This window comes from Dermacentor andersoni, chromosome 1 (assembly GCF_023375885.2).
Source record: "Dermacentor andersoni chromosome 1, qqDerAnde1_hic_scaffold, whole genome shotgun sequence".
Classification (NCBI taxonomy): Eukaryota; Metazoa; Arthropoda; class Arachnida; order Ixodida; family Ixodidae; genus Dermacentor; species Dermacentor andersoni.
This window is the reverse complement of record NC_092814.1, coordinates 105,512,893-105,636,915: the sequence shown is the minus strand read 5'-3', so window position 1 is coordinate 105,636,915 and position 124,023 is coordinate 105,512,893. Positions and strand designations below refer to the sequence as shown.

Genomic DNA, 124,023 nt, shown 5'->3' with positions numbered 1-124,023 from the left:
AATCTTCGGTGTCGCCGTTGCCCCTTTGATGTCCTGAAGGCACCGCCAAATTATATTAAATAATGACACATTGTTTACATTTAGTACTCGCGCAAATTCTTATCTCCATAGGGCACTCCGCCATTAAACGACGATAACAGCTGCGATGCGCGTGGAATGACCCCTGCTGTCCACTTCTTGGGATCATTTCCCCCTTTGTGCCATTAGTTGGGAAGAATAGCGTATTCTACGTCAGCGGCGGCGTAATACGCTGCCGCTGGTGTAGAATACAGAAGGCCTGCGGCAAACTACTCGAGTTGGCCGGCCGCTTCCGGGAATATATTGCCGCTCTCAGCCTACCATATGTGCCGTCGGCTGAGCGCCCTTAGTAGCCTAACACTCCTGTGCTATGCGTTTGGAACGCCGACTTGGAGATCTTAAGCGTAACACACAACTAGGCGCCCAGACGCCTTCGTGTTTCGCCCCAAGAAAATGCGGCCACAGGGGCCGAGAATAGAACCCGCGGTCGCAAGTTCATCAGCAGGCCAACCAGGGCGGGCACCATTGCTTCCCCCTTCTTTTCCAAGGCCAAGAAGGCTATCCTTGGCTTTGACGTCAAGCACTCGCGCCCGACTTTCTTAGCATGGATCTTTTTAGCATACCAATCTCAATATGTATTCGAAAGAGTAGCAGGCCCCACAAATGTTCCACTTCTGAGGAAGTTGTGTTTTCTTCAGTTTTATTGGAGCGATAACGCGAACCTGAAACGCGATAACCTTTATTATCTGACAGCCACTGGAATGTCAGAATAAGATAAGTACTGTCAAATATGCAGCAGAAACATTAAACAGATAAAGGAAAAAGAGCATAGAGCTAAGACCAACCGAAATTACTTTTAATGGTCAGATAAAAGAAAAGCATTGCAGTTGTTAAGCAGCCTGGGACCGTATTCTGTAACGGTTCGCTTTGGAATCGGTTCGCTCTCACGAACGCCATTGGTCGGCGCTTCGTTGTCGTTATCCCTGGTGGGCGTGACTACAGATTTGTTGTCACACAGGTTGTCAATCATCTGGAAAGGAATCCGTCGTCTGCTACGAGAGGAACCGCGGAGAAGTTCGCTCGAGGGTCGCGCGAGGTCGCTGGCATGATATCGAGGGTGGAAAAGTAAACATGTCCGCAATAGGCATTAGTAAGAGGCGATTGGAGGATTGGTGGACGAAAAGTAAGGAAACGACAAAAAACGGAGACGTACAAAAGCACAGTTAGCAATAGGGGATCAGAAAATTTGGGTGTGGGAGTTTATAGTGTTTATTTTTTTATTGTTTAACTTAGGTAGGACATTAAGCAGTATAATAGCAAGAGCTTGGTGGCGCAACCCACCGCCCCGTTCCAAAGGGGACGCTCATAACATCCATCCATCCATCCGGTTGCTCGGGCCATAGAGTTCCTACCAGCGTCGAGCAATCCGCCTGGCCGTTGAGGCCGTGAAGACTCACCGTCCTCAACGCGCGGGGACTGCTTCGTCCTCCCCCCCTACCTACGTGTAGGTTAAGAGGCGGGCACCCCAGCTGGGTGGAACAATAAAGTTTTCAATCAATCAATCAATCCTACAAAAATGGCTCGGGCCACCGTGGCCGACTGTTTTGCCTCCCGTTGATGAGATAGTTCAAGTGGCTGAAGAGTTTTATAGAGATTTATACAGTACCAGTAACACCCATGACGATAAGGTGAGAGAGAATAGGCTAGAGGAACTTGAAATCCCACAAGTAACACCGGAAGGGGTAAAGAACGCCTTGGGAGCTATGCAAAGGGGGAAGGCAGCTGGGGAGGATCAGGTATAACAGCAGATTTGTTGAAGGATGGTGGGAACACTGTCCTAGAAAGATTGGCCGCCCTATATACACAATGCCTCATGACCTAAAACGTACCGGAATCTTGGAAGAACGCTAACATAATCCTATTCCATAAGAAAGGGGACGCCAAAGACTTGAAAAATTATAGACCGATCAGCTTACTGTCCGTTGCCTACAAAGTATTTACTAAGGTAATCGCAAATAGAATCAGGAATACCTTAGACTTCTTTCAACCAAAGGACCAGGCAGGATTCCGCAAAGGCTACTCAACAATAGACCATATTCACACTATCAATCAGGTGATAGAGAAATGTGCGGAATATAACCAACCCTTATATATAGCCTTCATTGATTACGAAAAAGCATTTGATTCAGTCGAAACCTCAGCAGTCATGAAGGCACTACGGAATCAGGGTGTAGATGAGCCATATGTAAAGATACTGGAAGATATCTATAGCGGTTCCACAGCCACCGTAATCCTCCACAAAGAAAGCAACAAAATCCCATTAAAGAAAGGCGTCAGACAGGGAGATACGATATCTCCAATTGCTATTCACAGCATGTTTACAGGAGGTATTCAGAGACCTGGAGTGGGAAGAATTGGGGATAAAAGTTGATGGAGAATACCTAGCAACTTGCGTTTCGCTGATGATATTGCCTTGCTTAGTAACTCAGGAGACCAATTGCAATGCATGCTCACTGACCTGGAGAGGCAAAGCAGAAGGGTGGGTCTGAAAATTAATCTACAGAAAACTAAAGTAATGTTTAACAGTCTCGGAAGAGAACAGCAGTTTACGATAGGTAGCGAGGCACTGGAAGTGGTAAGGGAATACATCTACTTAGGGCAGGTAGTGACCACGGACCCGGATCATGAGACTGAAATAACCAGAAGAATAAGAATGGGCTGGGGTGCGTTTGGCAGGCATTCTCAAATCATGAACAGCAGGTTGCCGCTATCCCTCAAGAGGAAAGTGTATAACAGCTGCGTCTTACCAGTACTCACGTACGGGGCAGAAACCTGGAGGCTTACGAAAAGGGTTCTGCTGAAATTGAGGACGACGCAACGAGCTATGGAAAGAAGAATGATAGGTGTAACGTTAAGGGATAAGAAAAGAGCAGATTGGATGAGGGAACAAACGCGGGTAAATGACATCTTAGTTGAAATCAAGAAAAAGAAATGGGCATGGGCCGGACATGTAAAGAGGAGGGAAGATAACCGATGGTCATTAAGGGTTACGGACTGGATTCCAAGGGAAGGGAAGCGTAGTAGGGGGCGGCAGAAAGTTAGGTGGGCGGATGACATTAAGACGTTTGCAGGGACATGGCCACAATTAGTACATGACCGGGGTAGCTGGAGAAGTATGAGAGAGGCCTTTGCCCTGCAGTGGGCGTAACTAGGCTGATGATGATGATCGGCGCGGCGAGAGAGACGCCAATAGTGGCTTATTTGGTTGTGTTGCTGGCGAGCGTTGGCCAAAGACGACGACATGACGAGAAGCAACGGCGCGACGCTTTCGGTATGAGCGAAGAAGACATCCGAAGGCATTTTAGGCTCCCCAAAAACAGAGTGCGATGGATGTGCGACGAGCTAGAATATCGCGGACCACAAGATTTAGCAGCGCTGACGCTGCGATGCGAGTGCTGTGCGCTTTTTTTTTTTCTGCCACGCGTTGTTTTCCGCAGTGCGTCTGGAATGTAGACGCTATTGGGTTGTCGCACCCGCCAATCACCCGCCATCGCTAGGGTCATTACGGTTGAGGGAAAAGAAAAAGGGGTGATATTTCTCTCAGCGCTGCAGCTGAAAGCCGCAGTCAAAACGCTTCCTCGGCCGCGGCAATATTTTCGAAGTTGTGGGATGTGTGTACGGAACTCTCATCGCAATCGTTCGCCCTAAGGAACTCAGCGACGGCTAAACCAAATCCGATTAGAGCCGCAGCCTACACGTAGTGAACCGCTTTGATTGCTTAACGTATGGCGCACCACCTAGCAACGACAAAAACACGCAGATCAAATTAAACCACCAGCTGCCCGCGTCGGAAGCTCACTGTTATTACTGAAAATTAAATGTCCAAGTGTATACAAACCAATATATTTTTTTAACAAACTAGCAACACCCTTCAATTACTTATCGTCCTCACATTACAAACAAAAATAACGTGACCTTGCGGCAGAACGCCGCTCGTTCCTTGGTCTCCCTCGCGCTGCGACGTTTCACCCCTTCTCCGAGTGGCGTAGGCCAGATGTAATAGCCAGACCGAACCGGTTCCAAAGTGAACTGATACAGAATACGAACCTACCACTACTCTTAGCACTTCTCTTCAACAGAGCAGTTAATTGCCACCATAATTTCCAAAATAAAATAATGTGTTCAACTAAGCAAGTGCCCATCTTATTTATTAACACATTATTTTGCTAGCATATTTTGACACGTTCACAGAACAATGTTTACAAAAAAAATTACATTCATGCAGGGCAGCTAACTTGACTAAGTTTACATCATTCTATATCAAATAGTGACTATATAAAGCTTTGATGCATTTTTTGATAGTCAACAAATATGTCAGTGACTTCACTTACTGTGATATTATATCTCACTCTGAAATGTTGGATGCAACCAGTTAGTAAACCATGCACCAGATTTGTTACACTTCAAAACGAAAATTATGTTACTCTGTGTTCCATTATTGTTACCCACTGCAGCAACATTGTCCAAAGCAGCATAGGATAATATTAGCAGCTCTTGACAGATCTTACAAACCAAGTAGTCTTGTAAAATCTATGAAAGACAATTTAAGGTAAACACAACGCAAACTACATACACAGCAAATATTTTTTATTTTTCTGTCTCAGTATGTCTGCTGTTTCTTTCTGCTTTTACGATTAAATGCAGTTTATCTATGTCATTCGGCTTCTAATTAATTGACAGACTTGTTTGTTAAACAAGCAAAATGGCACGTGCCAGATCAGAAAAATGAAACTGCTTTCTGACTACCCTGACAAAGATGTATACTGTACATGAAGCTGCACAGTATGTACTCAAGAATGTGTAGTATGCAAACAATATGCAGCCACTACAAAAACTACAGCTGCACCTTTGAGCAATGAAAATAAGGACAACGCAGAATGTGGCTTTGTAGCTGGGTAGATGATCATCTTTGCCACATACATTTAGTGACAACTGATAAGCAAGGTCTGGACTGAACAATTTAGAGCAAGGTCTGGACTAAACAATTTAGGGAAAAAAATAACACTGAATTTAAATTGCTTGTTAGTAATTTTAATGTTTATTTATTGGCCACGCATCTTTGAAAAAAATTCATTACAAAAGTACAGTGTCCCAGCTAACATTGGCCAAGGTTTTAAAAGATATGCCTGTGCACTATAGCTGAACACAACTAAAAGCATGTTTCTGAACACTCTGCATGCAAGTAATCTATTTTTCAAACTCTGTCTAATGACATACCAAGTCACAATTGTTTTATAAACTTTGAAAGTCTGAAATTTAGGGAAATACCTAAAAGTAGACAGTTGTAGAGCATCCTAGTTATCTCACTCCAAGTTTCTCCCTAAATATAAGACTTGCAAAATTTACTATCTAAGCCAATTATACAAACGAATATAAAAAAAACAGTATGATTTAGTCTATAGAGTGCCTATCAATATGCTTTTAGGTTGCGTCCCCCTATAGTGCACTGGCATATTTTTAAATCATTGGCTAAAGTTAGCTGGGGCATCCTGCATGTGTACGTTGTGTGCACTGCATAACCAAGTTAGGGCAGCTAGCGAAGTTGTGCAATTACTGCATTTTTAAAAAAGCAATTAGCAACAAGTACAAATAAAGAAAAAATGATGTTTTTGAGCTTTCTAGTCAAATAAAAACTAGTAACAATGCAAACATGTAAGCTAATCAGAAATTGACAGCTGTCAGTCTACACAACTGCTTACTTCTTAGATCAATAGAAAGAAAAAGACCATCATAATCAATTATCTTGTTCACAACAAACTTAGTGCTCAGACTAGTGGTGTTACACATATATCCATCTTAAGGATAGTTTCTTCTTTAAATGTTTTACACTATTTAAATATGTCTTGATCATACAGCCACTTCAAGAACACTGTAGTTGCAGATATTTGTTGAAGCTGGAAACGAACAATAGTATCTCACAAAAACTCCACTCTAATTAACAGAAATAGATAAAACTATGATACACATACTCTTGCATAGTTATAATGAAAATTCCTGAAACATTCCTTTGGGCAAACCACTGGTTCCCTTGTGGTGAAAATGAGCATAATGTCTCCATGCACATTTGATCACAACACTTGCTAGTGCATCCACAATGGATCAGAATATTCTTGGGTATTGCTATGGCAAGAAGTGTAACATGCCACAAGTGCTGACGACAATACCCAAGTAGGCCCCAAGTAATACCTCATAATTTCAGGCAGCACAACACAGCTAGAAAAAAAAAAAGCCACTGTATCACACACATGCCAGAAATGTGTCATCATTGTGGAAGGCTATGCATTGTAAATTGGACAACAGCTGTTTGTACATACAACTGTTTTTAACAAGACACTCAAACCAAACATTAAACCAGGATAATGGTACACTAATTTTTCAGAAATATCCCAGCATTAACTTGGCATAAAAAAACATCAGCAATGAAAGTTGCGACTGAGAGCCACATTTCAGAATCCAGAGTATGAACCATGGTTTGATTGACACAACTGCCACATCAGCCAAAATTTAACAATTTCTAGAGTTCTACAGACTTTTCCAAAGGCTGCTACTTACAGCCATCTTTCTGTGTAGCGTTCCACTGCTTGTAACAATGAAATTTGTTAATGCTTACACCTATGAAGTTCTCATTCGGAATGCTTGCTGACACTTCATCTAGTCATTCATGACAAACAGGATGTAAGAGCCCGTTCTTCATGGAACACGAGATTTGCCACATGTGAAATTTCTCCACTAAAACGCTGATTAAACATGAAACTTTCACAACCTTCTGTAGCACTACCAAAATTTTCTACGCTGTGCTTACTTTTGCTTTTTTTGTTGTGCAGACATGACAAAAGTTACCAGGTAGAATCATTTTAAGTTGTCCCACATGACGCAATTCATATATCACAGTCAGCAGTTTTATAACCTAAGCTGGCCAATACCAATTAGCTGTGACATTGCAGAGAGTTCAAGAATATGAAGGTACTGTTGCTGCCAGTTTTGTTTTCACTTCATGTTTGAGATGAATGAACTCCTGGTTTTGGGATTAGTGACATATTTGCTTTTTAACCATATTATCATGTACTCCCATAACCTGTATATTTAACAATATTATATGGATTATGTTGCTATATGGCAGAATTGCAATTTACTAATGTAGTTTGACAAGGTACTAATCTAGGATATAACTTTTCAAATTAATATATGTTGCAGAAATGTAGTCATGCCTTTACGAAGTTATTTCCACTGAAATCCATGATCCACTTATATACATTTACTGTATTGTTCTTAACCGCACATTCTGGTTTGCCTCCTTTGCTCCAATGGTGAAGCTCTACACTTTGAAATTTCTCAAACGCTTCAAGTTTCACAAAGATCCTCCAACAATTGTGTGAAAAGGTTTAAATTGATTGCATCTACAGATGACAGAAACTGTTCTAGAGGACTAAGCAGTGCCCCAGGAAAAAAAATTATTGCAATTTAAGAAGATTCACGCATCAAATGGCCGAAGAAAAAGGAACTTCTGACTGTCAGTCAGAATAATTGTTAAAAAAAAGAATAAAAAAAAAGGGGGGGGGGGGGGCAGGTCCACTTACAAGCTTAAGAAGGATCATGGTGTCGCTCAGCACATGACAAAGACAGGGGCCAGACTGTTCAAGGATCTGCTCAAGCACTTCGGTAGCAAAGCATGCCACTGCAGAATTCTCCTTACTTAGAAAATCGCACTTCAAAATTTAGTGGTTTGTAAAACTCCAAAATGATAAAACATAGGCAGTTAGCCTCAAGGAAACCACCAACATGGAAACAATAATTTGCTAAGATGCTCACCTTCAACCAGTGATGGAAAGAGGCCTCTAGTTTTTCTCCAACAGAAAGTGAACTTCAATAGCCAAAAATATCTGGGAAGATTTCTTGAAGGAGGAGGTGTCACATTGCTCCGAACATTACTTCAAAAACTATTTGTGCAAGTATGAGCAGGATGCAGTGCCTGCTCGCAAACCAGAAGGGGTGGTGCAAGTGCGATGCAGCAGTGCTAACAACTTTCCGAGTTTCATCTTAGCTGCAAGATAGCCTCCCAACAGCTCGCCTTTAAATCCACTTAACTTTTCTTTGTGGGCTGTCCTAAATAGAAATGCCTACTCTACTGCCCATAGATCTTGACATGAATTAGGTGAAAACCTTTTTGAGTGAGTTAAGTGAAAGCTACATCCTTGCTGCCACTGATGCTTCCCCAAGTCACTCAAAGCTCGTATTTGTGCAAAACGTAGGCTGTGTGAAAAACTAGGTAAGTTAAGTAAGCATGTCAACACAAGTGATCTTGCTACAATATCTCTCACTTGCTTTTATGGATGTTTATTTGTGTGAAGGAACTTTTTCTACATCCTGTATAGTGTGCAGTATTATTTACATATTTATCAGCTACTATTTCCAAGATAAAGAAGAGTTGCATGACCTTTTTTCTTTCTTTCTCGTGAACATTCAGAAGCAATAGCTTGTACATTCAACACAAATTGATACAAATGGTATCATGCATAGTATTGCATTACTATTCCAATGTTATGTATATATTAAATTGCTTAGCATCTAAAGTGCTATTTAACCTAGTAGCAACAGGCACTGCTCAAAGTACAGCAGATGTGCATAATAAACTTCGCAAGAAGCAACACAGGTTTGTGTCACAACCTTGCACATAATTTGTGCACTCCCTATTGAAACAACATACTAACAGCAGCACAGATCAAAATAACATCGAAGACTGCGATTAAAGTTTTAAAATGAAAACATTAACCACCCACCAGTTCTCAAGATGTCCTTTCACATTCTTAAAATGGCTGCAAAACAATGGGCGCCTTGCATTTAGCTGCAGACACGAGGTGTTGCACAGGTTCAATAGTGGAGAATGTCAAGTGTAGCTGTCACAGGCACACATTTACACTGGGAACCAGCTTCCAAAACAAATATTTGTCTTCTCGTGACCAGACTGGAGTGTTTCATTTGGTGAAGAGCAGATGCCCTAGTTGCTTGCCTCATGGTGAGTAGGGTGGCAATGGAGGCAAGTTGTGCAAGTGAGTCAAGTCCTGTCTATAAGGCCACATTTCTGAATGTGAGATGCCTACTACAAAGGTCTCCCGTGAGAAGTCATCATCCAGGAGCAGGCTGTCAATTGCTGAATCACCCAGCCGTGTCACTGGCACAGGACGAGCCAACAGGTTCGCACCAGCAGCCAAAACGGCTGCAGCTCCAGCTGCTGCTACAAGATGGTAACTAACACTGAAGCTGACCTCCACACGTGAACTCCGGCTTGGTTTAGTCATTTCTTGCTGCACCTCCATCAATGTTGAGATGTAGTAGCATGTGCCAACAATTCCAAGACAGAGGCCCACTGCACAGTAAAAAATAAAAATCAGATGTTCCAAAATGAAATGGTGCATATACCCCTTGTCACGACACCCACTCAACTTCACATCTATATGTAATTAGTTCAGAAAAACTGCCCATCAGATGTATGAAACAGTTGTTCACAGCAAACTAACACAGGTTACAAAACATTGCTTGAAAATTGCAGTTACCAGATAGGAAAGCCACATGCTTCAGCAAACTGCATTTTCCTATGCTGTCAAAGAGCTCAGCAACACCCCTTGCTAACACAGCTCTTCTGAGCTCTCCTCTTTTTCCTCTGCTTTCACTGTTGCAAATGTACTTGATGTGCCCACATGCAATACTTACTATTACACATGAGCTTGCCATATTGTTGTTTAGCTTTTTTTTTATACTGATCAATTAATAATTGTGCTCTGATCTTTGGTTCAAACAAGCCTGCCAATGGAGGCTATCATATTCAATCAATATGATAGCCTGAATGCTTGCACAATAGAAATGACATTATGCTGTTTTGAAATGCAGGAAAAGGACATAAATTCTCCAGAGCCCCTTAGATCTATAGGGAATAAACCACGAAACTGTATACAATAATGAAATGGAAAAAGAAGCTGCACATTTCAAAAGAATATGGACGCAGGAGGAAAAAAGACAGCACAAGCACCAACTTCAAACTGAAATTTATTGCACACAAGAATAGAACACGTGTGCGCACATGTGCAGATGTGAGGGGTAAGACATTTTTTTTTCAGCAGATTAACATCATTATTAAATAGAGTATATGTATGTATATATATATATATATATATATATGTATATATATGTGTGTGTGTGTGTGTGTGTGTATGTATGTATGTGTGTTGTGTGTATACATTCATTACTGTGTAGCCATGTTTTATTGTTTTTCTCATTTTATGTTCATAGATTATTAGCCGTTTGTAAATTAGTTTTGTTGCATTGGTTGGATTGCACACTGTTGCATAATTATTATACTCCTATTCAATTACTGTAATGTTCATACTTTCATGTGTATTTGTATATAGAATTATTCTTGCTCATTTCTGTCTAATTTTCAACTACCATGTTTCATTAATTACTTCTAATATGTTGATTGTATTTTCACGCTGCTCTTACCTTTGCTAATCGTATATTCTATATTTTTATACATGTTATAACAGGAGGTCCCCCTGACAGTTTTTACTTTGGGACCTCTTTCTGTATTACATTTTCTTTGTAATTGTAATAATGTCTAATAATAATAAAATTGATTGAAATTAATTGATTCAGTCAGCAACATTTGGCTAACCCATGTGTCACCATTCCTCTGAATTAGGAAAGCTTCTACACCATCTCTCTTCTTAGTTTATCAGTGTGCTTATAGACAATTGAGGCGTCCGATAAAACTGGTTCACACCTGCATTTACGGCAGTGTAACTCAAGGTGAGAACAGGCAGTTCCCTTGAGTAAGCTGTGGTGCTCTTTGAGCTGAATGTTTATGCCCTGGCCCATTTGCACGCCTTCCGCAGACAAAAAGGATGTCATATACTACCCCACATCTGCAGAGAACAAATTGTATTACATGTTTAGTGATGCACTGAGTGTGTTTCGGTTGCTCCTTACTGCTCAGCCGCTTTTGCAAGGCCGGACATATAGTAGTACGTGCTGCTAGGCTAGTCAGTTCATATTGAACAATTCAGACCAAAAGATATATGGCCACTTAGTGCAAAATGGAAACAGTAAAAAACAGTTGAAATTTAGCACTCCCGTTTTCCCCTCCCCCTTTCTGTTTCCATATTGCACTAAGTGGCCATAAATCTTATGGTCTGAAGTTGGACATATATCACTGAGCTTATTTTTGGGTCAAAAATCATTCACATTGTATTGGGTGGCCATATTTTTCAAATAGAGTGATACCTCATGAACATATGGAATTACCGCAAAGAGCCTTTTTTCGACAAGTCTTTTCGCCTACTGCCTTGACAGCCTTCTCAACAATTGAAGAAATTACAGAAACAGGGTGGCCTGCCTTGCGCAGTTTGCCAACCTGGGCATGGACACCATGTGGCATTTGGTGTTCAAAGAATTTATTCACAGCCGAGCAAATACATGAGAAAGCAATGCTGTCTTTCATGAGTTTCAAGTGGTCAGAGCTGAAATTTAAGAGGGATTTCATGGACCGGGGCAAATAGATCCAGCAGATGCAAGTGTCACAGAACACAATCTAAAGATCAAGGTACTGGATAACATTTATTTGGGGGTCTCAAAAGAGAAGTTCAGGCCTAGCCCTTGCTCCCTAAACAGCTTGAGAACATTCACAGCATTGTGGTCAAAGTTGTCGCAGTTAATAAGAACTAGGCAGTCATCCACAGAGGTGAATTTAACAAGAGCTAGGTAGTCAGGTCACAGAAGTGCTTTTTCAAGGCCCTGTTGACACCAACCAAGAAAATGTTGCCAAAAATAGGTGCCCCTCACGACCTGATGCAGACCCTCAAACATCGAGTCAAGACGATGACTTCCCAATGAATGTAAGTTGAATGAAGGCAACAGGTCAGCAACTCCTTGAAATCCTCAACCAATCTCTCGCATCGAGTAATAAAAGGCAACTCCTTGGTTGCCTATAAGTACGCTAATAAACTAACAAGAGAGACAGTGGAAGCTTTCCTAATCCAGATAAACGGCGACATCTGCATTAGCCAACCGTTGCCAACACTCTTCAAGAGTGAAGTAAATCTGCTGAAACAAATCCAGTGCCTTAACGCAAGTGCATGCGCATACATTTTGTTAGCTCTTGTTTTCCTTTAGATCTTGTTTTCCTTTTCTATACTTGTAATTAATTTCAGTCTGAAGTCAGTGCTCATTTTGTCTTTCATCTGTGTCCACATTTTTTCATACTGTGCAGCTACATCATCAGCTACATCACAGAGTTAAAGGCCTTTTCTGTCGATCTGAAAGATCTATATTATAGTATGCCAAAAGCAGAATTGCTTCAGTGCGTCCAGGAAGGCATTGATATGTTCGGCTCCCTGGCTTTTCAGAACGAAGCTGGTATTCCGGAAGATAAATTCTTGGCTATGCTAGAACATTACCTGGCTTCCACCTATATCGAATGGGACAGTCGTTTGTACCTGCAAAAGAGCGGCGTCTGCAAAGGGTCGTGTTTAGCTCCGATCCTGAGTGACTTATTTTTAGCTCGTGCTGGCAGAACCATTTCTAGCAGTCTCGAAGGTAGTGGCGTAGTCAAAGTTTTTAGATTTGTTGACGACTTCCTAATTTTGGTAGATAAAAATTACAGTGACGCTGACTTGGTCGTTAGTCAAACATTGACAACCTTCAGGCAGATTTTATCTCCCATTGAAGTGACCCACGAACTTTCGGTAGATTCCTCCATCAGGTTTTTAGATCTTAGATTAGATCTTGGATCTTAGAACTAGCCCGAGGTTCATACTGCCAACAGACGTGGTGTCTGTTGGCAGTATGAACCTCGGGCTAGTAAACCTCTGCTACCTTTTAGTTCATCTCACTCTAAGCTAGTTAAACGCAGCATTGCTAACATGTGCCTGCTGAATGTTTTTAAGAAGTCCTGTCCACATCGAGCTGCGGCGAGTTTTCTGAAGAAGATTGACCGCCTGGAAGAGGCAGGCTACCCGCAACCTGTTTTAGTGTCCGTAGCAGAAACAATCCCGAAGAAGTCGCGAATCCGCCAACCGGACCAGGAGTCACCCCGCGAAAAAGAAAAAGTTGCAGTCATACCCTACTTACACCGCATGTCGCATAATTTGAAAAAGATTGCAAAGCGAGCTAACGTAAATGTCGTGTTTTCTGCCCCGTGTAAGCTCTCTAAGCTATGTAGAATGACCAACCCTTTTTCCCGCAAGGCACCAGCCTGTGTCACAAAACACGATAACAAATACGTAGATTGTCAGGCAGGAGTTGTTTATGAGATTCCTTTAGATTGTGGTAGAAAGTACGTGGGCCAAACAGAGCAGTGCCTGAATGACAGGCTGAGGCAACACAATAACAAAGTGAACAATGGGAAGGAGGGCCACCTGGCAATTCATTGTAGAAATTGCAAATGTAAGCCAGACTTCCACGCCTGCGCTGCGGTTGCCAGAAGCCATGACAAATGGGTTAGATTAATAATTGAGGCCAAAAGGATCATTGAAGCAGGTGATAACTGCGTAAGTGTTGCATCCATATCACTATCACGCAAAGAACTGCTTTACCTGAACGCGAATGCGCCCTGAGAAACTGTGATTGCGTTTCTAGTATAAAACAGCAACGTTTATCCCTGATTAAACATTGTTGGAAGTGGCGCCCTATGTGTGTGTGTGTTTCTTCTTTGTCCTCTGTCGTTTTAGCGCCTTTGCTTCAGATCATACATCATGAAGCCACACAAACTCGCCCAAGCCTCTGAACTTCTAAGAAGTCAGTCCAAGACTTCACTATGTGCCACTACAAAGAAATATCAGCAGCTCGGTCATATGCTATAACATACAGACATACCTGTAACGATGCTGCAGAAAGCATTTCTTCGAATGGCTCTCAACCACTTGTATGTGACACCCAGGGCATCCATAAAAAACTGCAGCAAACTGCTCACGATAGCCAGAAAACACAAAACTATGAGCACTCTTTGGAGGCTGACGATAGTTGGCGTGACACAGTCCTTCATCACTGCAAGAGAATGTGGAATGGAAGTTAAAAAAACAGGTGACCAGGTCTTATTTTTCCAAGCACTATGAAATTTTACAAATGGCCTGCTGTACTCCTCTAACAAATTATAGTGCCTGGATTTACGGTGTGGTCTTAAACAATTATCCATTTTTTCTTGCATACCTCTGGGACATTTTACTTTAACACATTTCATATCTCATGGTGAAAACACCTCCCCAAACTTTTAGTGTATCCCAATGCGATCTAATATCAAAGCACCACACACAGCATTAATACAAGTGGTGTATTTTCTGGCACCAGGCCATACCACACTTGCCTGTTTTACACTACTTAAGAGTAGGCAGTTATTGCGAGCTGGTTTTCAATGACTGTTAGTATGACCGCTACATCCTATGACAACTCTCTTGCCTCATGCTCTCCAAAAAATTTTATAGGGGAACTGCAACTTTTTGAGAAAAGAAAAACTGAAGATCCCCACCAGCTATGTAGAAATAACATAGCTGGTTGAGGTGTTTGGTTCATGTTGTTCCGAGGGAAAAAACAATTTAAAGGATATCCACAAGGTCTCTCCAGAACAACTGGAATTTCGATCAATTTGAAAAGTGATGCAGCTAGTAACATACAGATGGTGAGAAACACGGTGAAATAATTCCATAATGTTGGAGTGGTTACACAATTTCATAACTGCAGACAAAGCCACTTGAATTCTGAGGTTTTCTGTGTAAAAAACAAAAACAAAACACGATTTGATTATGAAGAACGCTGCAGTGGGGGACTCCGGATGAATTCTGACCACCAGGGGATCATTAATGTGCCGGGACATGGGCATTTTTGCATTTCACCCCCATCAAAATGCGGCCGCGGCGGCCATAGTTTGATCCTGCAACCTCGTGCTTAGCAGCGCGGCACCATAGCTTCTAAGCCACTGATAAAAACACGAACAAGATAATCAGTTGTCTACAGTGATACCAGGAATTACCTCAGAGTTCATTTCAGATGCAGATTGAAGACAGTAGCAACCCAATGTAGCTATGTTACAAATATTTACCGGATGATAAATATTAAAAGTTTATATTATATAATATTATATTAAAATGCTTTGCAGCAAGCAGTTTGTTCAACTGAAACCAGATGCCAGCATCAGTCTGCTTCGCATCTGCATCCATGGGAGCCCTTGTGCCAGGCTCAAATGTGTGGCAAGCAGTGACCAAACACAGTGTTTGTAGCAACAACTGGCAGCACGACCCTGCAACAGTGCATTCTTTAAAAACATGGCAAGTTAAAAAAAAAAAAAAGAAAACAATGTGTGCCATCCCTCAGTGTAGAAACATTGACTCTCTTATCAGGATGCACAGCCTGTTTTCTGTGATAAGTACACATGACTGTACTGCAGCACCACTGCAAACTCTTTATGTGGTGCATGCTGCCAGTAAGAAACCTGATCAAGCAGCGCAAGTTGGCAAACTACATGAAAAAGGACTTTGATTGCGCCATATGAATTGTGACGCGTCGTGGGATGTCATTTCTATGATATCGCAAAAATGGACGAGTGGCCCAAGCACCACTCTGTCGTCACATTTTGTAACTTGCACATGCATTTTCAGCACATGTCCGTACATAACACATCTACAACAAAATTGTGTCAAGGAAGGGAAGAACAAGTGCCTAGTATTACAGACACCTAAGTAGCTGAAGAAATGTTAGAGTGGAAAGGCTGTGTATCACTGGCAAAGTGCATATATGGCACCAAGTAACTTCCTGTTCTAGCTTGCCTTCAGTACAGAGTGCAAGTAGAGTCCACACCCATTACAACGGATCAGCTTACAATACACTTTCAGATACAACAGACCACACTGTTCACTTAGTTTGGTCAGCCCATGTTATGGCATACTAGCGGTAATGAGACAATGCTGGTATGCAAGTCGATTGGCTCAAACTCAATTTTAAATGACAAAATCCAGTGCAAGTGACAAGAACAATCATCATAAACAGCGTTAGTGACAAAGAGGGAGATAGAAACTGCTCTGAGAGACCACTGAGAAGTCATTATTTATGAGCTGCCATCTTATTTGGCATCCAGAATTGACAGTACAAAATGAGAGCAATCAAAACATTCAGCTCTCTAATTGTACAGCTTTTGTTTGCTCCACTGAGATCACCCAAATTGAAGTGCCGCAGTTTTCTGTAACAATGCCCTAGTTAAGTCATTATTGGGTGGAAGGCAGGTGAATACAGATAGCCGTTCCCACAGACACCTGTTCTTTATTTTTTAATGCACTGCACCAGCAGCTGTGCTGCTTGTGTTATTTCACGGCCCCTGCACAGACCTTCAATAATTCATTGCTTTACATGAATTTTCTCAGTAATAATCAAACCCTGTTTGCATCAAACAAGCAGGAACAGGGTTTCAAGAGACTAAGCTACCTGGTTGCATGGAAAACATGAAGCGCATGTTGTGTTTACAGTCCCTTTAAGGTGCTAAATAAGGCACACTTCAGTTTCTCTTTCTTTCTGTAGTTCTTTGTCAATGCCACAATCAGCTTAAAGATTTAGATGTGAACACATCCCTCCTAATCCTGCCTGCTTCCAGTGTGTGTGTGCTTGCCTGTAGGTTGCCAAAAACAAAACCAGCAGGACAGAAAGCACTTGACTTACCTTCATTCCACCCGTAATAGACATATGAAGGCAATCGCGATGGTCCGTTGACAAAGTGCCGGGGGAATTCCTCAAAGTAGCCAACATAAAAGAAATTCTGCACCCCCAGATACTTATGGCCACAGCCACCACCCTGCAGATAAAACCAACGTGGGTGCACTAAAGCTGTGGAAAGTGTAGCAATGACAACAATGCTGAGAACAGCTGCCAATAAGTTCCGCTCGCGCTCCTTGAGGCGCCAGTGATGGGGCCGATGATGTCGTACTGCTGCTCGCTCCAAAGGCATGGTGCACACAGTCTGCACCGTCAGCAGCGTTACGCCTAAGACACCATCCACACGCTGTAGTCACCACTAGCTGTTCCTGCACATAAGGTGTGCATATGAATAAATTACCATTTCTGGGCATGCACAACACGCTCCATTGTATACAGCAAATCATTCACATGTAGTTGGAACACTAGCAATTAATGCATGAACTACACTCAGTTTTATGCAGGACCAGAAAGTAAGTTTCACAGGGTCCACTTAAAGAACTTGAAAAGGGCAGCTTTATACATCTAAGAACAAATTTAAAATCAATGTGCTTGCTCTTCAATGTAAGAAGAAACAATGGTTAAACCACTGCCAGTACTGGGGAAAACACTACTACAGGGAATGAAACCTTAATTATGACATGCATGTAAAACGAAGCAAGTGCAAGCAGCAGCAAATCAGAATGCTACAACATGAGGCACAGAAAACTGCTTGCGAAGAGGGCTTAGTAAAGTAAAATAAACTAATTACTGCTAACAAAAGGAGGCAGGTTCTGGTACAAGTAGAGCACACAGTGAGCAACGACTGCGTGTAAGGTACAAGAAAAACATAGTGGATCTCTGGTTCTCAAGCATTTTTGTTCATTGGCCAAATTCACTAGAAAGCATAAGAACCATTCAATGTGTTTTATCATGTTCACTCGATTCTCCATGAAAGATTTCTCATGAAGTTTCATCATACACACATTTTAGTTCATTTCATTTGCCTCTCCTTCTTCAGTCATAAGCTGTTTTTTTTACACTTTTACACAACAGTTCCCAGTGATGGAAGCAGCACTTGGTCTTTTAGAGCAGCTTTAGGAACAAGAAAGATCGTTCAGAGCAGAAAAATTTGCTGTTTGGAGCAGCAACTTACTGCTCTGGTGCCAAGTGGAAGCTCTGCATGCAGTTAACGAAAAAAGATGCTGTATGAATTAGTTCGAAAAAATTGCATTCATTAAGATGAATGCGTATTATATTAAGATGAAAGTTTTTTTCTTCAACTTGCTGCTCCATTCTTTTTGTTAGTGTATTAGAAGATATTTAACCCTGAATTCACAGTTAATTCTGCATTTCAATCAATTGTTAATTACCCCCATGCTGTTGCTGGCTTCATTATCTATTTCATCTGCTCAATGTTTCATTTGTTAAAGCATTTCATATGTTAAACATATGTCAACAAGTGGAATATGTATAGCCACCTAATTCATTAATAAGATGGCACAAGCGCCATATCCTTATGCATTAATAATAATGCACCTAGATAAACTCATGTGTTTTAATTAAAGCCCATGCATGGTACACAGGCAATCCACCAGGAACTACTGCAAACTCGCCTAATATATGCTTGTGTGCTTACTGGACGGAATGGCGTAGGCACAAAGCTGCAAACTATGAAAACTGTGTGCGTAATGCACTTCGTGACAACATGCAACGCACATCAGGCTCCGTGAAGGGAGAGGGATAGGTGAATGTGAAGTGTCCCTGTGGCCATGACCATCGTATTATTTTAAGTAGAGGCTATTTTAATGAAGCACAGCATAGAGCAAAATTACGCTTTTTCTTCGTACCACTGGTGTTGTAGAAAGCAGTGAAATCGATTATCACTGCAAAAGCTTTTTCTTTCCCTCTGCTTCGTTATTCAGAGCAGGCGTGTGTCGGTGCAGGCGTGGTGCAATACTTGCAATAAACAACCTGGCGCAGCATGTAGCAGCATTTCCTTCACAGCACAGTTTGGCGCAATTGGCACAGCACTCCCATCACTCAATTATTTTTTTATACAATCACTTGAGGTAGCTATAGTAGGATACAACTAAAGAAAACAGCAGTTGGCAACCAAGGCACAACAGCAGGGTTGTGTTACTCCACTAGCCAATCACAGAAGCAAACCAAGTGGTCGTAATGCAACGCTTTCAAAATGGTGTCGTACTTGATACTTCCAGAGCATCTGCTGTTCGTGAAGAGTCTTTTCATTGGCGGAAGCAATGAGGTGGGCAACAGACATGGACAATGTGTATGGAGTCTGAGCATTTCACTCTTCAAAAGTCCACAGCACAGTTAAATTCATTGCCGAGTCCGTTTTACTCATGAAACTTCAATGCCAACTGAAGTGAAACTTGACAGTAAATAGTTGCGGTGAAGCAAACATTTTATTTTAGTTCGATAAAGAATTAGACTTTCACCATTCCACTATAATAGACAAGTGAAAACGTATAAAATTATGCGCTTATAATTTATTTTTGTCGTTACCACCTTATTTAGGTAAGAGGTAAAGTTTGAAGTACGAACTATTTGCAGCCTCGCAGAGGAACAGTGGCTGGCAGTTATGAGGGTGTGAGCAAAGCTTCACTGCAGACTTAAGTTGTATCCGACTATAGCTCTATCCTCATTCTTTGGCTGAGTTACTTGAACAGACAGATTTTAGAAACAAAATAGAGGGGCATGGCCTTTCAGACACTTGTGCCTTTAGCCATACCCCCAAAGACAATGTGTGCAAGTTGTCTTAAACTTCACTACAACAATGAATTCCCCTATTTAACTTTTAATTATTCACTTTATGGTAAACATTACATTCGCGAGATCAAAACTGGTCAGCCTTCCGACATTTACAACGTAGTAGAAACCCTGACATTGATTTCACTTTCAAGATATCGCTTAACGCAACCAGTATAACACCAGCTAAAAGCTCTTAAGGCTGACATGCAGAAAATAACAAAGAGGAATGTTGTGCTAGCTGCACAATGCACTCAATGTCAAATGCAAATTTATTACCACATTCGTTCCTAAAGCATGTGTACCAATTCAATATTTTAACAGCTCAACAGTTGATTAAAGAATCTACTTTCATCTGATTCTTGAACGAACATGTCACATATTAACAATGTACAATCAAACCTTCGCACTGTAAAACGTCTGATACAGGTGACTTGCACAAGCCGCATATGCAATCAAACCTTTCATAATGATATACGAAACACTGACTGCCTGAAAGTGAGCACTGAGGAAGAAGAGTCAGATATGAACAATGCAAAGGCATCTATAAATTAGTTCTCTGCAAAAAAGTGTGAGGCTTGGTTTTCAGTCTATTTAAGTGTTACATGAATAAATTAAGGAAATAGTCAGGTCATCATTCAGCATGACTGAAGCTACATTATTTGTGTTCCTTTGAGAAAAATTATGGAAAAGCAGAAGCCATTACAGCTTGCATAGAGCAGTGTGTTGCGAGCTACGTATCTTGACAAACTTTACTTTCCATTTACTGTGTCGCGCGGGAATTGTTTTTTGCGGTCCAATTTGTGTAGCAGTGCATATGGTACCAGTATTACTCAGATTCGACCGACAGAAACGAAGAACTGCTGTAGTCTACGACCGCTGCGTCTAAAACAGCGAGTTCTGCATGCCGCGAGGGTTGGCGTTGTCGCCCGTCTGAGGAGCCCTCCTGCCGCTGTTATTTGCATTGAAGAAAATTAATTGACTAACGCAACAGCAGTGATAGCAGGCTACGAAGCTAAACGGCAAAGCAAGTCTACTTGGCACATAAAACTCGCTTTCTTGATGGCGGATGTCTAAATTGTGTAAATGCCAGCGCTTGCCAATTTCTGAAACCAAGAAAGTGCGAGTGACAAATGTGCTTATACAGACTACACTGCAAAATGCTGTCACCGTGCAAGGTTAGCCCACTCACGTGCCGTCGGTAAACCTGAATTAATTTTCAAGGCTGTCAGAATAAACACGCAATTTACTGTATACGGATGTCGCACGGCACACTTTATTTCTGGTCGCGATTGGCTTCGTTGCTCAATCTGCGGAAAGGAACCAATCGCTCTCGAAAATTTCGATCCAGGTCGAACTCGATCGCGATCGAAAGTGGCAGCGTGACACCGGTATTAAACACACAAGCCAACAGGCTCGCCTCAATCGGCGGACGACTTCACAGACGCCTCCATTGATATCACATATCGCAAAATACAGGTATACATATGACCTTGGCGCATAGCTCATACGAAAAAAAAATACCAGCATGATGTTGCGGTTAACTCCTGCGTGTCTAAACAACAGCATGGAACTATAATAAACACAATATGCCTACATTTTCTTGCAGTCCTAAGCTGGAAGCGGCGATGCGTGCAGATGAACTTCGGGGTTGGAAGCAATGACTTTGAAGACTATTCTGCAGCCAGATGCAACATGGAAGATGCAGTTGTCGCAGACTAAATGAACATCATGAACACAATTTATGTAAAAGCGTCTTCAAATGAAAACTGGCATGATCTGCAAAATATCAACCAAGTACTGCAGTACATCAAACTACAGAGCCAATTAGTAGCACATAGATAAACAAGCTAGCGCTTCGTGCTAGCGTTGGCAAGACGTTGACTTGCAGCCAAAAATTTATTTAATTTTATTCTCAAAAAGCTGAAAATATTGCTACATTTTTGCACGCTGAAATTTGTTGAAAGGCAGTAGTCGTCATAGCATAAGTTTGAATGTATGTTGGTTTTTATTGTTCAGCTATATTTTTTGGTCTTGACTGCGAGCATGGAGGAAGGATATTTCCTTCCTCCGTGACTGGCGAACCACCGCGATCGACACCATGCAACGCCGCCATGGATGCCGCCTGCACCTTTTTGTGTTGAGGCCGAAGCGCCATATTACGCTCGTTAGTACCTGAGGGGGCCGTTTGTGGGGCCGTTCTCGTACATTAAAATGTCTAAAAGACACAGAATAGATGTAGGCGATTCCCCGGTAACCAAGAAAAGGTTTGTGCAAGTTTTCTGGCTCCTTTCTTTGCTTGATTGGTAGCATGTTAAAGCGAATATCGTTCGTTGGTTATTAGGCCTATTTACTGCTTCGTATGTTGAAACTATAATCTCTGCTTCTATGCCAGGAAATATTCCGGTCAGCGATCACTAATGTCGTATTGATACTAGCCAATGGTATAATGCAGCCAGTTTGTTTCACTTGTCTATTCTCTTTGTCTTGTCACTAAATATGCACGCTGCTCTTGCGACGCGCTTTCGTGTGTGTGTTTCCTGTGCAAGTGTGCTTGTCTTCTCGCACGTGGTACGAGAGCGTAAATTTTCATCTTAGTCTAAATTTGTCTTGCACTTCAAGTGGTCGTAAAACAGTGAACGTGTCCTGTGTTTTGCAACACACTTGGCTGTGCATGACTGCTGCAGCGCGGAGGGGATGCCGGTCGGAAAGACAGCAGTGCTTCAGTAAAAACTTCCTCTTTTTCTTTCTAAACTGTCATAGTGGAATATAGTAATTACCAGCATTGTCTCTACTGGCGGAGTTGTCTTTGGGTCAATGTCTTTAGGGTCAATCAATCTCAACTGTTATAAAAATCGCAAGCGAGTTTCTGATGCCGGTCTTTTTGTTGCGTAGCATGGTTTATAAGACAGTTCATATTTCACTATTGCCGCAAAATTTATGCATCTATTCAGTGATAGGCACCTTTCAGGAGAGGTAATTTCACCTCTTTTCCATGTGCTGCGTTCGTATTAAGCAATGGAGTTTTACGTCTCGAATTTGGGCTACGAGTTGCGCTGCAGTGGAGGGCTTTAGAATAATATCCACCACTTGGGGTTGCCTGAACCGAAACTTCTGCATACTGATTCACGGCGTTTTGATACTGATGTAGCCTGCATGACAGCGGATAATAAATTGAGGTAGTCGACTTATTCATTCGTTCACAGCTGTGCCTCATTTTGGTATGGGGTGTATAATTGATCATTCATCAGTTGTGGGCTTGTAAGAATAAGAGCACAGCGTCGTTCTGTGGACTACGTTAATCACAAATTTGCGAGGTTATTTTTAAAACCTGTCAAATCTGCAATATTCTAAAAATATTGACAGTACTAATAGATAAAATAGCGCACTCGATGCCATGTATACTACGTTCATGCTCTGTTTATGCTTAAATTAACCCTATTGATATTGCACACTGTCCTTTGTGTTCGGGCTACTCATGTAATCTGTCACATGGGTACTTTTTGTCATGCTAGAGAATGGAAACTGAGCTTTGTATGTTGAATGCTACCACACAGTTATCTGCCCTCTGCATTGCTGCTGCTGTACAACAAACATTTCTGAATTATAGCATACTGCTTCAGACAGATTCAATGTTGCTTGGTGCGCAGCAGGTCAGCTGTCTCTATGACTGTCTTTGTAGTATCATAATGCTGGAAAAGATCGGGTAGAGTTCACACGGGTTGAACAGGCCTCTAGACAAATAAGAGGCTCTTAACAACATAAGTAGCTAATTATAAGAAAAGCTGTTGCACTTAATTTAGATGTATAATTAATCGCATCCTCTCAATCAAAGGATAAAGTCTCATTTTATTGGCTTCAGTAGGAATATAATGCAACCAGCATATTACACAGAACAACCCATAATGATTGTACTGAGACCCTCCACATGAATAATGTGACAATGACAGCAGTAGAATTAAGATTGATGCTGATAACATTACATGTAATACATAATACCAACAGATGTTCTCTGCATTCACCATATTGTACAAGTCATTGCAAATTCACAAAGTATTGTGAAAGAAAAGGCTCCAAGGGATGATTTAAGAACGGCAAATGATGGCAGACTTGAGTGCCTTAAGTACGCAATCTCGCTGTTTGATTGCTGTGCACGCTGAAGTCATTTCTCTATAATTTGTGCGAGCTCCCCAGAGTGCATTTTTGAAAAGCAAATCCTGTGGGATTAATTTAAACACTGCGAAGAATTGCCCCAGGAGGATTTTTTTATCTATTTAGCACACTTTACAGGATATGGTTGGAGCATAGGGTAAGGGGGCCATACATGAAAGCAGGGATATTGAAACGTGTAAACTTTGCAACTATATAATTTGTACAGTGTAACAATGACAATAATACTAATAAAAACTAATTAAAAAATGACAATCACTAAAAAAAGACTTCGTAAGGAAGTGATGCTGTGACAAGATTGGTGGTGTATGGTCGAATGGCTGAAAGTTGCACAAGCTTTTCTGTTACTATAGGGGTAAACAAAAAGAAACAAGACTGGAATTGCCCTATGTTGTTCTCCTTGTTCTTTTTTTCGTTTCCCCCCTCTTTGTAGGGCACAAAAAGTGCAAGAAAGTTTTGTATGACACCTCGTTTGTTTCGACTTCTCGTTTTTGTGTGGGTTTAGTCATGATGGAAAGCCAGCTCCTGCTGAAGTAAGGTTGCAAAGAAAGGAGCTTACTGCTGCATTAAGTAGTGTTGTTTTGGCGGGTGTGTTACTGCAGAGTGAAGAATCATGTTTACGTAGGTACGTTTGGGCAGTCATCTCAGTTTTAATGTGATTGATAAAAGTTACCCGAGTTGCTCTTGCATGTGTTTCTAACTGCTTTATTGATATTGTTTGAGCTAACTGGTGCTGGTCTTGTGACATTTAAAAGGTGGTGGTGGTGGTTACTTGAAGGAACGTTTGGAATGTGCCTAATTTCTGCTGCTCATCCAGAGATTAGGCTGAACTAAAGCTGCCTGACTGAACAGACCACTAGCTTTTGCATTGCCTGGAAGTGGTTTTGTCTGTGTGCATTCTTTCAGGGAGAAAAAACTTCTCACTGCATGTTTACAAAAGATTTTGAGGTAGTATTCGCACATACTCTTTCTTCACATTACTCACGTCGCATTGTTTTGTACACAACACATGCCCTTGCCTAATTTATAAGAAGACAGAGGTTCAACAGTGAGCGAACAAAGGAAGGCTCAGTCTGGAGCTAGCGTTTGGACACTGAAACTTGTGCCAATGTTCTTGCCTTGATGAAAAAAAGTTCCTTTGTTGTAAAGTTGGCTCTAGGCTGAGGCTTCTTCTCACCCACTCTAAATCAAAGTGCATAGCTACTGTCATATTTAAGCATGTTCCCATGCTGTGACAACATGCCTTATGATTCCCTTTTTGGAAGTTGAGGCATCTGAAAGTTCTTACCTCCTCTGCGAATTGTGAATTAATCAGTATTAGAATGGTTTTGAGCCAGTGGAGAGGTCATGTTCATGCTGTTACTAGTGACATTTTGGCTGGCCTGGTAACACTCTTGAAGAGCAATGCTGATGATTTTTTCATCATATTGGAGAAGTGGCCACTTTAGACATACATGCACCTACTGTCAAATGAGATAGTTCAATTTGTATAACAGTAAGAATTTTAAATAAGAAGCACCACATTGAAAATGAAACTTGACTGGCCATGAGGGTATCACATTGATGCCAATTGTAGCATTAGAGAAGGCATGCTCTGGGGACAGCAGAATTGATATTACATCTCAGGACTTGTTCTGCTACAATGAATTTGATACATTGTGTGCTGCATGACTCTTCTTAGTGAAAGAACACATAAAGAGAGATTGCTTTCTGCAGGTGATGTTGCTGCCAAAACCTTTATGCTAGCAGGTAACTGGAACACAGTAGATCATGGAAATGCCAGTCCTGCCCATTTTATTTGAAGACATCTTCACACAGTGTTCATAGCAATGCTGCTGCTCCCCTGGTGATGCCATGAGCTGTGAGCAAAGTGTGGCCAGTGGAAATTATGCGTGTGGTGTAAACCAATCAGGAGTGTTCTAAATTAAATAAAAAAATTGCACAACCCACATATGCTACATTTGGTGCATATGATGAACTTGTGCACAATGTGCAGTACAAATTTTAGAACACAGGTCTAAAAATTGTTGAAGTTGGCCATTAATAGATACGCCATGTTAGCATTTATGCATTGCTCGATGAAAAAATTGCGAATTGCCACACATTTTTTTCTTTCTTCCTAGAACATCTGATAATTCTTACCGCTTCAGCACTATGGAATCTCTCATTGCACTTCTTGCAAATGCACAACCTATTCAGGGCTTTGGTTTAAATGTTGTTCAACATAGTTGCTACAATGGGTTCAGAGCAGGAGGACAATTGATAATTGGACTTCTCTGGAAAGTAAAGTTCGTTATACTATGTGTGTTATGCATGTACATACACGTGCTGCAATATGAAAAGCAGTCGGAAGGCTATCCAATCATTCATACATTTATGTAAAACCATGAAAAAAAAATATGTTATGGTGTGAAAAACCATATTTTGCAAACTAGACGTTCAGCCTGAAATTTAGGGGCTAAATGTGAATTTTTGTGCTTGACAAACACTGTGCATGCTCCAATTCCAGGCTACGCTGTTGTAATGCAATAAAATTGAATTCAGTTGGTGATACATGATTGTCATGACACCAAGGCACAAGGCAACAGTGACACCCGACTAGATATGATAGTAGGTAGCACAGAAACAATGATTACACGGCATATCCACATTTAACAAAATACATGCTTTTTATACATTTCAGCATAAATATGTATTAATTTCAAATAGCATATTTAATTCCAGTGTCACACGTACACTTCTGATTGCAATCAACAATGGTCGCTGCTAAACGGTCCAACAATCTAGATCGAGTCATTATCTTCAGCTGATCGTGGGCACCTTGCAGAGCTGTCTGCCTTGGCTACAAATTCAGATTTGCAAAATGTGGTTAAATTTGGACAATATTTGAATTGTGTACAGCTTACTATTGTTGATAAAAAAAGTTTTTAAATGTTTTTACAGCAAAGCTGTATATGGCTAGTCGATTCGTGCAGCTGAGTGCAAGCAGCAATTGCGTACCGAGGATCTGGCAGCCTACCAGGCTGTCATTTAATGAACCGTAGGGATTAACCCCGTGATAAACAACGCGGCTGCATATTTCAGCTTCGCTGGTTAACCATCTGTATGGAGTGCTTCGGCGGTGATTTTTTATTGAGCTGCGTTCACTGTTTGTTTTTAGCGTTTTTGGAATACTGCGCCAGGGGGTGCAGACATCAGCCTGCAATCACGATCAAGAGGCTTGGTCGCGATTGTCCGGATCCCACAAGATTGCGATCACAAATGACCATGTAGCATGCGTTGTCGGCCACCGCTAGGTCATGTAGAGCACCCGACTCGAGCCCAGAACAGAGGCGCTATAGATCCTTTACAGCAAGCAATTTTTGCCCTGCACAGCGATAGGTGCCACAGGTTTGCCACCATTGAATGCCTTCTAAATCTGGAGCAAGCAGGCATTAGACCCCAACGGTCGCTCCAGCAACGTTCTGCCGAGAGGCCGGTGCTTGCTTAGTACTATTTCTCAGCTGCACAAGGAGTGCTCGTGTTTATGACCGTTTTAAATGCACACCTTTCCGCAAAGCAAGCGCAACAAGCTCAACTAACAGCGATGGGTAGCCCATTGCTGGCAATCGATTGTCAGAAATAACTCGCAGGCTAACACCGCCTGCAGCAACAACACAGAATTCGTTATCTCCATGGCTGGCACAACATATCACACTGTTGAATTTAGATAAGCATGCAAGTCAGCACTTATGTCCTCCCTGTGCAAGCGCTACTGATTTACGCCAACGGTTTCACTTTCCACAGCAGTGAAGTCAAATGTGGAATAAAGTGTGAGCACTGAGTTTTCTTTCTGCACAGGGAATCAAGCAGCATGCAAGCAATTGCTCAGCCACTTGAAACACGGATACATATTTATCTGTTCTTTACGTAATCGGAAAGCCATTCTCAAGCTGTCTGAATGGAATGTTGCGGTGGTAACTATTCACAGTTATGGGAGCAGTTCACAAGCAGGAATTTTGTGTGCATGTACACACTCCTATTCCAGACCTAATTGCTTGCCCATACAGTTAACCACAAGCTGTTATAACAGCCTTACAATTCTACTGCTGTAAAGACTAAAATATAAAGTACAAAAGTGGTCATCAGGCTGCTACATTCGTCATGTTCAGCTGATAAGCTTGCACATTAGACTGCAATTCAGACAACGGATAAGTGAAAGGTATACTTTCCCTCTGCAGCTTTAATCAAAAGTGTTCTCTTGTTGTTTGAAGCCCTGGTCGTTGGACAACCTGTTATATTTGTGTATCAAGGTATAATGTGTGTGTGTTTAAGTATCGTAGGCTTTTATATTTAATTAGCTTTTAATTCATTGTGGTAAATAAAATTTCATTTAATCTGAAAAAAAAAATTGGTAACGGAAACTAAGCCTTGACAGTGACAGTTTGGGTCCGGCTCAACTTTTTGATGTCTGGCGGGCTCGGCGGGGCTTTTGACACAAGCAGCAAGCTGTGCTTGGACTCAGAAATGCGGCCCATGCATATCTCTAACACTGATAGATACATGTGTACAAACGAAAAAAAAAAAGTTGTACCTTTACTACAGAACATATTGTCAATCAAATGCACACTTTCTCATCTTGAAACATGCAAATTTGGTGTATGTGCTTGCTGATTCTTACAGAGTTTGAATTTTGAATTTTTAAAGTAGTTTTTCATTTTTGTACAGCATATCCTACAATGCCAGATAAGTTTTCTGCTCACAGAGAACAATTAACTAGATATACAAAACTAACTTGCTAATGTAGTCTGCGGATTACATGATTGTGCACTTCACCTGTTTATGCTGAATCCAGTTTGGCTATATTCTGCCAAGGGATGCTTTTTTTTCTTCTTTACCTTGTCACTTTGGGTATTATGTATACACAACGCCGTCCTGCATTTTCACCTGTTAGCATGTCACCGCCATTGCTTATGATATGAAATTCAGCTGTGCTCAGAAAGACATGTTTATGTTGAAGCAGCTGCAGACATTATTGGTTTATGCTTTGTGAACTGACTGCTATAAACCACCAATTCCATGATGCATTGTGCTATCATGGCAGAGGGGCAGTCTTTTTCTGGTCATGCTGTGCCCTCTCAGAGCTATCACTTCTTCGTAAACCAGTGTGTCGTCTATATAAGAAATCAGTGTTAGTCTGTATAGTCTGTTCTTAGGTACTTGGGTATGTCGTCGTACTTACTGATGCGGATCTATTTTTTTAGGTGTAAAGACCCACAGAAAACTAGCTATCTGCATTGTTATACTAAGCAAGTATCGGTAACTGCCACCATATAGCTTTGTTTGACCTGGCCATAAGTTCTTTGCCCTGTTCTCTGAACAAAGTTTATAGATGTGAAATTATGTTGGGGCACCTTGGCAGCGTTTTGTCACCACACGTTAGATACTGCCAGAAATATGATTATTATTTGTAGCAGGTCATTGCAGTCTACTAGGGGTGTGCAGTGATTTTTGAGACCGAATAGAATACGAATCGAATACTGCCAGAAATGAATTGTATATCAAATATGTTTCAAATAGTTTTAGAAATATGAATAGCCACTATCACACTTAATATAAAATGATGTTTACATCCCAGTATTCTTAAGGTTAGGAAGTTTTTGTCATTACATAGTACTTTATGAATCATTCTATAAAAGCACAAATGGAGCATTAGGAGCAAACAAGTTTCTTCGCATGCAGGGGGTTCTTCAGAGAGTGCGAATGTTAGCTGTACAGCCTGTGAAATCTGGCTACCTAAGGGACGTAGCCTGCTCCACTACACAAGTTCTCATGTTTTATGTCTATACTATCCCCGCGAGGTAAAATAACCATACTTCTGCCCAGATTTCGTTTATTTCGCAGCAGTTGACGTTTGGAAATATTCGAAAAGTATACGAAAAATATTTACGAATAATGACTATTCCATTTGAAGACCGAATAGAAAATTTTCCTTATCCGAAAATTTTGAAAATTTGCACATCCCTACAGTTTACTGATCACTATCAGCTCTGATATGTCTGCAGGACGGCAGGCTCTGCGTGTATAAAAAAGCTACAGCACATCCTTAGATTTGTCTTGGAAGTGGCAGACATCTAAAGACACGCTCCTCAGTTATGAAGTCTTGAAGCACGGCTAAAAGCTGTAGACTCTTTACCAGCTGCTGCTTTAGAAAATGCACGGAAGAAGCATGAAAGCCAGGAAAAGTGGCAGGAATGTCGGGTGCAAGCATTGCGTAAATAAGAACCATTTTTTTGTAATATTTCAGGGGAAACCTGCAGGGTGGAGAAAAGTAATTAATAAAGGGAAAATGAGACATCCACCCAATCGTAGCCCTTGGTACGAAGGAAACCCAAACGAGTTCCTCGAAAGAAAAACCTCGCAGCCTCACGAGGTTTTTCTTTCAAGGAACCCCTATGGGTTTCCTTTGTAGCAAGTGCTATGGTTGGGTGGATCAGTCTCATTTTCCCTTTCTTAAGAACCATATTTGCTGCTTGTCACTAAATCTGGGATGAGCCTGTGAAGCAATGTGACTAAGTTTATTTTTGCTTTTCGTGCCATTTTTGCAGAGATCGGGACTTCGACAAAGATTATGATCGAGATGATCGGAGCAAAGAGAAAATTGACAACTGCCATAATTTGCAGACCGTGCCAGTGGTAAGTTTTATGTGATTATCTATTTTTGCTGTGTTGGTTGTGCTTTTTTTTTAAATTTTTCTTGGGAAGGTAGGTGTTGTCGCCGTTTCTGGAAGCACTCGACAATGAAACAACTAGTAGTACACAAAGTTAGTGATCATTATGACATTTTAATTTGGAAAGCATTGAAACAGTGAATTGCTCCTCAGTTCACGCTTTATTTCAAAGTCCATCTCACAGGCTTTGAAGCAGCGTTGTCATGTATGGCCTCTTTGACAGGGCTAGTAGAAGCAGAACTTTACATGTATGCTTTTTTTCTGATGGTATTGGACTACTAATATAAGATTATTGTTTGCCATTGAGCCACTTCAGCAATACCTCTTGTTTCCATTTGAAGATATTGTAACATTACACAAGTCTGTTTTATTAAACATTATATTTCACAATGTTGGCTGCACATGTGTGAAATCAAGAGGCTGAAGGTTTAATCTGGACAAGGTGGAGCCATATGTTAGTATTCTTTAGCTCTGGTGCACCTGCTGCTAAATGGAAGCTGTGACACATAGGTATGATCTGTTGAAATCTGCCAAATCTGTGCCCTGTGCTGCATTTCAGCAGTGTCCCTTGCGTAACACAAGGCTTTGGAGCTGAGAGTTGTGGCATCACAGTAATGTATTAACAGTCCACACATTCCTGTGAGGGTGCCAGCCTGGAAGGAAATGGTAGTTTTGCCGCCAATTTCTTTATAATACACCGACCACTCAGTTGTGCCCGCTGCTGCTGCGGAGTGTGGTGGTTGTGTGTTGATGTGCAGCCACCAACTGCTCAGAGTAATCATTGTGCAGAGTATTCATACCTGCATGTACTTTTTTCCCCCCCACACAGTATGTGCCATGCATCTTGTGCAAGTTCACTAGCCTTGAGTGGCACAGCATATACCGTATTTCCTCGAATCTAACGCGCACTTTTTTCCCCGATAGATTGGGTCCCAAAATTATGTGCGCGTTAGAATTGAGTACGACCCTAAATCTGTGTTACCATATCGCCATCGGCATTTCAGAATCGCCGCCTCGTACACGCTTCGAGTCTAGCGGCCGTAGCTTTCTCCATGTGCTGCAGTACGGGTGCTTAGGCACTGCTTCCTTTGGCTTAGGTTAGTGCACCGTCCGTCTTCCCGTTTTCTGCATTTGCTCCATCAGCATGGAAGGGCCGACTGCAAAGACATGCAGAGTTCATCACGATGCCACAATTAAAAGGAAGGCGATCATGTGTGCGAATACGGATGGAAATTGCGTCGCATCACGGGCGTTTGGAGTTTCCGAAACTTGCGTGCGGGACTGGCGTAAACAGGAGAGTGTTCTACACCGGCGGCTGCTACGTACGGCGCGACCGCGCGCAGTCCCTATCTTGAAAGCGATCTGCGACAGAGACAAGAGTCTACGCATCTAGGCGCACCGCGCTGTGTTCTTTTTTTTAGGTCACGGCAAACGGGTGCGCATTACAATCCCTCTTCTTTTTTATGTCACGAGAAACAGGTGCGCATTAGAATCGAGTAAATACGGTAATGATAGGCACACAGTGCAAGGGCTGGCCACGGCTGAACAGAAAAGAGAGTTTTTAGATGGGAGAAGGCAAACAAGGCATCAAAAGCATTTTTTATATAAATATGCAGTGGCTGAGGAAACAGTTGCTGGTGCAATGGGCAGTAATTTCGCATAACATGTTTCGTTACAATTTCGGCAGTTTGACTTACATACTCAAATCTAGGCCAGCCCCGATTCTAAGCCAACCCCCAAAAGTCCGAAGCAAGAAAAAATTAAAAAACGTACCTCGAATGAAGGTCGACCAAGAAAAGTGAGGACAGCGTTCGCAAAATGATAACAGCATTTATTTAATATGAACATGCTAAGCTCGCTCTACGTCATCACCACAGTTAGCCTCGTTCCTATAGCCCAGACCACACATATGCATGCACAGACATTGCGGCATTGCACATGTCGAAACGTGGCGCGATCTCTGTGAACAGCTCATCTCTGAAGTTGTGCGCTTATCTTCCTTATCGCTGTCATCTCCTCGTTGCGGCACACGCAAAAGCATCTCCCATTGCCCTTCCAACGATGGACGTTTTTCTCATCGATGCTGAAGTCCCACCTGGCTTACTATGCCTCTGCAGCTAGCACAACTTGTCATTTGAAAGTTGCATGCCGATACCATAGAACCAGCTCCAATACAACACAGGTCAAAGCGACATCACTCCTGTACTTCAGTTGGCTACCGGCCTGGTTAGTATCGGCTGCGATACTGACTTTTCTAGATGGCGCTTCACACACTTCATGACACTTCACAATAGGAAAGCAAGAAAACGTGTCGGGCCGGAGAAGCCCCACCAGCATGACATGCGTTGGCGTATTGTGCCTCGTGCTGTGCGCAGCAATCCGCATAAAGCTTCGTATTACGTAGATGTCAGTTATAGTTGAGTCTCAAATTGTTTTGTTACTTTGGATCGTATGTTTTCTAGTTTTTTTTTTCTTTTTCTACATTTTTTTTCCCCAAAACAAATGAATGAGGTTCTACTGTATTTACTAGTGATTCAAGTTTTGGTAAACATTAATGAAGGTCTTTTTGACGCAAGAAATTTTGCTATTATCCAAGTGCTATGGCTTACTGTACATGAGCATTATGACTAATTTGGACAACAAAATAGACGCCGCATTTTTGAGCACTACATCTCAAATAGAAAAGGCTATAGTCTCTTGTTATTGTGGTATTTCGGGCATTTGTTGTAATGAAGTTTGTCATGGTTTTATTTTTGTTTCTTTCATCAGTCGCAGCAGCTGAATGCTCTGACTGGGCTTCCCTACTCCAACCGTTACTATGAGCTATTCCGCAAACGCATAGCACTTCCAGTATGGGAGTATCGGGACAAGTTCTTTGAATACCTCAATAACCATCAGATTCTTGTATTGGTTGGTGAGACGGGATCTGGCAAAACAACACAGGTAAGCTTTATTTTTAAAGAATAGTTTAATTGTTCTGTAGAATCACCTCTTTGAAAATCTTTTATAACTGTGATTGCTGTGTCAATTGTGTAAGATAGTGTTATTAAACTAAACTTGGTATGTCTAGAAAAAAAATTAGTAATTTGTGCTCACTCTGCTGCACCCACAGTGTGTTGAGCATTTCAACCAGTCATTCAAAAATACACCATTTGTGCCGTATTGGTAACACTTTCATTAGTGTAATGGCATGTGTCTGTACGGTCAGAGGTATTAGAGTGTTTTAGTTGAGCATGTTTACGCTCTGCTAAGCAGCTAAGCGGAGCAGAAGCGCGAATGCGCATGCGCCGTCCGCTTAGCCGTAAGCAGGCTAGTGGAGCGAGGAACACGGTCCACTTAGAAGCTGCCTGAGCGGAGCGCGCTGCGCAGCGCTTTGGCTAACGTCTGCATCAGAAAGGATTGGATTGGCTGCAGAAAGCAAGCGCGCTGGCTATCACGTGGCGTTCCCCAAGACTGCGCTTTATTTTCCATTGGATAAAATGGACCGGTAACTCATGATCAATAGGTGTTTTTATTTTCTTTCATTACCCTAAATTTGGCCAGGGGGCGCTGCAATTACGAAAGGTCCGCTCCGCTAAACGTATAACTAAGACATGAAAATTGCCCGCCGCTCTGCTGTGGCTTAGCGGGGCAGCTCGGAGCGGAGCGTACTGTAAATATGCTTAACTAAAACACTCTAGGGTTGCTCTTACTATACTGTCTTTTTGTGTGGTGAGAGTTGTGGATATCTAAAACCTGGGCAGGACATAAGCTAGAGAAGCTTCGACTGGGGTTAGTTGGTATGGCATTGTTCTGCTTGCTGCAGAACTCTGTGTCTGTCTCTTTTTTGTCCTGTATAAGCAGTATAGTGCAGCAAGCAGGACAAAGCTAGAGAAACAGAACTTAATCATCAGTGCTGAGATATATAGAGGTGGTCTGCAGGGTATGGTATAGCACAATGTCTAATTTTCTGGCACTCTTTATCCATACTTGGTCTTTGCTCCGTAAAACCACATATATTATCATCAATGTCTGATTTCGAAGATCAATTTTAAGAATATCAGAAAGCAGAGAAAACTTTGTGTGTAAAAACACACAGGCATACCGCACCAGTAGCCTCTGCTGGCACGGTATGCCCAATGAGCAACTTTTACCATGAAGCAAAAGCTACTGTGGCTGTGGCCATTTACAAGAATACCTTTATGGAAATGAGTGCCATAAACATGCAACTAACTTGATCTAGGCAAAAAAGGGTTGTCTGGTTAGTCTCCTTGCCACAGCTGGCAGCTGTCATACTGCTTGATATCGCTCCAGTCTTGAAAAAGCATCCGAAAGTGAGCTCGCTTCATGAAATGTTGATAGTCTTCTTGACTCGTATAGACATTCTTTGTGTATTTCATCCCTGAAATGAAAGGGTGTAGTTTATGGCATAAACTTCGTATCATTGAGCTGAATTGTTGCACTGACAGGCGTTTCGGATGCTCTGCATGCACATACTGGGGTTGAGAACCTTGCTGCACTGCTAGTGGTCTTGGAGGGCTGCAACTCAAGTTGGTGATTAATTTGAGTAGAAACCCATCAATTTGCATGAAAAATTAGGAGACTGTAGAAATTCTACTTATCGCCTGACATTGAAATAAACTAAGGGTTTGTGAATATCAGAATTTTTGAATATGGATTGAATACAAATACTTGCTTTTAATATTGAATAATGATATCCACATGCGTTTAGTAGCGAGTTTGGTTACCTTAGTATGCTGAAACTCTGGAATCCTGCTGTCATTGGTAAGAATAAAGTGGTGCAGTAAAAGTATTGTTCTGTTTACTGTGACTCTTGCTTATGAAAGAACTGCAAGGTCATACAGTAGTGTGTTTTCTGTTTCCTATATTTTGCGCCACATCCAAGTAGCACTTCCGCAGCACACCTTGTGTGACAAGCGCCTTCTTTTGTTACCCTTCACTGGGAAGTATATTACCGACTCACTGTTGTCCAAGTACTGCATTTGCAAGAATATAATGCAACCGCAAATATAAAGTGAGGTGTCAAGAAGGGAGAGGTGCCCCATAGCATGTTTGAAAAATAAAATAAAAGATTATGTATTACCTCAAGTAAGCATGTGCAATGCAATCTGTACTTATTTGGAATGGTGCCTTTTAGCATACCCCATTGCACGCAGGCATCGTAGTAATGCCGATCGCTGAACACCAATCACCACCGAGGTTTGTACAAGTCCCGGGTCCCACTCGGGCGCGGTAGCATATCGACCATCGCTTTACGATGAAATGTTGCAACAGGCATGCAAAATGCTACTCTGAGGCACGTGACATGGGCATGCGGTGGTAAGCTGGCATGTTTGCGTAGTGAGGCTGTGTCAATGGGCATCATGGTTGTGAATCGTCCCATTAGACCCATACACCCGGAAAGATAATTAGTATTGCAGTCTGTCGCCTTTTTGCTATCATCCTTGTCCCTTTTCGGCTCTTTAATTAGGCCTTTGCTGTGTGTAATGTGCCCTTTACAGCAGAGAGGCTGGCTTTCCCACAAAGCTTAGGCAGCCAGTGGCTGATTGTACTTGACACTCTAAGTTTCACCAGCAGCACAATACCATAACAAAATTTAGCAAAAAATCGGGCACTTATCCTTAGATTAGGTAGAAACAACCTCAAAGAACCTTGTCTTCTCCCGCACTGCCAGAAATATATTCCATTTGTTTCCCTTACTTGTATTCTACCGAAACATTAGATATTCTAATAATGCCTAGTTTTTTAATTGAATACGAAAACTAAAAATACAATATTCAATTATATCCGAAATTTTCAAATTTTCACTCCCCTAAAATCAATCAGTATTGAGTTATCAAATTTTTGCTACTCTCTCTGAACCTACTGTAACACAATGGCTGTTCCAGAGGGGGGCATCTGGGGACCCAGGGCCGCCTTGAACCATTCCAGCACTTAGCTACTACTTTGCGCAGAAAATGGGTGCTGGCAGAATCGAGCATGCAGCTAGTTTTTTGTGTATGGTTAGTGAACATGGTTAATTGTGATAATTACACATGACAGCTTTTGCAGAGCTTTTTCCGGATGGCAAAAGCACTTTCAACTTATAGTGTGATGTCAGCAGGAAACAGACTGCTTGGTTTGGTGTCTCTTTTGGGGAAAATGGGCAGGTAGAAATTTCAAGATGTCTAAGTAGTTATGCATCAGCTCAGCCAGCATGTTCAGAGTTAGGATCATTCTCAAAGCTGTTTCTTGCATGAAGATCCATAAGGGATAATGAATTTTCTTTTTGTAGATTCCACAGTGGTGTGTGGAGCTTCTGCGCCAGAAGGGAGGTCGCCGTGGTGTAGCATGTACACAGCCACGGAGGGTAGCAGCTATGAGTGTTGCTGCACGAGTGGCAGAAGAAATGGATGTGGCTATTGGCCAGGAAGTTGGTTATAGCATTCGTTTTGAGGACTGCTCTTCTCCAAAGACATTGCTGAAGTACATGACCGATGGTATGCTGCTAAGAGAAGCCATGAGTGACCCACTGCTTGAAGCCTATGGTGTTGTGCTCTTGGATGAAGCCCACGAACGTACTTTGGCTACAGACATCCTCATGGGGGTACTAAAGCAGGTCGTCACCCAGCGTCCAGACCTCAAGATTGTTGTTATGAGTGCCACTCTTGATGCCGGTAAATTTCAGGTGAGTGAACCATAATATGGTGCCCTTTTCACTGTCTTCAACAAGTAGCCATAACATATGCTGAAGCTCAAATGAGAGTTAATTCTACGTTTTTTGTGGGTCGAGGCATCGTTTCAAATAAAATGATGGCTTTCTCTGACAATTGTGAAAGTGAACAGTTTGTTTTCTGATTTTGTTAGAGTATTCTGAAAACTGATTTTCTAAGATTAGTGCAGCTATAAAATGATAGCATTATTGTATTTCACTTAAGAGGGACATGGCTTTTTATAACAAGCAAATCAAGCAAATTTTTTGTGAGGGTATTGTACATTATGCAACGTTAAATCTTTTTGCAAGTCTCTATTTTAATATACAGCAATGCCAGTTTTATTTGTGCTCCTGGCACTAGAAACTCATTAACCCTTTAAAGAGGTCCTGAACCACTTTTTATAGAGGTCGAAAAATGCATTTGATGTTAAAACACACATCAGAAATACTTTTTACAGAAAGTATTTCAATGCATTTGGCAGAAGTGGAGATATTGGCAGTGATTGGCAACAGGAAACTTGCTCTGGTCAGGCAGTTGAGACATTGTAGATTGGACCAACATTTATAGATACCTTTTCTGTTTTGTAACTCCTCACCTATGGGTAGCAGGCCATTCCCGTCACTGCAGCGCTGCAAACAACCTTTGCGGCAAGCATGTGAGATTCATCTGCTATAACTTGGTGTGGTTACGGTGGCTTATTGTAATGTATGGCATTTGCATGGTGCATTTGCAAGAGCTATCTTGCACCGCAACCTATTTTAGATACGAGGAACATAACCTGGAGGCTAGGTACTTGAGTTTATCCCACGGAAGTCTCAATAAAAGCTGCATGTGCTGTAAATATCCTTTCTCTAGGTAAAATTAAGGGGGGACGCGGGGATCAGATCGCGAAAATCGCAAAAAAGATCGATTTTTGGCAACGACGCGTTTCGGTATCTGCAATGCCTAATCTACATTGTATCAATATGGTTTGACTGAAAACGCACTAAAAGTGGCCGAAAAAAATTAATTTATCAGTGCGTAGGGCGAGAAAACAGCTTTAAATCGCGTAAAATCACCGCAGTTCGTGGAGCCCTAACTCGTCTTTCCCGCCACCGAACGCCGCCATCTTGGTATCGTTCGAACGCTCGAAGTTTCGCTATAGTGCCTAGAATATACTGGCTAGTGTGCCGTCCGCGGCCTCCCGGGTGGCACCGGATGCAATGAATGCCGGCGGCTGCCGCTAGGAGCGCTGCAGTTCAGGTGGGTGCCGCGGCACCATCCGGCCTTCGTAGGCCGCCGTGTTTCCACCGCATCGGCAAGCGGGCTGTTGCGCTTTTTGTTTTTATTAAGCTGTAGCAGCAGCACAGTTCAAATGTGGGCAGCTGATTTATAAATCGTGGTTTGTTTTGAGAACAACAGGCTTCTCTAGCGCTTGTCGCTTGTGTGAAAAGCGTGTGCTGTCTCAGCTCGGCTTCGAGCGGGGAACCTGATGTGTTTCTATGCTGGCGAAGAGAAAACGTAATTTTTAAGGCAAATGCCTTAGATCTCCATGTTCCAAGGCCGTTTTGCGAGGTACAGAACACATCACACGATCCAAGGAAGTTCAGAAACGAACCAAAGCATGTCCAGCCGTGTATAAGAGATGCTAAATGATTAGCAAATTTAATTATTGATTATAGTGATTGGATTAAGGGGATTAAGGTGTACTAATTAAGGAGGATTAAGGTGGATGAAGGAGGATTAGGGTGCATTAAGGTGAATTACAGTAGGCTTTACAAGGCGTTCGCCTTCGTACGTGTCTCTTCGGCGGCAGATAAGGATACTTGTTTTTTATTCTAGCCATGATGGCAGCGTAATTTTTTTAAGGGTAAGTTTTAGGTTACATTTTTCATTCTAATAAAGTAAAGGAATTCTAAGGTTACATTACTGTTCTATTGATGTTATATTAATGCATAACCATTGAAAACCGCTGTAACCGATCATCCATTGAAATGACTTGAATTTCGCTGTCCTCTCTTTTTATTTGCTGCTATTTCTGCCTATTATCGTATTGTTGTCCTCATAGGTTTGAATGTTTTTTATTGTTTGTAAACCATGTACCCATCTCCTCATAATGCCCATTGGGCCACAAGGATAGGATAATAAGTAAAAAAATTTGCCTGTAAAATGGACTGCATGCGGTGTTCTGTGTACTATACATTTTTTAATACCTGGTAAACACGTGCAGATTTCTTTTTATGTCTGATATAAGTGAACGAAAATGGGAAACAGATCTTTCATTTAAGCGTAACAAATATTTTATTCTCGCGTAACAACCGTCAAACGCGGGCATATAAGACAGCCCTAGATGAGATAATGCACACATACCTGAAGAAGATAGATCTAGTGGCAGTGACGCAGTTTAAAGAGCTTCTGCCGTTGCCTTTGCGCTTCCCTCTCTTTGTTGATGCCTTTTACAAAAAAACCGAAACCTCAAGAAAACGTAGAACTTCTTGTCAAAGCTGGTTTTTCATGCTCTGGGCACCCTAGTTGGGGAAAGGCCATGGCAGTGTCTGCAGCTGACCTGAAAAATCAGCTAGACTCGCTACATGTAACTTGTTTTTGCTAAAGAACACAGTAAAAGCATCTTCCACGGCCTTCACAGCGGCTGAAAAGGTCTGCCAAAGATAGACAAGGCCTCCATTGTCAAAATGCGTAGTGCAATAGCGAAGCAGCGTCGGCACTAGCTTCAGCTTTACTTACGCAAAGGAAGCCTGCACACTGTGGTCAAGAATTTTGGGCAGTGATCTTTCTTGCAACATAACAGTATAGTAGATCAAAGCACTACTGCTCCTTTTTTCTTGTTTTTTCCCCCCCTGGTACTCACGAAAAGTAAGGTGCATGCTTAGGATACTCAGGAAACATCGTGGGTATAGCGTAGGGTTTCAGGCGTGGTTTATCGCGGGGAATCTCGTGGACAACGCCGTTCACGGTGATAGAGAACGCGCGCTCGACTAAGCTGTTTTCGAAATGTTTTTTTACAAACCACAGCAGTTAGTGCCGGCCTTCTGTCCACTCTCCTGATCATTCTTGCCCATTCTGCTGCCGCTTCGTATCAGTGGTGGAGTGAACAAGGATACACGCCATTTATTCGAGCGGTAACCGCTTCGACACAACGGCACAAAGCAGCTCCTCTCCTTGCACTGTCTTTTCGGCATTTTTTCATCGCCGCCGCATAGTTCTCGTAATGACAGGCACACGAACACAGCAACGACGCACTCACTCTTTGACAACACCAAGAACAAACACGCAACGCTGTAATAACACTGAAAACGCCAACATAGAAACCGACGCAAGAGCTGCGAAACTGATATGCGAAGCAGACGACACGCGCAGTCTGCACCCACCCGTGTGGCAGCGACCTCTGTCGGCCACCGTGGGCATTCATTGCAGGCGGCGCCACGCTCCTCCATTGTAAAGAGCGGGTGCACGGCACACTAGCCAGTATATTCTAGGCACTATAGTTTCGCCATTCCGTTTCTGAATTCTTCGGTCGTCGCCATCTTGTAACAAACGCACAAACAAAAGAAGCACGGGTCTGCTAAAGGCGGTCACACGGGCCCTGCGATGAAAGCGGGCCTCCGATTGGTTGCCGTACTAAAAGGCGTCTCGCCATTGGTTGCTGCTGCAGCAGCGGGCAAGCTGGCAACCACAGCGGACGGCAGTTGTCTGCTTTGAAAACCACGCCGGCGTCGTTCTTCGCTTGACACTCGCAGAATTCGGATTTATGAAAGCTCCCAGGTCAGTGATGGATCGTCGCTCGTTCGAAAAGAACTTTTAAATGAACCATGCCTTCGGAAAACGGAAGCGCAAGCCTCCTACGGCAAGAAAAAGACGGTGGCCAGCGGGAGAAGCGGAGAACCCGACTGAACACGCGGATAACGTGCCGCGTTATCTTGCACCGTGCTATTCCAGCAGCGAAGCCGACAATCGCCCTGTGACATCGATACTGATAACTAAGCCACCGGAAGACGTGCAAATGGAGGCTCTCGCACCTGTGCGTACGGCCGCGGCCGCGCGAGTCAGCAACCGAGATCGCGTTGTTGGAGGCGACGCGGGTCGAAGGTCTCCATCGCCGGCAGAGACGGTGTGCGTTTCCGATGCATCGTGCGACAGGGACACGCAGCCTGCGAGTGAGCCCCAACCGTCGACGAGCTACATACTGTGTGGTGACTCAAGGCTCACCAGAGGAATCGTCGCACGACTCAGACGCACCTCGAGCCGCGTTTTGTGTCAGCGGTGACTGCAGAAGCGCAGGCATGCAGCGTTCGCGACTCCCTTCGCGCAGTGTCAGCGACTGAGCGGAAGCAGCAATGCCAAGAACAAATTTAGGCCCCTTGTGACTGCGAGTTCATTATTATGCCTGTTACCGCGATGAACTCTTTCATCGCTAAAGCTCTGTGCCCAAGATGCCAACAGCGTTTTGTGGGTGTACACTGCGATACCAGGCTCGGCCTGGCAGTGAAAATGGTGGTCATGCACTACTCCAAACGGCGCAAGAAAAGGATAAAGAACGCCTGAAGAAGGCATCCAAAGCCCACCAAATAAAGAGGCAAAGGTGTAAGAAGATGCCTGACAGCAATGATTCAAAATATTACAGCCCTGGTGCTTTTTAATAAATTTGCTAGTGCTTTTAAAACTTTGCAAACTTTGCAGCCAGTTTTCTCAGTTGCATTTTTTTTTGTCAGTCACCTCGCTCGTGGAAAGCGTAGCACAACAATGGCTTGACTGATTTTGGTCCAGTTTGTTTTGCTGTGATCCACAAGCTGTGCTGTACTTAAAGACAGTCTTGAAATGTTTCTTTATCTTTCCATTATTTAATTATTTCACAATTACTACATGGCTCCATGCAGTGAAGCACAGTCATGTGCATGTTGAGCAAAAAATTATTAGCGCACTAAAAAAAAAATCGAACACTGTCTTGATGTAGATTAGACATCTGGGCAAACATGCAAAGTATTTCCAGCTCCCTATCATGTTTCGTTACTGTGCCAGGCTTTCCACAAGCAAGGAACTTATAAATTCTTATAAAACAAAAACTAATTAAGATATCCTAATGAAATTTTAGAATTGTCTCTTTATTGCAATGTGCAGTGTGTGTGCCAAATTTCAGCCCTTTCTGTCAAGAAACAAAAAAGTTAATTCTGATCCCCTCCTCCCCCCTTAAAGCCGTTTCCAGGAATCTTTGTATAGCTATCTTCAGTGTGAACCATGTGCAGCTATAGGCATCTCGGCTTGCCATGGTCTAGAGCGAGATGAAACTGGACCTTTGCTGCCAGACATGGCTTTCGTTAATTGCTGCAAAATATGCTATGCAGGAGAACCGTTAAGTCATTGCTGTCCGTGGGTAGAACGGCTTCAGCGCATTTACTTCCGAGTTCCAGCCTCCCATAGTTTTCATGTACCAATCTTGACGACCAATCTTTCTACCAATCTTGACGAGTGCAACACATTGCTAGCTTATGTACTTAGCTGTAAGCAGCTCTGTTCTGATTAAACCACACAACCTTTTGCTGAAACAATGATTTATGCACGTTCATGCAGAAATATTGCCCTGTTCAGACAATAGCTATCCAACCATCTGAAGTTCTCTGTTTTAGTGCCTAAGTTTGCTAACTAAGACATATCCTGCCAGATCTTCTTTGAAAAAGGCATACACACCTTGTTATAAAATACGGTAAAAGCGTAAAGTGTACCCTGTGATTCGTTGTGCTTCAAGTATATTCTTATAGACATCATATAGATGCCCTTCTGGCATCAGCTATGTGCCAAGTAGCTAGCTCTTGGTTTAACACTATTCCCAGGTTTCATGTTGAAAAATTAAAATGATTTGAGCTTTGTTAATATATTACCCTTTCACAGTACCAAAAATATTCAGCAGAATCCTTCTCGTGATGACTGTCGATGGTAATGCATTTAACATTGAATCAGTATTGCAACACAGTGTATTGCAGGGTCTCTACCAACCGGGAATTCTCAGGGATTTTGAGTAGTCTGGAAAAACCCAGGGAAAACTCATGGAATTTGTGCCTCTATCAGGGAAAATTACCTGTAATTTTATTGAAAGGGTCGAAAGTCTCGGTAATGTTGGCTCGAGTAACAGACAGGAATCCTAATGAATCGTCTTTGATGCCCTATTGTCGGCTGGAGGAATTGCCAGTGCACAGTCAACGACCGACTTTCCAGATGCCTGATAATTTGCGCAGCTTCGCGGCAACACCACACACCCCATAGAGTCAATGTATCAGAACGTCTAATGTCGGACGCAAGATCCCTTTGCCGTCCGATTTTCTGGTGCTTTTTGCCGTGACCGCAGGTCTGAAAGGGCATTATTCAAAGCCCCCACCGCTGCCGTTTTGATTACCTCGCCACCTCGAGCCGGCGCTCTCGCACGCAGATCCGCTGGCACCCGTAGCAACGCCAGACCTAGCGGCTTCGATGTTCGATATTAAGCTTCTTGCCATTGGGTTCTGTGTTTTCCATTGAAAGGATTCTCTGCTGTCAGCAATGCCACCGACTCCGCCTTTGTGGTCCTTGTGATTGGCTTAGAAGCTTGGAAAGCATGGTGCATTGCATAAGGCCGGTTTTTGAGAGTCAGCTTCGCCTCTGTACAGAAGTGTTACTTCATGAAGCATACGCAAAAGTACTGTAGTGAAGCATAACAAGCGTGGGAAGGGGCTATTGCCACGGGATACAGTATGTATCTCTTAATTATACACGCGTGCACCCGGTATCTCCTGTCAAAGTACGAGCACTGACATGCCTAATACGTGTACCCACAGGCCTTCAGAGCGTTTTCGAATGTGCCTGGGGCGGTTTGATCCCTTAAAGGGACACTAAAGTGAAAAATGATTTCTTCTGCATCAGTAAACTACCGCTCTACAACACCAAAAACACCACTCTTACAACGATAAAGACATTTGGTAAGCCAGAAAAAGCGCAAGAACGAAATATGGGTGGCGACGCCTACTGAAGTTCCCGCACCTGGGGGCTGTGACTTCATGGATTTTGATGCCATCTTCTAGGGCCTACTAATTATATATAGCGCTACAGATTGACTACAATGTGTTCTAAAGGAACCAAATATTAAACATGGCAAGTTTCGGGAACCTTTACTCGGCCAACGCGGCCCAAATGCAAAAACATACTTTGGAATCCCTGACGTCACGCTGACGTACTGGCGCCGGGGTTTCGGCGCGAAATTCAAATACCGAAACTTAGACCTTCATTTTCTCATCTAATAATGAAACTATTTTTTTGAAATGACTGCCTGCAGGGTTCTCAAGCAATGCTTCATTAGTCTAAACTGATTTATTGTTTCGCTTTAGTGTCCCTTTAAAGGCAGTGATGTGACGTTGACGCTGAAAAAAAAAGTTATTGTGGAAATGGCAGGAGCTGTGATGTGGTCAGATTTATTTATTGATTCATGGGGTTCATTTATTATTGATTCAATGTGAATGCGGATGCATGCAGTTCGAATCTATTCATTGCTTCCTTTGTATGTAATATTTTTTGCAATGAACCCTTAGGAGTTTTACATCCGGTTGTGCTATTCGCGGGTTCTTTGCTTTAATCGTAACTTTTAGAGTTGAGCCCATCATAAAGGAGGTATCATTGTATGGTCTTAGCTTTTTCGTTACCGCACCATAGCAATGATCAAATTGATTGACAGTTTTTCTGCGCATTGTGAAACATTTCCATTGGAACGCTTCTGCAACATCATGCACTGTCTGAATTGACTACTGATCTTTAATTATTTGTTAGTGACAATTTTTGGCAGATTGGGGAGTCTGGAAAAATAAAACCCGCTGGAGGTATTGTCGGAGCTAGCCTCCAATGCTCCTAGCACTTCCTAAATAAAACCACGGAAAATGTGTGCTTTGGTCGCTTCGGCAACATAATCTTTTGTAATAGGAATGACCATCTCTCTTTGTACAGTACGAAGTAAAATAAAAACATGCAGGCATTCAGTTTGTAGCTTTTATTATTTCTGTAAACTTTAATTCGTCTATTGAAGCAACAGATTAAACAAATAACTGTCCTGTGTGTAGGCACTCCTGCACGATTGATGTCGACTCTCCGGCTAGGAGTGCAGCGCCTGCGAGGACAAACAGCGTTTGGTTTGAAATTTAAGGTCTTTTGTAATACTTAGCAGACAAGATGGTTAGCATGCATTGTATGCACTGCGCGTGGCAGCTCGAAATGGCCAGACCTGGTGAGGGGCCTTTTAAGGTCAGACCACATGCATCCTTGCCAGCGCGTGCTCACTTCTGGTCGCTTCTGCCTAGACACCTTGGCAGACATCGGTTCGTGTTGAGCTACTGACACGTTTAAAAATGCGCAAGCTGGCTGTGACTACTATCCATTGGTCAAGCCATTACAAGACAGTCAGTCTACACCACGTAGCATGGCCAGACTGGAGCATATAAGCGCAAGTTCGCACTCCAGCCCTGTCGTGCACAAAGCAAACGCTGCACAATTTTTTGACTTCGATAAAAAGGGATTCAGGGCTCCTTTAAGCAACACTCCACATTACTGTACACATACTGAGCAAATATATGGGGAGGCTGCAGTGCCGGTTGAATGCACACTAGGCCTTACTTGCAAAGAAAAGCTGACTCAACAAAATAATCTAGTATGAGGAGGCTTCTGCATGCTCCCTGACCTGACAGCCATTGCTTCATGAGCCTAAAGAATGCAGTAAAATGCAAACCAGGTGCCTGCTGCAAAGAGTAAAAACAAACAATAGGAACTTACCCATTTTCACATTTGCAAAGCTACTGCTTTCCCACATAGCATGGGCCTTGCTATGGCTTGTATTGATGCCAATAAATCTTCATAATTTTTTTGTGTGATCTGAGTTACAAAACTTGGGAACTAGGAACTAGGTTACAATTTGTATATTTCAAAATTTTTTTTACTGGTTATTTACTTTCAGTCATGTTCCTTGATGTGCTTCCTTCAAGTTTCACATAAGAATTTCAAAAACTGTCCGATTACTGCTTTACATCCATTCAAAACACCAGTGACTAGGCTATAATTTTAGGTATCGCGCTATGCATTGCATCTAGTATGTCTTGAAATAAAACTAACATAAATAAATAAAAAATAATAAATAAATTAAATAAAAATAAAACAAAGCGCCGAAATCGAGCACATTTCTAGCGGTAACGAAAGAGTTAAGAAAAAGTCATTGCCATTATTTTAACACCTGTGTATTTTACGCAATTCACAGTGACTTGTTTTTACGCCCTTTTACAGCGACATTGTGTCTACCATTTGCAAGTCATTGTGCACTCCATAATACATTGAGAACCCATCACCACCTGTCATGGCGCTCTTTGGCCATATCTGGCCCTTGCGGCAATAAAAACCACATACTATTAAGAAAAAAAGAAAGCATTGCCTTATCAATGAGATAAGCCATAGCATAGTAATGCAACACAATTCTTATTGATACATACTTGCCGTGGTTGTTTAGTGGCTATGGTGTTGGGCTGCTAAGCACGAGGTCGTGGGGTTGAATCCTGGCCACGGTGGCTCATCTTAATTGGGGCGAAATGCGAAAACACCCGTATACTTAGATTTAGGTGCATGTTAAAGAGCCCCTCGTGGACCAAATTATTCCAGAGTCCCCCACTACGGCGTGCCCCATAATCAAATCATGGTTTTGGCACATAAAACTGCATAATTTAATTCTTATTTCTTATTGATATCTGAGGTGTATAACCACTTGATATCACCAATAAGCATTTTATTTTGAATAAAGTTTCATTTAGAAATGTATACAATATATGTAATAGCTTGTATACAAGAAGGTTTCATTTAGAAATGAATGCAGCTTACTGTATATGAGCTGGGAGTGCACTTCGCTACCATCTGTGTAACTGACTGTGCAAAGGGTACATTTACTGCTTGAATCTTTACATTAATTTACTTGGAATTTTGTATTTGTAACATAATTTTCTCTAAATGTTAAATGACATTACTCATTGTTTGCTTACTTCGCTGTCCTCTTTATAGAACTATTTTGACAATGCACCATTGATGAGTGTACCTGGTCGGACGCATCCTGTGGAGATATTCTATACACCGGAACCTGAACGAGACTACCTTGAAGCAGCCATTAGAACTGTCATTCAGATTCATATGTGTGAGGAAATTGAAGGTGACATTCTGCTATTTCTGACAGGCCAAGAGGTACATCACTTTTTTTCACCTTACTTGCATTATTTGTGATGTCAGAACTATGAAGGATAAAAAGGAATGAGATTGTTGTAGGATTTATATGAAGATACTTTTCTGATCACATGTAATGGTGACTACAGTAAGAAAGAGCGCTTCCTTGTGCTCTTGTGCTTATTTGGTATGAGTAGCTGGGTAACCGCAACAACCTTCATGAAAACGTGCTCTTTCAGCACCTTATGGCAATGAAGCTACCTCTGACAGTAAGCTGTTGCTAACACGGCAAACACGGTTATGGTTTCGTATTCGATTGTAATGCGCAGGCAACATTCAAACCCATTTTTGCATTACATTCATCTACATATGGTATGTCAGCCATGATTTACAGCACTCAGTTTGGCTTGTTTTTGATCTGTTGCACATTTTTCCTGCTTGTTGTTTCAGGAAATTGAAGAGGCGTGTAAACGACTGAAAAGGGAAATTGATAATTTAGGGCCAGATGTTGGAGAAATGAAGTGCATTCCTCTCTACTCATCATTGCCACCAAATCTGCAACAGCGTATCTTTGAGCCGCCACCACCTGCCAAGGCAAATGGGGCCATTGGCCGAAAAGTGGTTGTGTCAACAAATATTGCTGAAACATCCTTGACCATCGATGGCGTGGTCTTCGTGATTGACCCTGGTTTTGCCAAGCAAAAGGTACAGGACTTCTCTTTTAATGCTATCTCTCTGTGCAGCACCTTAGGCATTATCTATGAAAAACTTATTGAGGCTGCAAAACTTCAGACAAGAACCATTGATTACAAGGCTGTGTTTTGTTGTTGCAGTGGTGCCAAGTTTAGCACAGGTGCAAATTGTGTGATTACACGATACACTTGGTTTTTTCCAGCTCACAGTAGAACCCCTCTAATATGTTCTTCATGGGACTGTGAGAAGAAAAAAACAGTATACCGAAAAAACATATTACGCCAACACGGTGCTAAAATTATGCAAACATGCTGTTACATAATAAAACACATTGGGCACGGTTTTGCCTTCAAAGGATTTACAATTGCCGACCAAAATTTGTATTCGACCGGACCACCCAAAGTCTGAAATCTGGGATTGATAAAAAATTAGTCACTGATTGTACAAGTGGCCGAAAAAGGTTTTGTATTATCAGATGATCACTTTTGGGGCTAGATTCTTGTTTGTGATGTGTGACTAGTGACTAGAACATGCTGTCTTATCATAGTGCTAGGATAACTGTCGCCTGTCGACGTGTCTGGTGCTACGAAACAAATTATCTTTGAAAGTGATTGTCTGAGAATACGGCCAGAGTTTTTTAGCGCGTTGCTGCTCACATGCGCTCCTGCATATTTCGATCATTGTCAGGCTGTCGCTACAGACATGAAAGTGCAGTCAGTGTGTGCACTGAATCTTCATCCCCTGCCAACATAACAGAAAACTACCAAGCTGCCTGAGCAGTATAATTGCGAGTTTCTTCACAACAGTGATTGTCTTGCATTTCTCTTGCTTAATTGCTGCCCTCGTTGGTACAAATATCGAGGGGTCGAGTTGGCACCTCTTGAAACTGCTTGGAAGTGGCCAGGTACTGTGTCGCTATTTCACATGTAAATGAACAAACGCTGCATGCGTGGAACTCTCACAGCAATAGAAAATGCAGCCTTTGCAATTTTTATCAGCTCAGCTTGGGCATCTGGGGCGCGATCGGAGATATTTTGTTCGATACGCATTCTGTTCAGTTGCTGCAACGTAACAAAGTTGCAGTATGCAAAATTTGTGACAGCGGGGCGGAGAGAGCAGCCAATCAGGAAGCGGTGGCCTCCCCGAAAGTTTACTTCCGTCGTTTGTCGTCTGCTTGCAGACAGTATACTACAAGACGAAATGTTTCTCGTCTTCCAAATGAATGAAATCTTTATCTAAAAAAAAGGTATTTTTTCTTCTCAAGCCCAAACACGTTTTCAAATAGTAGTACGTGTGACTACTGTAATTTATAACTATTAGTTTCTTTGCGTCGTCCCTAGGTGGTGTCGCGGACAGCGAGAAGAAAAAAGAAAAAAAAAACGACGGGAAAAGTGGTGCACTTTTCAAGAGGCAACGACAACATTCCAGTGGCTCGCTGGCATCGATGATGGGGTCGATTTCTCTGTACAACCAACGAATTATTTGTTTCGAGAAACAAAAACGACGCTGCAATTCACTTTCTGCCATTTCTTCAAACGTGTTTCGCACCGCCACCCGCTCTCCTCCTTCCTCTAGAAATGTCAGCGCAACAACCTAAGTTCCCAACGGAAGTGCCATTTTCTCGAATTAAACTATGGATTGGATTCAAACGTGTCATGCCACAGCCGCCTGTTGGATCCAATCCAATCCACCAGACACGCTATGCGAAGCCGTATGATCGCTCCAAACTTTCCAGCTCCCGTCGGGTTCGGCACCTAGCAGACGAAATGCTAGGTGGGAGGATGATTGACAGGAGCGTGTCATCATTTCGACGTTGTCAAAAACGTGGCCGCGCACCGCGGCTGGCGACGTCGGCGCGCAGTAGGCCAATCGCGCGCGCCGGTAACCGAACGGACGCACCGAACAACCATCTCCGATCGCACCCCTGGTTTGGCATGGTCACTGACTAGTGGATTGCCTAGGCTTCGCTGGTTTCGGTTTCACAGAGGTGCCAGCAACATTCCTGATGGTGTTTAAAAAATACTTTTGCTATTTCTGCTTGATTCTGTGGCCAAGTTAACATGTGGGCAGCCGGGCGGAGTCTGAATATCGAACGGCACACTGCATGGTGTCTGAAATTTTGTAAATTTCCGCCAAGATCATGGCGCATCAAAAGAATGCATTGGTGGTGGTTGGAAGTGCGCAGATAGGGGGTGTCGAGCATGGTTGCCATTTCCTTTTTAAGATTTTTTATGGTATAGACAGTACACTTGATATTTTTCTTGTAGTTATACGCTACAGCATTTTGCAGTAAGTACAACGGTGTCTACAAGCTTTTTGCTGGAGCCGGGTTTCAGCGATGTTCTATCCGAGAAAACATACAAATAAGGAATGTATCAATGGGGTTCTATTTCACTACATTTTTGAAGGTGGGAGTTTTCTGCTGCAGTTAAAGCTCAATTCAGAGAAGTAATTTCTGCAATAAATTTTTTTGAATCAAAATTTTCGTCACCCTGAGAGTTATTTATTGCTATAGGCTCCCACATGTCCTTCATGCGGTGCAGTGCATTTGATATTCCACATTTCTTGAACTGCTCCTTTATCGTCGAATGGGATGGGTGGCTCATGCCTGGACTTGACACTTAGCTATTTCCTTCTGCGATGCATGCAGCTCTCCAACATGCCAGAAACACGTGAGGCAGCTCTGTTGTAGCTTAGTGCATAAAGTGCCACATTTATTCAAATATGAGGTGACATTTTTTCCCCAGAATCCTTAGCCTCTCACTTTACATGTTGGGCTGATACATTCAGTTACTGTTTCAATATGGCGGCAGCAGCACCAAATTTCCAGCGAACCAGATTTTTTTTTTTCTTGGGCCCCCATATACACCCTCACCTTATCGCCTGACCACTCTTTAATTAAATAAATACAGCAGGTTCTCTTGTTACCAAGCTGGGTCATAATCAAAGTGGCAGGTCATCGCAGCCAACCATGCCTATACGAAAACTTCTGTTGACGTGTTGAGTTTGATGATGTCGACTCTGACAGTAGTAAGCTGTTGGCCTTGCCACGAATTTGGTTTCAATTTTGTACCCAATTGTACCGCACCGGCATTATTCGGACCTACATATTCGTTTTGGAGGAAAGCTGCCCATTAGGATTGGGTAAATACCATAAGTGTCTAATAGTTAGCTGTCATTTTCACTTTTAGAATTTTGCCACAGAGGGTAGGCTGAAAGTCTGTTTTCAATGCTTTCACTGTCCTGTAGCAACACCAAAACAACATCATTGAGTTGTGCACATGCTGACCAGCCAAGTTTGAATTACCATGTATACTCATGTAATGGCTGCATCCGTGTAAAATCTGTGCCCAAAACTTTGTAAAAAGAGTCCCCCCAAGAATGTATTTAAAAATTACATGTGTATAAGCTGCACCATTGATTTTTGAGCATGTTGGCAGTGTTATCTGTTGTATGGTGCAAGAATTCTTAAGCTTCCTTTTTTTATATACATATACAGTCTACGCTCATTACAACGGACCCGTGTACAACAGGCTTTCGGATATAACGGGCCATATTTCAACCTTAGTTTGGTCTGCTTATTTGATTAATGCAACGAAGTTCGCTTTTAACTGACTGCGTTGCAACGGACTATTGGCTACAGCGGATGAAATTAGCGGCAATTTTTGTCAAAATCAGGTGTATAAAACGGACTTTTGCCATGTCGACATGGACTGGCAACTGACTTGTGAGGGTCAGCCGACGATCGCGGCTCAATATCTTGCAAGGGAGGGAGGAAAGTGATGCAGAAGTGTGCCGTCTTTCGTGCGCGAGGCACGGGGGGAGGCGAAGGAAAAAGCGGGCTCCACTTCGTTGGCTGCTGTTAACAGTGCGGCCACGCGGGCGCCATATCTTGAAAGTGAACTGCGGTGTGAAAAAGTCTGCCCCCACGCGAGCCTCGTGTTCAAAGTGATCTGTGATGTGGACAAAGTGCACCCAGTGCCGGTAGCTTCGTATGTGCTGTGCTTTCTCGACGTTTAGTTTGCATTGAAGCGAGAGGCAGCACAAAGGTCAATTCGCTTGCTGCTGCGCTTATCTTGCTTAATTTGTTATCGCAATCGATGCTTCAATTTTCGGGTGAAACTGCAACTTGCTTGTTTTTTTTTGTTTTTTTTTTACCGTGGATGTTCGTCACTCGCTCTTTGCAATAAAGTTGTTATACATTGCGACAAAAGTTTCGGATATTACGGACTTCAGATAAAACGGGCGTTTTTCGTCGGATTATCAGGGTCAGTGTAACGAGAGTCGACTGTATGTGTGTGTGTGTGTGTGTGTGTATAATTGATGTCAAAACAAGGCAGCTGTGCCGAGTTTTTGGCGCCTCTAGTTAGCAAAGGCAGTGCCTCCAAGATTTAGCAGCTGCCTCCAAGACGCTGCCATCGCTGGTCTGTGAGGCATCACCATTTATTCCAGCTGGCAGGTGACGCATTACGAAAATAGCCAAGAATAGCCTGAGTCAGTAGAAATGAGTACTCTAGTTCAATAAAGGCAAGTACCACCAAAAATGTTTACAAAAAAAAAAAACGTCTTTTTCTTCTTGTAGTGACCGCACCCCCAATCTTCGCCCCAAATCTCGGAGAAAAAAACTGTGGCCATTACCAAGTATATACGGTATACAGTCAAACCCGGCTATATCGAACTCGCAAAAAAACGCCTATCAGTTCGATATAGAACATAATTCGATATAAGCCTGCTAAATAATTGGATGTCATAAAAGCACATACCATTTATAAAATCACTTTATTAACGAAACTAGCTTAGTTTGGCATAAATTAGTCCTGAATTTTCTTCTGCTTGGGCAATTTCGCTGCCTGCGACGCACGCACTTCCCCACGTTGTCCGAGTCGGAGCAGCTGAGGCCGCAACCTTCCGCATTCGCGCAGAAGCGCCGGACTAATGCGAGCGCACCAATCACTTCGGAGGATATGGGCAAAGGACCGTAGTTGCTTTCCTCAATGTGCCTACTGTCATTTGTGCTCGGTACGATGTCGGCGATGTAGTCTTCGTTTCCGGGCTCTACCGTGGTCGCGACACCATCATCTGCACTCACAAACTCGTCCACCGTTGATTCGAATGTCCCGGAAATTTTGTCAGCTAGCTCCAAACTTCGGCAACACCGGCAACGGCTTCGTCGCATTCATCAGAATTTACAGTCCTCACCGAGCACGCGGAAACCGGCACGTATGAAGAACCCCTCGTACACGGCCGTGCGTAAGCGTCGGGCGCCATGGCACCGGGTTGCGAGTCTGGCCACTTTAGCCCTAATCGTGCCGAGAGTGCTCCTCGGAATCTTGCACGCTGCGGGGACATCCAACTTCTCATCGCGTTCGACGCGATTTATGATTTCGAGCTTCACGACGAAAGGCGAATTCTGCCGCTTCATCACGGCAACACTGCGGGAGAAGGCCCACAAGGCGCAAACACACGGATGCGCAAACACGATACACCGGAGAAGCAGCCAGACAACTCGCACTTTCGCCATCTTGCACGAAGAGAGCACAAGAGCTTCTGATTGGCTGTCTGAGCAAGCGCTGTAGGCGGGCCAGGATCATCTTTTGCTGGGGAGTGTCGCTAGATAGTGATCTAAAGAAGGGAAGGACGCTTGATTCTGCAACCCGTGTGGGAGCACGGCGAAGCGTCGTCAGGGGAGAGGGGTGGCAAGTGAAAGATGATAGAAAAAGAGGGAGGATGGTGGCCTAATAGACTCCACTATGCGCTACACGGGGAGTGTCGACGGCTCGCCCGAACAGCCCGAGATAGTGCGGTCACGGTAGGGAGAGCGGTTGGATGGAGCCGCGCCGCCGGGTTTCCCCGCTACCGCGAGGGAAAGCCAACCTCTGGGGGCACTTTTCCGCCGCTTGACGTTCGATATATCGGGAGTCACTGCAATATTTGTTCGATGTAAGCGTAATTTTTGCTATATATACTCATTGTAACTATACCGTGACCAGAAATTGTTCGATATATAGAATAATTCGATGTAAACGGGTTCGATATAGTCGGGTTCGACTGTACAGCCAAGTATGTATGGTATCTTCTAAGAGCCAATTTAATGATTGAAATAATCAGTCTTGGCCAATAGAAAAACAGATGCCGGCTGAGACTGTCAGCTGGCATAGGACTATCGAAAAAGCATATTTATATAGATTAGAAATAATGGAAGTTAGTATATTGCTGCTATGAATTTTACAATTGTGCTCAATAAAGACAACTTAGGACTTCGATTGTCTGCTAGAAATATTAACATTTTTTGCTGGCAGTGTTCAGTTATGTAATCTTGTGGCTGTGCCAATTAGGGAAAACGTTAACTGACCTGACTGAAGAATGCATTATAGTGAACTTGCCCACTGTTGCGCAGGTGTACAATCCTCGCATCCGGGTTGAGTCTCTACTGGTGTCACCCATAAGCAAGGCCAGCTCACAGCAGCGAGCAGGTCGTGCTGGCCGCACAAGGCCAGGCAAATGCTTTAGACTGTATACAGAGAAGGCATACAAGACGGAGATGCAGGACCAGACATATCCCGAGATTCTTCGGTCAAACCTTGGCTCAGTTGTTCTCCAGTTAAAGAAGTTGGGCATTGATGACTTGGTGCACTTCGATTTCATGGATCCTCCAGGTAACGTACGTTTGTTTCTTGCCGAGTACGTCTGTTTTGATGTGATTGCTGCACTGATTGCACCAAACCGGGAAATGCAGCTAAACCTGCTATTTCATGCCATATTTAGGCAGAATTTGAGTATATTGTGCTCAGCCTTTTGTGCACAATCATAAAAGCATATTCACACTATGCCAACAAAATGCCAATAGCATTTATTGTCCGATTCATCAGTACGCACAGTTACTGAAGGGCCAGTTTGTCATACTAGGCTGATGCAGCCAACAGCGAGTCACTGGCCTTTATGGTGATGATGCCAACAAAGCCAATCTGCCGGCTGTAGGTTAAAGTGTGCAATCGATTGCTGACAACCTAAGTGCTGTAATGCTTGAACACACATTCGTTTAAGTGGTAAACACACATTCCAAAGTCAAAATGCATGAATAGAGCACTGTGCAGTCCGAATTGTTTTGGTATGGGCTTGCATGACCCGGCCCAGCCCGTGCTCGTGACTACGGTCGAACCCGTTTATAACGATGCTGGTTCTAACAATATATTGGTTATAACAATGAAACGCTGCTGCACCGTCAATTTTTGTATGTTTTCTATGGGGAAATAACCCGCTTACTACAATGACCCCCATGCTGCATTATTGGTTATAACGATGAAGTCTGGCTGCTGGGTGTCCGTGCCGTAAGGTAATGGAATGTGAAATCCTTGAAAAGAAAAAAAAATGCGAGCCGCTGCAGGATTGCCCGCCACCCCAACTCCCGCCGCGCACTTCTCTCCATGAGAGATGCAGCCTCGTGCGCATCTCTCCTGTCGCCCTTCCACCCCTCTGAACACGAATGGGCTGTGCCCATAGCTCTGCGCCGTGCCACCCTCTGAAAAACAAATGGACCATGCCAACTTCACTGACAACGCTGCCGGCACTGCTACCAGATTGTTAGCTTGGCCCTCACAGTTGGTTCTTTATACTCTGGCCCTCGTTCTGCGCAATTCTGCTAACGGATGAAGTCGCTCGTGTTTGTCTTTGTCCTTAGATGATTCAGTCCCTCATGGGTTTGTTTTCGTGAGGGACCTTCCACTTCGCCACGTGGAGCACCTGGATGCCTTAGAGAAGGACGTCGGCAAGCTTCGCATAAAGCAAGGAAGGTAGACAGACATGCGGTTTTCTTGTGCAAGCCAGTGGGAAGTATGTGGCGAGATGCTTGTGGCGATCTGACTCCAGCGTTTCTTCTGGATTTCTCAAGCTGAGATCCTGCTGCGCAAGTGATGCCTCGGTGGAGCTCGTGTCGCTTGCCGCCCGTAACCCTTCTTTGCAGTTGTTATATCAGTGCCATTCTTGAACGCCGACAGCCGCAGCTTGTTTACAACACGCAATTGGAGTACGCAGGAAGCAGTTAAACAGTTGAATAAGTCAACACAATTAGAAGCCGGATGGAGGAAAGTGGTGGGGAGAACCGACCTCCCCACAATTATAGTTTTCTCAGAAAAGCTCGTGGCACTTTCGTGCATTTTGTGGAACTTGCTCGTGCATTTTCATGACACTTGAATATTGTTATTAGTGGGTTCGACTGTATGCAGTGTTTATAGATTGAAGTAGCCAGGGTAGGAAAAGAGTAATTGTGCACATTGTCCCAACAATCGACATTTTCATTCACATCAGGGACATGGCATCAAGGCCAGTGGGAATGGGTTCTATAGTAGCTGTGTCAGCACAGGAAAGGGCAGAATGAAGGAAATACTGGGAAGCGTTTTAGGTCAGTGCAAGGGTTGAGTCATTGTTTCGTTGCAGTGCGACTGGGTGTCTCCCAATAGCTCCACTTCAACAAATGGCGCACTATCCACAGTCTGCAGGAATTCTGCGTGCAATGAGTGCACTTGTAGTTAAGAGTGCCTCTAAAATGTATCAAAGACAACATTGATGGCATTTCCCTGAGGTGGTTTGATATTGTTTTCATTTTCTAGCTCCAGAAACATTGATGCGTGCACTTGAGCTCCTGAACTACCTACAGTCCCTGGATGACAATGGTGAACTGACCGAATTGGGATCCATAATGGCCGAGTTCCCCCTGGACCCTCAACTTGCCAAAATGCTGATCACATCGTGCGAATACAATTGTTCCAATGAAGCCCTCTCCATCACAGCCATGTTATCAGGTACTGAATTCTGAGGAGCTTTTGCAATGTTGAGAATGTGTGAAAAAATCTTTATGAGGGTAGAGTGCCATGACATCAGATGTATTATTCTAGAAATGCTAGTGTGAGTGTAGTATTCGAGGGGATCACAAGGGCATGTGGTGCATGAAAGCGTGCTTAGATGTGACACACCAGTCAGCACCCACTGCCATGTTTCCTCGAATCTAGGCTGGCCCCGATTCTAAGCTGACTCCGGAATGTTCGGGAAGGTGACTTACCTCGAATGTAGGCCGAACAAAAAAAGTTAAGGACAGCATTGATGAAATTAAAATGCCATTTATTCAATCAGAACATGCCGAGTTCACTCTACATCGCCATCGCTGCTAGCCTTGTCGCAATCTTCTTTAGTGCTATCATGCTGTTGCAGCACATGTAAAAAGCGTCTCCTGTTGCCCTCCAACAACAGACATTTTTCTCATCGCTGCTAAAGTCTCTCCTGGCTTGAATGTTTGACAATGCCTCTGCGGCTAGCACAACTTTTAGTTTGAAAGCGGCACTATAGTGGCATCGCCTGTTTGGTGCCATTATGATAAGGCAACGCCGCACGTCGATATGACGCACGTCAAAATAGTGATGTTGCTCGTGTACTTCAGTTGGCTACTGGCATGGCTAGCGGCGGCTGCGGTACTGACTTTTCTAGGTGACACTAGCTGTGCACCATATTTATCACTTTCCATTAGTAACTGGCGTATTTTATAAAACCCTCGAAATCTAAGCTGACCCTAGAGTTTGGTATATGATTATTTGGGGAAAAAAAACTTGTTGGCCTAGATTCAAATAAATACGGTATTTCTTATTAATTTCTCTACAACTGGTCCATCCTTTTGGCAGGATTGTGCTTGCAGGTGATGTTGCATGTGCGTTGAACCTCTACAGTGCCTTTTAGTGCATTTTTCACTGCTAATTATTGTACCCTGAATGGCAAATCTGGTGATTTTTACTATGTCAGAGTAATGGCAATTTTATCTTCCCATGACCCTCCAGCCACATGTGGGATAGTAGAAATCCTCTGGGAAATCAAAAGTAATTTTATTGAGGTCGGACAACCGATTTGCTCGGTACCCATATTTTAGTCCAACAGAAAGCATACCGGTCACGATGTGCATTCCTGCAGTGGTAACCTGCGGTGGAAATGTGGAGGGTGCCATGGAACGTTTTTATTCGAATTTTTCTATCTACAGTCATGATCGGGACCATGAAGTTTGTAGGGTCTCACATGTGCTCTTGGGGCAAAAAAAGCGACAACACAGTAGCACAAACAATCAAAAGGGGCATGTATTGCACCTTTAATACACTAATGCCTGCTAGCCAAATTGCTACCCATAGAATATGCCGATGGATGCGTGACAAATCGAGGAAGTGCTTACCACAACTGGATAGCAAGCGAATATCTTAACTCCCATACTGGACAATGTACTGTCACGCGAACAGTGGCGCATTCCAATGAGAATGTTCGTTCATTCAGGGGAGATGCTCCTCGAAACTTCATCTTTATTACTTGTACTAGAGGTTTCAAAATTCAACCAGTTAGTTTTCTGTGCAGATTTTAAATATGTGATAACTTATTGTGTAGCTGTTATAGTTTGAGTTTTGTGATGCACAATGGCAAAATATAGTAATCTTTGTGGGCACTTTCTTTATGAACTAAATTTTCACAAAAAGCATTGTGCTGTAGCATGTTTAGCTCTTTGTAAATCACAAAGTGCCGATATCTAACCAAACAGCGTGTAAAATTACTGAAACTATCCAAAAAGATTAGAGCATTTCAACTGTGTTCCCTGAAATATAACCTTGTACTTTTGCAACTACTGCTTAGAGGTATTGCAATTTCAAGTAGGTATCAGCACTCTACATATATTCAAGAGTATGTATGCCAAATTTCGTTAGTATAAGACAATTATAAACGTACAAGGTCAATTTCATGTGACTAGAAAAATTTAGTGTTCTATCTTTATTTTTCACGGTTGCAGTAATTGTAGATGCTGTTTGAATAGATATCGGCACTTAGCGGTCTACAGAGAGCTAAATAAGCTACAGCGCAAAGCTTTTTGCGAAAATTTATTACACAATAAAGTGCCCACAAGATTGCACTATTTTGCCATTGTGTAGGACATACCTAAAGAACCATAGTGGCTACACAGAAACTAAAGACATATTTGAAATCTGCTTGTAACGCTCTATAAGTGGATGAATTTTCATATCTCTAGCACAAATACTTAAAAAATGCTTTTTAGAGGAGCGTCTCCCCTTGAGGTGTCCTGCTCCTAAACCTTTCGCAGGACGGTCTCTCGAAATGTGTCTGTGCATGCGTGTTATATCTGCACTGCTCGCTGACCCCGAGCCTACTCCCTTTTGCGGCCCAGTAACCCCTCCGTTAGGCAGCGTTAGCATCGCAACACTCGCACATTCTCTCGTAATATGCTGGAACCACACCGAATGCCGGCGGTGCAAAGCCACGCGGCGAAGCTGGAACAGGAGACGAGAGGCATACGGGGAAAACAATATCAGGGGACACGTGAAAGTCGAGCATACCCACAAGTTGTACCCTGAAAGTAGTGATAGGCGAGTACGATGTCAATTATATGCCAGCATTGGTTGGAAGCGGTAGGATATGCCAGTAGTGCTATTCATATACAGTCGCCGACCGTTTATTCGGACCTCACGGGGACTGCGGAAATGTCCGAATAAACAGGTGTCCGAAAAAGCAGATTAAGATAAAAAAATTAAATCCTTTATTTCCACGCACTTATTCGGGCTTGGCAGTAGGCTTGAAGAAATCGTGAATGCGCCGGTGTACGCTGTTCCGTTTACGCGCAACCAGATAAGCCTTAATCTCGGAGAAGGTTGTACGGTCACTATAGGCGGCTGAAAGCACAGTCACTGCTTGTGCATGCTCCATATACGACGGCAGCGTAGCATATGGTGCGTCATCTTCCGACTCTGAGTCGTCGTCCGGCGGTGCAGCAGAAACCTGACGAATGATCTCGCCGTCGTCGAGTTCTGCACATGTCAGTACAGCAGTGTCAGCACCTGTGAAGCTGTCAAATGAGACGGTGCCCGGAATTGCAATGCAACCACTGCGCAGGTCTCAGCAGAACATTTTCCGCGTCGGTAGGGAGCACATCGGAAGGTGACAAATCCTAGGCCTCCCAGCACCCGTTTGCCGGCATTCCCCAGCGCAGTCTGCGCAGGCACTGTCGGCGCCATTAGACACTTGACGCGATGTTTCCGTACGCCGCGTTGGATCACCGAAACCTCGGCACAGCACATAACGCAAACACCACCGTGCCGACACGAGTCGCACAAACGAAAAACGTGCTGCTCGCAGCGTCGTGCGCGAAAGAAAGAAATCAGCTGCTGGATTGTCTTGACATGGCTTACTAAGCTGAAACCGGAACTGCTGTACGACCACTCTATCGAACCAGGCAGAAACGATGACGATGAGCGGGGATTTCCAGTAGCGCCACTTCGTGGGGCAGCAAGGAGGCTCCGTTCAAAACAAAAATGGCGTTCAGCAAATCGAACTATGCGCCGGTCCCCTCGATCAAGTTGGCTCAAGGAGTGTCCGAAAAATCAGACGAGGGGTTGCAAGGTGTCCGAACTTTCGGCAGTTGTTATACATTATGGTCTATGGGGAGAATGACGGTGCCGCGAAGCTGACCGAATAATCGGGCATGTCCGAATTTTTGGAGTCCGGAAAATCGGTCGGCGACTGTAGTGCTATTCATGTAGCGCTATTCATATTGTGCTGGCAACCGTTTATGGCACAATTAGCCGATAACATTTTGTACCTGACAGGGAAACCACAAAACTCGGGGTACTAAGTATGGTGTACTTCATGACACTCAACTAATGTACTGTAATCTGATTCATCCATCTCTAGTAGCAAGGTTTCGCTACCAGTATGCACTACATAACGTTCTTATCGACTCTCTGTGCCAATCTAAAATCACAATTTCTAATTAAGTCGTGAACAGCATCATCGATTCTATCACTATAAATCATGGCCTTTTCATTTGCACCTTCTCGTGACACATTCTGGGAAGTTGTCGGTCCCTTTAACTCTTTTCCTACCTTGCCTATTGGCCAGCTTTTAACCCACTATCAATGGTTTTGAGAGCTGTTTTTGGACGTTCCGTGGGCATACTGCTCCATATCACTTATAGTGGTGGAACAGCTGTGCCAATTGCTTCAAATTGCGGTAAGAGCAGTCCTCTGTGCCATCCTGCTCCAAAATGGCATTTTAAATGAAAAATAGCACCAAACCTGCTCCAAAGAAGTACAAGAGCTGCCGTGCTAGTAGTAATGAAACCAAGACCTAAACTGCACTGTCATCATCGTTACCATAGACGAACTGAACAGCCATAGCCATGGATATAGCTGACGCCAGCGGTCGTCCATTTTATGTTTTCACTCTCTATGTATTTCTCTCTGGTGGGAGGTTCCAGTATTCTGCCTTTGTACGGTCTTGTTGCTTGCGCCGTTTGTGGTGCAGTTTCATATTACCTTGCACTACTGTGGCGTGGAGGCTGTTGGATTAGAAAGCAGCTTTAGGTAATGTTGAGTTCACATTGTTTAGAATAGTTGACATTGCCAATTTAGAGACACCATGTAATATGGATACTTCACTGCTGGCTAGGAGGAGGAGCAGAGAAAAGAAAGGGAAGGATGGGGAGGTTAGCAAGCATTGGCTAATAATTTGCTACAGTTGAACCTCAATGTATTGAACACAGATATATCAAATTATTCCTCATAACAAACTCTTCCCATACATACCACATCAAAAATCACGTACATCTTTCACTTTTTTAAAATCAAATGGGGTCAGATGTAAAATGGATAAATTGAACTTTGCCGCCCCTGACCGCATTCCCTCTTGTGACAGGAGCTAGGTGTTTCCCACTGCTGCACGCATGTATCGATCGCACCGGAAGCACCATTTGACCGCATGTGCTTACTGGTATCTACAGTCGCCGACTGATTTTCCGGACTCCAAAAATTCGGACATGCTCGATTATTCGGTCTGCTTCGCGGCACCACCATTCTCCCCATAGACCATAATGTATAACAACTGCCGAAAGTTCGGACACTTTGCAGCCTCTCGTCTCATTTTTCGGACACTCCTTGAGCCAACTCGATCGAGAGCACCATGCACAGACTCTTACCGGTGTATGGTTCGACTTGCTGAACGCCATTTTTGTTTAGAACGTAGCTTCCTTGCAGCCCCACGAAGTGGCGCTACTGCAAATCCCCGCTCATCATCATAGTTTCTGCCTGGTTCGATAGAGTGCTTCTGCGGCAGTTCCGGTTTCAGCTTAGTAAGCCATGTAAAGACAATCCAGCAGCCGATTTGTTTTTTCGCGCACGACGCTGCCAGTAGGCCACGTTTTTCGTTTGTGCGACTGGTGTCGGCATGGTGGTGTTTGCTTTGCATGCTGTGTCTAGGTTCCGGTGATCCAACGCGGCATACGGAAACATCGCGTCTAATGGCGCCGACAGTGCCCGCACAGACTGCGCTGGGAAATGCCGGCAAGCAGGTGCCGGGAGGCCTAAGATTTGTCGCCTTCCGATGTGCTCCTTACTGATGCGGAAAATGTTCTGCCGAGATGTCCGCAGTCGTTGCATTGCGATTTCGGACACCGTCTCATTTGACAGTTTCACAGGTGCTGCCACAGCTGTACTGACATGCGCAGAACTCGATGACGGCGAGATCAATCGTTGGGTTTCTGCTGCACCGCCGGACGATGATGCACCATGTGCTACGCTGCTGTCGCATGCGATGCATGTACAAGCAGTGACTGTGCTTTCAGCCGCCTATAGTGACCGTACGACCCTCTCCGAGATTCAGGCTTATCTGATTGCGCGTAAACGGAGCATTCACGATTTCTTCAAGCCTACTGCCGAGCCAGAATAAGTGCGTGAAAATAAAGGATTTAAATTTTTTTTTTTCGTAATCAGCTTTTTCGGACACCTGTTTATTCGGACATTTTCACAGTCCCCGTGAGGTCCGAATAAACGGTCATCGACTGTGTACTCCGGGTGTCTAGCAAGTTGACATTTCCAAATTCCCTGAGTGACACAAAACTTTGTTTTATGTCAAGACGAGTTGACACCCTGTCCCTGATGCTACCACTCTCTAGTAAGCATATTAAAAAAAAAAAAAACTTAATGCAGTTTGAATAGTAAGGACTAGTTTTTATTTTATTCAAAAAGGAAACAGAAGGGCAGGTTTAGTAAGGTGGTGGTGATGCGCTGAGCATTTTCAACTGCTGTGCTAAGCTACATGTTTGCACTGATCGTGCCTGAACTGCGATTTGAACGTAGCGGCACACACTGGTGGCGGCTTGGCTTGTTTGACAGGGCAGCAAATTTGATGCACTGACTCCTCCTTGGTGCTGCAGCTAGGCCAGTCGTGGTTAACATGGTGTGTTCTGTGCTGCGTGTGGTGTTGTGATGGCGGCAAACGTGAACAAGCGAGTGTCGCTGACATTAGCTGTGAAACTTCGAGGTTGTCCGACACGTCGAGAATGCAGGGAAGTCGATTGTCGCCAGAGCTGGCGGCATACTGCAGGCAGCATGTTTAGTGACAACTTCATTGATGGTAATGACACCACTGGAACCACGGCCAAGCTGATGGATGCGGAGATCGCCGCAGTGGTTAGTGCTGAGCAGCATAACGAAGAGGCTGCCATACACGATCCCACAAGCACTGATGTTACCCTGCTCCTGACTTTTGAGTGAGGCTGGATTATGTAGAGGATTATTGGTGAGTTTGTATTCTGTAGAGGACGCCTTGATAGGCACACTGTCACTAATAAGAAGCAAGCTACCATACTTACTCAAAGGTTGGCCAAACAAAGAAGCGAGGATAGCGTTCACCAAATGAAAACTGCATTTATTGAATATGAACGTGTCGAGCCCATTCTATATTGCTGTCTTCCTTATCGCTGTCATCTTCTTGTTGCGACACACGTAAAAAGCGTCTCCTGTTTCCTCCTCAAACAACGGAGATTTTCTCATCGATGCTGAAGTCTCGCCTGACTTAAACGTTTGACAGTGCCTCTGCAGCTAGCACAACTTTTCGTTTGAAAGTGGCAGCATAGTGGCATCGCCTGCTTGGTGCCATTTTGATAATGCCACCCTGCACACTGATACAACCAGGTCAAAATGGCGACGTCACTCGTGTGCTTCAGTTGGCTACTGGTGTGGCTAGTAGTGGCTGTGATTCGGACTTTTCTAGATGACACTAGCTATGAACCATATTTATCAATTTAAATTAAAAACTGGCATGTTTTTTAAAACGTAGCCCGACCCTAGGGATTGCTATATGATTACGTGAAAAAAGCTACCGGCCTCCCTCCTGATATAACGAACTTACTAAAGATTTTTACATGGGACGGAGAGGATATCCTCCGCCACATAGGAAACTAGGCAGACCACAGGCTTTAACACCCAGGCTACTCCAGGTCAGGGCATACCCTAACCCCGAACTGTTACACAGAATCTATCCAGAGATACAGTCGACCAATATTTGCAAGCTATGCTCAGGCATAGCTAACTTTGAGCATGTGCTCTGGCAGTGCCCTGCGTTACGTGACGGCGTCATGGCGTCCAAATGGGAGGCTGCCCTAAGCAGCCCCGATCTTGAAGCACAGCTATGGGCTGTCCATCGGGCCTGCGACGCAGCAGAGAGGCTTGGCCTCTCTGTGCCAACGTGTGAGCGTTCCGAAGACCATTCCGAAGGCACACATTCCAAAGGACGAGAATAAAGTTTTACCATCCCATACCGACCTAGATTTGAATAACTATGGTACTGTATTTACTCGCATAATGATTGCACTCGCGTAATGATCACACCCTGAACTTGTCGCAAGGATATGTCATGTGCCAAGTCTAGCTAATGATGATCGCGCTTACCATCTGTCGAATGCTACACGAACGACTCTTGAAGGCATACCAAGCGGTCTGCACGCACCCAACATTCTTAAGCGCCCATTTCATTCCTTTCAACAAGGAATGAAATGGGGCATCCGCACTTCCATGAAAAAAAAAAAAGCTACAACCAAACTCGGCTTTATTATTTTTAGGCTTCATAATGGTATTGCACAACAACAACAACATAAAGGGCGCCTTTCGATTCTTCTCTGCTCTTGTGGGCATGCAATAAATCTCAATTGGCAACGATAGTGGCCACGTTTACACTGATAGATTAGAAGTGTGCCCTATTCATATGCCTACGATTGTGACGAAGCTAAGATATTCGCTCACCCTTAGCGGAAACGTGCTGTATTAGGATAGCAGTGAAAACAAATGCCGCAGTTTCTGCAGCATGCCGATCATGTGTTCCTATGTCACTGGCAGCTAAGCGCGTCCATCTCTATTTCTGTCCCCTCAAAGTGGACGTGGCTACATTATTGTCGCAATCTCCGATATTAACAATATTATTCATTACTGATGCAGAAGAACTGGTTTCAATGCGTGTAATGTACTCGTGAGAAGGAAAATAATCGCGTTCGGCCTGCTCTGCCGGCCGCCATTTTTGTTTCGGTGTCCCGCACTGACAGCGGCAGCCGCCTGCTTGTCATCCCGCAGCAAATGTGGGATGAAAAAAGAAAATTTATTTTCGTGGGAAATTTAACCAGCGCAATGATCGCACCTCTGAATTTGCGTCAATTTTCTTGATATAAAAAGTGCGATCATTATGCGTGTAAATATGGTATGTTGCTGCAGTTATTCAACACAGCAATAAATTGTTCGTTTGATGCTTCAAGTGAGTATTCACTGCGTTGTGAGTGATTTATTCATTAACTTACACAGGACCTCGAATCATCTTTTAGATCATTTTATCTTTTGAATTCTGGCTATATCGAACTATTTCGCAATCCCAGTGCTGTTCGATATGCCGAGGTTGGACTGTATTAGTATGCACCTTTCTTACAACCCTGCACAATCGGAAGAGCAGACCCTATGGTTTTAATTTAAACAGTTCTTACACAAGCCATCACACAGTTATGCAGGAGAGACTGTGCATTAAAACTAGAGAAACTTTTGGAAGTCTTAGTTGTGCACATTCTATAGTACACGTCCTTGTTCTGCTGTCCGCCCCCCCCCTCCCCCTAATTTTTTCCTTGAAGCGCAATGAATGTGTAAACGCCTGTTTCAAGTTAAATGTTAGAATTGGATTTATACCGTGAAATGTGCACAGGGAAAGGCATTGTATTAAAAACTATTAATACAGTCTACTCGCGTCACAACAGACCCTGATAATACGACAAAAACGTCAGTTTTTATCCAAAGTCCGTAATATCCGAACGCCTCACTTCCGAACCTTTCATCGCAATGTCTAACAACTTCATTGCAAAGAGTGAGTGTTGGACTTCCAAAGTAAAAAACAAACAAAAAGTTGCAGGTTCTCCCGAAAGGCGAAGCATCAATTGCAATAAGCAATCAAAGCAAGATAAGTGCGGCAGCAGCACCGAGCGAATTGGCCTTCGTGCTCTCTTGCTTCAACGTAAACTAAATGTAGAAAGCGCAGCACATACGAAGCTACCTGCACTTGGCGCACTTTGTGCATGTCGCAGATTGCTTTCAAGATACGGTGCCAGCGCGGCCGTGCCGTTAACAACAGCCACCAGAGTAGACCCCCCCCCCGCCTCGCGCGCAAAAGACGATGCGCCTCCGCCCCGCTTTCGTCCCTCCCACGTGTTCAAGAAATTGACCCATGATCGTCGACTGACCCTCGCAAGTCAGTTGCCAGCCTGCGTTGACACGGCAGACATCCGTTTTATACGCCCGATTTTGACAAAAATTGCCGCTAATTTCATCCACTGTTGCCAATAGTCCATTGTGGCGCGGTCTGTTAAAAGCGAACTTCGTTGCATTAATAAAATATGTCGAACAAACTAAGGCTGAAATATGGTCCGTTATATCTGAAAGTGCTGTATGCGGGTCCATTGTAATGAGCGTAGACTGTATTTATGTAGAATGCTGTGTTAGCATAAAATCAATTCTGCTACATTTGTTAAATATTTCAATTGTAATAGAGACCATGTGGTGTATAGATGTACATTCAATATCAGCTTTTTCCCTGTGCCATGCTCTGTGCCAAATGATCAAATGGTGGTTCCACCACTGAACTTGTAGTTGAAAACTACAGTATCATTTTCTATACAGTTAGCTATTTTTCATCGTTGCGGCAATTATTGAATGGGCTTGGACTTAACTTGGACTGGAAATAACTCGTAAAGTGACCTCGAAGGTGTGCATGTTATGAAACATCGTGTGAAATAGTAAATCGCTGGTGGGATTTTGACACGCAATCGGTCAGCAGCAACCATCTCTGCGAAGCAGCTCGCTTGGCTAAGGTGTTTTCTCATCACTACCAATGGCGTCGGGATAACTACTTGTATTGCCACTTATGAGCGATATAAATGTGCAGACATTGATTGTGTTGACAAATCTAGGTGCTTTATTACGAGCTGTGGACGGATTGCAAGGGCCATCACCCCGTATCAGACTGCCATTGAGCTAGGCCTATACTGTTTCCCAGCGGTCACCAACTCGCCTGGCTTGCTCGTTCGCTACTGTTGGCATTGATAAGTGGCAAAAGTGGATCGAGTTCGTGCACACCACTGGACGCTTAGAATAGACCCCGCAAAGAGCAGCCAGATTTGCTCGCTTTATTTCATGCGTGCCTGATATAAACGAAGCCCGCTGAGCTTAGCACAGTCTGATGTTCTTCTACCGAGACTATGTACCCTCAAGCCTGGTGCTGTGCTGACTGTTTACCCCACGATGTGTCCTGCTCCGGAATATGCTTCATTCCCAAAGTGTTCTCGACAAATGGTTCCTACTACCGTATTTACACGATTGTAAGTCGACTCTAATGCAGGTCGACCCCCCCCATATCGTGTGACAGGAAAGAAAAAAAAAAGAGCATACCCGAACGAGCATTCGATAACGAAAATTTATTAATAGCTGACATGGTCACTGGACTACTCATCTTCACTAGTGCTGCCATCGTCATCGTTGCTACAGTCCCACAGCGCGTCGTCGTCCCGCGAAATTTAACATTTGGCAAACGACCGCACCACGACATCTTGTGGAACAGCAGCCCACACCGAATGCACCCAACCACACGTAGCGGTCAGGGAGCCTCTTTTGACAGGTCCAGTTGGCGTAATTTCGCGGTCTTCTGCTACCAGCCACTCGTACTCGCGGCGGAGCAGGTCCTTAAACGGCGAAGATCCGGGCTTGTTTCATGACCATGTCGCACTTCACTGGCAGGGACCGATCGCGCATTTCAGCGACGTACGCCGCAAGCTTAGCCTACAGCTCCGGAAAGCATCCAGACTTCGGCACATCGGAAATTCCTCACTTGCCGTCACAAGGGAAAATTTCACTTCGCTGCAGTCGCCACTCTTGCACCACCCGTTCAGAAACATGGAACTTGTGGCCCGCTGCGCAGCGATTTGTTTCTTTGGCGTAAAGAATGGCAGCCCTCTTGAACGCTGCTGTGAACGAGTGCCGAATGATTAGTGGGCCTGGAGCACACACTCATGACGACTGAGAAAGCATAGAAGTAGCACGTAGCCGGCAGTCAAGTGGAATGCGTCAAACCAATGCGTTTCGTCAAGAAAGCTAAGCGCAACAAGCAAAGAGAAACCCGCGAGCGGTGTCTGCTCTTCCATGAACTACCGATGCTCTCCGCAAGCGCCGCCGTTCTGAAGGTTCCGTCGCGAATGGAACAGTGGCGCTTTCATCAACTATCGACACCCTCTCATGAGTGTTGTGTGCACTGTAAAACTCTCAAAAATGTTGAAAAACTCTTCCGAAAAGCGAACAAACACGCGGGATAGCAAAGAGCTATGGGTGGGGCTATAGAGCAAACATAAATTTGTAACTACGTTGTAGCTCCTGTTGGTCTCGCTTTTTTGGCGGTGCCGTGTTTCGGTTTCGATTGTAAGTCGACCCCCCACTTCAGATTTTCAAATTTTAGAAAAGTGGTCGACTTACAGTCGTGTAAATACGGTACTTGCAGTGTTGTGTACGCTGTCGCTGGTCGCACATTCCAAGTCGCCGCTTTGTAGCGGATTGAATCGAAAGTGGTCGGTCATGTCTAATACCGCGGCGACTCCCACCTGCAGGGAATCGTCGCTGCTGGACGACCAAACCAACGACTACTTCTCTAGTAAGGACATCACAAAGCATGTGCAGGCGTAACAGACTAACTAGCAACACTGAGCTCATGCTTGCGCTGGTGTGCGCACAGTTCTGTGCGATCATGTGTCCAGCGGTGTTTACAAACCTCCTGTCCTCTTGTTGCTCTCTGAAACTTGGACTGGTCGCTGCAAGCAAGATTCCAAGTAATTAGCTGTCATACTCTGAAGCAGATAGAGTTTTGTGCAGTGATTACTGGGTCATTAGCTACTTATTGCATCAGAAAAAGACAACATAGAAAATATTTTTTGTCGTCATCATCATGAGCCTATTTTATGTCCACTGCAGGACGAAGGCCTCTCCCTGCGATCTCCAATTACCCCTGTTCTGCGCCAAAAGATTCCAACTAGCCCCCGGGAATTTCCTAATTTCATCGCTCCACCTAGTTTTCTGACGTCCTCGACTGTGTTTCCCTTCTCTTGCTATCCATTCTGTAACCCTAACGGCCCAACGGTTATTTAGCCGGCGCATTACATGACCTGCCCAGCTCCATTTTTTTCTCTTGATATCAATTAGAATATCGTCTATACCCGCTTGCTCTCTGATCCAAACTGCTCTCTTTCTGTTTCTTAAATTTATGCCTAGCATTCTTTGTTGGCTTTGAGCGCATATGGCAGACATTGTCAGCTCCTGACTGAAGCTTACCATTATCATTGAAAAGGAAGGTGTACAATTAGTGCATTGTACTGGTGCTGCGTATGGGGCAGAAACTTGGAGACTGGCAAAGAAGCTGGAGAACAAGTTAAGGACCGCGCAAAGAGCAATAGAATGAAGAAACTTGTTTGTGTCAGCACTCTAACAAGTTTCGTTCAGTTTTATGGTAAAATATTGTTTTTTGTCAAATAAAATTCTGTTTTACCACATACAACTTCTATGCCTGTAAGGCACATTTATTCTTTTTATTATTGCGAAAGCAATTATATGAACACTCCAGACCTATTTCTGCCATCGCTATTGCCGTGAGGCTCTGTATAAAGTCCAGGGACGGTAAAGTAGTCGCTGTGTGCCGTATGCTGTATGTACGAGTGAAAACATGTGAGGGTGAGCTAGCGAATACAGCTCAAGCGCGCATGTGCGAGCGAGGAAGGCAGGCCAGAAGTGGACCCTCTCCTGTCGCGCGCGAGGCACAGAGGCGAGGAAGGGAGGGGGCGCGTTCTCCGGTGGCTGCTGCTTGCGACGTGGCCAAAGTGCGTGCCCATGTGGGCTTCATCTTCAAAGCCATATGCAATGTTTGCAGAGTGCGCGTAGTGCCGGTAGCTTCGTATGCGCTCTGTTTTCGAGATTTTGTTCGCATTGAAGCGAGTGATGCACGAAGGTCAATTCGATTGTTGCTGCTGCCGCAATTCCTGATTCCAGCATTTCGACAGCGAGTTGCGCTCATCAAGTGAGATGTGCATGTTTACCTCTGCGCACACGACACTGCTTGTTAATTTAGTTAAAACACATTGCCAAGCTAGTTGGTGTGAATCCATGATGGAATGGGTAAGTGCAACTGAACGAGGACGTAAAAATAGACATGCAGAAACAGTGCTGTCTTGTTAATTTAGTTAGTAAGCAAATGTTTACAAGTTGAACGGCTGATAAAACTACTAATCTTACTTCATATAGCTATCTACTAATTTGTTATTGCAATCGGTGCGTGGTATTTCAGGCAAAATGGCATATACAGTCGCCAGTGGATTTTTTGGAGTCCAATAATTCAGGCTTGATATTCCGGACCATAAATGCACGGCCTGGGTTCCTGTTCAGCTAATGCGTTTTCGCGATCAATTTTTCGGAGAAATTTAGGTGCCAAAGTTCAATTTTCCAGACTAAATCGCAGTTCTGAGCCCCGCTACCAGTTATGAAGGCCGCCGTGTCAGATTTTCTACTGGCTTGGCCAGGCTTGGCTTCCAGTGGCCAACTGTCCAGCCTCCAAAATTGGGAGGTGCTCACTTTCAATATAGAGCATACAACATCTCGTCTCATAGGCCATGCTCACTCTTCCTTGGTTGTCAAACCGCTCTAGGGGACGACACTTTTTCTTGTTTCTTTTTCCGGTTAGCGCTATCATCATAATCACTTAATGCGGGATCTTTTTGTTTCCTGTGCTCTTTTCCGTCTCTTCGATCTCCATGGTGATCTTGGGCAACGGAGATCATCATCGCGGTAACACTCTTGTCAGACTGCTTGCACAAGTCCAAGCATAGTATGAAGCAGGAAATTGAAGATATATTTAAAGCTGTTTTAAGCCTAATAAATGTTATTTTTGAGGGTGAATGAGTGCTTTGCATTGTTTGATTTTGCTTACTATTTTCGGTCCCTGCGAGGTCCAGAAAATCGGTTGACGACTGTATTCCATAAAATTTTAAGTGTAATAGTTCCTTCAGAAAAAAAAAATGTCTTATAACTTACAAAACGTGGCTACTCTCCGTATGGCAGGAAAAGAGTTGAATATACAGTTAAACCTTGATATAATGAATGTCCATATACAGTCAAACCCTCTTATAACGATACCGGTTTTAAAGTGCAACTCTGGCGATTTTTTTACCATGTCAAGGTAATGGAATATTTAAGCTCCTGAACCCCCCCCTGTCACGCATCTGATAGTAGAATTGCTGCGCACATTAAAAAAATTTTAAATAAGCAAAAAACTACAAAACCGAAACTTGACCAAGCAGCCAAATGAACCTCTTCGTGTGACGTCAAGTGTCTCCCCACCGTGAAAGGCTCGCAAGGCGTGCCTGTCTCGCCCGCTGGCGGCGAGGAGCATATGCTCGGCATAATTGGGACCGCGCCAGATCTTCGGGTGACAATGTCAGCTGCACCAGCTCTTTGGATCTGTCAAATATTGACAGTTATGATTCTGACAAATTCAATAGCCACGAATCACCGTTTGCATTAGACCCACCACCATGAGAGCCAGTGCCCATGCGCTGCATATCGTGCGGCAACATGAAGACCAAGGGTAGCCTTAATCACTGATTTTATATGTGTGGCTTACTATTTTAGGCGTTTTACCCCTTCTTAATTAAGGAAGCACTTCGCATGCTCACTCTAAAATGTGTAGCACGCATTTCCACATTGTATCCCACAAGAAACCGCTAACAGTCCAAAGCACTGAATGGTGCATTTGTTTACATTGGCAGGTACAGCGACCACTGATCGTTCGTTTGAGATATAATGCTAGCTGCTCATCATTGACATCAATTAATGCCAGAACATATCAAAACAGGCAGGTATTGTCATGTAAGCACCATTGTGCTTACTTGACGTCATGTAAGCCATATTAACTTTTCGTGTAGCTTGGCTTGGTGGTAGCTTGACGATGGGATCGGCCGCTGAAGGTGTCAGGGGCAACACCTATGACTTATTTTCGGTTTCCGCCAACAAAAGCATGGCCTTTGAGATCCATATTTGCTGTCTAAAGATGGTGTCTACGATGCGTTGGGGCCCTAGAATTAGTTTTGATGCATATTTTGTATGTGCCAAAATATGTTCCATGTAAAGTCCAAGGCTGATAACACCGGCACCGTGCACCGTATGCTGTATGTGCAAGTGAAAGCATGCTAGGGGTTCTGACAATCTCGGCTCAATCTCGTGAATGCAAGGGTGAAAAGAGGGGACGAAGTGCACCGTCTTCCGTCGTGTGTGAGGCACCGGTGGGAGGGGAGGCCGCATTGTACTGTAGCACCAACTGCATATTGCGCGGTCACGCGTGCCCTATCTTGAAAGCTACCCACGTTGAGGGCAGAGTCTAAATGCTTGGACCGCTCATACCTTTGTGCATGCTGTGTTCTCGCTGCTTAACTTGCATTGAAGTGATAGACAGCACTAGAGGGCACAAAAGTGACTTCGCTCGCTGCTGCTGCCGCACTTGCTCACACCTGCATTTTGACAGCGAGTGTCCACGCTTATCGAGTGTGATGTGTTCATGTTTGCCTGTGCACGCTGACGTCATGCTTGTTAATGTACTTAATAAGCGAATGTTCACAAGTTTATACGGATAGTAAAAATACTGTTCTTACTTTGTATAGGTGTCTACTAATTTGCTATCAGGTGAAACTGCAACTTTTTGTTGAAACGTAAGAATTAAGTTTGTGCAGTTCAGCACTACTATTTTTTTTTTTTTAATGCGAGGATAAATGCCTCAGGGCATACTCTTATTTCTCAGTTTTTTCAGTTTCTCGGCCCTTTTGTTCCCCGGTTTACATATTTTTTTTACTGTCCCGTGAAAAGCATATTGGTAGGATTCTATTGTACTGCCTAATTTATAATTCTTCATACTCTTTTCATGCGTCTAATTCATTTGTTCAATAAAGTAGACCTCGATGAAGACCTTGCACGTATGACCAGAACAAAATTTTCTCGCATAAGAGCCAATGCCAGTACTCGCACCATTGTCAGCTAAACAAGGTATTCATTTTTACTGCTGAATCAAAGGGGCCATCACTTCTTGCCCGTCTTGGATAAGAGGTAAACAGTTCATCTCTGAAGTTAAATAGTGAATCAGCATCACAATACTTACAAGTACACCCATGTACGTAGCTGCATTTAGGGAAGCACTAGCGGTAGCAATTGGCAGCCTTCAAGTATGGTAACATACTGTTGTTGATAGTGTGCCATGGGACCACTTCTAGTTTTTTGTTTGTCCACTGTTTGAAACGAAAAATGGTTGATTTCAAATCTCTATGGTCAAAACTGAAATATAAGGTCATTTTTTTCCCTCTTGATCTTAATGGCTTAAAACTGTTTTTCTTAATGGCACGTACTCGAGTAAAGGCGATAAAAGGGTGGGAGTGCATGTTGAAAGAAAGGAATAGCATCCAGCAATGCAAAAAAATCACGTTCGTCACATTCGGTTTGCTCCGCCGGCTGCCATTTTTGTTTAAGCTTCAGGTGAGGTCTGCCAGTAGCAAATGCACAGACTTGGCGACTGTGCTAAGCCCAACCATGGCTGAATGCAATGGACATCGATCAACAACAAGACAACGCCACTTGTCACCCATCACTTGCCTGTCCACATGGAACACATCTTGCAACAGCAACTTCTCGTGCCAAACACTAGTTCACAATCATTGACTGCTCCACGCTGTTGTCACTGTCGTCTGCCATTCGTTCTTGGCATGCTGTCCGTGTACCACCATCTATGTAGTACAGTCAACGTACAATTTTTCAGACTCCCTAATGGCCGCAAGAACATACGAAAAATCGGGCAGTCCCTAAAAAGGAATACATTCCTTTTACAGCCCCCAAGGGCTCAAACAGCCACAGGCACGTCCGAAATAGCTCTGAAGGTCTGCCAGTACACTTAGGCATATTGGTGTTTGTATTGTGATGGTGTTAGGCTGCTGAGCACGAGGTCGCGGGATCGAATCCCGGCCACGGCAGCCGTATTTCGATGGGGGCGAAATGCGAAAACACCTGTGTACTTAGATTTAGGTGCACGTTAAAGAACCCCAGGTGGTCGAAATTTCCGGAGTCCTCCACTACGGCGTGCCTCATAATCAGAAAGTGGTTTTGGCATGTAAAGCCCCATAATTTAATTTTTTTTGTATTGTGACAGAAGATGGGCGCGTGCACGCGTGTATAATTAAGAAATGCATACTGTGTCCAGTGACAATTGCACCTTCCCACTCTTGTTACGCTTCACCGCAATACGTGTATGCTTCACTGTGTAACACTACTGTGCTGAGGCGAGGCTGACTTTTGGCAACCGGCATTATGTAATGCTTTGTGCTTTCCTAGCTTAGACGCCATTGGCGAGGATTACAAAGGTGGAGTCAGTACCATGGCTGACAGCGGTGAATTCTTTCAGTAAAAAACAAGGCACCAAACAGCAAGAAGCTTGGTAGCAAACATCAAAGCAGGTATGCCTGGCGTTGCCGTGATGGTGACTGCGACTGCTAGCGATCCGCTAGCAGTCACAAGCGCGAGAGCACTTGTTCAAGGTGCCGCGATATTCAACATGGCGGCAGTGATGGCTTGGATAACGCTGTTTCGGACCTAAGGTCATGGCACGTCCACAACTCGGGCGGCAAACGGTTTTTGCGTCTGAAATTTTGGATGTTCGTATACATTCATATTATGGGTACAAGGGGGGGGGGGGGGGGGTACGGGGCGGTCTTGTGAATGTATCTGAATTATCAGGCACGTGGAAAATCAATTGTGGACTGTAGCGCAGTGTGGCCATTAACAGAAGAGGAGGCAGGGAGGTGGTTCAAGGCAATTAATGAAATTAATTCGTAAAAATGTCTGGTACTCTCGAGCCTGCTGTTTTGAAGAAATGACAAAAATACGTAGAAGGATGTACCCAGCAAACTTCGTTGACCTTGAAATATCACCAGAGTTGCCCTTTAAAGGGCAACTCTGGCGATTTTTCTATGGCAACGGATGTCGATGAAATTCACGGGGTACGTTCCTCTGAACACTTCTGTCATGTCCTCAAAAGAGCAGGTTTGAGAGTTGCACTGATTTTTTTACAAATGAATTTAACTAATTGCCTCGAACACCCTACCTTGCCTCCTCCTCGGTTACAGGGCACATTGTGCATCACGTCAGGAGTGTTCCATGCAGAGCATGCCGGGATCATGCAGGCAGCAACGAGAGCGTCGAGGACTCGATCGTGAGCAGGTGCGTGGAGTGAGAAGTTGCTGTCGCGAGACGTTGTGTTCTTTGTAGACGTGCAAGAGATGGGAGGCAAGTGGTGTTGTGTTGTTGGCTGCACGAACTTCAGCCCTCTCCATAGTTGCGTACTCCAGGGTAGCGTATCGTACTGCTGCCGAGAAGTAGCAGCTCCTGCCTATCGAAGCTCGACCGATGTTACTTATTGGGTAGTGTGGCGTTATCGGTGGGCTGCAGGCATCCGGTAGACCATGGCAACCAAGCAAGGGCGAGACGATTTTCTAGTGCGAAACTTGCACGGTTTATTCAAAGGTAGATGAAAGAAAATGAGAATAGCATGAAGTGATTAAAAGTAAATTTCGGAGCCCCTTAAATAGGCTCTCTACAATCATGGGCGGGATCTTGCTTCTGTCGATGTCACGTGACTGGCACGGAAGGAGGGCCCCTCCTTTTCTGGTTATACCGAGCCTGCTGAAAGGAAGTCGTCCCACCTCCCGGAATCGTAGACGTCTGTCCCCCTCTTCTGCACTTTGCGGGTTCGTGGAAGTTCTCTTACAGGTCCAATTCGAGGAAAGGGCCTCTCTAAACTCGCACGCGCACACACACACACACACACACACACACACACACACACACACACACACACACACACACACACACACACACACACACACACACACACACACACACACACACACACACACACACACACACACACACACACACACACACACACACACACACACACACACACACACACACACACACACACACACACACACACACACACACACACACACACACACACACACACACACACACACACACACACACACACACACACACACACACACACACACACACACACACACACACACACACACACACACACACACACACACACACACACACACACACACACACACACACACACACACACACACACACACACACACACACACACACACACACACACACACACACACACACACACACACACACACACACACACACACACACACACACACACACACACACACACACACACACACACACACACACACACACACACACAAAAGAGGCTGTACACTGCGGGGCTTCCGGCAGACAGGTAGACACTCGAAACGGTCATGGCGAATTAAGAAGTCACGCTTCATTTCGACGAGGCCTGGTGGAAGAAGGTCGGGTGATAAAAAGTTCTTTTTTCGCGAGGTGTGGGACGCCAACCATCACAGGAGAAGTCTCGCCTCATTTCGACGAAGCCTGGTGGAAGAAGGTCGGGTGAGAGAAAGTTCTTTGTGCACGATGTGCGGGACGCCAACCATCGCCGGAGAAGTCTCACCTCGTTTCGACGAAGATGGTCGGATGAAATTCCTTTAGGCATCGGCTCTACACAGTTTAAGCCGATGCCGATCGCATTCAGCCGAGGTTAAGCCTATATGTCACAGTCACAAAGTTCATGCATCTGCTGCTGGCAGATCTGAGGGACTGACCTGAAGCTAATTAAGCCATCAGGGTGAAGAAAACTCCTATAGTTCAGTTTTGACCATACGTATTTGAAATAAACCATTCCCCATTTCATACAGTGCACACACAAAAAGCGAGAAGTGACGACATGGAGCAGTATCGACATCGGTACTTTGCCATTTTCGATGGAAAGCTGGCCGCTGCACCCACCGGCACTTCACTAAATTAAATGCGACTATGAACATGCGTGTATTTTTGCGTATTGTCATGCAGACTCATTGTTTAGCTTCCGAGGTGAACTGCTTGCCTCGTATCCTAGATGGGCAGCAAGCGTAGGCCCCTCGATACAGCAGTGTAAACAACCGCCTCGTTGAGCTGCCAATGGTGCCTATACTGGCGTCGGCGTTCCCGCGAGAAAACTACACATTCTCTAAGTGAACGATCAAACGTGCAAAGTCCTCATGTATGACCACTTTACGGAACCAATTCTGTGCATGAAGAGAATACGAAGAATGATTAGTAGGCAGTATAACAATGCTCCCGTACTACAGTCTCCTGCTCGCCGTTTTCGAAGGTGTGTGGTTGTCATATCAGCGCGATTTATATTGCGAATCAAGGGTGCTCATATTCACAAAAACTGCCTGTTTCCATATGTTCTGACATTAATTGATGTCACGGATGTGCGGCTAGCATTGTATCAAGCGAACGACGAGTGGTTGCTGTACCTGCCGATGTAAACAAATGCACCGTTCTTGAGGGATACAAATGCGGAAAGTCGCACTCATCTTGCAGTGAGCATGCGAAGCGCTTCCCTTGCAGAGGTAAAACACCTAAAGTAGCAAGCAGCACGATAGGTAGCGCATGGGCACTGGCTCTCGTGGTGGTGGGTCGAATGCGAGTGGCTATTTATGGCTATTGATTTCGTCAGAATCATAACTGTCAATATTTGACAGATCCGAAGAGCTGGTGCAGCTGACATTGTCACCCGAAGGTCCGGCGCGGTCACGATTCAGCCGAGCCTCTGCTCTTCGCTCCCAGCGGGTGAGACCGGCATGCCTTGTGTGCCTTTCCCGGTGGGGACACTCTTGACGGTATACAAAGAGGTTCATTTGGCTGTTTGGTCAGGTTTCGGTTTTGTTTTTGCCATTTTTTGCTTATTTAAAATGTTTTCCGAATTTCCAAAACAATTCTGTTATGAGACGCGTGACGGGGGGGGGGGGGGGGGGGGGGGGGGTTCGGTGACCTAAATATTCCATTACCTTGACATGGTAGAAAAATCGCCAGAGTTGCACTTTAAGCTTGCTTGCGCTATGTTCGGTCAAATGCAAAAGGAGTTATAGAAACTGACAAAATAAGTTTTATTTTCAATGCAATGAACTACCCCTTTCCATATTTGCCTCTCAAGATAGTCAGATGCTTAAAAGGAATAAAAACAGTGCGTTTTATGCATGTAAAGGCACATAATTCAGTATTGGCACACTATTTAGTAATCATTTTTGGGTGTGGGCAAGGCTTGCTGGTGCAATAGGTCGATCCTTTTTGTGTAACAAACTATTTGCAAGGTTATTTTGTTGCTTTCTATGCTCACTTTTATCTGCTTTTCTTTGGCATGCATGGCATTGTTTAAGCAGCAAGAATGGTTACAACAGGTGCATGAAAACCATTCATGTAGTTGCCAGACAGATTGCGTTTTTAGTTTGGCAGCCTGCAAATGTTTTGATAGTTAAGCAAGGACTGTGCAGAACAGCAGTGGGTAACATTGAGGCAAGGTAGGGTAGGCAACTCCCTTTAGCATCGCTTGAAGTCATTTTGACGTTGTATTGGTTGATGTTGAAGATAAACTTCATAACTGTATATGTTCATTACTTGCCTATTTCATCCGTAATAAATTGATGCAATGTGTCGGATGCCAAATAAAGTGCAGAATTGGGGAGTAAGTTTTGCTCCAACATGGACAGATGGCGCCACCTTTTCATTACAGAAAATTCTACTTTTTGTCTAGCATTACTACAGGCTACATTTACCTTTTAACATTTACAAGTAAGGCACCCAAATGTGGTATATTAAAAAATGAATTCACTGCGAAATGCCATTTAGGTGAAAAATTAGTGTGTGAACAAGCCAGCATTCACTCATTCAATACTGTGAACCTTCATGAGTCCAAGCAGGAAAGGGATCTCACAATAACTTCAATTGAACCATCTAGCTGGAAGAGCCACGTATTCCTGCCCCTCAAATTTATGCAACATTCCGTATTGATCGCTGGATCTGCATACGTTAAAGGGATCCTAAGGGCAAATGTTGAGCCAGCACAGGCTTTTAAAATATGAGAAACATCGAAGCGCTTGTTTCGTGCCAAGAAACGATTTAGCTGAGAGCAGCGTGACTGAAGGAGCATCATTTTTCTACTTCATAAGTCGCCTGCAATGAGCAAGGCAGTGTGATGCACCACATGTCATGACCACATCACCACCACTTGCTGCCGCTGTTGAGTTAAATGGTAGATGAGAGCTGTAGTTACGGCTTATTGCGTAAAACGCAAAGTGGCCAGAAACCACGCCAACACAAAGCAGTTGGCTGCTTTGGGGAGACTGAAACAAAGTGTGTGCCTATTGTGAACAGGCCGGACCGATCACCTTCGAAGTCTTTTCTTCATTCGCCTTGTTGATGAAGAAAGATAATGATACCTTGGCTCATGATGCTGAATTTCATTTCACCGGTTTATGCAAATATCATATGTATGTGGCATTTTGTGAGGCAGTCAGCGTGAGCTTCACAAGCCCGCTGAATCAGTGCAGCAGTGTGCGCTACCCTAAACTACCAAAATGTGAGACCGAGGGCAGCAAGGGGTTCAGCAGAAACTATATTACCTGCGGGGCCTTCAAGGGTAGCGTCACAGAGTTATAATCAAATAAAGCGAATAACTTCTATTTAACTTCCATGTTCAAACCCAATGTAATCATCCTTTTATTACTAGTTGACAACCAGTGACGAAATTATGATGTGGCACTGCGACATCATCAGACTAGTACTTGAATTGCATTGTCAAATCTGAAATGGTGTTGTACAGTTGTTACCTCAGATGTTTTGAGCATGAATCTATCACTTTAGCTTGACTTGATATTTGCCTTTAGTGCCCATTTAAGGAGCTTAATATAAAGGTCGCTTTACTTTAGGTCCTCTAGAATAACAGTTACCATTGTGTTAAGTCCATGCTATCATAATAGACATTCTCCCTTCCTTTAATGTTGTCATTTTTAGACATTTACAGACTTCCAAGCAAATACCTGGTACCGTATTGCACCCTCAAAGGTTCAACCACTGAAGGGGACTATTCTAGGTCATAATTGAGTTTGGAGAATCTGAGCAAACCTCATTGTAAACTGGTGAAAAAGATTGAGAAAATGCGAAAATCACTAAGTAGACTTTGAAAGTCTTGCGCAGTATACAAAATTGAGTTGTTAAGGCAAAAGCCTTAAAGTGGCTCATGGCTCGAAAAATCTGTTGTCCGGTATTATAGAAAAATTGACCGTCCGGCGTTATGGCACCAAAATTCAATGGCACCAAAATTAATGGTGCCACTCAAGACTTTTGATGGGAGTTGAACCCTCAACCTTTCGTGTTAAGGGGAAGTTAATTAAGGTATAGGTAATCAAGATAGTTAATTAAGGCACTCGAACCTGCAGCGTTTGGTGTTAAGGCAAAGATAATTAAGATAGACTTAATTAAGGCACTCAAACCCACGGCGTTTGGTGGGAGTCAAACCTTCAACCTTTGGTGGCACTGAAATTCAATGGTGCCAAAATTGATTGTGCCACCATTGATAGTCGAACCTACGACCTTTGGTGGAACCAAAATTTAATTGCACTAAAGTTTTGGTGCCACCATTCATCAATGAACCACAACCTTTGATGTTAAGTCAAGTTAATTAAGGCATTTTTGAACCCGCGGCCTTTGGTGGCCGAAAACAAATAGGAAGTAACACATGCGAATGAAAATGTCAAGTGATTTAATGAGTGTCTTTTGCCTTCATCCTCTTTGATTTGCCTTCATCCTCTTTGAAAGTGTCAACATTTACCTTGGGTTAATAGACATGCCATAGAGTGCTATTTTTCTTTTGGCGGCACTATGGGAATAATGAATGTGTTAAAGAAACGTTATCTCCTGCTGGAAATGCTTATTTTCAACCTGCCTTTGGGAGATTTTAAAGTGAAAACGGCAGCTCACAATAAATCATTACCATGTTTACCGGTTTCCTAATGCACACTTTTCTTTTGCCTTGAAGGATAAGTTGATCTGAAAATTGCCTGGGTTGTGCAATTTAACACAAAATTGTTGACAGCCTTGCATTGCAGTCAGCATCATCAGCACTGTCATCACAAAATGGCAATGGTGACATGCTGCTTTGTCTCTGAGATAAAGTACCAATTTACCTGTTAATCTAGTGGCAATAAAGTCAGGTCAGTTGTTTTCAGCATTCTTGAGAATTGCATGCAACACAGGATGAACTAGCAGAGTGTTAGTTCAGGTGCAGGCCACCATCCTGTTTACGATCGTTGCTGGATATTACACATGCAATGTACAATATGGTAGACAATATGTTGAGCAGGCAGCAATAAAGTGCTGTCTGAGAGTGACTACGATGAACATTGAGTGTAAATAAACTTTAATCTTGTGAAGGGAAACCTGGTTTCATCTTTTTCTCATTGCCAAAATCAAAAGTATGCTACATTTTCCTCATTAATAAATCGTGTATGTTAGGTTTTCACTTTGTTTAAGAGCTCTGACGTCTTTTTAGTTTCTTACTTTCAACCCATAAAAGCTGGTGCGCATTAGGTTCTAAGTGTGTGTTAAAATTGGACGAGCACTGCCAAATGAAGTAGTAGTCTTTTTTTCCTTTCTTTAATTCGACCTGCTCTATAATATCATTTTCATCAATCCTAGCAAGGTTTTAAGGGATGTCGACTGTATTCTTATTGGCTGCTTCAGTGAACACAACACTCTACACGCATGTGGGTGGCATGCTGTTCCTGTTTCGTTACTGTCATTATCATGGTGCAGCAAATAACTGAAAGAAGTTTATCATTTATAAGTTCCTCAGTTTACGGGATGTTAAGTTGCACTACATGCACTACATGGGTTGCTGTAGTTCCAGACCCCTGTTCTTGTTAATTAGTCTTTTTTTTGTGGCCTGCCAAGATTCAGGTTAGTCAGTTTGTTTCAGTAATTCTTGTAGTAACGTGGTATGATATAAGAGTGATGGCCTATAAACATTTGGAGTTCTGCAAGCTATGCGTGTTGCAGCACAAAATTTGATCTCGCCACAAGTGACGATATCTCAGCAACAGGCCATCTAACATGGCACTATTAGCTGTATGTATCTCTATCATTGTTTTAGCAACCCTGTAGGGCTTGTGGGTGGTTAAACTGTTCTTTTCATGTCAAACATTCAAGACACTGCACTAGTCCAGCATTCATTCTACACTAAGAAATTGCACTCGGTCATCTTATGGTGACTTGCTACCATAGCAGTGGTTATGATGAGATATTTTGTTCCTGGCCGCTGTTTAGGTTTCACAATCGGTCACAAATTCTTTATGCAAAATAAAGGCAAAAAATACATTTCTACATTGTGTATGCACATTCTTAACTGCTTCAAGAAAGCACTGAAAACAATATCGAAGTTGAGCATTTGTGATGGCTCTCTCGCTTTTTTTGTTTTTGTTTTTACAATACATATTTTAAAAGATTACCTGTATTCACATTTGGTTCTTCATAGAACACATGTCATTGCCTTGTGAAAGGGTTGGATATATAGAAGCTGAGTGCTCAGAAATGGACGAGTATGCTTATGCCAAATTATTGACAGCATATATACGTATATGTATAAATGTATGTATGTATGTATATGTATATATGTATGTATGTGTGTGTGTGTGTGTGTGTGTATATATATATATTTTTTTTTTTTTAATTGCTTTGTGGGGATAAATGTCATAGTTCAACAACAAAGCACAACTGTTGAGATGTGGGAAGTCATATTGAAGTGGGCCTAGTACTGTATCTGGGACATTTAACATGGCATGAACTAAAGGAGCCCACAGTGCTTTGTGAACAGGTCTGCAGCTCCAAGACACTTTCTAAAGTGCTGAGGTGAGGCAGGAGGGCATCTAAATGGGACCCTGGTGAAAGGTGCTTGGGGTGAGCCTAGTGGCAAGCAACTAAGCAGAGGTGGATGTGGGGCTGCGTCTGTACCCGTCTGCGGCCCCCCCATCCGACACTGTTCAGTTCCGCAGTGCTTTGTCCGCCCCAACGAGGCCAAGAAGGCTGCTGACGAGTCCAAGATGCGATTTGCCCACATTGACGGGGACCACCTGACCTTGCTGAATGTGTACCACGCTTTCAAGCAGAGTGAGTTGGCTCAATCGATTTTGAATATTCATTTTTACAAGGTCTGATGCAAGTTTCTGTACATGTTTCTTGTCATGCCACAGTTGCGCAGGTGCTCACATTGTTCCATATCCATAAGTTAATATGGCTTGTACGGAGAGCTTCCTTCAATTATCTGATTACCATGAGCCTGCTGAAATTAAAAGCTTAACTGTTATTTTTTTGTTTTTTGTTGATTATCAACTAATTACCTCATGTCACTCATCACTCCATGGTCGCCACCGCTTGCCGCATGTCTGTGTAGGAATGGTCCTTTTATTTCAAAACAACTATTTTTAGATATTCTTGAAAGCCTTCATAGAAACATCCAGTATAGTGCATCGGCCATGGGGTAGCAGTAAGCAAAAGGCTTTTTATATGTTCATTTATTTTCCGTGTGTTTGTGTGCAGGAAAATTACGAGTTCAATTTATTACTTTGACAACATTTACTTTTTTCATCATTGTTGAGCACAGTGGGTGTCAAAATCAAACTCCGCATTCACAAACTCATAATCAACACTTATTTACTATTACTATTGTACCTATATATTCTTGTAGAGTAATTTTTGTTTTGAAGGTAGCCTGCACTTACATCCATCAATTTTACATTATGCACTGCATATCAAATACTCGAGCATGGAACACTTCTATGAGAGGTATGCATAGAACTCGTGGAAAGACTGCGTGTTATGACTTGCTGTACTATTCAGAAGGCTGCTTGATTATTGCTGCTACAATTGGGAGTTTTTTGCAAATGCACTTGCCACCATGTGATGTTTGCAATGCCCATATCTCATGACCTCATATCTCATTAATCATGCATGTTTGCATTGGTCACATGAAGATTTTAAGGTAGGCATGCAAGTTTTTTGTTGACTTGCAGTCGAAACAAGAAGGGAAGAGGGTGGGCTGTGGCTTGGCTGCCTGCAATTTGGGCCTCGCATGGCAGCAGCTCATGAATAACATTCAACCATGGTCTGAAGGATGGCCAGTTGGGACACATTTACTTGTATAATGCATTGTTTTTATTACTATACCACTTTCGATTTGTCAAAATACCTTCTATAATGAGCAGATGCTGGCAACCAGTGTTGAAGTGGTTGCCTGCGCTATTTACATAACCCAAACTGCAGAGGTTCGTCGTATGCGGAAGATGCACTTGCAGCAATCCTTTACTTTCAAACACATTATCAGTTCTGGGTAGTGTGCTCATTGCTGTCAGTTTCACTGCCCTCGGACAGCTAGGAAGGACAAAGGTGCACAGATGTAGGGAAAGCGTGCCTGTTTTGCTTTCAGTAGCGATGCATACTTTCACTATAATTTGAAAGGAAACCTGGCACTGGTGTGTGAAATATGCCTCGAAAAACTTTGCTAACTGAATATTAGTAAGGTGGTCAAATTGAGAATGTCAAAGTAAGGTAGTAGCATCAATGAGTGCCGTTTGCTTAGAGATGGGCTACAGTGACTAAATGCACTGTAAATTCTGAGTGTGCAAGAGAAAGAGAGAAAAATGTTTCAATTCTGTGGTGTATGCCCACTTTTGACTGAAGCCATCGGTAGAACGAAAGTACAGTTGTCACTACTGTTCAAAAGATGAGTGCATACGTGTAAGTTGGTGTCTCTCCCTCCCTTTTTTATACTTATATGTACATAAATTGATCAATTTGTGTGTGCATAATTTAAGTAGAGCATCTTAAATTAGTATTGAACACAGTACTGAATGAAATGTGTCATGATTAATTTGTAGTAGTACTTATCGTTAATGGGTCAGTTATCAATGTTTTTATCCCCCTCCCCCTTCTCTTTGCTTATACCCTTGCATTTGACATAGACCATGAAGACACACAGTGGTGTTACGACAACTTCATCAACTACCGTTCTATGAAGAGTGCAGACAATGTGCGACAGCAGCTCTCAAGAATTATGGACCGCTTCAACCTTCGCCGAACATCTACAGAGTTTACTAGCAAAGACTACTACATCAATATTCGCAAGACTCTTGTGTCCGGCTTCTTTATGCAGGTTTGCATCTCCTAACTTTGCTACTTGGCCATATTAAATTGCATTTTACATGTTTTTGGGTAAAGCAGGATGTGGCTGAAGGCAACCTTGCTCCATTAAGTATTATGGTATTCTAGGTGACATTTGGGGGCCAACATCATAAAATTGTTTTTCTCCGTATAGGGAGAAAGGCTACATAGGAAATTGCTGTTCAGGTATTAACTTTATTCAGCCCATGGGGAAAAGGCCCGTTTTACACTGCCTTTGGTAACTTCCTTTAATATATTATATAAGAAACGGATGTATAGGATGACTCCTCACAGAGAAATAAAGCTATATGAATGTGCTTTTGAATTATGTAAGTATCCAGTCTGAATTGCTCCAGCAAAATTTGTGAAGCAAAGTATTTTTTTCTTTTTTAATTGGTCCAAATCAAAAACATGCCTAAATCACAAAAGAAAGAGGCAAGGTGAATTCAAAAGGTACTATACTTTTTTTTTTTTCCTCTGTCAATACAAAGCTCTATAAAAATTGAAGTCCTAGCTGACTTTTTGAGCTTTCAAAAGGCAGGGCAACCCTCATGAACGTGCCATTGGGCAGTCCCACAATGCAGTGAAACGAAAGTATGCGTACATACCGTATTTACTCGCATAATGATCACACTCGTGTAATGATCGCACCCTGAACTTGTCGCAATGATATGTCGTGTGCCAAATCTAGCTAATTATGATCGCGCTTACCATCTGGCTGATGCTACACGAACGACTTTTGAAGCCATACCAAGCGGTCTGCACGCACCCAGCATTCTTAAGCAGATGCCCCATTTCATTCCTTTCATCACTTTCATGAAAAAAAAGCTACAACCAAACTTGCCCCGGCTTTATTATTTTTAGGCTTCATAATGGTTTTGGTCAACAACAACAACATAAAGGGTGCCTTTCGATTCTTCTTGTCTGCACTTGTGGGCATGCAACAAATCGCGAGCGGCAACGATAGTGGCCACGTTTACACTGATACGTTAGAAGTGTACCCTATTCTTATCCGACGCTTGTAACGCAGCTAAGATTTTCGTCCACCCTTAGCAGAAACGTGCCGTATTAGGATCGCATGGAAGACAAATGCCGCAGTTTTCCGCAGCATGCCCGCCATGTGTTTCTATGTCACTGGCAGCTAAGCGCGCCTATCTGTTTCTGTCCCCTCAGAGTGGACATGGCTACATTATAATTATTGTCGCAAACTTGCCAGTATTGACAATATTATTCATTACTGATACAGAAGAAACTGTTTGAATGCGCGTAATGTACTCATGAGAAGATAAATAATCGCGTTCGGCTTGCTCCGCTGGCCGCCATTTTGTTTTAGTGTCCCGCACTGACAGCGGCAGCTGCCTGCCTGCTTGTGATCCCGCAGCAAATGCGGGATGAAAAAAGAAAATGTTTCTTTTCGTGGAAAATTTAACCAGTGTAATGTTCCCACCCCTGAATTTGCGTCGATTTTTTTACAAAAAAGTGCGATTATGTGAGTAAATACGGTATACTGCAGTTTTTGAAGCAAACATTTGTTTTCTGTTCTGAGTTATATTGATAGCACTTATTACATTTCCAGCATTTGTCCTACCTAGTCTAGAGGCTTGTTTCAAAATGTAAGCCGAGGAACCACTACACCTTTCCATACACCTCTTACTACTCCACATTTGTTGAACCCTCTATATCACTTTTATTATGGTCTCATAAAGTGCATACCATCTGCAATGCAGTATGCAGCCAAATTCATGGCAAGTTGAGCTTTATGATTATCTTTTAGTGTGAAGGAAATATACACATATTTATAATTTAAAGTATTTTCAGGTTTATAGAGTATGGCTATTTAAAGTACAGCTTATTGCACAACAAACATGTTATTCTATTCTATTCTCGTGTATACATGCTCAGTGAAAGTAATAGTACATTCGACTGGTTCCTGCTGTACTTCAACTTGGTTTGCAGTGATGCAAAGCCCTTTAGAGCCTGGAGCCAGATAAACCCTGCCTCACTTGAACATTCAGCTGCTCCCAGAGTTATCGCAGTAGCCGTGTAATCAAGATTCTGTCCGATCTCGGTAGCGCTTCAAGCTTAGAGGTGAGAGCGCCTTTGAGTGCTCTGAGCTGGAGCACGGCGCTCTGAATGAGCCAGGTAAATGTGTTCCGAGTGCTCAATTGCGACCAACCAAATGTAAACTGCATCGCAAGAGTCCTCACAAGCAACCGTTTGAATGTACTTTAAGTTTTATGACACTATCAAAGAAGTCGCAACAAGGGGAGTTTTTGTATATTCAGCAAAAAGATTCTGGTTGCTATGCCTGTTTAGGGTAACATGGATGCTCTTGCACTTGTTTAACACTTTCCTGTCCGCATCTATTCCCATCGATAGCCCGCTATCGATGGTTGAAACCTCCCCAAAAATGTTTGCCACTTTCCGAGTACTATTGGACAGCTAGTGCCAGTTGTTGGGTTATCTAGTAACTATTTAGTCACTTTGGTTTTCGGTTTTTTTCTCCACCATGCGTTAATGTTTAAAGCGTCTCCTGAGAAGGGATGTGGTCGGCGCAATGAGCACTCGTAGTTTCCAAGATGGTGCTGTGTACAGCTCATGCACGGAAACGTTGCATTTCTACCTATGCTAATGCATCTGCGTGCAAGTTTTTAGACTTTGGAAGCTGCACTGACACAGAAGACAACTTCACTTTGTCAGATTTGAAGGAAGTTTCTACGCCGGACTTTTTCAAAGCTGCTGTGCACTGAATAAAGATATCCTGCATGTTCCAAAGGTCACAGTTCTCGTCTGCAGGGTGTTAACAACCTTCGGTCGGGATCATTTGCCAGCAGCTGCACAGCGAGTCGCGTTTCGCACTATAAAACGGCTGGGAGTCTACCTTGTCATTGCGCTGGGGCTAGTCACTAGGGTGAATGTTTTATTTTTATATCAAAAAAATTTTTACGTACATATTTGCTGGAATATTTCACAGGTCCTTTGCATTGAAAATGAAGGCTTTTCTGTGTGAAGCAACAATGACATGTTTGTGTGTTTTTTTTTTTTCATAAAAATTTTGTCGGTAATAAAAAAAAGATTTAATAGCCATGCTCTGTTTCGGAATGTACGACTGGAAAGAACATTTCTTCCTCTTCAATTTGATGCTATTTACTTTGATATCAAGCATGCTTTGTGATAGGAAAAAAAGTATTTACCAAACTACCCAAAAACTGCTGCTTTACCCGCGAGCAGGAAAGTGTTAAGGTTCCTTTCCCTTTAGAGGAAGGTTTAGCTCGGGGATTCCGATTTTAATACGTGGAAAAGTAGAAATAGTTTTTCTTGTAAACCACTGCACCAAATTTGATAAGGTTTGTCGCATACAAAGAAAAACTTACAAACACCAATATTTGAAAATTCCTGTTCAGGAATTCAGCTCTGAAATCAAAATTCTGCTTCCAACAGTTGTTAGAATTTAATTTTTTCTCTCAAGTGCTACAGATTTCATTAAAATTTGCCCAGTGGTTATCTCAGAAAAGGTTTTTGTTTTACGTTTATTTGAACAGGCAACATCTGAGTTGGGCCCTAGCTAAAGCTTTCTCTTAATTCTAGAAAGAAGAGGCACTGTGGCCAGGCCTGCCATTTGAATCAGTAGTAGGGAAGTCTTATCAGAGGGCTCACACCTCCAATGACCAAGACCCTTCTTTCAGCTCTTAACTTTCATGTCACTACCTTTTAATTTTGATTTTATTTGTGACATTTTCAGATTTAAGATTCTGTAGATGTGGTGTGGATAGAACCAAATGTAGGATGTGAATTAGGTCTAGTCAGCTTATGTCATTGTCAAGTGTTTTTCGTGCTGGCTGGGTTCACTAGTTGCAGTAAGCTGCAACTGATAATGACAAATATTGTACAGGTGGCCCACTTGGAAAGGACTGGCCACTATTTGACAATCAAGGACAACCAGGTTGTGCAGCTCCACCCATCAACTTGTCTGGATCACAAGCCTGAGTGGGTGGTGTATAATGAGTTTGTCCTCACCACCAAGAATTACATTCGTACAGTCACAGACATCAAACCTGAATGGTGAGTAGTGCTCAGAATAAACTTGTATACAGGGTACCACTCGAATGTTTCCAGGAAGACACTGCAGTCAACGTACGATTTCTCAAACTCCCTAGATGCTGTGAAGACATCCGAAAAATCTGGTACCTTGAAAAAAAAATGAATGCATGCTTTTTACTTCCCCTAAGGTCTCAAATAGCCACAGGCATATTCGAAATAGCTCTGAAGGCCTGCCAGTACACTTATTAGGCGTATCGGTGATTGTCCTTTGACAGGAGACAGTGGGTGAGCGCATGTATAATTATAGCATACATACTGTGTCCCTTGACAGTGGCCCATTTCCATTCTTGGTTTGCTTCACTGCAATAGTGGTAAAAGACTTCGACTCTCAGCTCCTTGCTTCTACATGAGGACACGACAAATTGGCAGCAAGCAGCTGAGCAAGTGTGTGCGAACGGTGAGACAGAAAAAAAGGGGGAGAATAAGCGGGGGGCGTTGCCCTGTGCACCCTCTGGCTCGGCTAGCGAGCTGCCACCGGGTGGAAAGCGAGTGCAAGCGATGCTGTCGATGCTTCCCGATTGCCTTTTCTCTGGTATTTTCAAAGTCAACATATCCGGGATCCGGTGCAAAAACTTATTTTCTAGAGAAGTTTATTTTCAGGTTGGGCAAGTGTGGTGAAAATGCCCTCAGTCTAGAGTCTCGCTCATGGCACTCTTCAGTCCAGCTGGTGGCTTCTGTCAGCCAACCGGTGTGGGGTTTAGGGGAAAGGCTTGTGGGACCAGGCAGGGAAGGTGGATGCGGTCCACAGGACTAGAGGATATGGGATGTGTTCGCTTGTTCGCCACACTGTTGGTTGGGTGGACGATCCTCACACAGGAGCTGTGGAGGAGGCACATTCATGCTGGCAGAAGGAGTGTTTGTCTGGGCCTGACAAATAAATGCACCCTGTTCACCTGTGAGCGCTTTCCACAGCTTGGGGAACTCGCATCTTGCCGTCTGGCGTGGTCGCGAAATGTCAGGTGCCTGGTTCAAGGTCTCGCAGGCGAGCTGGTACAAACACTAGCGGTTTGTAACATCTTCCAGATGGCCTGAGCTGTTCTTTGGTGGATTGTGTGCAGTTGTGAAGCCTGTCTAGTCACAGTTGTAGAGGCGCTCTGGAGTTAGCTTGCTTCGGTCGTAGACGCTTTTCAGGTTTGAAAGGAAAGCATCAATGTTGTGCTTAAGGGCCAACTGCAACAAATCTCACGTGGGCTAAATTGACTATATATGCCTAGCGTATACTCTCAGAGTAATCTTGGCCAAGCTGCGGCGCTGGTAATGGCCTAATTTTGTTATTAGCAGCTATTAAATAGCGCCTGTGCAGACGGTGCATGCACCTGGCGCCAAAGTGGTAGCAATGCAAATATGGCGCATATTGAAGAACTGTACACAACTTTTGGTCTCTCTGTTGCGCCTGGCAGCCAGGCGCATTACTCGCTCCTCATTTGCGAGTTTACGGGCGTCTCTCTCGGCGTCCGTTGTCCCTGTTGCTCTCGTGATTTGAGCTGTTGCAAGAATGCCGATGCGTTGCATGGCCATTCGGTGCTCGAATACGTACTCGAGCACGAGCGATGGCTCTGAACTGCACAACGCTGAGTAGAGGAAGGCCGAACAGGCCAGCTTTCCAAGCGCAAGCGTGCACCGCGGCGCGCAGGTAAGTGCGACGGGGAGCAGCCAACGCGCACAAAACAGGTAAACTGCAGTAGATGCAGCTGCACTTCAACAGCACATTCACTTGCTCATCAAGATCTGCTTGGCAAACGCTTTCTCAAGTTGACTATTATAAGTACTATGTGCCGCGATAGCACACGAAAACCAAAGGTAACGTGCAAAGGTAACTTGTGTTCAAGGGCGATATTCTCGATCGATCAATTCCAGTAGTGCATCATCTTCAAGATGTTTCGTGCATCTCTACATCGTACGTGTCGAAGTAGAGGAACAAAATCCTTTCTGACACAGCACCAGAAACGAGCAGGAACCACTGCATGCTGCATTTGTAATGAAGGTGAATGTGACGCGACGACAATTGTGTAGATGTGGCGGCAAGCCATGCAGGAATGCAATGCCGCCACAGCGAAATGGGTGAATATTTATCACGGCTGCAGTCCGGCCTGTCTGGCCGTGACTTTATGCACACTTGACACCGAGCCCCTCTAGCCCGGTCGGGCCTAGCCTCAGCTAATTGTCACCCTTCACTATAGATAGCGGTAGTTGTCTGGTCGGTCTAATTGGTCGACAATTCCGGCGCTTCCACTGTGCCAGGCAGTGGCTGCTGAAGTCGGATACATCATGCTGGAGATGCTAAGATTGCTAAAGTTTTATCCTGCGCTTTAAACATGACCTGCAGTAGCGCGGCGATCAGTTGTTGCCGCAGCGTTAGTGGAGAAGTGTGCGGTGAGCGAGCTTTTATTTGTTTCGAAGACGCAAACACAACACACTCGCTTCGGTGAACCCGAACAGCATGCTGCTGGTCAGCCAAGCTAGCGCACGATGCACGCTTTTCCAGTTGCTACGGCTTGCGATAGGACATGTTCTATTCCCGTGCCAGCCACACAAGACTGTAGAATGTCCGCTTTTCGCCAATTTGGCGTAACAGTGCTACGCATTAGCTTGGCCACCCCAATACGGTCTTCTTCAAGCGGAGGCAGAACACATCGAATCCTTGCTGTTGAACATACAGACTACTCGGAGAATACTTCGCATTAAAGGAACTTCGCGGGCGTGCAACCTTGTCACTGCGCACTGCAGGACCTGTACACTGATGCACTGGAATGGAATACAAGCAAGGAAAGCAGACAGCACAGGCGCTGGTTCTCCACGTTCTTCACTGTACGTCACTTCCACTGGGCGATTATGGCGTTGTCTTTTTTTTTTTTTTTTTCAGTGTTGGTATGAAAAACAGATTTTTACGAGCTCTTTCTGACAGATTGAGCTACATTACTAGCGTAAGATTTTGCACAGAGGCTACTACGTGTCTAAGTTATCTGAAAGTAGGCTTTTTATGCGGTCGAAAATTTCGTTGCAATGGGCCTTAAAAGGGGGGTCTTGTTGCCCGACTGAGACTTGTCGCTCCGGCAATAAAAGGGACAGCCCAGGATGACGGTCCATGAATCCCTTAAACCAGTCTCTTACAGCTAACTTGCTGGCTTCCCATGATGCTGGACATTTGCAGTTTAGGGATGTTTCAACTGGGTACACAGTTACATGGACCTGCATTCTTGTAAGTGCATAGTGCATTTTGCTTGCCATCAGCAAATATTATTAGAGGAGTAGCTCATCTTCTGATGTGAAGACTATTTCGCAGACCAGATTAGACTTTAAAGGGATACTGCCACTCTCACCACAACCCTTGTACTTCTTTACAACTCACCGAAGTGAAGATGTTGATATTTTTGAGAGCTTTTACCACATTTCTTATACTTTTCATTTTGTTGCACACCAGTCTCACAGCATCCAGCATTATGTTTGAGACCTCTCAGAATGCTTTCTCTTGTGTACCCTTGGCATTTTCTGCATATTGAGACAGTTAATGCACAAATGTAAACAAGCATGCACACAAAACAGTCTTACGTTGCTTTAAGTACATTTGTTCAATGCAAATAACAGCACTCCTACTTTAGCCTACCCTTCGTGCACACATCCCAGGCTGCTAAAAAAAAGAATGTAATTGGAACCATTCAATGGAGCAATGTGTACGTTTTGTAAAGCCCCTTCAGTTTCAAATAGAACACGAACTCAGGTGAACTGTTATCTCATCTAATTTTCATGGCACTAAATATGTGTCGTTAAATAAACAAGTAGCTGCTTTTGGGGCTAATAACAGCTCAACCCTGCTGCTGATTTGCTACTCACAGCATCGGCCTGATTGTGGGGAGGAATTGGACAGCATCTCGTTTCACCTTCAACTTAAAGGGACCCTGAAACGATTTTGACGATATTTTACAAACGTACAGAGTTGTTAGGGTAGGTCCTTTTGATTTTTAATTGACACATTTTAAGTGCTCCGTGTAGAACCTTTCTTATAAGGTTTTAAAAATGTACATCGCCACAGCACGCCACTCGGCTTAATATTCAGCCACCCCTGACCATTTGACGCATGTTGCCCTAATGATGCTAGTAGGTGGTGATATCCATTTGGCTGCCCAGGGTGTGTCAACGATAATTTTACCAACTTTATGGTGAACAAATGTTTGTAATAGTTTAAATGTTAGTTAGTTTGTTTCTAAATAAAGCAAGTAACAGAAAGAGAATGCACAGGGACAGTTTCTCACTACACTTAATTAAGCACTTCCGACACAAAGGAAGTGTCGTCCGCTTGTGGTACAACATGCTCCGTGTTCTGTGTGGTCAGTGTTGATTTTGACCTTTCTTTTCACGTGCACCATGGTTCGCCCTTCTTACGTTGTGGGCTGCAAACATAGTGACTGGCAATGTGTCAAGCTGCGACATTGCATTCCTCTGCAAGGTAGCAGAGAAGCGGAGTGGGTGCAGCGCATCAGATTGGCAGCAGCGCATCGGCTTTACGCTGGAGGATTACTACCAGAACAACAGCGTTTCGTGTGTCCGGTATTCGGAGAAACGCAAGCACAAGCGGGCCGGGCTGTCTCACCGTGCCGTTTCACGGGATGAGCAGAGGCACAAACGTGAATGGTCTGCGTGGTGCAGCCACCTGGTGGCACAGACCTCAACAAACACAGTAGCAGTAACAAAGTGTGTTCTCTTTGCTGCTGGTGTACATTTTTCGCAGGAGCATAATCATGAACACATTGTTTTTGTATATGTTTAAAATGCTTTACACTTGGTTGGAGCAATATTAGCTCTTTGCTTGGCTGGTTAAGCTCTGCGCCACCAGGTGGCTGGACCGTGCCGACGAATCGGGCCGCTCACGTACGTCTACGCTAAAGCTCCTTCATCAGCTTCAGTTTATGCCTCCACCCATCCATCGAAACGCCCAGCCCACCTGCGGTTACAGGAATACCGGACACGCTCGGCACTGCGACAACGCTCGCAAGGCACACTGCTTTGATAGCTCTTGCTTAGGGTCGACTGCCAAGTGGATGGCGAAGAGGTTGGAGAGGTTCCGGGCGGGCGCTCCTACACAACCAGAGGTAGACGAAACGACATGTCATCGTGACGCAGAGCCAGTAAAGGCGAAGCTTAGCCCCGATCACTCGGCAAATGAGTTGAGAAAATGCATGGAAATGGAGGAAAGTAACTTCTTATCATCCGTAGCTCTCTCAATATTAGATGGTTCTTACAAATTGTGGTCTAATGATTAACTTCAACTGTATTCTACGTGTCTACAAAATATATCTGAACCATTTTAGAGGCCCTTTAACTGTCCCATTCCTCCCAAGCTACGTCAGCTGAAAAAAGACGCCTTGAACGGAAAGCTCTCTGGTTAGGCCCAAACGTGTTATTGCACGAAGTGCCACACTGGTGTGTCTTCTCGAAGGCAAATTATTATTGGTGTCCGTCTAGTTGTGTATATCTGATAGAGGTAGAATTCAAACAGCAGATGCAGCATAACCTCATTACAACAGACCATGAAAGTGAAGATTGTGATCTGTTGTAAAAAAAGTATGTAGTTAGAGTATTACTGTTACAACACACTTTTATGTAAGCACTAAATGGGTCTGTTATAACCAGAGGGAATTACAAGTCGCAAACATAGTCAAAGAATGGATTTATTCCTTTCTAAGTCTTCTGAAAGAAGCTTGTCATCTTCGACTGCACTGTACGGTGAACAGCTCTGGACATGATGTGTGTCTCCATCATTACAAGGCTGTTCACTTCATTTGCCGCCATAGTATCTTGCTCAAAATAGTTCTTTAGGCCTTGGATGTATACCAAGGCTTGAAAAGTTCTTACTTTTTCAGCTACAACCCCTCTGCTACCTTCCTCCTCTTCTACGTCTTGATCTGCATCAGGCACTCTGCGGGCTTGAGCTACAATTTCTTCATCTGTCAACTATTCTTTGTTGACCAGGTCATCATCCGCAGTCACATACTCAGAGAATTCCTGGCTCCCGAAGGCCTCTTCAACAGCTGCCCAGAAACCTGGATCTGGGTGGTCTTGCAGTGGCAATATGGGGTCTGAGCAGTCTCTGTCACTGACTGAAAAACCACCTTTCCTAAAGCAATTTTTTATGATAGGTGAATCTGCCCCCACACAGAAGAAAGAGCCTGCACCGCAAATCTCGGATCAATTACAGATTCTTGCTTCGCTTCCATGTCAAAAAAGCAAATGCTCAGCAAGATGTGTTGCAGTATCTGGACTTCAGTGAGTTCACAATTCCTTGGTCAATAGGCTGCGCTATTGACTTTGTGCAAGGTGGAATTACGCCACCTTTGTTGCCTGAAACTGGGAAAACTGCATGTGGCTCACAGCACATTCCTCTTCTATGTCTGTATTGCGCTGTTAAACTCCAGCAGCCACCTGTTGAAAATATCCTTCGTCATCCAGGCGCTTTCGTTGGAATCCCAGTCTACAGGAACATGCACATTTCGCAAGCATAGGGGTCTTCGTGACTTGCCTATAACCAGCAGCCTTGCTTTTTCGCTCCCATCCATATTGCAGCAGAAGAGAACGCTTATGCACTCCTTCGACTTCATGGCACGCGTCTTTGGTAACGCAGAATGTCTTTCCTGTCCTGAGCTTGTAGAAAATGCCACTTTCATTGGCATTGAAAAAGTCACATGGTGCGTAGCCTTTGAGGTGCACCGGGAGAACCTCGGCTTTCCAGCCGGCCACAGCAGCGTCATCAATGCTGGCCAACTCACCAGAAAGGCACTTGAAGGCGATTCCATGCCTTAATTTAAATCGGTTCAGAACAACGGCAAGTCGCTCCGCACATTTCCGTAGAAGCAGGCCGTTCACGGGGATGTTTCGCGAACGGGCTTCACAAAGCCACACCAGCAAGGCCTCGTCAACGTAGGGGAATAAAGCCTCGTGGAGTCAAAACCTCTTGGGCTGCAAGTCGCTCGAGACTTTCTTTGCTAGGATTGCCTCCTTGGCGCTGATGATAGTGTTCACGGTTTGCTTCGATAAGCCGAAGGCCACGGCAACATCCACCTGCGTCTTGCCCTTCTCAACTTGCTCGATGATATCAAACTTGTCCTTCAGGGAAATCTGCTTGCGCTTCGTCACTTCTGGTGATTTGCAATGCACGCCTTTGGCAGATTCATTCGACTCCATCACACGACTAACGTCGACAATATGTCCGCATGCACAGACTGACAGGATAAACAAAGCACACGCTGTGCTGAATGTAAACGCCACAAAACATTTTATTCCGAGAGGAAGCACTACCAAGCAACCACATTTTCTTTTTAATTTTGGCAAAATTATTATGCAAGTATAATTGGTAACTAAATACCAATTCTGTGGTTTTTTTTAAACATTATTTGAGTCCATGGCCGACTTTGAAAATGCTCTGTCAGACAGCAAACAACTGATCATCAGTAGAACGAAGATCAGTGACCTTCATTCTAAAGTATCGGTACTACATTATTAACGAGTGACTGGTTGCTTATGTGTAGTTCTGATGACAGTGCAATCATAGCAAATAAACCATCATTGGCTGTGTTCCAATACTCGTCGTAGACGGCTAAGTAAATGGCTATGTAGACAGTGGCCATCTTAAGTTTCGTTCCAATTCTCACGAGGTCGTCAAAGTAGACAGCTTCGTTGAGACAGCATCCAAGTCAAAAACGATGGCGGCGAAGCAGGACACTCTGAAAGCCAACCCATATCACCCATTACTACAGTATACCGAGTTTGCACATTTGTCATGGCTAATTCCACATCTTCATAAAACTGATCTACTACATCATCGTGACTGGATGGTGGAGCATAGGCTCTTACTACCTTTAATCTATACCTCTTAATAAGTTTGATTATGACTACTGCTACCCTCTCATTAATGCTGTAGAAGTCAATGTTTCTCGCAATGTCCTTATAGATTAGGAATCTTACCACGTGTTGCTTCTTATGTGGCAGACCTCTATAGCAGAGGACATGGCCATTAGTCAGCCATGTATAAGCCTAACCAGTTCTAATCTCACTAAGGCTGTTGATATCCCAAACAATGTCTGATAGTTCTTTTGAGTTGTGCTATGCTAGCCTCACTTGACAGAGTTCGGGTGTTAAAGGTTGCCAGGGTCAGTTTCCATTGGCGGCCTGTCCGGTTCCAGAGATTCTTAGCACCTTCTGCTGCGTTACAGGTCTGACAGCTGGCTTTGTCAGGTGCTCCGCAGCGGCTGGGGACTCGGGGCCATGGGTTAATTGTAGGGACCATGAGGGTGGGAGTGGCTGAATACTGCACCAGGGAGGCAATTCCTGTTCTGGTGAGCGAGTGTCTTTGTTGAAGCTTAGTGGGCCTTCCTACTTTGGTTGTACCTGGATTAGTATATCCCCACTCACTCTCAGCACCTTTTTCTGGTGTCAGGCATCACTCTGAGCCTGCAGATGAGCCTGAGCCTGGAGGAGGAGAAATTCAAGCTCATCGTCGTCAGATTTTTTTTAAAGGAAAAAAAGAAATTCATATGGCAACCGAGCATTTGACATAGCTCAGTCAGATGATCCCGTAGGCGGCGAGGCTACCTTAACGCCGAAAAGTACAGCCCAGACGATTACGGACGATTACAAGTTACCCTCCTCCATAGTCATGCATTTCCTCCTCAACTTGTTCGCCAAGTGATCGGGGCTGAGCTCCACCTTCACTGGCTCTGTGTCATGATGGCACGTCGTGTCGTCGACTTCCGGTTCTCTTTAAGAGCGAGCGTGCGAAGCCTCTCCAGACTCTCCGCCAGCTGCTTGGCAGTCGACCCCAAGCGAGAGTAATCGAAGCAGCATGCGTTGCAAGCATTCTGTCGCAGCGCGAGACGTGCCTGGTATTACGGTAGCCACAGGCGGGCTGGACGTTCTGACAGAACAGTGGAGGCATAAACTCAAGCTGATGAAGGAACCTTAGCGTAGACATACGTGAGCTGCCTGATTGGTCTCCTCGGTCCAGCCATCTGTTTGCGCAGAGCTTAACCAGCCAAACAAAGAGCTAGTATTGCTCAAGCCAAGTGTGAACGATTACACTCCTGCGAAAGATTTACACCAGCAGCAAAGAATAATACATTTCGTTACTGCTACTGTGTGTCGTGTAGCTCTGTGCCACCAAGTGGCTTCATCGTGCAGACCATTCACATTTGCGCTTCTGCTCTTGCCGTAAAACGACACGGTCAAACGGCCTGGCCCTGTCCCCTTGCGCTTGCGTTTAGCCTAATACTGAATTCGCAAGACGCTATTGCGTTAGTAATCTTCCGATGTAAAGTGACGGCCGCAAAAGCGCAAATCCTGGCGCCGATTGGATAGCGGCAGTCCGATGCGCTGCAGCCAGTCCGCTCGTCTGCTTCCTTGCAGAGGGACACGATGTTGCAGCTTGACCTGTTGCCAGTCGCTACGTTTGCAGTCCACAACGCAACAAAGTCGAATCCTAGTGCTCACGAAAAGGCTGAGACCGACTCTGACCGCGGAGCTCTCGTTAAAATGGAGCACGTTGTAACACAAGCAGACATTTGCTGTGTGCTGGAAGTGCACAAGTGTAGTGAGAAATTGTTCTTGTGCATTCTCTTTCTGTTACTTTCTTTTTATAGAAACAAATTAACTAGCATTCCAACTATTACGAACATCATTTGTTCACCCTAAAGGTGGAGAAATTGTCGATGACGCACCCTGGGCGTCCAGTCGGATAGCTCGCCCTACTGACGTCAATTGGGTGATTTACTTCATATGGGTAGGGGCGGCTGAAAATTCCGCCGAGCAGGGTGCTGCGATCGGCAGCGATGTACATTTTTAAAACCCTATAATAAATTAGACGCTTTATGCGGAGCACTTAGATGCGTCAACTAATGATCAGAAGCACCTATTCTAATGACTCAGTACGTTTGTACAAAATTGTCAAAATCGTTTCAGGTTCCTTTAAAGATTGTGTGAAAAGAAAAGTAACAAAAAGGAAAATGGTTTAAACGCTTACCGAGAAGCCGCGAGCCATGTAATGTCCGCTTATTGTCATGTCTGCCTGCCTCTTGCCGTCGTTTGTATATATACCGAAACATGTGCTCCTGGGTAAATACTAAGAGTGGCAAGATCGGCCGCCAGAACAATACAGTTCTGAGCCTCGTGCAAAGCAGACAACCCTGACAGTTCCTAAATGTCTTTGGCCTTTCTACAGTTTTAGATAGCGTTTATACCAGAGCTAATGAGAAGGACGAAATGGGGAACTGACCCCTTAGTTTCCCGGGAACGTCTCATGCCTATACGTTAGGAAGTATATTTCATGTATATATATATATATATTTCATATATTTCATGTTTCTTTATGTCATGATTTATCAACTTGCACCGATGCGCTAGCACAAGCTGGTTGTCTCCTGTGTGTGTGCGTGTGTGTGTGCCCGTGCGTGCGTGTGATGGTTGTGAAAATGAGTGATTATTAGAAGTGAGCGGGCTTTGCCTTCAAGTGTCCTATTGTCCCTGTGTGCTTTGTGCACTAAAAGGCTAAAATGCAATACCAACATGCCCTAACTTACATTCTTTCAAGTCATAGTTGATCTCCAAGTAACTAGTAAAAATGCTCTGAATGTCATCGCTTGGTGTTAAGTTGGTGCAAAGTTATTTATTTATTTAAAACCATGATTTCTCCCTGGTACTCCTCTTTAAATGTAATGCCCTATTTTTACCCCCTGAATTTCAAAATATATAATACGAGTAAATGAAGGACCCTAAACAAGTATATGATATGAGGTAGCCATTATATATGCTAACCTTTGGCCCGTAAGCAGTGTGACTTTTTTTGTCCAGTCCATGCATTAAAAAAAAGAAAGCTATGCAGTAGTCTAATTAGTGGCTACAGAGTGGATATGGCATTGCGTTTCTAAACTCAAGCTCACGGGTTCAAACCAGGTTGCGAAATTCGATCGGAACAAAATGGAAAAACACTCGTGTACTTCTGTTTAGGTGCACATTAGAGAACCCCAGGTGGTGAGAACTGAACAGCATGCTTCATAATCATATGAAGGCTTTTTTCGGCTTTTTTGTAGAGGTGTGAATGAAAGAAATTATTCTTGAGTCTGGTTTCTGACAAAAACATGTTATGCTTGTCTTATATTTCATACCTAAATATAATGCCGTTCACAACTGTACGTCTGCTCAACTAAGCAGCTTGTTTATTATAAACGGCTGCTTTCAGTTATCCGGTGCACTATCATAAAATGAAGCAATTAAAGGAGCGACATGCCTCACATACACGTGGAGATATTTGTAGATCTGCTGTGTTTGTTGAAGAAAAGTGTGGTACCACATTGGGCGCCCAGTTTTGATGGGTTGAAGACATGGTGAGACTGTCAAAAAAATGTTTTCCTTGCCTGGGTCAAGTTCGCTGATTTACAGGCTGCCCCAAAACGGGTAGTTTATATTGAATGACAGCTGGGACCTTGTTCAGCAGAACCGGTTAGTACCCGTGTGTTAATTCTCCCAAGAACTGGCGCGCCTCTGTGTAACAGCAACGGCTGTCCAGCAGCACAATCATTCGGAATAAGTCCTCACTTGTATCGGCCCCTCACCTTGGAGACTTCAAAAGTTCTGTTATGCGTTACATTCAAATGGAAACAGCTATTCAATAATTTTTATTGTGAATTCTGAAGTGAAATACGATCAGACTAGCAAATACCATTTGATGAAAATATATGTTTCTACTTCATTTCGCCTGCTGGCACGTTGAAGGAGACCGCCAGAAAAGCCACGGAGATTGCATTGGTAAAGACTTCCAGGTCTCCCCGATTCAGTTTGAGTACACAGTCGATATCTCTTCCCTAACACTGTTGTTCATATTAACGTCCAATAATTGCCTTGATTACTTTTCTCGGAAAGTCGGTTGGTTCACCTGGAGCTGGTGCAGCTTTTAAAAGAAACACACTTATTCTCGTAGGGAGTTTTCACTTTTTCCCTCAGTGCATTAAGAATATTTCATAATTTTTCTGTTTGGTACATGTCGTGGATATATATGTCTATGTACCCTTATATTTACCTAGAAAGTGCACTGGTCATCCGCATCTGTTCGCGCTATGCAGTTAATAAACTTTGTTTATTTCACTATAATATTATTATCCTTGGTCATTGTCCCTGATCAACATTCCATTAACAAGAAGCACGCACAAAGTAATGCGATATCAATAAAATTTTGTTACGTAGCTTCATGTTGCAGATAGGCGGCTTCTGTGGCAAAAATTGTGTTAATTTTGGAAAACAGTGTTAAAAACAGTAGTTCACCTGGCTAAAGCTATAATTGGTACTGGCTGACTAGAGTCGCGGGCACACCGAAGCAAGTAAAACTTTAAATTAATTTTACTGCACAGACTTTTTGTGAGAAAAACTAGTCGTTCACCAGCGTCGGTGCAATGAATGCGCGCTCGCTAGCAGACGGCACACTTAACGAGAGCAAAATCCTAAATGTCATCTTGTATAACCCATGCCTCAAATTTGTATAAGTAACATAATGGTATCACTATAAATTTGCAGTTGAAAGAAAGCACTGTTACGTGAGCGTACGCACGCAATCAGTCTCAGCGCCTGAAGTGAAATAATGTTGAATATGCTGCGAAGTGCATCTTCACCCCAATCCAATTCACTCGGCAGCGCCCTCGCACAATTTGTCCACATGCGGCACCTTCGTGGGAGAGCGCCGTTCCGCCCACTCGACCATTGTCTAGTACACTCTAGCAAGAGCCATCTCGGTCGGGCCACGTTGGCCACATCAGGTTGCGTTGACTGTGCCAGTGCTTCAAACTATATATGTTCTTGGCAACGTGATGTAGCATGTGCGTGCACGCGCTCATGCTACGTTGGACTGTATATGCGCCTTAACCGAGCATTTTTTTTTTCCCTCTGACTTTCATGAGTTAGAATTTTGTATCATTCGAATTTTCGTAGCATCTCCGCGAAATTCAAATGTACGAGCTTTTACTGTATTTATAGTCACCCAGAGAAAGCGTTTGCCAAGGAGATCTTGATGGGTATGTGGCTTTGCTGTTGAAATGCAGCTTGTGCTTCTTCAACTGCAGTTTACATGTTTTGTACGTATTGGCTGGTCCGCGGCGCACTTCTCTGCTGCACTATAGTGCACGCTTTCACTCTGAAAGCTGGAACAGGAAAGATGTGTTCAGTCTTCCTGTATTCAGTGTTGTGTACTGCACAGCCATTGCTCGTGTTCGAGTACGTATTCGAGTACCCAACGGCTACTCAATGCATCGGCATTCTTGCAACAGCTCAGATCAGGAGTGCAACAGGGAGAATGCACACCTAGAGAAAGCGAGCATTGATAAGCGAGCATTGTGCCTGGCTGCCTAGGTGCAACCTGGCACAACTGAAAGATCAACAGTTGAGTACGGTTCTTCAATATTCGCCATATTCGCATCGCTATCGCTTTGCTGCCAGGTGCACGCGTCGTCTGCATAGGGGGAGTTTTTATGTAGCTGCTAATAACAAAATTGGGCAATAACCAGCCCTGTGGCTTTGTCAAGATTACTTCGAGAGTATACACTAGGCATTTATAGTTGTCAATTTAGCCGAAGTGAAATTTCGTTGCAACTGGCCTTTAAGCAGGCACTCGCTAGGCTTGGTGCGGTTCTTTGGCCGCGCGTCGCTTCCATGTTGCTCACGCTCCATGGCCGCGTGTATCTTGTCGACTTGTTGCTGTGCCTCCTGCATCGCTGCTTCGGTAGGCATCGTATACCTCTGTCGTCTCTGCAGCGCATTTGCACTCATGCTCCACTCCCCTTTGTTACTTTTGAGGACCCATTATTTTATCTGCAAGTAAAGGCCTAAGCGCAACATAGCTCACCTAGTGCATGCGAGCCACGTCTGTTTGTGGTGTGCGGACCCGCACAAGAGAGTGGTGCAAACAGGCGCCAAGCCAGTAGCAACAAGTGGACACATGGGGGTGTGTGCGCATTGGTGAAAAACTCTGCGACCTTGAAGCCTTGCATTTGACCTTGGCTCTAACTAGGCAGAGAAATGCTTCACATTAAAAGGCTGTTGATGCTTAGGGAGATATGATGGTGTACCTTGCGAGGTGTGCGACAAAAAGATGTCGCGAAGGCCTGGGTGCATGCAGCCAGATGCAGCTGCTCGCTTTTTTTCCCCTGTTTAAATAAAGCAAGTAACAGAAAGAGAATGCACAGGGACAGTTTCTCACTACACTTAATTAAGCACTTCCGACACAAAGGAAGTGTCGTCCGCTTGTGGTACAACATGCTCCGTGTTCTGTGTGGTCAGTGTTGATTTTGACCTTTCTTTTCACGTGCACCATGGTTCGCCCTTCTTACGTTGTGGGCTGCAAACATAGTGACTGGCAATGTGTCAAGCTGCGACATTGCATTCCTCTGCAAGGTAGCAGAGAAGTTATATTGCACAGAAGCAATGCTGAAGGTGGAAAAGTAGCAATGGACCTTTTCAGAAATGCGCGTGTACCATCAGCAGTGGCCTCTGGACGCGCTCACCTGCTCGCCTGCTCCCAATTTGCCGCTGTGGCTTAGTGGTAGGGGTGTGCGAATAACATTCAAAACTTTCGAATATTATCGAATATTATATTTTAATATTCTTATTTGATTCAAAAACTGGGTTTTCGAAAATTTTTGAATGTACGATTGGATACAAATATTCGGAACAAATTGAATGTATTGCTGGCTGTGTTGGAGCAAACATGGTTCTTAATGTTTGTTTCTATCTAATCTGAGAAAGTGTGTCTGATATTGTGCTGAATTTTGAGATAATTTCATGCTGTTGGTGAAATTTTGCCTGTGAAATGCGCTTAGCCACTGGACATTTCTGCAGGGAAGCCAGCCTCTCAGTTGCAAAGGGCACAGGTTTGAGAATAGCGAGGGTGCACTCGTTTTGCAGGTTCCACTGCCAATCCTGAGCTTATTACTTCACAGCTAATGCGATGAGTGAAGACTGGTATGGGGTCAAATGCCCCCGAGCTTACGGGAAATTCATGCAGTATATTAAGGCACAGGTTGGCAAGAACAGACTAGCAGATAATTGCAATGTTCCAACATGTTAAAATAAACCAACTTGCTAATATAAGTGCATGTGCACATTATTATTAGATATTCAATTCAAAGTATTCATATTCACTTCGTACCCCGCAGGGGCGTCTGCGTCAGCAGGCGTTTGGTGGGTTGCGACACCACGGACCCGAGCACACGAGGGTTGGCCCCTCCCGCGTGTAGCCGTGCGCGGCTTAGCCGTGTCTGGGGAAAGGGGGATCCTGGGGGTTGAGCCGATGCTGGGTGTCTGGACCTTTAAGGCCCCCCAGCGGAGGCAACACACCTCTTTGGCCTCTGCTTCACATAGACGGCACCCCCGGACTGACCCATCCGGGGGAAATCGGTAGTTGCCTTTTCCTGTCTCTCTCTCCCTACAACCTTCGTCTTTTCCTTACTTTCCACCTTTCCTGTCTCCTTCTCACTTCTTTATTACTTCCGACCTTTCTGGCAGCAAGGGTTAACCTTGTGTGAGTAGCCAACCTTGGTTATATCATATTGGGTTATAGCGGCAACGTACAGCTGGCGTTTGCAGGCCCTGTTGTTCAGGCCCTGCAGCGTCCCCTTGTTGGACTCCATGGTGGGTGGCTAGCGTTGCTGCCGAAAACTACACTTCCACACATGGCTGTTTCCTTCCCTCCACTACCTGATCGCCCTCAGAAAAGAGGGCGCACCGATGAAGTCTTCCAGTTTTTTGGCCGCCAAAAAGAATCATTCCCACGTTTCCATGTGATTCATTCTGCAAACCCAGATAAACAAGTACGAACGATCTCACCCTTCCTTGTTTCCAAGTCATTGACTGAAGTCTTTGGTCTTGGTTATAAGGCGTCGAGGATGGCGAGTGGTGATCTCCTCTTGGAGCTCCGCGACCAAAAACAATATGAAAACTTGTCAAAACTAGTGTCATTTGGGGAAACCCAGATAATTATTACCCCGCACCGCACGATGAACACCACCCGTGGTGTTGTCTCTGACGATGACTTGATGGAGCTCACTGAGGCTGAACTCTTGGAGGGCTTCAGTGACCAGAATGTTATCAATGTTAAACGAATTAAGATGAGGCGAGATGGAAAAGAGATAAAGACGAAACACCTGATACTCACCTTCGGCTCAAGTGTCCTTCCCGAGTCCATCGAGGCCGGTTATATCAAACTTCGTGTTCGGCCATACATTCCCAATCCTCTCAGATGCTTGTTTCGGCCACAGTTCACAGAACTGTCGAGGCCGGCTGACTTGTGCCAAGTGCAGTGACAACGAACATTCCTCTGAAACGTGTCGGAACACTCCACATTGTGTTAATTGTGATGGCGAGCATGCCGCATACTCGCGGTCATGCCCGTCCTGGAAGAAAGAAAAAGAAATAGTCACAATCAAGGTAAAAGAAAACATATCTTTCAAGGAGGCACGTAGGCGGGTGTCATACCTGTCTAAGAGTAGCTTTGCCGATGTGGCGCGTAAGGGGGCAGCGTCACAACGGCCTCCGGCGGCTGTCCGACCCACAGGCAGTGAGTCGGCAGTTACGCCATCTGCCCCCGCGGCGGTTGCAGCTAGCGCTGCTCCGTCTACCCAGAATGAGGGACCATCGACCCCGAAGGTGGACGCAGCCGAGGCTGCCCCAGCCTCCGAGGCCCCTTCCAGCGCTGGCAACGGCCAGCGCAGCGAAATCCCTCGGGGAGCCCCATCGACCTCCGGGCTGGTGGGCGCAGGGGTCTTGCCCTCCAAGGCGGGACTCCCTCTGAAAACCTCTCGCTCGCAAGAGCGCTTGTCCGGCGCCTCACACGAGGCAATGGACATTACACCTGTCCCCAAGGCGCACCAAACGCCTAAGGAGCGTCGAGAATCGCTCGAACGCTTCAAAAAGAACAAAACACCTATTACAGGGCCTCGAAAGGGCTCTGTAATCTAAGGCATCTTTCCGTTTCCGTACACACAGCACCAATTTACTCTAAATATGGATACACAAATTATTCAATGGAACGTCAGAGGTCTTCTTAGAAATCTGGATGACGTACAAGAACTCATACACAAACACAATCCAAAAGTGCTGTGTTTACAGGAAACACACCTAAAATCAAAACACACAAACTTTCTCCGACAGTATATAACTTTTCGCAAAGATCGCGATGATGCTGTCGCATCATCGGGAGGTGTAGCTATAGTTATCCACAAAAGCATTGCGTGTCAACATTTACAGCTCCAAACGCCTCTTGAAGCAGTGGCAGTTCGAGCTGTCCTCCTAAACAAACTCATCACCATTAGCTCGCTTTACGTACCCCCACACTACAAGTTAAACAGACATGAATTCCAGTCATTTATAGACGAATTGCCAGAACCTTATGTTGTTCTTGGCGATCTCAATGCGCACAGCTCCCTGTGGGGTGACTGTCGTATAGATGCGCGAGGTCGTCTTGTTGAACAGTTCCTTTTTTCTTCTGGTGCGTGCCTTTTGAATAAGAAGAAACCCACTTATTACTGTCTTGCAAATAATACCTTTTCTTCAATTGATCTCAGCATAGTTTCCTCGTCTATACTGCCTGAACTGGAGTGGGAAGTTGCGAACAATCCTTACGGAAGCGACCACTTCCCCATACTATTAACAACACTTAAAGAAAACGAATATCTACCACAGGCTCCTAGGTGGCAGGTTGACACAGCCGACTGGGAGAAATTCCGAACCATAACTAGCATATCATGGGATGACATGTCCTCGTTACAAATTGATGCTGCTGTGGATTACCTTACAGCTTTTATTATAGATGCCGCATCTAAATGCATACGTGAAGTAAGTGGCTCGGCATGCAAACGGCATGTCCCGTGGTGGAACGATGAATGTAGAGTCGCACGTAGAAATCAAAACAAAGCGTGGGGGTTGCTACGCGCTTCGCCCACTGCAGAGAATCTTGTTAACTTTAAGACAGTTAAGTCTCAAGGCAGGAGAACCCGCCGACAGGCCAGAAGAGAGAGCTGGCAAAAGTTTTTATCGAACATCAACTCGTTTACAGATGAGGCGAAAGTCTGGAACCGCGTAAATAGAATTAGAGGGAGACAAACATATTCACTCCCTCTGGTAAACACACAGGGTGATACGCTGCAACATCAGGCAGACTCACTTGGGGAGCACTTTGAGAGTGTGTCAAGTTCAAAACATTATTCGAAATCCTTCCTGAAATATAAGCAAATAGAAGAATGTAAGCCACTCAAAAGAAAATGTCCACAGAGTGAGTCCTACAACTGCCCATTCAGTATTGCTGAGTTGAAAGCTGCCTTGAGCTCATGCAAGAGCTCTGCACCCGGATCTGACAGAACCATGTATGAAATGCTCAAAAACTTACCCGATGACACGCAAGTTACACTACTCACACTTTTCAACACCATCTGGGATGCAGGGTACCTTCCAACCGCATGGAAGGAAGCTATTGTGGTCCCTGTTTTGAAACAAGGCAAAGACCCTTCCTCAGTGGCAAGTTACCGCCCGATAGCCCTCACAAGTTGCCTTTGTAAGGTATTTGAAAAAATGATTAATCGACGACTGATCCATTTCCTTGAAATGAGCAAAATGCTTGATCCTTATCAATGCGGCTTTCGAGAAGGACGGTCCACGACCGATCATCTCGTACGTGTTGAAGCAAATATTCGGGAGGCATTCATACATAAACAGTTCTTCCTATCGATATTTCTCGATATGGAAAAGGCGTATGACACAACGTGGCGTTACGGAATCTTAAGAGACCTGTCAGAAATGGGCATCCACGGTAATATGCTTAACATAATGGAAAGCTATCTGTCAAATCGTACGTTCCGGGTAAAAGTAGGCAATGCACTTTCACGTCCTTTTACGCAAGAAACGGGTGTACCCCAAGGAGGTGTGCTCAGCTGCACGCTCTTCATCGTGAAGATGAACACGCTTCGCGCTTCATTACCTCAGGCCATCTTTTACTCTGTCTACGTGGACGACATTCAGATAGCTTTCAAATCCTGTAACCTCGCAGTGTGCGAGAGACAGGTACAGCATGGCCTGAACAAAGTCTCAATGTGGGCAGACAGGAATGGATTTAAGATCAATCCTAACAAAAGCACTTGCGTTCTTTTTACAAGAAAAAGAGGAATGATCCCAGACCCTTGCTTAGAACTGGGTGGACAACAAATACCTGTAAACAAAGAACACAAATTTCTAGGTGTCATACTTGACTACAGACTCACTTTCGTCCCCCACATTAAACATCTTAAAGAAAAATGTCTAAAAACGATGAACATAATGAAACTCCTATCCCAGAGTACATGGGGTAGTGACAGGATGTCTTTATTGAAACTCTATAAAAGCCTCATTCGTTCGCGCCTAGACTGTGGTGCCGTGATTTATCACTCTGCCGCCCCGAGTGCGCTAAAAATGCTAGACCCTATTCACCATCTAGGTATCCGTTTAGCCACGGGCGCTTTCAGGACAAGTCCTGTTGAAAGTTTATACGCCGAATCGAACGAGTGGTCACTTCATCTCCAGAGAACATACATCAGCCAAACATATTTTCTGAAAGTTCACTCTAATCCTCAGCATCCGTGTTATACTACCGTTAATGATTTGACATATGCTACACTCTTTCATAATCGTCCCTCCGTAAGACAGCCTTTCTCGCTGCGTGTGAGGGACCTTAGTCATGAAATGCATGTCCCACTCCTGGACCTTCGCCTAATGCATCCAGCCAAGCTGCTACCTCCTTGGGAGTGGCAGCTCATACAGTGCGATATATCTTTCATGCAAGTTACGAAACACGCTTCAGACATTGAAATCCAAATGCATTTCCGGGAACTCCAGCACAAACACTCCTGCACGGAGTTCTACACAGACGCATCGAAGTCACACGACGGGGTGTCCTACGCAGCCGTCGGGCCATCCTTCTCGGAAACCGATGTACTACATGCGGAAACTTGTATCTTGACGGCTGAGGCCTACGCACTATTGTCGGCTGTGAAGCATATCAGAAAATCAAAACTCCAGAAAGCAGTCATATATACGGATTCCCTTAGTGTTGTGAAGGCCTTGATGGCATTCTCTAACCACAAAAATCCGGTAATTAACGAACTCTATTCTGCTCTGTGTAAAGCGTATATAGGTAACCAGCATGTCATCATATGCTGGGTGCCGGGTCATAGGGGCATCGGAGGTAACGTTCTGGCGGACCAGATGGCCACATCAATTGCATCGTATTCTGCTCATCCTACTGCTGCAGTCCCTGTCACAGATCTGAGGCCCTTCTTGCGCAGGAAACTGCGAAACTACTGGCAACGCTTGTGGGACAGGGAAACAAATAATAAGCTGCACGTAATAAAGCCACAATTAGGGTTCTGGCCTTCTGCAATAAAATCACGGCGCACAGATGTCCTATTCTGTCGTCTTAGAATAGGACACACATTTGGCACCCATAACTTTTTACTCACCGGAAATGACCCTCCAACATGTGGCAGATGCGGGGAGAGGCTCACCGTGCTCCACGTTCTCCTGGAGTGTCGGAAAGCCGAATCTGAGAGAAGGAGACATTTTTCCTTAGCATACCGGCAGCACATTCCCCTTCATCCAGTAATGTTTCTCGGTCCAGAACCGCTTTTTAATACAAACACTGTCCTAGGTTTCCTCAGAGATGTTGTCCTACACGTTATTAGTCCCATACATTCGTAGCGCTTCCTCTCTTGTGAGGATGCCGCTGTGAAAGTCATACTGTATAGCACATGCCTCCAGGCCCTTGTGTTTCAAGGGCTCTGGCGAGGCAGTAGTGCTCCAGGTAATTTTACCATCTCACAGATCTTTTATAATGCATCATTCTCTCACGATGCACTTTATTTCTCATTGAACATGTCATTATCATCGACATAATCTTATAACACATAGATTTTACGCACTCTAGAGCGACTAATTTTAAGGCCCCTTTACAGCCACGTCACATCAAGCTCATTGAACTCATAACTACATTGCGAATTCATCAACACTGGCTTGGCGCTCTTTGGCCATTACTGGCCCTTGCGCCAATAAAAACCAAACATTCATTCATTCATATTCACTTCGTATTAGAAAATTTTGATATTTGCACACCCCTACTTAGTGGCTATGGCGTTGCACTGCTAGCCATGAGGTCGCAGTATCAAATCCACTTAACTCTGTCCCTGTCTGTGTTCACTGTTAATCCTTTAAGATGCTTTACCGACTAGCCCACCAAGCCATCCTTGTGAACATCAAATCCTGGCTGCGGCGACCGCATTTCGATGGGGGCAAAATCCAAAAACGCTTGTGTTCCGGGCATTGGAGGCTTGTTGGGGATCCCACTACGCCCACTACACCCCACTACGTCATTCCTCATAATCAAATCATGGTTTTGGCACGTAAAACCCCAGAATTCATTCATTCATTAATTCACCTGCTCACATGGCCTGCTCTCTCCTCTGGCGGTTAGGTGCATGGCATTGTGGGAAAAGGGTGCACCGAGCGGTGCTCAGCTCTCATGTCAGGCAAGGCAGAAAGGTGAATCTCCCACGGCCACTGCCGACAACGCATGCTCTATTCTCGTTGTCTTGTGACTGTTAGCGCTCATAGTGGCAAACGCATTGCAACTTTCTTTGTGGCGCAGCCACGGCGCTACGTGCTTTTCATTAAGGTGCACACATCCCGATTCTTTTGCCACAAAGCTGGCCACCAACAAATCATTTGTTCGTCACAATATAGCGTGCGCTCTTCATCCTCGACACCTTCCACCATGCTTGTGACATTGCACCGAGTCAAAATGAAGCTACCGTTTGTAGCAAGCGCTGCGGACGGAATCGCAGCCGGTATTGACGCAATCATGGACGGTGGCTATGCAGTTCTGAAGGCACACGGCCGACGCGTGTACCAAGTCAAAACGAAACCACTCTTTCCCACAATCACTGTGTACAAAACTACGGTTGCTATCAACGCGATCGTAGACGGCGATGGCACAGTTATGAAAGTACGCAGCCAAAGCGGTGCTATGCACGGCGGTAAATCCAAGAATAAAGGTTATAAATGCACAAATTGTTCTGGCGTTTTTTATCGTTCAGATATGATTTCTGCTGATAACTTTGGCTATGTGGACTCCACCGCTTCGTTTCATTTCGACCTTAGCATCGTTTTTGCTCTTTCACATCGCACAAATGCAGTGCTCGCCAACCTCCAAGAGTTGTCGAAATTAACCGGTGTGTGGCCAGAGATTTACGAATGAACAAGGTTGTGGTTCCAAATTAATAAATACACCTGCTGGGATCAGAAGACAAAACATTTATCCGATTATGAGAATTAACGAGGGTTTATTTACCTAACAGTTTATTTTAACATAAAACAAACAAAACTTCACTGTGGGCAGCTTCTCATTGTTACATCCTAGTATTGTTAAAGCCGGTAATGCTTTAAGTGAGTTCGACTGTACTGCATTCTGTATAGTTAAAATCTTTGGATGTTTGTTTCTCTGCACTTTTGTGCAACCAGGTTATAGCAATGGAATTTCCTTGGCACTTTAATATCGTTGGAAGTGGGTTCGACTGTATACAAAGTTTATTGTACTTAACCATACTTATTTTAATGCATGACAAGCATCCTCAGTGCTTTTTTCGTTCCTATACAATGAAGCGAAATATTTTGTTCCAGAAATTAAGTCTCTAAAGTACATTGCCCTAGACAGCATGAACAAGCGACCACTGTTTCAATATTTAAAAATATGTTGCCATTGAAACCACTAATCATATGGAAATTGCTCATTTGGAGTGCGAAAGAAACTTAAAATGTTGTGTGCCTAAATACTATGCCTTGTTTGACTAAAATCAGAAGTAATGTAAATGCTGTGTTTGCGTGAAATGTGTCACACAGAATACAGAAATGCTCAACTGAAGGAAACATTCCGGTCGCTTGGGCCTGTAAAATAGCAGATACAAACTACTTAGCAGGCTAGAAACAGAAGATGAAGGCCTGTTGACAAAGGTTGGAAGTCTAAAAAAATTAGTATAATGATGTCAGCTTTTGCGGGGAAGCTAGATTCAAATGGCTTTCAGTAAAAGCTGAAGACTTGAGCAAGCACCTGATAAACTGCAATAAATTAATCCTCTTAACTTCTACTCTGCTCGTGGCTTTCAAAAGCAAGCTGCTCAAATGTATGTGCAGTGTTCACATACACAGAGAGTAATTTGTCACTTTCTTGTTTGATATTCGTGCCGTTGGCCTGATACGCTGCCCAGGCAGCACTATGGAAACGTTGGTCCATTGCAAACGTGGGGTCCTGCTGGCGAATGCATGGCGCCAAGATACATCTGCTCGTCTGAGCTGTACTGCAGCGGGAATTTCGGAGAATTTAGTGCATTGGGAAGTTTTGTAGCATGCCTTTCATTGCCAAGAAAGCACAGCACTGTGCCAAATGCAGGCACTGCGCACGAGAAGTTGCAGACGCCGTTTCTCTGTGCTGCCTCTTGCGTGTATGTTTTGCTTAAGTCCCACAATGTCAAGCTGCAGTGGCAGGCTGTTGCAATATGTGTCTGATCACTTACGCACATGCACCAACTTGGAACCATGGTCCCTAAACAATGAAGAATTAATTAAACTATTACAAGGATTAATGAGCTGCTGGCATTATCACCGTGGCCAAGCTTTACCAGTTCTGGTATGTGTTGACGCCGAGACTACTGGCCACATGCATGCTCATGCTGCAAAAGCGTATTTCCAGACACGGCCATCGATAAATACCACGATTGAATGACTGTAGCCCTAACACTGTCGAGCAGTAATTTTCTATTCGAAGAAAGAATGATACTGCAGCAATGGTTCCATTGTCATTAATTTGTACATGGTAACAAGTAATGTGACACAGCTGTTTAAACACCACTTTTTATGTTGTCTCCTAACTTAATGCTGTAACTGACTCTGTCTACCACGTCATTTGATTGATTTTCTTTTTCTTGTCCTCAGCAGCGCGTTGTCAAATAGTTTCAGCCACCGTTTTCCTTTTATGGAAATGCCCGTTGCAAGCTCATCTTCAGCTTTACGAGATCCCACTTTATCAATAGTTGCATCCTTTCTTTCGCTCTTGAATAGATACGTTATTTGCATTACTATTGATTGAAATTTAACAAAGCTATTGATTTAACGAAACAATTCTTGGATCCCATTGCATTTCTTAAATCAAGGTTTGACTATACATATCACTAAGTACTTTGGTCTCTGAAATCAGTGCAACCTTTTTGTATCTATATGTAAACTCTAGAGCAAATCTTAACGTTATTTCACACCTGTTCGGGCTTTTTAAATAAAATGTAGATGTCAGATTTGTGTTCAATATTGTAGGACATAACTCATTCAGTGCCTATTGTGTTCCAACCTCAAGAAGGATTGTGTCTGCATTTTTATCAATGCATGTGCCACAATGTGTTCAAAAGTTATGTTCTTTTTTCAGGTTGATCAAGATTGCACCCAACTACTATGACATGTCGAATTTTCCCCAGTGCGAAGCAAAACGCCAATTGGAAATACTCATTGCCAAAATGGAGACCCGGCAATACCAGGAAGGCTTCTGAAGCGTTCAGTTCACAGCTGGCATCTGTACAAAATGATTATTCATGGCTGTCTCTCTTTCTCTGTCTCTCTCCCTTTTTCTTTTTTTTTTTTCTTTTTTCATAGTTCATGGAATCATGTTTTCTAACTTGTTTTACCAGCATTCTGGCAATTTCTGTGAGTCTGTTGCAGAACCCTTGCTTGTCTCGAACGTTACCTGTGTATTGCTTTTAGTAAACATGGCTTTCACAGGGGTCATTGCTTGTCTACCTTTTTTTTTTTTTTTTATATACTAATGCTAAAAAAATTCTCAACACAGAGCTGCATCATCTGACACCCTTCACCCAATTCTAATGTGCTGCCGAATTTAATGCAGACCCAGTTTTATTGGTTCATAATAAAACAATGTACACACAAATCTAACACGCACGCAGTTGTGTAGTAATAAAAAAAATGTAGCATGCTTCCAATTCTGGCAATCAAAAATAAGATTCATAATCAAAATAAGAATTAACCTTGACAGAAATAAATTTCATTTGTGTCCATCATCATCAGTCTGACAGATTTTTGTTGCTGTCTATGAACCACAACATGTCAACCTCCATGTGGCCCAAAGCAACTCTGCTGCAATGGCAAACAAGATGGTGGCCCATGCCTAGGCTTACCTACTTCATTTCATCCTGCGACACATGCAGGAGTACCGAAAACATGCAAGATGGCTCTGTTGCTGCTAACTTAGCATGTAACACAACTTTGGGTTTTCATAATTGGAGCTTAATGTGGCACATCATCATCATCACCATCCTCCGCAAAAACTTTTTTCTGGCACTGACGATAGGCTGTTGCTAACGTATGAACACTGTTTTGCATGAACTAATCGTAATGAGCAAGCAATCTTTAGACCAATTTTCATGGCAGAAAAAACTGCATTAGAATTGGGTGAATATGTAATAATTGTCAGTACGCTTCGACATAGCAAATGCAGGCTGAAAATCTGCATTTTCGGTGTGTGTGCTTAACATCAATTGAGGACGAATTTTGAGATTGCACTAATGAATGTTTTGGCACATAGAAATGGTGCCAGCCAGGACTTAGCAGTCAGTATCAAATTAACCGGAGTTGAATTAATGAAAGTCAACTGCATTGCACTATTTGCTCATCTGATGTGCATGAGCTTATGTTAACCTGTCTGGTGTGCTTTGTAATAGCATATGCGGGTGGTCGTTTTCGAGCACTCTGAGAACATAGTGCACATTCGAGTTTGTAGTGCACGCCCGAGAATTTGTAGATTTACCTGTGCTGTGAAAATTAAGGTTGTCATTTTTTGGGCATTGAAGCCTTCATATACTCACTCGTGTGCCAAAGCATACAGCAGTGACAACCGAAGGCCGTGAATATATTCCACAGACATTTTTCCCATTATAGTTGTAAAATGTGCTTTCACAACAAGGCTCTTGCTTATCGGCGAGCTTATGGTGAAAGGTTAACTTTTTAGGATTTTGTTTTTTGTACTAACCCAACATTTCACTTAGCGAGCTCCAAATTTTTTTCTAGCGCTGAAAGGCTCTTTATTACAGTCGACACTTGTTACAACGGACCATAGGTCGGCAGTGTGGGAGAATACTCACTCACAATCGCTCACCTTAATTTTTCCAGGCCCCGCACTCTCTCACATTCACGCTCACCTCCACTCACACTCACAAGTGCCCACGCACTCTCATCCATTCACACTCACTGACACTCACTCGTACTCACCTCCACTCACCCATTGGCACTCACTCGCACTCACCTCCACTCACACTCATTGGTACTCACTCGCATTCGCCTCCGCTCACACTCGCTAGCACTCACGCCTTTTAAATGAGTGCGAGTGTGTGAGAGTGAGTGTGCTACCCTCTGCCGCTCACAATTCGTGTATATTCAGAGTCAAGCTTCCAGTTTAGCACCTATTACATCTGGAGTGTGAGAAGGCACTTTTTCGGACCCAGTTTTACTTTTAATATACATAAACTATTTGTCTTCCTGATTACATGGTAACGTCCCTTTATTCGCTGACAATTATTTTTCGTACCGTGAAATTGCAATGATGATCACCATATGCAAAATTCTACCTTTTTTTGGTGTCAGGAGTGGCAGATGTCTCTAAATGCCCAAAGTAAAGTAATGCTAACAGTAAGTAGAAACAGATATCTGATTTTACCTGCATTATTAATGATACACCTCTCGCATGTGTATTTAAGGGTAAATATTTAGGTGTCACTTTAACGCACTCTCTGCGATGGGAAACCCATGTTGACAACATAACCTCAAGTGGAAATCAATGTATATGCTGAGTACCACAGCAACTCATCTTTCTGAGAAAACGCCTTCGTCTTGTGCAAGCAGATACAAATCTGCTGGCCTACAATATGCTTGTTTGACCAGTGCTGGAGTACGCATGTATTGTTTGATTTACGTATACAAAAGAACTCGTAAGAGGGGGTGCCGAGGTAGGCAATAAGCTACATTTATAATAAATACAAGATAACGGATTAATCGACTGAATTATTAAAAAGACCCGGTTTATTAACACTGCAAAGTAGGTCAAAGCTAGGACGACTAAAGCTTCTGTTTCAATTTATTCATGGTGACAAAACGTTCGACACATCCGTACGAAATTCTTTGAATCGTTCTAGGTCAACAGGCTGCAAGCACTCTAGAACGCCTAATGAGTATAACCTCTAACTCAAATTTCTTTAAATATTCAAATTTCCTTAAAATAATTAGGGAACGGAGTGAACTTAGTCGTTCCATTACTAATGCTTTATATTTAAATAACTTCATGACCTCGAGCAGCCAACTTCAACAGCGGTCACTCGGAGCTTGCCCCTCAACCATCGAGGAGGGAACGGCACGTAGACGAGACGACGTAAAACAAACTGGTTTAATACACAGCTATGGGCAAGCAAACATTGAGCAACAGAGCAGCTTAGTGTATGTCAGCCATAGGTCGGCAGTGTGGGAGAATACTCGCTCACACTCGCTCGCGTTCACACTCGCGCTCGCACTCATGTCCATTCACACTCACTCGCACTCACCTCCGCTCATACTCACTGGCACTCACTCACGCTCATGCCTCTGAATTGAGTGTGAGTGAGTGCACTCGTGAGCGAGTGCCCTTATAATTCGACAAAAAACGGTCGTTTTATCCAAAGCCATAATATCCGAAACGCCTCACCTCTAAAACTTCCGTTGCGATGTCTAACAAATTTATTGCAAGGAGAGTGAGGAATGAATGTCCAAAGTAAAAAACAAACAAACAAGTTGCACTTTCGCCCGAAAGACCAAGCATCGATTGCGATAGCAACTTGAGTGAGATCAGTGTGGCAGCGAGCGATTTGACCTTCATGCTGTGTCTCGCTTCAACGCAAACTAAACATCGAAAGCACTGCGCATACGAAGCTACCGGCACTGGGTGCACTTTGTCCACCTCGCAGATCGCTTTGAAGATGAGGCCCTCGCGGGCACGCACTTTGTTCACATCGCTGATCGCTTTCAACATACAGCGGGAAAGCCGTAAGTAGCAGCAGCCGTAGTAGAACCCTCTCTCTCGCCTCCCGTGCCTCGCGCGCAATATTGAGGTGCGATCATCAGCTGACCCTTGCGAGTCAGTTGTCCGCCCATGTCGACACGGCAAAAGTATGTTTTATACGCCCGAACGTGAAAAATCTTGAAAAAAATTTACGCTAATTTCGTCCGCTGTAGCCGATAGTCCGTTGTAGCGCGGTCCGTTAAAAGTGAACTTCGTTGCATTAATAAAACAGGTAGAACAAACTGAGGCTCAAATATGGTCTGTTGTACGCTGGTCTGTTGTAACTTGCGTAGACTAGTGCAGTAGCATATTTGGCGGTTCCAAATGTTGGTTCTTTTTTTAAATACATGCACTGCTGTCAGGCTATGCAAAGCTTTTACGCACACAATTCGACATTCTGGCAGAGATGTGCTGATAATGCATCTGCAATGCGAATTCACAAAAAGAATGCTGCCACGGAGATGTTCCGCTTAATGCTGCTGAGGTGATACTACAAATGATCACTTTCTCCATCTTAATGCAACTGTTGCCACTATGCATGCATGGCTACCTACTGTGACTTTTTTACAGATACACAGAGTGCTTATTGGCCAACCAATGGCCCAGTAACTTGCCTGTTTTAATGCGAAGCATTGTTTGACTCTTACCAGGCACTCTGCGGCAGTTAGATTCCCGTGTCACATAGTTTCAAGCCTCCTAATAATAAAATAAAAAACCTCAGTATCCCAGCAAAACAGCCAGATTCTCTAACCATTGGACCACATTTTCATGCACACCTTTCCAACTAGCTCATTGAGACAAGTGGTTCATGCAGCACATCCAAGAGCTCGTGTATGCATGCCAGTTTCCATTCAGTCAGAGTTCGGAAGGAAACCGCAACAAGTTGCTTGTAAAAATGAAAGCGTGCTGGTTTCTCCAATTCCCTGTAGCACCTAGCGCTTCAAGCGCTAGTTGCTAGGGAAAGATAGGAGAAATCGGTACGCTTTCAAAATAAGCCTCCATTACGGTCTTTTTCTCGAAGCAGCATGTGTGACTTAGTAGGCTGTGCAACATTGTACTGCATTCGCACTACATTCACGATTAGTTCAGGTCGTAAGATTTCTTTGTCCGGGAACAGGAAGTCGTCACCATCGTCTTGCTGCTATCGTTACGCACACTTGTGAACTAGTCGAAATAGAAGAAAGGATCTTATGTGGCCTTTCTTCCTTTTTGTTTTCTGTAATGTGTAGTTTTCAGAAAAACTTTCTATCCAATCTGTCTTCTGACTCGGAGATGCCTATTCAAAAATTTTATCTTTGGATAACTTTACTTTGTACTACTAGGTTCAGAAAATAAAAAAAATTTGAAGCGGGGGTTGTTTTTATAAGTTGCAATTGCAGGTGTACAATCAGTGCATTTTACCAGTGCTGACATACAGGGCAGCCACTTGGATACTGACAAAGAAGCTTGAAAACAAGTTAAGGACCGTGCAAAGAGCGATGGAACGAAGATTGCTAAGCATAACGTTCAGAGACGGAAAGAGCGGTTTGGATCAGAGAGCAAACGGGTATAGCCAATATTCTAATTGACATTAACAAAATAAAATGGAGCTGGGTATAGGTCATGTAATGCGCCGGTTAGGTAACCGCTGGACAATTAGGGTTGCAGAATGGGTACCAAGAGAAGGGAAACTCGGTCGCAAATTAGAAAATTTGCGGGCGATGGTAGAAATCGGTTGGCGCAGGACAGGGGTAATTGGAGATCGTAGGGAGAGGCCTTCATCCTGCAGGGACATAAAACAGGCTGATGATGAATTCATCAGTACATTTTCATCAAATCATTCTAACCAATCTGTCTTGATTCTAACATACCTATTCTAAAATTTTGCCTTTCGATTACTTTGAACTACCTGGTCCTTGGCTAACCTACCATAGAGTAGGTATGTGCCCATAGGTTCCAAGTCTACTTCTTTCCTAATACAGTGGAATGCCTTTACAACAGTGCTGACGACCTCCAAAATCCTTCGTTACGTAGGTCACTTCTTCGTGAAGGTCACACATCATGCCATTCACAATAGAGCAGGCTAGGCACTGTTGGATACGGACCCTTTTCGTGGCATCACTCAAGTTCTCCGACCACATCCAATCGCTGTCGCATTCCAAGTATGGTGCGCCGGGGCGCGTCTACCACGTTACCAGATAAGGTGAGGCGTGCAGACAGGACACAAGAGAAGTGGACAACACGAACGTCGACTACCAATTGAAGGGAGCACTGAGGCGAAAAAAAGAAAAGACAAAACTCATCTGCGCATGCTCTGGACCATTCCAGAGCTTGTGCAGATGAGTTTTGAGTCTTCTTTCTTTTTTTCGCCTCAGTGCTCAGTGATAGTCAGCATTCGTGTTGTCCACTTCTCTTGTGTCCTGTCTGCACGCCTCACCTTTTCTTGCATAATGAAACCTTACCAACTAGCTTAGCTTTCTGTCGTTCTTAACGTTACCAGACCCGTCAGACAGGTTGGCGACCCCCACCTCATGCGCCGCATGTCCAGCTATTGTCTTCCCCCCTGCTTGACTCTTCCCGAAAGTGCAACGGGAGGCTGGCACGGTTCCAGGTAGTTGATCTTGGTCCCGAGCAAAGCTGTTTTGCGGCTCTGGAAGGTCGTTCGAGAACAACCCGTATCCTCCAGCTGAGCGCTTCCAGGCGAGGAGGCGACGCTGGAGGCAAGTCAACCCTCGGACAATGGAGCCCTTAGAGTGTCCCCATTGGCCGAATGTGACGACACTTGCACGCGCGCCTACCATTGGAGGAAAGTGACACCCGAGCTGGCTCGGCGCTTGGCCAAAAATGACGTGACCCCGAGAGACAGGGAGAAAACCTTTTCGTTCTTGCCACGGGCCACAGCGTCCGATTTGCTGCCGGCTGTCGATGACTTTACGACTGTTCATTACTTTGCGTTATTTCTGTAAATAATGTAAATAAACCTTCAGTTCTCAAAATCTTAAATGTCAGCCAACTCCCGCACTCAACGGCAAGATCTCATAACTGGTGGCAGCGGTAAGGATGAGCCTTTGTCTAAAGAAGTCCTGAGGAACTGCGAACAGCGGACCAATGAACCGGATGGCGTGGTGCTGCATCCGTGAGTGAGCCAGTGGTTTTTTTCCCTTTTGATTCGCCAGACTTCAAATTTTGCGTGTTTATTTTGATGGTTCTGGGAATCGGGAATTTGTTGCATGTTTGCACAAATTATTTAAGGAAAAGAGTTCTAACCACCAGTCGGGGCAGCTGCCATGGATCTTAGAAGGTTGACAAGGTCAGGCTTGTTGTGCGATGAGTTGGGAGTTCAGGCAGACGAAAAGATGAAAAAGCCAGCTATCCAAAAGGCAATTCAAGATAGTGGCTATGATGATGAAAGCATTAAGATTGCTTGGGAGGTGATACAAAGAACGCGTGAGCGTCAAGAATGTGAGAGTGAGCGTAAGCGAGAACAGGAAATGCATGAGAAGGAGATGGCAGAGCTACAGGTTGAACTTCAGAAATGCGTCCAGCGGCATGCAGTGAAGGGGACAACCGTAGCAGATCAAGCGAGGTCGAGCCATGTCGGATGGACCAGTGGATCAAAACGCACAAGGTTGGAGAGGACATTGCCTTATTCTTGGTTCATTTCGAGAGAACTTGTAAAAGGTGTAATTTCGCTCAGGGCACCTGGTCACAGCGGTTGGCGACTTTGCCTTGCGAGGCAGCGAACGTAGTGACAAGATTAACAGCGAATGACGCGAAATACTGCGGGAAAGTAGAGGCAGCGCTGTTGAGGAGGTACCGAATTTCCCCAGAAGCATTTAGGCAGCGATTCAGAGAAGCGAGCAAAAAGAGTGACGAGGGGTACTCGGAGTTTGCGTACGGTTTGAAAACAAACCTTGTTGAATGGCTTAAGGGTGCCGAAGTCTATGAAAGTAGACAAAATTATAGAGTGTATTTGTCTCAAACAATTCTACCGCAGCATTCCACAGTCGGTGAGGTTTTAGGTGCAGGATAGAGGTGCCGTAGGCACGGTAGATAAGGCGGCTTGGCTAGCTGATGAGTACGTGATGCGACGAAAACTTGCTACCAACGATGAGCGTTCAAATGGAAGGGATAATCCAAGAAGATATATCCACCACAAAAAACAGACACAGGTAAATGCTACCGAGAAGGCCGAGTCGGAAAAAACTCTGGAAGGGAACAACGATAAAGGAGCTAGCAGCCCTCCGAAGGAGGGGACAAAGAAGGTTGATACGCGAGAGTTCAAGGAGAGGCAACCGGTCCGATGTTCATCAGTGGCAGGGCCTAGGTCACTATGCCTCGGATTGCAAACAAAAAAAAAAAAAAGCAAAGCCGGTAGTGCTTTCCTATGTGGGCACAAGCGACGAAAGCTTGGAGCTTCTTCGTCCGTACCTCCATGAGCTACGGATTAGCGGAAATACCTGTAAGGTATTAAGGGACAGTGGAGCAACCATGCACTTAGTTCACCCTTCTTTTGTAAACACCGAGGACTGTACAGGGAAGGTAACTTGAATCAAGTCGGTGCTACAAGAACACAGCGTGCCTCTGCCAATGGCACAAGTGAAAATTTCCAGTCCTTTCGAACAGAGGCGGGTGTTTCGAAGAATCTACCAATGGATTACCGATCTCTCTTTTCGAACCATTCAGAGCGTTTGTTACGGGAGCGCGGTCAGGCGTTTGGAGAAGGAAGGGTGTGGGCATTAACCTGCTTGCGAGCACGCCAAATCGCCGCTCAGCTGATCAAGAACCCCAGCGCAGCGGTGGCGGAACGCCAGGAAGCGCATTCCCTAGTACAACCTCGGACAATGGAGGAAAAAGAAAACAGTTTGACAGCAGAGGTGCCAATTAAAATGATCCCCGTAGAAAACTCTCGTAGCGAAGAAAGGTCGTCAGTGGAAGTAAGGGAAAGGGAGAGTAGCTCTGTACTTTCACTTGCCTCTGTGGGCTTTGACAGGCTTCTCCAGGTGGACAGGGAGTCGCTCAGCGTGGAGCAACATAAGGACCAGACTCTGACACGTTTACACTACAACGTGAAAGAGGGCATAGCTAGGCGCAACGTTACCGTCCACGAAAAGGGAGGACTGCTGTATAAACACTAACAAGATCGTAGGGGCCTTATCCTTGATCAATTAATCGTTCCGAAGAGGTATTGGGCGGATTTCCTGACTGTGTCACGGAAATGGCTGATCGGGCCATCTAGGAATCAACAAAACAAAGGAGAGGTTCTTGTTAGAATATTACTAGCCAGGATGCTTTAAGGATGTGGAAAATTATGTAAGGTCCTGTGACGCGTGTCAGCGAGTTGGGAAGCCGGGAGATAAATGCAAAGCACCTTTAAAGTTGGTTCCCTTAATCATGGAGCCATTCCGTCGGCTGGTGATCGACACAGTCGGGCCTTTGCCGCCGAGCCGATCAGGGTGCAAGTACCTTTTGACCATGCTCTGTCCCTCAACAAAGTTTCCTGAAGAGATTCCTTTGAAGGAGCTGAGCTCCACCGAGATAGTCGACGCTCTGTTGTCCGCGTTTGCACGAATCTGTTTTCCTGCAGAGATTCAGGCTGACCAGGGACGGTATTTACAAGTGCTTTAACCACAACATTCCTAGAAAGGTGTGGTGCGCGGCTGATACACAGCTCCGTGTACCATCCACTATCAGACAGCGTTAAGAAGATGCACTCGGTGCTTAAGAGAGCGTTACGTGCATTGTGCCATGAACACAAAGCAGACTGGGAGGACTGTTTACCCGCAACCCTGTTCGAGTTGAGAACGGTCCCACATAAGGCAACTGGGTTCATTCGGTGTACGGTCGGACGATCCGTTCCCCCCTGAGAATGTTAAAATAAATGTGGGAAGGAACAGGTGAAAGCCAGATGGTGGTGAGTTATGTTTTAAAATTGCTGGATCGCTTAAGTTTCTTGGGAGAAGTGGTTGAAAAAAGCCTAAAAGAGGCCCAGGAAACTGCGAAGGCGTACTATGACAGAAATGCGCATAGGCGAACATTTAAGGTAGGCGACAGAGTCATGATCCTAAGGCCTTCACGAAAAACAAACTTTTACAGTGGGACGGACCCGTAAAGGTTACCTAGGAGATATAGGAGACTAACTACAGCCTGGAAGTTCC

The 124,023-nt window shown here is 44.0% G+C and overlaps 2 protein-coding genes across 4 annotated transcripts; one reads left to right on the top strand and one right to left on the bottom strand.

Moving 5' to 3' along the window:
• Window positions 1–4,208: 4,208 nt before the first annotated feature.
• On the bottom strand, window positions 4,209–21,404 carry LOC126545563 (transmembrane protein 127-like). Its single transcript, XM_050193483.3, has 4 exons — window positions 21,149–21,404; window positions 16,768–17,129; window positions 13,942–14,112; window positions 4,209–9,442 (listed from the first exon to the last, which is right to left on the bottom strand). The coding sequence occupies exons 2-4, from the start codon at window positions 17,051–17,053 to the stop codon at window positions 9,087–9,089; spliced, it is 813 nt and encodes a 270-aa protein (XP_050049440.1). The 5' UTR covers window positions 17,054–17,129; window positions 21,149–21,404; the 3' UTR covers window positions 4,209–9,086.
• Window positions 21,405–21,658: 254 nt separating this feature from the next.
• Dhx15 (DEAH-box helicase 15) lies at window positions 21,659–114,573 on the top strand. 3 transcript variants are annotated; one of them, XM_055061874.2, is made up of 14 exons: window positions 21,667–21,818; window positions 30,309–30,396; window positions 33,201–33,374; window positions 36,706–37,098; window positions 47,171–47,347; window positions 47,777–48,031; window positions 54,417–54,675; window positions 56,626–56,817; window positions 75,594–75,687; window positions 78,099–78,186; window positions 83,442–83,556; window positions 85,407–85,597; window positions 89,498–89,667; window positions 114,218–114,573. In XM_055061874.2, the coding sequence occupies exons 1-14, from the start codon at window positions 21,766–21,768 to the stop codon at window positions 114,336–114,338; spliced, it is 2,370 nt and encodes a 789-aa protein (XP_054917849.1). In that variant the 5' UTR covers window positions 21,667–21,765; the 3' UTR covers window positions 114,339–114,573. The 3 variants fall into 3 exon arrangements, with proteins under 3 accessions (XP_054917850.1, XP_054917849.1, XP_050049430.1); XM_055061875.2 differs by lacking the exons at window positions 89,498–89,667; window positions 114,218–114,573 and having other exon boundaries at window positions 21,659–21,818; window positions 83,434–83,556; window positions 85,407–85,497; XM_050193473.3 differs by lacking the exons at window positions 75,594–75,687; window positions 78,099–78,186 and having other exon boundaries at window positions 21,668–21,818; window positions 83,434–83,556.
• The last annotated feature ends 9,450 nt before the right edge of the window (window positions 114,574–124,023 follow it).

Excerpts from the sequence above, each read along its gene's own strand:
- LOC126545563 (XM_050193483.3), bottom strand. The coding sequence starts at position 17,053 with ATGCCTTTGGAGCGAGCAGCAGTACGACATCATCGGCCCCATCACTGG. Across the intron at positions 14,113-16,767 it reads CTATTACGGGTGGAATGAAG|TGATGAAGGACTGTGTCACG; the intron begins GTAAGTCAAGTG and ends ATTCTCTTGCAG. Across the intron at positions 9,443-13,941 it reads TTTCTGCAGCATCGTTACAG|TGGGCCTCTGTCTTGGAATT; the intron begins GTATGTCTGTAT and ends TTTACTGTGCAG.
- Dhx15 (XM_055061874.2), top strand. The coding sequence starts at position 21,766 with ATGTCTAAAAGACACAGAATAGATGTAGGCGATTCCCCGGTAACCAAG. Across the intron at positions 54,676-56,625 it reads CGATTTCATGGATCCTCCAG|CTCCAGAAACATTGATGCGT; the intron begins GTAACGTACGTT and ends TTCATTTTCTAG. Across the intron at positions 75,688-78,098 it reads GAGGACTCGATCGTGAGCAG|ATCCGAAGAGCTGGTGCAGC; the intron begins GTGCGTGGAGTG and ends AATATTTGACAG.